The sequence below is a fragment of the Rhipicephalus sanguineus genome, chromosome 1, assembly GCF_013339695.2.
Source record: "Rhipicephalus sanguineus isolate Rsan-2018 chromosome 1, BIME_Rsan_1.4, whole genome shotgun sequence".
In the NCBI taxonomy this organism is placed as follows: Eukaryota; Metazoa; Arthropoda; class Arachnida; order Ixodida; family Ixodidae; genus Rhipicephalus; species Rhipicephalus sanguineus.
In genome coordinates this window covers 99,783,864-99,928,042 of record NC_051176.1, presented here as the reverse complement: position 1 = coordinate 99,928,042, position 144,179 = coordinate 99,783,864, and the positions used below count along the sequence as shown (strand labels likewise).

Sequence of the window (144,179 nt, the reverse complement as noted above, 5' to 3'; positions counted from 1 at the left end):
TCAAACTATCCGAGAATGTCTACTGCGAGCACGGTTGTGAAGTTTGCAAATTGGCGAAGTACCCACTACGCGTCTGTAAGGTGCCACGCACACCTGCACACTTTGTAATGCGTGGGGGGCTTTAAACCCTCCACACGTAGCGCAATTCAGATGTTTTGACGCCTGTGCGATTCCACGATTCTGCCACGCAATATGCCATGCGTTATGGAGACCCTTCCCAGTACATGACATTTTTATGGCGTATTTTTTCGAAGCAGTTTCAAGCACTGGCGTCAGTCTATGGTAGCACACTTGCTTGCCACGCAGAAGGCCTGTGTTCGATTCTCAGTCAGACCGAAGGTTTTGTCATTATTTATTTATTTCTATATCTCGAATTTTCGCTCAAAACCAACGACGCCGCCGCCGCTGCCGCCGCCGCCACCGCCACCGATGCTCACGTTGACACCGACACCGGAATTTCTGCAAAACGAGCTGTTTAACACTATCGCGTTAAAACTAGACTGAAATCGTGCTTAAGGCAACATCACTTTTATCTATTGCTAGGCAGTAACATGCCCGTCTCTCAAACATGACAGTGATTTCTTAGTTTCAAATAAATTCTGGGGTTTAAGATCCCGAAACTACACGTTACTAAAGCCGCCGTAGGAGGGAATATTAGGTTGATTCTGACCAATTTAGTTTCTAATCGGCGTGCTTCAAACACGCTACACTCAGAAATGACAGGAAAAGACGCGGGCAGTAAGAAAGATGGATGACAAATCACGCCTACCACTTTCGGCCATGATGTGCCGACATCATGAGGAAGCGTATACGACTATAAGAGTACAGACGTAGGACGCCCACTACCAGTATATCTTAAGTTAAGCCTGTAAGCATCGTAAGTCGTGAATAAGTGTCACTTGGGTGCTTCGTAAGGTCATGTTGAAAGACAGGGCGTGCAAACACGGACACAAGATAGAAGCCAAGACACCACAAACGCCAACTAACAACTAGAAAGGCCCACAGTGGCGGAAAAGCAGGTAGGTACAAAAACTTAAATACTTATCAAACAGAATTATTTCTTTCGTAAAACACACCAACAAATTTACTGATTGCCGTGCAGGTGTGGTGTATAAGGTTCCTTTTAAATGCGGCCGCTTCTACATAGGACAGACGGGCCGCTGAGTTAACCAGATATTAATAGAACATAAGAGATCGCTAGCCGGAGGCTTACAATCTAATCCATCTTTACAGTGTCGAGAGTGTAAATGCACCCCAAAATTCAATTTATCCGCAGTTTTGTACCGGCACAGAAATGAAGAAACACGTCTAATTGTTGAGACTTGGCATATCGTTAATAGTGGTATCGCATGCGTGAGCCAACCGTTGATTAACTTGCATAAAAAAAAGCAATCAAATGCCTGAACAGTTCTCTCTCACATAAACCTCCACGCGTGCCGGATTGTTAGGCATGGCTTCTTGCCTGGGTATACGCAAATAAGTTTTTGCGCCTACCTTCTCTTCCACCACTGTGCGCTTTTCCAGTTGTTAGTCGGCGTTTATAGTGTCTTGACTTCTCATTGTGTCCATGTTTGCACGCCCTGTCTTTTAACATAAGTACCAACTAGCTCAGCTCTCTGTTATTCCTTGTTCGTAAGGTAATATTTATACTCTAGTTCCCAGACATGCACATACTGCGGCTAACGTACTGTACTTCCCTGATGCTGCGTACCAGATACAACCTACTCGATTACTTTTTTGAATGAAAAACAGTACAATTGACAGCCCCTATACCTTCCTTTGCTTCACGATCTGCTGGTTTTCGTCAAGATTACTTTTTTTTGTTAGAAAAGAGGAAAAAAATAACACTTTGAGTTTCTGTAAGTCATTCGCATCGATTTATTCCACTTGAGTGCAACAGGTAACCATGCATGTTCCTCCGTTTTCTAAGAGACAAGCTGAACGGGTGAATTATACACGGCGCGGAATGATCGCCAAAAAAGTTATTTGCTGTCCCTTACAGGGCAGCAGCAATAAAATGATTGCACTTGACCGCCGAAGCACAAGTTGTTAACCCGTTATTTGTAAATAAGCATCACAAACCTATGCAATTTTTTGGCCCTCCAGAGAAAGGAAGGTACGAAAATGGGTGGCGCGCGGTGAACTCTTCTGTCAGGAATCTCTCGGGGATGAACGATTGCGGGTCTTTGAAGTACTTCGGGTTCTGGTGTAGGCTGAACAGGTTGATGTAGACGTTGGCACCTTTTGGAATTCGGTAGCCGTCTGCAAAAGGCAGAAGAAAGCGCGAGCATGTATGGAAGGCGTGTAAATCATGGATGTTATGGAGAGTATCTTCAGAAGCAGCATTGTTTTTTTCTTTGTCTTTTCATCTCGTTGTCGTTGAATAACAGTTCACAGACACGTAAAGCATGCACAATTCTTTCGAGTTCTAGACATGTGAAACGGAGTCATTGCGAAGCAAAATAAGCTATCTCAAGCTAAGCACTCCCCCCCCCCCCCCCCCCCCAAGGTTTTTACAAGATCTTGGGGGGGGGGGTGCCTTACAAGATCTTTCGCCAGAATCGTTCGAAAGGGAAAGTTACAGGCAAGCTTGACACCCAACACATCCTTAGCGCAGGTTACCAACCAATCGCAGTTGTACGTCTACGAACGATGAGCTTTGTGAATTCAGCTTGTGGGCCCGCATTCACAAAAACGTTTCACGCCGGAATCATTCGTTAGAGCAATTTCAGTCAATACCAATGCTAAACACATCATTAGTGAAGCCAGTTAGTCAATGGCAAACAAACACTTACGAACTGAATGCCTCGTGAATTTGGCCCCTGGCCTTTTTTATTGGATCGGCTGTTTCTTCTCTCTTAGCACTGTTTCGTATGTTGAATCATTGTTAAGAATCGCGATAAATACAGAAGCGCACGAGAGACATTCAGCCAGAACATGTGCAGCCTATGATCATTGGTCTGTCGCTCAAGAGCACGCGGACAATTTATCGCGGCAAATCATGAGCACCGGTGAACAGTGCCGACTGCTAATATCAATGCTTTGATGAACACTCTCATATATTCTGTTTATTGCGATCAAAATCTTCATACGGAATGGATAATAGTAGTTAACGTTATGGCGCCATAATAATTACGTGTTGAGTGCATCAGGTATACAGCGGCTCTATGGAGCATTACTACGTATGTGGAGCCGAATTCACACGTCTTCGTTCGCAAGTCAGTCCGATATTCCCGAGCAGCGGGCAGCGTGTTCGTCTTTGATTCACGATTGCTTTGCGTTCCTATAGCATATGGCACTAGGTGTCATCGCATTGCCTAAGCGCTGAGAGTGGGAAAGCGAAGACACCTCGAAAACAAGGCGGCTGGGTAACCCGCATGTACTTTACGAGGCGTCTTTTCTCGTTTTTTCTATGTGTACTCTGTCTAAATTTTTGCGCTGAGCAGTTTAATAATGGAATACCAACTAGCCCAATCCCACACCTTACTTCGTATTAACTCACATAACACGTCCCGGCACACATAAATTTATGTGCACCGGGACGTGTTATGAGATTCCGGCCCCGGCACCCACGGAGTCACGTCATATACACACGTCGAGCAGAGCGCTGCACAACCGTTCGAGTGTCATATGTGGCGCTTGAGTAGACAGACGGTATTCACAACAATCGGCGATGGTTAAGTACGGCACATTTAGGAATAAATCGCAGACTTGACAAAAGGTGAACAAGGGACATGGACAAATAAAGGAGTAAAACAAACAAGTCGTATATAGAATCAAAGACAGCGACACCACACTAACTTGCTGATATTATTGTGGTTTCGGGACGTCCAACCCCAGATATTATGATTCGCTCAAGCGTAGCATCCACCAGTGCTTTTTCTTTTTCTTTTTTTGTTAGTGTAGTGCTTTATTCTTCTCCTCGAATGTCTTTAAGAACGATCGCACGCATCAGCAGTAGCATTCCAATCGTGTATCTCGGCTATATTTTCCCAGTTTTAACTGACCCATTGCTTCTGTTTTATCAGCATGTTAAATTCTCACTTTTCACGGGGCACGGTGTATTGAAGACGTAATGGCGTAGCTTCATCTGCAAGGCACAGTGGTCAACGTTTACCTATAGGCTTAACAAGATAAATCTTTACACGGATGTAGTTTGCCGGACGCAAACTAGACATGCAGTTATAAATTGTACCGGATGTTCTCCTCAATTGCCTGCTCCAGCCATGAATTTATATTATTTTTCTACAAAATCCAATAATTCACGTGCCTGCGTGCGCGACGGCCACACTTTCTGGCCACTTTGTGATGCACACGTGTCTCGAGGTGAAAGGCTGCGTCACTATATTACCATACAATGCCTTCTCGGGACGAAAGCAAACGCACCGCCTGACTCGGCTGGCACTTCAGCGCACAAGGGGAAACACGTGGACGGCGCTTGTCCGGCAAACACCTCTGTGAGGGGGGGGGGGGGCACATACATATATTTTCTTGTCTACTCCACGTTTCCTCGTGATTGTTTTAAGCGCGTAAAGGCTCAGCCTACAACCTCTATTCTGAAGGCGTGACTGTAGGTGCAATGAGCGTGTCAGTCTACGCTGACTAAAAAAGGAAGCAAAACCCTTGTGTTACACGCAACTCCGTAATGACAGTTATGGCTCTCGAGGCATGAGAAAATTTTTTGCGACTTTGCGAACGCGCATTTCTTCGTTTCTCGGGAGGACATCAGCTTCTAGGAAGGACACTGGGACATATATATAAAAAAAAGAGTGTCGTACTTACCAATAACTAAGTCTTCTTCTAAGTGCCGCCCAATCAATGGTATCGAAGGGAAAAGGCGAAGAGTCTCCTGCAAGAAGGCCAAAATACGTTTTAATCACTTAATGCGTTTTTGAGCCACGCGTATGTCTGCGCATTCAACGGCATCGTTTTATTTTGTTTATATATGGATAAAGCAATGCCTTAAATATGCTGTCAAGAGGAACTATAGAGGCAACTGATCGAGAAATGCAATGCAACGTGCTGCTTTCTACGAATGAAACTACACCTAACACCAGTAGTCAGATTAAATGCAAATAAGTATTTCCAGTGAAGCCCAAGTGAGCGCACATGTGAATTCCTTGAGGTTGAATGGACGTAAAACAGGCATATCATTTTATTACGTGGGGCTAAGACTGAATTAAACGAACATACTCGGCGAGTGAAACTTTCTACGCGCGATTATCAACATTTTTTGCATCCTCCGAATAAAATCTTACAGTATCTCAGCACAACTTCCTTTTCGAGCGAAGCTTGTACTGACTGACCTATGAAGCTGGTGATGGCAGGGTTGCAAAAAACCCTCATCACCCACATCTGGCGCGCACCGAGGAAATAATACATAAATAGAATAAATTTTCTTTGCGGGGTTGGAGTTTCAACACGGGTTTCCCCAGTGCGAAAGTGAGTGCCTTAATAGCGCAATGCGAACTGAACTGGAGCACACGAACGCGTTCTACATTCCAGTTGCACATTTGAGGAAAATTATGACTTCTTGAAAACTGAATTCTTAAGCCGTGTTTATGATCGCGTGATGGTCGTTTTGTTGGGCCGTTCAAGAGGCTGAGGAACGCTAGAAAGGACATTAAAGACGCCTTGCTGATTCAGCCCGCAAACGGCGTACCGGGGACGACAGCTACCTATAATAAAGGAGTAGGAGGAGGGGAAGAAAAACGGAAAGACAGGGAGGTTAGCCAGTTCTCAGACCGGCTGGCTACCCTGTGCTGGGGAAAGGGGAAGGGGGAGTGAAAGATGATAGAAAAGAGATGTTACAAAAAGAAGAAAAAAAGAACAATAGCACGATAAACGACACTGCTTAAAGTCTGTCTATGAGATTAGTTTTGCGCAAAAAGCGCAATAACGCTTTTCGAAGCTTTCCGTGCCGAGGATGGTTTCGGCCAGTGTCCTAAGATCTTTTCCTCCGACAGTGGACGATTGTCAAGTCTATTTAACGCTTTGGACAGTTCTTCTCTTTGTGCACTGAAGCGAGGACACTCACAGAGAAGATGGGCGATTGTCTCCTCGCAGCTACAGTTATCACATCTCGGGCTGCTGGCCATTCCAATTCGAAATGAGTAGGCCTTCGTGAAGGCCACCCCGAGCCACAGGCGGCACAGGAGCGTCTCCTCAGCTCTAGTTATTCCCGACGGAAGACGGAGGTGTAGATTCGCGTCCAAGTTGTGAAGACGGGCGTTGGTAAATTCCGTCGAGTTCCACTGTGCCAGTGTCCGTTCACGTGCATGGGAACGAAGCCTTGTTGCGGCGTCCGTTCTTGACAGCGGTATAGCTGCACAATGGAGAGCATCATGGGCAGATCGGGCAGCCTCATCAGCACGGTCATTTCCGTAGATACCGCAATGGCCCGGTATCCAATGATAGATTAGGCTGTGGTGCTTCTCAATGGCGCGGTGATGAAGCAGTCTTATGTCAACGACTAACTGCTCATTTGGTCCATGACGATATGGGGACATAATGCACTGGAGCGCTGCTTTGGAGTCGGAGAAAACTGACCACGCCTGTGGCGTTTCTTCTACTACGAACTCTAGAGCAGCACGGATGGCGGTGAGTTCTGCAGCCGTCGATGATGTCAAATGTGACGTCTTGAACTTTATGGTGACGGATTACTCGGGTATGACCACTGCCCTGCTGAGCTTGTAGAAGAATCTGAACCGTCAGTGTAAATGTGAAGGCGTCCACTGTGTTTTTGATGCAGGAACAATAGAGTGGCTTGCTGTAGGGCCAGATATGACGAGTGTTTTTTCTTTTGTATACCGGGAATGGTTATCAGGGCTTCCAGTGGATGTAGACACCACAACGGCAACGGCGGTCTTGCTGCGTGCGTGAAGTTCGTGAGAATCACTGCGCTATGCGAAGCAATAATTCCGCTGAATGCAGAGTGGCCTAGCAGCTGGAAGTGAGGCGAGGTGGTGTGATGGACTCCGGGCGGCATGTCTTATGTGCATTCTTAAAGCATCGACGCGAATGTATGTTGTGATGGGGTGATCACGAGCGATGACGACAGTCGCTGCTGAGGACGCGCATCTCGGAAGCCCAAGGCATATCCTCAGTGCTTGAGCTTGAATCGACTGGAGTACGCGTAAGTTTGTTCTTCGGGTCCTGCCCAGTACAGGTAAACTGTAGCGCATGAAGCCCAGGAAAAGTGCGGTATACAATTGAAGCATCGCTCGTACAGATGCACTCCACGATTTTCCCGCAAGAAACCTTAGGACGTGTGTGATCATGGCGAGCTTCTTTTTCATGTAGGCGATCTGGGGGCTCCAGGACAAGTCGCGATCTATGATTACTCCCAGGAAACGGTGGGTCTTCACGTAGCTGATCGTGCGCCCATTGATTTTGATGACGTATGGGGTCATTACCTTGCGCGTAAACGCGCAATAATAAAACTGAACGCTTACGCCAGGAGGGAGCACGGCGCAATGAGAAAGAAAGAAAGAAAGAAAGAAAGAAAGAAAGAAAGAAAGAAAGAAAGAAAGAAAGAAAGAAAGAAAGAAAGAAAGAAAGAAAGAAAGAAAGAAAGAAAGAAAGAAAGAAAGAAAGAAAGAAAGAAAGAAAGAAAGACAAGCAATAGGTGAGGCACGCCCACGCCAAGCTTCGCTTGTCTACATTTTCCCGATAGGGGAAGGGCTCGTGATTTTTTTTTATATTCATATATCTGTGAGAGGTTCGATCATCTTTACGCATGCTGCACGTTCAGGAGCTACCTTCGTGCCCTTCTTTGCTTCAAGAGATTGATAGCTTCAGACTCTTCGACAAAGGCGGTACGTTGTCAGGAAGAGCGCGAATACAAGAAGACACACGCGCTTTGTGTCATGTCCATCCTTTGTCTGTGTTTTACAGCCGAAGCTGTTATGAGACGACAACAACAGTCAAGTTTGGTGGCGTAGTTGTCCGCTGCCGCCGCCGCCGGTGTCCGTAACAGCTATCGCGCACAATGAAAAAAAAAAGAAAGACAGGGTTCCAGCGGGATCTGAACCCAAGCACTCTGAGTGGAAGTTAAGTATTCTAACACAGAGCCACGCTTCCTTTATTTCCGGTCTTTGAGATGTTACGTGCACCTACAAACACTTTAGTGTTGGTTTACCACACAGCCACGCAGATGCTTGAAACTCCGTCGCAAAAAGACCCTGTACAGGCGCCCCGTCGGGCAAGGAATCACGCTAACGGATGTGATATGGGAGACCAGCGCTGGATAGGGGGCGCGCCGAAAAAGGGCGCCTGGCGGGGAGTCGCGACATAACTCAGCCGCTCGCATGGCCTCCGCGCCGTCGGCTAATCTCGGAGGCCATGCCGCTCGCGCTCAGACGACCGGCCGCGCTGTACCGCAGTGAGCGCACGCGCGTGCGCCGTTCCCGTGCTTCATTTTGGCGCGAACAGCTCGAGCATCCATTGCGCCAGTAATATTGCTCTATGGTTTAGAAAAAAAAAAAACTTTGTCTGAAGGCTACTTTCTCAGGAAAGCACTGGAAAACGGAGAGAAGCCCTGCAAAGCAGACTACGTCTGTGCATACGGCATCGAAGAGAGAGTGCTGTGCCGCGGTGGCCACTCCGTCGTCATCATTTTCTTGTTGTCTCCTGGGATTTGTGTCAAGCTATTATAGTGCAGGCTCACAAGCCTCCATTGATAAGTACGTGCTGCGTCGATACCAGCCGCCCACCACTGCAGTAAAAAAAAATAAGGGGCAAGGGGTAGCTGCGTCAACGTTTTTCTCCCTGTGGTATGTATGCACGCGGACGTTGATCAAGCAAACCACCGTGCTAGCGCATGTATGGCGTCGCGCTGTTATGCTCCAGGGCGCGGGATATATTCCCGGCCACGGTGGCCGCATTTCGATGGGGTTGAAATACAAATAAGAACACCCGCGTACTGAGATTTATGTTCACATTAAAGAACCCCAAGCGGTCAAAATTAATCCTGGTTCCCACACTATGGCGTGCCTCATAATCATACCTTGTTTGGCACGTAAAACGCCAGCAATTTTCGATGTTGATGAAACACGGTTATTCTAAGCAGACACAGGCAAGCGAAAAAACTAACACAGTACGTTAAGCGAATTAAACGGCGTGTAAAAATCCATGACATTTGACCCTTTTCTAGCGAGGCATAAATTACGATATCACTTCGCCGCGGCAGCCAATGCACAAAGAAGCTTTACCGCATCGGCTGAAAGCAGAAAGCTAAGCTTCGAGTAGTCCGCTGCTTTGTTCCTGACAACTCTGTCGGTAGCACAAGTGAAGTTCAACGGAGGCATCCATCGCGTGCGTATTTCTCATAACAGTTCAGCGGCATCGGCGAACGTGCCCCGTACGCACCTCGTAGACAGACAGCTTTTCTTCTGCGTAACTGTTTGCAAATAATGTAGTCTACCTGCCTATCATATCATATTCACTGCACGCGGTGGCATCAGAAGGAGCTTGGTGGTGGTCAGATGAAAAGATTCTTACATATGCCGCATGCTGCATAATATGTATGTTTTATTTGAGACAAAACACCGATTAAATTCTGCTAGTTGGCCCCGGTTTCCACTGGTGGCCCGCACTATCGAATAAATCTAGCAGACACGCGCAATTCGGTTTAGAAACCAGCCCGACGCCACTAGACAGGAGAGCAATTTGGCAGAACATACTGTGCTCACCTGACTGCCGGGATGCAACGCCGCATCCCTTCCTATTCATATGTTTTATAAGGAAAAGCATAGAAGGATACGTCCTTCCTCGTTTCTACGTATTGTGGCAGTTGAATGCGCAAAAGTACCGCCAGCATCCTTTAGTTTTGTTTCGGCGATACGCGCCCGCATGACCTCAACCAGTCGCCACTCTCGTCCGCGGGAGCGGCTGGAGTATGCGCGCTTTGACCACCAGGGCGGCGTTGCCCACACCGCGGATGGGCAGGTTTTGAGGCGAGGGAGGCTCAGAGCAAAATAAGGTACGAAGAAAGGCTAAGGAATATGAAGGAGAGTAGATGGGCAGAGAAGGTGTTCCGTTACTTGTATAGGAAGAGCGTGGACACACAGTGGAGAAAAAGAACTAGGAGGCTCACTAGTAAATATACGGCTGGTAGTGTAAGCAGTATGTCAACAAAGAGCGTTAAGCGAAAAGTCAGAGAGGCGGAGAGGATTTACTGGATGGCAGCTATGGAGAAAAAACCGGCTTTGAGTAACTACCGAAAGGGCAAAAATGAAATAAGGAGGGAGGCATTTTACGACAATTCAATGGGAAGCGCTTTACTGTTTGAAGCGAGATCGGGTTGCCTTAGAACGGGTAGTTATAAAGCGAGATTCAGTAAAGAAGAAGAACAATGCACGTGCTGTGGGGAAGATCAGGAAACGGCGGAGCATGTTCTGATTGAATGTGGAGATATCCGCCCAGGTGTACGTTTGGGCACGAGCCTACATGACGCCTTGGGTTTTAGAGACAATGGAAAGCTGAACACACCCGCGATTGAAATAAGTAAGAGACGGTTAGAGTATTGGTGGCAGAAAACTAGAGAGAAAGGACAAAAATAAGTAATGGGAAAAAATAAGGACATTCTGCCGTAAAGGGCACAGAACGGAGCTGAAAACTTAACGTTTTTTTTTTCTTCTGGAGTAAAACAGTTTTAATTGAAGTAAAGACACTAGGCCAACGCTAAAAAAAAAAGGAAAAGAGTAAAGGTTTTTTTTTTTTTTTTTCGAGCCTGGTGACACATTTGTCACCGCCCCGTTATAAAGGGGACGCTCATAGCATCCATCCATCCATCCAACTCCAGCGCTGGTTCCCTATAGCGTGGTAGAAGAGTACAATAGCCCCAGGAGTCACACAATGCGAATTCTTAAACGAATTGGTGGTTTAAAACTTCCCGCCCCTTACAAATGGTTCAGCCATAATTCCTTATCGTCATCAGCCACAGCATCAACACAGTGCGCATAATTCCCTACAGACGCGTAGTGGGTACCTCACTTCGCAGAATGATGAACAATGGCATAGCTAGTGGGCACTTCCCCACTTTGCAAAATTATGATGATATTATGGCGTAGTTTGTACCTTGCAACTGTACCTGCAGTAGTGGCCTCACGAGAGTTTCCAGCGGCCTCTAGAAAGGCAGGTCCTCCAGCTTTCGCTGTGACTGTACTGCGTGTTCCGCGAAGCCGGCCGGCTTTTTTTTTTTTTAATTTGCGCTGTTCCTTGCAATATTTCGCATGAAGGCAACGTCTCTGTCATACCAGATCGGTGTCCGAGTCATCATTTTTGCCACCTAATACAATTCGTCCTGGTGCATGAGTGCAATCATAACGAGAAGCGCGAAAGTGTTACTTAAGGCTTTCATGGTGCAACAATTCTGTCGTTATCTTCTATATTGAATCTGTATGTACAGTCCCCGGAATAGAGTATCTGTGAAACAATCTATCCCTAGATGTTAAGGTGAATCTGTTGAGGTAAATAGCATAGGCCTAAACAATCAGGGCCGGAATTTACTAAACTGTATCTTTCTCACAACTTTTCCTACAAGCACCATGATGATGATGATGATGATGCAAACTTTATTTGGGTCCATCGCACTTTTTTCGCCAAAATGTTTCTCACTTAAGACCCAGTTATATCGAAAATTGGAAGTGCAGAACTTTAATCTTAAGTAATCTTTCTCATTGTTGCTTCGATATCAGTCAGACTCATAAGTACATATGTCTGACCCAAAAAACGCTAGCAGGCATGTCATTTCTGCGAATATCCGCAATATGCGCAAGTTTCATGAACGGAAGCCACTTCTCACTCGAACCAAGGTAGCAATCAGCTGCAAACAAAACGCAGGCGAATTTCTCACAGAAGAAGCTTTGCAATATAAGAAAAAGGTCTTCATGGCCGTAATGACCAAACCTGCCCACGAGGGCTTTCATTCAATTTGCAGACTTTCTAAAAATACACTTGTTTATTCACTGTTCCAGAATTTCGAGTTAATAATAACTTCACCATCGCGCGGCCATCTGCTACCCTCATAATTACAAAATTGACGGAGCTACCGCCTGCGGAAAATGTTCCCCTGATTGAAACGAGATTTTCATCAACAGCGAAGCTATTACTGTATTCGAAAAACCCGTGCGGGGTTCCTATGTAGGTTCGTGGTTCCTCTCAGGTAGTTTACTAATATCCTGCCTTCAATCGCGGCGAAGTATATAGGAACAATCGCCAGTTTATTGTACAAAGAACGAAATCACGGGTACACCAAGATGAATGACGAGATAAGAAAACCGATACACCGAACGCCTTTGCAAGCGGCATCCCTTGCTGTTGCCTCTGCTGCTGATCATATATGGACTTTTATGGTACAAGGTCCAGTTATGGCTTAAGAGCACCAAGAAATGGTGTAATATGAAAGAAGTGGGGTTATCAATGACGATGGGCGTGCGCATTCCTTCGGGCTGCATTAATTTCAAGTATCATTTCACTGCATCACATTACAGGTTATTACAAAGAAAAATTCTCGGTGTATTTAATTACACATGTTAAATTCGCAGTGTCTGTAATCATACAATGTTAAATGTAGTGCAGAATGAAGTCGTACACCACAGCCAGTCCGTACGAAGTTCAAGAATTTTGTGGACAACAGGATAAGCCTCACTAAACACACAGTCTCGTCATAATTTTGGAACTGCGCGCGCACCTTGATGCAGCACTCGAGATATTTCAGCTGGTTGACGTCAGCCTTGGTGACGTCCCGGTCACGATCGGTTCCGAACACTTCGTCCAGCTCTGCGTGCACCTTGGCCTGTTTGTCCGGGTGAAGTCCCAGGAGGTAAAAAGCCCAGCTCATTGCAGACGTGGTCGTGTCATTTCCCTGCGTTAAAAAGAAAAAAGAAGCTAAGGTCATCTTCCTGGAAGTAATGAACGTCATAGTGTACATGCGTGACGCGCGAAAGTGAGTTGAAATAGTCACAATAGCACGCTAAAATAAGGGATGCTTCTCGCTATAAACTTGTATGCTTTGACTGTTTGTAGGAGCGATTTACAGCCAATCTTGGTTCAATTAGCATAATGTTTGTGGCGGAAGCCGGTAAAATGGACAAGAACAATTACGAAGAAAAAGCTTTGTGAAATCGGCCCACGGTTCACATCGGTAGCGACTATTTTGAAGTAATGCTTCCTAATGAATCTTTTCGATTGAACAGGCATATTTCGATGGAGGCGAAATGCTAGACGCCTGTGTATACTGTGTGATATCAGTGCACATTAAAGAACACCTGATCGTCTAAATTTCCGCAGCCTTCTACTACGGCGCCCCATAATCAAATCGTGGTTTTGGCATGTGAAACCACAGGTGTATATATATAGGCTTGTTGCTTAAGAGACGGTAAAAGGTATCTCAGTTGTTAGACTATCTATTACGCTATTATACTATGTGAGGTGTAACGAAAACACTTTCTCGAAGAGAACTGCAAGCCAGAATCTCTAGAAAATTTCATTCGTGTGGGCAGAATGAAGGCAGAGCTCAGAGGTACAAGAAATTCGTAAAATGGCGTAGAGTGTGCAAAGATAATAAACTTCGAGGGACATTTGCACGAACCGCGGTCCCGAATTCAGGTGCCTTATTATGAAAGGAAAAATTTGGGGAGGGGAGAAGCATGTAGGGAAGGGTGTTTCAGCTCCACTAACGGTGTGTACAGATGAAAAAATATATATATATATATATATATATATATATATATATATATATATATATATATATATATAGATATATATATATATATATATATATATATATATATATATATATATATATATATATATATATATACACGGGGTGTCCTTTAGCCAAGGGTTAATAAATATAATATTAGAGGCAGGCGAGTGAAATTAGTTGCAAATTGCTGACAGCCACGTTTCATACTACAGACAATTGTTTTGTTTGTAATTAATTTGGTTTGGTTTGGTTTGGTTTGCTTTATTCAATTCAAAATTGAACAAGATTGCCTTGGGGTACACGACTAAAGGCTAAGTAAATGCCTGACTTGGTCGTGCCACCCTGGCACGACCAAGTCAATTTGTTAATTAGCATTATGTAACTAAATTGCTAAATATTGACTTCAGACAAGAAATGCGACTTGTAAAGTTCGAGAGCGTCTTCAGAAACCTCATTGCATTATTTGCGATAAAGAAGGTCTCACGTATACCATTTTTTCCAAGCTGCAAAGACAACCCGCGAAATACAAAAAGAACCACGTGACTAGCGCATTCGCGCGCAGCGAACATGCTGCTCTCAGCCGTGGTTTGAGCGAACGAAATCAGCTGCGGCCGCAACTCGCCAGCTCCGGGGCAAAGGTAGGCCGGTAAGTTAACGGTGATTTCTTGGCCCGCACTCGCTACAACTTGCAACGTCACGCGCGCCTACTGACTGACGCGGGCCAAGAAACCACCCCCAGCTTATCGGCGTACCACTGCAACGGAGCCAGCGAGTCGCGGCCGCCGCTGATTTCGTTCGCTCAAACCACAGCTGAAAGCAGCATGTTCGCTGCGCCGCGAATGCTCTATTGAGGTGGTTCTTTTTGCCTTTCGCGGGCTTTCTTTGCAGCTTGGAAAAAAAGGTATACGTGTTTCTGAAGACGCTCTCGAGCTTTGCAAGTCGCATTTCTTGCCTGAAATCAATATTTAGCAATTTAGTTATATATATCCAATTAAAAATTAACCAATTAAAAACAAAAAAATGTCTGTAGTGTGCAAGGCGGCTGTCAGCAATTTGCAACTGATACTGATTTCACTCGCCAGCCTCTAATATTGTATTTTTTGACCGTTGACTAAAGATAGCCGGGACAACCGGTGTGTGTGTGTGTGTGTGTATATATATATATATATATATATATATATATATATATATATATATATATATATATATATATATATGTGTGTGCGTGTGTGTGTGTGTGTGTGTGTGTGTGTGTGTGTGTGTGTGTGCGCGTAAGAACGTCGAGCATGTGTCGCGACTGAAAAGCCTTTCAACGTACTCCGAATATAATGGTGTCTATATCCTTCTTGACCTCGTCGATGGTGTAACTGCTCTCCTCGAGATGCTTTTTGAGCAGATAGTCGAGTACAATGGACTCCTTCCCAATGGGTTTGCTGTTTCCATCATCATCGTCATCATTTTCATCATCAGCGCCATCACCATCGCCTTCGTTGTTGAGCTCCATCTCCTGAAGTTTTTCCTTTCGTTGTTGCATCACCTGTTCGACAACAAAGCAAGACGGCACATTAGGTGAGACCAGCTACAGCAGACGATCGAATGCTGCGATGTTATAAGGGAAGCACACATGGTAAATACGCCCCCGTTGAGGAAATTTTTAATTCTGACTTACCGCTGTATTTCTACTCCATTTTACTTCTAGATCTACTTAGACGCCATGAGAAACGAATTTGAACTACAGTGAATATATAGACGGACGTAAAGCTACCAAGGAGAAAACCTGTAAAATAAATTCTGGAGTTTTTAGTGCCGATATACCTTTTCATTATACGGACCATATGCGCGGCAATAAGCAATATACGTTGCAATATACGGACACTGAAGCTACGTTTCAGTCTCCGTATATTGCTATGCCAATAACAATACCACAGGAGGTCCTTACACTTGCCAATCGATCCCCCACCCCTCGTCCGCTACCTGCCAAGCATGTACGAGTACGCAGGGCACTCGATCTATCAATTGATATATGGTTGTGCCGACAGCAGGTTGAGTTAGTAGGGATTCATAAAGGTAAGGCGTGTAATGGCGGGCAGAAAAGAAGAGAAGCTGCGTTTGTGATGTCTGGCTCTCTTCTCTTGCCTCCTTCTTTGCACGCATTACCCTTGTTCATGATGATTCGGCTGTAAAATGTCACCTGGTATCGGTCTTGAGAAAATGAGTGTCTTGGCATGATCAAGATGGCATTTGGCGCCCTTTTAAAACTAGCATGCTTGGTAGCGCTATCTATATTTTTAGAGATGTTGAGCTGTCTTTTTATCGGGCAAGGACACCGGAGAAGAGAAAGCACTTACGTTCCGTAATAAGAGAAGGGATGTGAAATTTCGAATGCCCAAGCAATCAAAGGTCTGACTTTGGTGCGCTGCTTATGAATCAGTGATCTCTCCCGTTCTTAATTCACAAATGCTTTGCCTCTTACTAGATCATGATAAGAACGGAACAGAACAACGCTTAACACGGAACGAAGGGAAGACGACAGGTACGTCATCTTCACTTCATCCCGTCTTAAGCTTTGCTCAATACCGTTCTAAGGATGTACCAGCCGGTTCCGGCCAGCACATTCCTACATAATCATAATAAGTGTGAACTAATCTGTCCATCACCAAGAAGCGATACGTCTCGTCCTTTACACATCCTTCCCATGCTAGTTCAGTTGTCATGCTAGTGGCGTCAGCGGCCATGCGCCAATGGCAGGTTTTGCGTCTAGTGTGAATAGCATAAAGATACTTAGTAGCAAGACCTGTGAACTATGGTAGATCTACGGATAAGGCCACGTTGAGAACTACGGATAAGGCCACGTTGAGTGGGCCACGTGCATGTTTTCACTAATGGCTGCAACAGCTCCAACGTGCGCTTCACTCTAACATTAACTTTGCATATATCGCATCTGCCAGTTGCACATACTTGTTGTTTTGAAAGCGATAAAAAAACTGGCCGTAGAAAAAAGCTGTTCCGCATTTTCAAATATATATTTGGAAAACGCCAGAAACTGCCTGTATGGGAAATTGTAATGCGTAGGTCAAAGATAATAAATGCGAAGCATTTCTTAGCGAACCCTAGGCACTTTTAGCGTTTCTATCTACGCTTCTATCTACCTAGCCGCCTACGTCTGGGTGCTCTCGTGACCGCCTCCTTAACATGGTGTAGACCAAGATTGGCATGGGAGGGTAAGAGGATTTGATGAATATGACCGTCTGGTTATGACATGAATAACATGAAAATCCTGCCGCGTACGTTGTCAAACCCTTTCCTCCAGGCACTTGTGGCACATATCCGTTTACCACGGGCCGCGGTGTACGGGCATGCGCCGCAGATGACTGACAGTTTATATCTACCCAGGAACGACGAAAACTTTAAATTCGAGAGCATTAAGAAAAAATCGACATTAACAGCGTTGACCCGACGAATAAAGAAGAATAAAAATTAGGATCCCAGCAGGAATCGAGCCTGAGCATCCTGCATGGCAGTCGGGTATTCTACCACATAGCCACGCCAGGTCTAGAAGCTGCTTTGGACAAACACCCTATGCAGGCGTAATGTCGGTGCAACGTGAATTGTGGTTGCGGTGCTGGCTATCTAATTTTAAAACAAAGCAATAAACACTACATATATGCTCCTACGATACAGGCGCCATGTCAGATTAACGTCTGTTGTTCCTGTGTTGGCTCCGCTTTTATAGCAGTATTTTAAACGTTACATTTGTATGCACATGATTCAGCAAGCTATATTCAAGCGTTGCTCGACCCCGGAGGAATACTCTAACGAAAGTTGCGCATGATATTTACGTCATCGCACCGTAAAATGTACTTCGTTTCGATAATACTGATGTATGTGCTCTAACGTGAGTGCTGAAGTTACGTCAGACCTTAAGTTACCCTTTAAACGCCAGTGTTGTCTCACTTACAAAAACACGTCTACTACTCTACACTTACAAAAACACGTCGATACAACTCGTAACGTTTGGCACAAGTGATGCCATGTGTGCTGAGCTGAACTCTTAACACCAGCGCATCTTTCCATATGTCTGTGCACCGAACTTCATAAAACGTGCATTGACGACGCTCCAATTTCGTTTCTCACGAAATCCTGCTTAAAGGTTTCCACGAAACTGGTAAGTGGAACATCAACGTATTTCATAGTGCACGCGTAACAAACTGATCTTGACAGCGGCCTTCGTTAGGCGAGGCATGGCTTCATTGTTTCTCTGTTTTATTTTGCAATTTCCTAAGTTCATTGCAAAATGAATAATTAAAATGGGATTAGGTGAAATTAGCTCCGTGGATTTGTCATGGAAGTAACATCACACTCTTAAATTATCAATTTTAAAAGATTGAGTGAGGTTATATGTTTCATGAAATATTGAAAATAAATAATACAAAATCACACATATCGTCAGTGAACTTACCGACATGCTAAACTTCTCCATGTCAAGAAGGGTCTCTCTAAAGACTTTTCCTTCGTACGTAAGGTCGTACATTTGCTGTATCCACATCCATGGCCTGAAGCCACGCAAGACTATCATAAAAGATAATCTGGAAGTAATGCAAAATGATTCCCACAAGTAAGTCTCTATTGTTGTGTTGCTGTTATTTGCGTGAGCACAATAATGCATAGGCTATTGCAATTTTACTAAAACGGTACGAGATTTCATACGACCACATACCAGGCTATGTTCTACATAATATTAGTGAATGTGATTGGCAAAGGGCAACGGCCAGTTTTGAACGAAATTAATTTTTAATAAGGTGCCATAAAAAAATAGTACAAGCCTTATTCCTGACAAAAACTTCGAGGCTTGGTTGTGTATGCCCATAGTAACTGGTTATTTCTATGTAGAAAAGTGTGTTCGGCGTTTAAGAATTTTTCTCATTAAGCTTTTTTTTTTTCATTAGTGGGATGCCTTTATAACATCGTTTCAAGTGCTTCCTTAGCCGCTTGGGCTTCGGAACTTTGCCACAGGTCTGCAACGAGAAAGGAAGTTACCTGTTAAGGTTTTTCCCGAAGGGGTTGCCCGAGTCCGTCTGCATGCCAAGTACAGTTCCCATGGACACTCCTGCGAAACGAACAGTATTTGAAGTGTTCACGTAGATAAGAAGCTACCCTACAAAGCAAAGCTTGGAGATTTCAAAGAAACAAGTCAAGTGTACGAACATATTAAGTAATATACATAATATATATGAAGTAAACTGTGAGCGACTATACTTAAATAATCGATCACAGTTTGCACAAGTATGCGATGCTGCCTCTAGAACATCGGTCACATCAGGCGTATTACAGGTTAGAGTTGTAGCACGAGTTTGAGTCACAATATTTATAAATGACTTGCCCCTCTCCGGGCTTTTCGTCGACGACTGCGTTATTTACCAAGAAATTAATTTCCCTGCAGATCGCCTAATCCTTAATAGTGCGCCAGTAGATGTAAAAAAGTGGCGTAAGAACTGGCTAATATCTTAAACGCTGGCAAACGCGTTGCAAAAATTACAGGTCTATCTTTTCTTACACTGTTGACAACTGTCCCTTAACCAGAATATATAACCACAAGTATTTCGAAATAACTATTACAAACGATCTGAGATGGGAGGCACACATTGATAACATCACTAGCACAGTCCTGAAATGGCTGTATGTACTGAAAGGACGTCTTAAACCATCATCATCATCATCATCATCATCATCAGCCTGTCTACGCCCACTGCAGGGCAAAGGCCTCTCCCATGTTCCGCCAATCAACCCGGTCCTGCGCTTTCTGCTGCCACGTTATACCTACAAACTTCTTAATCTCATCTACCCACCTAATTTTCTGTCTCCCCCTCACGCGTTTGCCACCTCTTGGAATCCAGTCAGTTACCCTTAATGACCACCGGTTATCCTGCCGACGTGCTACATGCCCGGCCCATATCCATTTCCTCTTCTTAATTTCAACTATGATATCCTTAACCCCCGTTTGTTCCCTGACCTACTCTGCTCTCTTCCTGTCTCTTAAGGTTACACCTATCATTTTCCTTTCCATCGCTCGCTGCGTCGTCCTCAATTTAAGTTGAACCCTCTTTGTAAGTCTCCAGGTTTCTTCTCCGTAGGTAAGTACCGGTAAGATGCAGCTGTTATATACCTTCCTCTTGAGGGATAGCGGTAGACTACCATTCATGATTTGATAATGCTTGCCGAATGAGCCCCATCCCATCCTTATTCTTCTAGTTATTTCACTCTCATGATTTGGCTCCGCGGTTACTACCTGTCCTAAGTTGACGTACTCCTTTACAACTTCCAGTGTCTCGCCACCTATAGCAAAGCGCTGTTCTCTGCCAAGATTGTTCCACATTACTTTAGTTTTATGCATATTAATTTTCAGACCTACTCTTCTACTTTCCGTATCCAGTTCAGTAATCATGAGCTGTAATTCGTCTCCCGCGTTACTCATCAATGCAATGTCATCAGCGAATCGCAGGTTACTGAGATACTCTACATTAACTCTTATCCCTAATTCTTCCCAATCTAGAGCCCTGAAAACCTCCTGTAAACACGCTGTGAATAGCATTGGAGAGATCGTGTCGCCCTGCCGTACGCCCTTCTCTATTGGGATTCGGTCGCTTTCTTTATGGAGGACTATAGTGGCTGTGGATCCGCTGTATATTTCTTCTATTATGTTTATATAGGCTTCGTCGATGCGCTGATTCCGCAGTGCCTGCATGAGTGCTGACGTCTCCACCGAATCAAATGCCTTCTCGTAATCTATGAAGGCTATGTATAGGGGTTGGTTGTATTCCGCGCATTTCTCTATCACCTGATCGATAGTATGAATATGGTCTATTGTTGTCAAGCCTGTACGAAATGCTGCCAGGTCCTTTGCTTGATTGAACTCTAATGTCGTATTAATTCTGTTAGCAATTACTTTTGTAAATAGCTTGTAGACAACGGACAGTAAGCTGATTTGCCTGTAATTTTTCAGGTCCTTGACGTCCCCTTTCTTATGGATGAATATGATGTTGGTATTCTTCCAAGGTTCTGGTATTCAGACGACTTAAATATTGGCAACCAAAGACCAAGCCAACAGCTTATCCAGCCCTCGTCCGATCTGTACTAAAATATGCTAGCCCTGTCTGGTTCCCTTTTAACCAGCAATTAGTGACCAAAATGAGCACTCTACAAAGAAAAGCAGTAAGGTTTATTTTCAATAAGTATAGGCTGACAAACTCACCAACATTCTGACTTAATACCGCTGGCATCCCAAGATTACAAAGCCAAACCAAACTAATACGGCTAAAACTGACCTTCCAGCTACTACACGATATAATAAAAATTGATGCCTCAATAAAAATTGATGCCTCAAGAATTATACCTTACGCACATGGAAGACGAACGCATGATAGGCACTCCCATACACTAATTTAGAGAGAGAGAGAGAAATAGATGAAAAGGAAAAGGCAGGGAGGTTGACCTGGTACTGGTAACCGGTTTTGCTACTCTTAAAGGGGTGGGAAAATAGGGGTCGGAAAGAGGGCAGAGAGAGAGAGAGAGATAAAATAAAACTTTTGGGTGCATACACTAAGCGAATACTCTTTTAACACTAATGGCCTCAAATATTAATTTTTTTCTCTAGTAATTAAAGGCTGAAACTCATTAAAAGCCACGGTGACTAACGAATTATCATTAAGGAAAGGTTAATATTGTGGTTTTCGTGTGCACAGTTCGAAAGAGAGAGATAAGCACCAAATACTGCGCGCAAAAGTAAGGCGATGTGCGGGCACAAGTGAGATGACTTGCAGCTTTTCACGTAAGCAAACGGCCGGGGCCCGCCGTCATTCAAGTTTCGTCACTCCTACGTGACGGGCATTTCCGGTCTGACGTAGCAGAACGTTCGCGCTTCGTGCGCGCCGGGCGCGATGAGCTACGATTTCGCCCATGAAATTCGATGGCGAATATCTCGAACTAGGTGAAACTTTTGTGATTTCTAAAAAATAGCTATGCCATAAATTGGCGCGCACTACAACTTTGGAATATAAAAACTTGCCCTGAAGTCAATAAATAAAAAGTGAATTAACGACTTTTTGTTAATTAGTTGCAACATTCTCATTATAACTGCGACAAAGTATTTCCCCCTCGACGTGGAGTTCGTGTGCGAAAACGACAGGAGCCTTACTGCCCTATGATTTTTATTAAAAAAATCCGTATTGTCTAAAAAAAACGCCCTTTATATTGAACCAATGTGTATAAACTACGAAAAAGAAAAGAAAAACATTTTTAAGTTCTTGACATCACACAACCCTGACGAGGTGCCGGGGTATCCGCGCGAAATGCAAAAAAAAAAGTAAATAAACGTTGACCACAATTATCTACTCTGATAATACACCTAAGACCTCGCGCGACGCTAGAGTTGTCAAAGAATAGTTCGTAAGTGTAAACTGAAGTATTGTTTTGCTTTGGTGATATGCTGTCATAGCGACACTAAAGTGAATACATTTAGCGTCGCTATGACAGTTGATGAAAATCGATATATCTATTTATGAAATATCTTAGAGAAAAGTAAATGTCTATAATGTCACTGTGACAGGTGTTGCTGAACACTTTCCTTTAATATCTTATTTTTCTTCCGCTGGAACAATCTTCACTGAAACGAACTGGGCAAGCGCCGCCACTATTTCTACAATTAAAAAAAAACATGGTTGATCCCTCCGTCATAGGAATCGGAATAACACGAAAGTAAAGCGTGCCCTTACAGAAGTAACTGAATGCTTACTGTACAGAGTTTGCACAATGTATATTGATGTCTGGCAGCTAATGGCACCGTTTAACGTGTATGCACCCACTTTGATGATTGGTGGTACATCTCCATCCCGACGACTAACGTCCATGTTAAATGATTAAACAAACCCTTGTGGTAGCTGTAGTAGTTAACGGTGAAACTGTAATCAGAGAACGAGGTGGGATAGCCCGAAGAGCGTCGCATATTGGACGCAGAACTTCGTCGCCATCCCGCGGCATGTTAAAATGTGATTTAATACCACGGCCGGACTAGAGGGAAACGCAAAGCGCGTCGTGCTGCCTCGGTAGCCCGGCCGCGATTTTTTTCGGGGCGAGCGCGTGAGCGTGGAACGCAGTGTTACAGCCAGGTGAGCCTCCCTACTACGCTTGGGCAAAAGTCGCCACCTCGCGGTGTGTTAAGACATTGACAAAAATAAACTTCTATTGAAAACGCGCCGAACGGACGGACGCGTAACGCGTTGCAGGTGCTAGTCGCGGAGGCCGCAGCAATGACGAATTACTTTACCTTTCCACTCCCAGAGGTCAACACCACCCAGCCGACCGGGAGAGTGGGAGATATAAAAGGCGCGTTTGAAAAGCCTCCAGAGTCTGTGACCGTGGATAGCGTGCCCGGCATCTGTTGTTGCGGACCGAGCGGTCGTGGGTTCGATGCCCGTTGACGGTACCTTTTTTTCTTTGCCATCTGATTATTTATATTTTTTGACGTCATTTCCGTGACGGAAATACGTCACTGAAGTCTTGGTGGACCCCGGCATAAAACACTTTCGTGTTAAAAAACAGAAAATGACAACGGCGTATGCTTACGGCCGATGATGTCCAGTGTGAGGTGCTGCATGAGCGGGAAGGTTGCCAGAGCTTCGTTCGGCTTCTCGTCGATGTGCTTTTCGAGTTTCTTGATGAGCACGTTGCCGTTCTCGTTGAAGTGGCACATGTAGTTCTCCAGCACTCGAAAGTGGAACGCCGGTGTGAACAAGCGCCGCTTGAATCGCCATATGTCGCCAGTACTGGTAAAGAATAGGAAGAAGAAACAACTCGTTAACACTGTTAAGTTCGCACTCATATACCGCTAGCAGCTCTTCCCACGCCCATACTCTTTGGATATTTATGTGAGCGTACAATATCTACTATGGGGGCGCTAGACAGTGCCACTCAAGGCCATGGCGGCAGATGTGATGATGATGTTTTTTTTTCTTGTTTAGTTAATGGTACCAGTACCACTTATGACCGCATCCTTTTGACCTATGGTATCCGGTAGAACACGAAGATTAAGAATAGCCGGGTGACTAATAAACGATCGGATGCTATATATGCACTGAGCCCGCACCAGGCCTCCATTCTTACAGTAACTGCATGTGGTCGAAAATAGGACTATTAACTTCTGAAACTAACACGTTTTCAGCGATTACCGAGCAATTAAGGATGCTACAAAGCATTACTTGTGCGCTGCCGACGTAAAGCAGCTTTTTCTATATGTGTTGCGGTACTCAAAAATTTTCACAATTTCTTTATGTCTCAGGTGAAAGATCCCAGCACGCGTATACTCAGGAGGCTTGTCAGTGGCTGCAAGAAAGCGTTATTCCCGCTTCACGCTACTCAGCACGTATCACTTTAATCTGAAACAACAACGTTCTCCTCCTCGTTATCCCTTGTACAGTTTATCCGTTCACGTAGCCAAAGGAGCCTTCACACCATCCTCTGAAGATTGAGAGCGTTTATAGAACGACGACCCGAACGAGTATTTTACTATGTTCACTTTTAAATAATTCGATTATAAACCATCAATGACAAAACGTGGGAAGGAATCGACTTGGTGTCACTACGTCACTCCTGCCGCACTCTTCGTGGAAGCGGGTCAGCAAACGCACGAACGCCGTAACGGAAGGAGGGGGGGAATCAAGTTTTTTTTTCTCTTTTTCTTTTGTTTATCATTGACAGCCTGCAGGCTTCGCGTAATAACGTAATCGCAGCCCCGTTTTCTGGCACATGTTGTAAGAAGCGCATTTGCGCAGTTACTTCTTCGCGAATGTGGGTCGCGGTGCGTAACGGAAAGTAACGAGACGTATTGGCCGCGAGATCGACCTATAGGTGGCAGCACCGTCGCCGCGTTAGTGTGGACACTGTGGAGAGGCGGTCGGAGGCGCGTATACAAATGCACACAGCGACGCTTCGTTGTGAATGATTTGAGCCGATTGTCGGCAAATAAAATGCGTTGATTGCAGCTTACTGGTAATATATACGCTCTTCATTGTTGAATCGATGCACGAAGATAATCTAACGTTACTATTACTAGTGCGAGAAGCGCAATCTACCGATGAAAGGGTTGCTCGCCCTGGATGACAGTCTGCGCTTACGCACTATATGACGTTTTTGTTGTTTTATCTGTACGTGTTTAGCTTGTGTTTTGTGTACTACACACTGCAGTTGCATGATTGAACTACTTAAGTGTTTACTTCTGGCTCATTTGTATACCAGCCCATATTCATGTGCAGTGAGTTCAATAGCACTGTTCATCCGAATACGCATATATACGCAGGTAAGAGTTAGCACAGAGCTTTCATAGATTGATTACGTGCACGACAATGATGAAACAAACGTCAGATTATTTTATGGAACTAGTGTCTTTTTTTTTTAAACTAATAATGTCCGCTGCCTTTCATCAATTTATAACAACTCCACACAAACGCTCAACATAATGTAAAAAGAAAGGATGAGGTTTTGCGTGAGATTATACGACATAAATGTAAGGCACGCCGTCGGGATTGATATTGAACATCTGGGTACTTCGAAACGTACCTAAATTTAAGCACACGGGTCGTTCTGCATAAATTTCGCCCCAAGTTAAAATTACGCGCGGCAACTCCGTTTTAACACTGCCGTATGTGTCATTCCATTGTCTGTGTATTCTTTTCTTTTTTTAGGGACAGTTTGAGTACCGAAGTCTCAGACTTCACTTGATAGAAATATTTCGCTGTAGCGGGACCACGACCGTAGAATAAAAGGACATCTTAAGCACAACTACAGCTCATCATGAACTACAGTGCCGCAGTTATACACCTAACAACAACGCGAAAGCGCATGAGCCTCGTTTTTGTTTACCACCGAGTCGATGAAACGCTGCATTCACATACTATTTAATGTTCCTCATGTTTGGGACTATGCCAAGCGCACTTTAGGGTGTGCTTGAACCAGAAAGCGGCGCCAACACTGAACTGATTCGGGCGAACGAAGGCTACGACACCAATACACAGCCCTCTCGAAAGTCGCACTCACTGATCTTATTACAATGCGCATGCAGCCGAGCAAGCCCATTTGCTTCTGTACACCATGTTAGGTATACGTACGAGCAGTTAAGCTCGCGCTAACATAACAGAACAAACCGCCCTTTGAGAACGTTCAGGACATACGCGCACATGTAAACACGACGTGGCTAGCAGACGACGCAGGGAGCAATCCACACTAGGCGCGCTTCAGCCAGTAGCCGCCAGGCGGCGACTGCGTTCGATCTCGCGGCCAATAGTCACGTAAAGTAAAATACGACGCCGCTCACGGCCATTCGCCAGCTCTCTTTCCTATTACAGCAAGACCTGCAGGCCCTGTATGTAACCTTTGTTCTTTTCTTTCTTTTTCCTCACGCGAGACTGGTCTCTGCAGAAGGCCCGCGCGAAAGAGAGGAAGCTGCGGCCGCACGCTCTCTGACGAAAGTGACTGCGACAAAAAAAAAAAAAAAAAACAAATTGAAGCGTTTGTATATATCTTTTTAAACTAGGGAAGCCGTGGCGGCGGCCCTGGCTGGCTTGGCCTCTTTCCACCGTAAATGTCCCTGCCCGTCGCTCAGGCCGTGTTCGCAAGCAGTTGCGCGGCCTTGGCTGAGTTTTCATTCGTCTGCAAGTTCACGAAGTTTCTCCCCCACCATTAAAGGCATGCGTGTGGAGGTGAGCTGCTCGGCAGCGCGAATTGTCATGCCACGTGGAGCAGTATTTTTTTATGACACTCAGCCGCGAGCTCAAGGTCGCCAAACGCGTTGTCTTATGGCACGCCTAGCATGTTTGCGTGGTGTCGCAAAAGTGAAGTTTCCTCTTGAGTTGTTGAAATTGTGCTTTGTCTCGTCGTTCTGTATAGCACAGCTATAGACTTAGTTATGACCGCGCGTCAGCAGTTGAAGTGTAAGCAGAATTACGGACGCCCACGACTTTGCCTTGTTTTTACATTAAAACAACCCGCGACAGACAGTGTATTTTTCCACTTGTGCGAGTTTTCTAAATCGCAGGGTTTTGTTTGCTTGTTTGTGTGCATGCGAGCGCGCGCGCGTTTTTGTTTTTTGTTTGTTTCTTTGTGTGTGTGTGTGTGTGTGTGTGTGTGTGTGTGTGTGTGTGTGTGTGTGTGTGTGTGTGTGTGTGTGTGTGTGTGTGTGTGTGTGTGTGTGTGTGTGTGTGTGTGTGTGTGTGTGTGTGTGTGTGTGTGTGTGTGTGTGTGTGTGTGTGTGTGTGTGTGTGTGTGTGTGTGTGTGTGTGTGTGTGTGTGTGTGTGTGTGTGTGTGTGTGTGTGTGTGTGTGTGTGTGTGTGTGTGTGTGTGTTTTCGTTTATCGTATATTTAGGAAAACAGAGCTTCGCGTTTAGTTGATGCGAGAAACAATAATGTAGACGAATACTTGTACTGTGTAACACGTCTTGTGAAGTCGAGAGTATGACGGCAGCCTGTCTGGTCGAATCTTTAACAAGTCGCTGGCAACCGCATGAATGTCGTTGCCAGCCATTTTTTAAAGATTCGATTTTCCTGTCAAAGTACCATGATGAACGAGCGCGTGTCATTTTTGAAGCGTATCATATCTATAACGGCGGAGAGGCATGTGTCAGCCTCCCCTCGATCTCCCTTCTTCCGAAGGAGTTAAGTTTTCTATCCGATTGAGCATTTTTTGTGGCCTCCGCGCAGGCTAATCATCATTTCTTTTTGCTTTTCTGCTTCCTATAGATTGTGGCGGAGTATATACATGCGTACTGCAAGAAGAAAACACATTTGATTGTTAGTCAGCGCCATGGTTTGTGTCCTTTCCTCGTCCCATCTTTTAGCGCTGTTTCTACTGTTAAATGCATTAACGTTTCGTCGCCTGTAGGGTAGCTGTAACGTCAATAATTTTGTTTTTAAAATAATTTTTCTCGCGGCCTGGATCCATTCTTTTAATATACATCTTGTCTAACATTGAGAACCATTTTGTTTTTTTTTCAATTTTTCTTTTTCTTCGTTTTGTATCCGGGCCGACAAGAAATGGTCAGCACTGCCGAGAGGCACCAACTTCTCCGCGTTCATCACGCCAAGAAACAAAAACACAAAAAAGAACGTTTTCTTTTTTCAAGTAATCGATAGTTATCGAACCAAATACAAAGCTAATTCTGAAGTAGAAACTAATTCACAGTATACAGAGTAGGTGTCCGCGTTTTTGTGTTTACGCCCTCCCAACAGCGTCACATTCTGTGCATATTGGGTAAAAAACAAGAAAGTGAGCAATATTCGGGAAGGAGTCAAAAACACTACGTCACTATGTCTCTTCGCAATTTACGCGGATCCGAGCTTATTTCGGAGGGAAGGACAAACACGGCACCTTTGTTCGTTCCTTCTTAATAGCTGTGCTATTTCACGGTCAAAATTATGTTTAGGAGGTTAGCTCCAAAGCGGATGAAAACTATGGAAGGCAGTAGTAGAGCAATAAGGCGCCAAACTAATGATAAACAAAAAGACGACCGAAAGCATACAAACTCAAAGGGGTGGTCACTGAGAAACACTTGAGTATAGTTCACAATAGCACTGAAGCCACATCTCGCACATTGGAGCTGACACTCAACAAGACTATGGGAGTCCCGCGCACTGAGGTTACCGTTGAACGCGAAGCTTCTTTTGTGAAGAAGCTTCTGTAACTGATCATTGCATTCGTATTATGTGATATTTCATTACAGTATACATAGTACCCACATGATTTTGAAGATGTCATATTGGCGTAATTTTGATGTTATGTCGACGTCATTCGGACTATATGACATTTCTGGTGTTGAATTAGTACGCTTGTACGGACGACTCTTTTTCATTGCTTCAATGAAGTCTATAATCGTTACTGCTTTGCATTCGAGCATATGCAAGCCTGTGACGGCTTTCATCACACCTTCAATAGCGAGACGCTGATGATCTCGCGGTGCAAATAAAATTGCATGCAGGGGTTATTCTGCTGGAAAATACGAAAACTAACTGAAAGACGTCCTTGACGTCAACTCCCAATGAAGACGTTGAGCTATGGAGTGGTAATGAAACTACACTAACATTTATTACGTGTAAAAGTTCGCGACTTTACGAAAGCATTTCCTTTCGAAACTCCGCCATGTAAATGTATAAAGCAATTACGCTCAGTCAGGATTGGCCCACCTACAGCTCTGATTCCGCTGGCTGCAAAATCGACTTGCGCTACAATTGCTGTTGCTAAGTGTCGTCGAGTCACTGGCGACTCTTGGTGACAACTTCAGTATATGACTGTCAGTCAGACCCATTTTATATATTTTTAACAGTCAAAATGTTTAAGGCGGCCGTTAGTCTGAGAGCTGCGAACAGAAATGATGGGTGGGAGGGGGGGGGGGGGTGGCGCAATGTCTGCCCCTTACATTTACTTTGTAAGGAGTGGGGGCGCTGCGATGAACCTTCGCCCCCACTGATGAAGAACCCTGTGCGCGCCTATTCTCATCATCCCACTTCCAGCCCCCCTCCCCTTTTTCTTTATTTCTTGCGCCAGGATGCAGCAGCGAGCGCCGGCGTGACCTTCTGTGAGCGCGAAAGTCTCTAGACGTTGCATGTAAAAAGCATCAAGATAGCCCTACGGACCTGTAAACAGTTAAATGTCAGCTTAAACGGTCTACAGTTGGTTAATCCCCAAAATAGCAATAAATCCTGTCATAAAACGACCCTAAATGGCGATAGTATATGTGAGGAACATTATCAAATAATGGTCCGTGAGAAACATTAGCCATTTAATCGCTATATTTCGTAATTACAGCGAAGCCGCATATGGCTGGGGCAGTCCGTTTGTAAGCGAGCAGAACTTCAGTGCCACAGAATAGGGGAAACCTATCTACTCGTCACGGGTGCACTAAAAATGAACAAGAAAACACAGGGGCGGCACACACAAATTAGGATCCTGCACGATACGCCATGCGCATGCGGCAAACCAGACAAAACGACGCATGTCGGGGGCAAAAAGACGGATGCTGCCTAAATAGAAAACTGTAAAGGAGCATACGCTAAAATCATAATGCACTTTCTTCGACGGACATCTCGGATGTGGATGGAGGGTGTGTGATCGGCTATGGTTCGAAATTCTGTGTCTCCTCTGAGTCTTGTGTCAAGCAGCTTGGATGGTCATCCACATTCACAGTGCGGAATGGCTCCGCAATTTTTATATGAGAATGATCAGCCTTAGCGATCCCATTTAGCAAACGTTTGATGATGCAGGGGAAAGGAATGCGCCTGAAGAAAGTCTCTCTAGCTGCTGGAAATGACAGGACAGGCCGAGTATTGATACGTCTCATTATATATATATATATATATATATATATATATATATATATATATATATATATATATATATATATATATATATGTATATATATATATATATATTGTTTTGGTATGAAGATCGATGGGTCCGGTACGATAGATGAGTGAGAAGAAGGCCTCACGTACGAAATGTAGTTTTATTAACGTTAACGTTTATTAACGTTTTATTAACGCCCACCAGCCGAAACGTTAATAAAACTACATTTCGTTCGTGAGCCCTTCTTCTCACTCATATATATATATATATATATATATATATATATATATATATATATATATATATATATATATATATATATATATATATATATATATATTTGTGTGTGTGTGCGTGTGTGTGTGTGTGTGTGTGTGTGTGTGTGTGTGTGTGTGTGTGTGTGTGTGTGTGTGTGTGTGTGTGTGTGTGTGTGTGTGTGTGTGTGTGTGTTACGGTTTTCACAGCATCACAGCAACAAGGAAAAAGTCAGGCTTTGTATTAGCCAATATGTTTTTAAGCAGCTGTCACATGATTCTTGGAACCGGATTTAAAGTGCGTTTAAGGCATAGGCTGGTACAATGTAAGTATTGTTTTTGCCAGACTCTGTTCCATTCTTATTATTTATCCCTCGCCAAATGGCAATAGTACTTGTCAGACACAACCTAAAGAAACCAGCAGACAGTGAAGCTAAGGAACGTTGAGGGCACATTGCTTTCATGTTTTAACGATAGCATGGTAAGTATGACATAAATGGGGAAGGAATTAAATTGGATGAAAAATCAACTTGCCGAAGGTAGGGACCGAATCTAGAACCTTCGGATAACGCATCTGATGTTCTAGCAATTGAGCTACAGCGGCGGTCGCTTTCCCAACCCCGTTATTGGGTATTCGTGTTGTTTCTGTAATACTGGGAGCGTTAGCCAGAGCCGCTCGCTGCCATGACGGCGATTGTGCAATACTATTTTTGTTGCCAGTTGGCGTCACGTAGCACGCGATCTTATTACGAGCTCGGAGCTGACCAACAAACCCTCGTATACTACCTAAGGCGTCAAGTCTGCCGTAACACAACCGTCGCTGTGAATGAACGAAAGAGGCAGGAATGATCGAGGGCTCGTTTCTTTTGTTAGGGGTTTATGATAGAGTTTATTGGTCAGCTCGCGGCTCTAAGTAAGATCACGTGCTACGTGACGCCAACTGGCAACAAAAAGAGGGTTCCACACTAGCCTTCATGGCTGCGAGTGGCGCTGGCTGACACTCCCAGGATTACAGAAACATAAGTACGCAATAAAGTGGATGGGAAAGCGCCCGCCGCTGTAGCTCATTTCGTAGAGCGTCAGACGCGTTATTCGAAGATCCTAGGTTGGGTTCGTACTTGCGGAAAGTTGACTTTTTATACACTTTAATTCATTTCCTCTTATAACATATAATTACTATGCTAGAGTCAAAATATGCAAATAATGTCCTCTATACGTTCCTTAGCTTCATTATTTGTTGGTTTAATTACGTTTTGTCGAACAAAAGAAACGAGCCCTTGATCAATCCCCTCTTTGTCCTTCAATAGTGCTTGTGGTATAGCACAGTGTGTGAGCGACTCTGTCCTCTCGCGGAGTAAAACAATAAGGTTTGTAGTAGAGCTCATCTTTATCCAGGGGCTGGGCTACGAATACGGTTACGATTTTATTGCAGCGCTATTCCTTTTCGCTATTTGTAAGTGATCCTAGCACTGTTCCCCCTATATATGTTATCGCCGAGAATCGGCCGACCATGAACGTCAGATGAGACAGAACAGCGAAAGATATTGCATTAAACCAGCTGATTCTCCTCTCGTGGTATATATGGCGTTTAGGGGTGTGCGAATATCAAATTTTTCGAATACGAATCGAATACGAATATCCGCCTTCGAATATCGAATCGAATATCGAATATCAAAGGAATAATGCCTTCACAATAACGATATTTTATTTAACATATAGCTATTTGAAAAAAAAAAAAAACATTAACAGCCTGACTGGCAGCACAACATACACTGCTATATGCAGAACACAATGGCCAGGCTACCACAATGCACATCACAACACGCACAATGAAAGTAATGACTAGATGTTATCATGAAGAAATATGAGTTGCTCCACATGATCAGGTAGCAGACGCTCCCTTGTAACAGAGACAACCCCCCCCCCCTGCCACTGAAAAGGCACGCTCTCTTGGAACAGAAGTGGCTGGTATAGGGAGTTACATGGGGCAACGCTTTGCCAGACTGGGATATCTGAAGGTGCCTACAGTCCGCCACCAGTCACGTGGGTCACTGTCTTCCTTCAGAAGTGGTCCCGCATAGTGAGCGGGGGGTAGTGCGGCACGTTATGGCCGCACAATATTGAAAATGTACGGTTACATGATCGCCAACAGCGCTGCACGTCGGAGATGCACCAGCAATAAATCATACGTATTGGGGCGCTCGTCGCAGGCAGATATCGTGCCTCCGTGTACTTACGATGTTTATCGCTCCTATCGGCAACGTTTTTAGCGATACGAACGCAGCAGAAATGTGGAAGACGAGTTATTTTATGCATGATAATCGAATCGCATATTCGAATTTTTCGAGTTTTCGAAGTTATCGAATATTCGAAACTTTTCGAATACACGATTTTCGAATCGAATACGAATATTTCGAATGTAATATTCGACGAATATTCGAAACTTTCGAATATTCGCACACCCCTAATGGCGTTCTTAAGGACAGCTTTTTACAGAAGGCGTTTTTCGTATATTCATATTTTTTGTTGGCTTTTTTCTCGACTATGCTACAGCGTAGCAATCGACGGTTTTTGCAAACAAGTGACAGATAAACTCTCGTTTGCGACTTGATAACCTTGACAACAATAATGGAGTTTTTCTAAAACTGGAACAGCGTTTTGGTATTCCCTTCATGGAGCTAAGGTTTCGGAGTAGCGTGCAGGCCTGTTGACGCAATCCCTAGAAAGGACATTTAACCACAGTCTCTTTCTCCTTGAGTTGTGTGTTAAAGGGGACCTGCAGCACCTTTCCAAGTAATCACCCAATGGCCTCACTATCGCAGTTTATTGCCTCACGAATCGACTGCCGCTAAATATTTTGAGAATCCTTCAAGTACGAGTGGAGTTACAGAGATTTGTCGCACGCTTCAAGTGCTTTCTCTCTTCTTTCGTCCCAGCGAGCGCGCTGAAAGCTACACAGGCTGGATGGAGCGGGCGGGGGAGGTGGGGATTACAAGATGGCAAGAAGCAACTTTCGTACGGCGGCGAAAGTCATGACCTCGAGCACTTTCCTTTCTTTTTTTCTTTGAGCGCGCAGCTCACTTTTAGTGTGTTCACGAGCCCGCTGGTTTAATTCTACATAGTGTGATTCTAGCATTACAGAGCGCAGCGTGGCCACTTCGCGGCCCCCCACGGCGGCCGCGATTAGTACGCTGCTCACGATGCTCAAATCAGCCAATGGCTCTAAGCCAAATTGCGCTTATGGCATCATTTGTCGGGCAAAGAGCGATCGATTACTCGATGACTTTGAAATTTAATTGCAAATTTCATACCGTGTGCCGCGCTATAACGTTCGGCTCACATGTTCGCAGAAACTTCGACTACCGATCGGCAGCAATTTCTGACCATGTTCGAAAAGTGCTGCAGGGCCCGTTCAAATTTCACTTCGCAAGATTTGCCATTGATATGCTGCGCAAGCAGAAGGAAAGAAAAAGCAGGCAAGACAAAGCGCAGCTTTCCACTTCGTGGGTAGTGGCATTTCGCTATTCTGGTATTTCGCAATGACCTCAACATCCCCTCCCCTCCTTCCCTTCGGCATTGTCTTGAGGAGGGCGAGTGGATTCTTTCTGAGAAAGAGCACTGACGGAGTAGAGAGGGCATTGAAATGGCGCTGGTTGGAGAAGGAGGAGGAAGATTGAGGATGTTGTACACGTCATTGAATCTACGCTGACTGGTTCAAACGTCACGCCTACGGTGCGTGGAGCAATAAGGTGGCGCTGCCTTCGAAAGATTGCGTCCCACCTCAAGAATCTTCGGATCCTAGCACACGTCGGGAAAGCGTTGGAAGCGACCTGACGTTCTAGAGTGCTAAGAGGATTATGACCGATGCTGATGTCACCGACAAATGCTACCGTGCGTCTTATGTGGCGAGACCTCGTCCTGTGACGGAGATTTGCGACAAACGGGGCGTGTATCTGTAGTATAATTAAATATGCGCATCCAAGTACTGCTCGGTAATAATCGTGTTCGCGTCTGAAAATTCTCATATGGGGAAAACGCGTCTTGCACGTAGTCATAAAATTGTTCCCGGATGTAGCTCACTAAATTTAATGGGAAGAGTCTCATAGTTTTTTAGACTCTTAAACTACAAAACCTTTTTATGCCTACGTACGTTACTGCCGTCTATGACTCCCATAGTGCGTAGGATCAGCCGGAATTTTTTTCCGCTATAGATTTCGTTCGTTAGTATTGTTTGCTATAGGACGGCTACAATAGCTAATGATATCTCGATTCGCAAGCATCTAAGACTGTAAGGTTGCAATACTGTAACACAACCCTTGTACCAATAGCCAGCTTCAGTGCTTCAATTCAAACACCTGCGCTAAGATTATAACTAAAGCTTCGATTGGTGAAAACTTATGCAATAAATGCATTATGCGTGGTCATTGCATAATTTGTCCTGCCTGGCATAGCTGTGAATCTCGGAAAAGAAAAGGCATCATACTCTCATATATTCGCTAAACTGCATCAAGGAGATAAACGCTGCTGAAAGCACTACATAGTATCCTTGCTTTGGACGTCTACATAATACATTAGAAGTAACTGTGAAAGCAAAATGTCAGCGCTTCCCAACTTACGCAGTCACCAGGTTGTGCGGACCAAGCCAACTTGACAGGAACCTGTACACGAAAGGTTTCCGGAAGTTCTCTTTGCTCGTCAGTAGGGTCTGTAATGCGTGACACCGTTGAGAATATGAGCCAGTTGCAGCCGAATGTACGAGAGGGAATACCATAGCAGTATACTCTATATCTTGCAATATCGTAAAAGCAACGATTCGGAAACACGTTTTCTACCCCTCGATAGCTTGAGCATTACTCTGGAATGATGATTTAATTGCTTGCGTAGTCAAAAACCAACTTCATTTACGTGTAAAAAAAAGGTGGAGGCGAAAGAAGGAAATATCGAATTACATTATATCCGTATTCATTCATGCTTATTATATTTACATCTGTAGAAAGCATATAAAAATGCCCCGCCTTTTACACAGAAGGCCATTACGGATGCGTTGTTTTCCTAGAGCTTATGTTAAAGGGGCCCTACAACGCTTTTCCAAGTAACCATCGAATGGCTCCATTAAAAGAGTTTATCGTCTCACGAATCGACAGCCGCAAAACTTTTTAGAATCCGTCATGTACGAGCGGAGTTACAGAGATTTGTCGCACGCTGTAATTGTTTTCTCTCTTCTCTCGTCCTGACGAGCGCTCTGGAAGCTAAGCAGGGAGGGATGGCGCGGGGGAAAGAAGTTATGTCAAGCGCGCGTCATGACCTTGAGCACTTTTTCTTTTTTTTTTTCTTCGTACGCGCGGCTTACTTTCAGTGGGATCGCGAGCGAGCGTGTGGGCACGTGGCGACCTCCCGAGGCGGCCCCAGTAACTTATGTAGCTCTTGATGCTCAAATCAGCCAATGGCGTCAAATTTGGTTATATGGCGCGGTCATTTGGGTATATGGGCCTCATTCATAGAAAGAAGAGGGAACGATTTCTAGCTGACTTTGACAATTAATTGTAAATTCTGGGCCGCGTGCTTCGCTATGACGTTTATCTCGCGTGTTATCAGGAGCCGCGACTACCGACTAGTTGCCTTCTCTGACCATGCTGAAAAAGTGTCGCAGGGCCCCTTCAAGGCGAAAGCCTTAGATGCCTGATCAAACGCGATAGTTGACGTTTGCTGCCAACACGAGTGACGCAAAAGACAATCACAACGGGATGGCGCACCATGTGACGTCATCGTGGAGTCCCATAACATGACATCACATGATGACATTATCACAATACATCGTCGCTTTGTCAAAGGTGGGCCGATCACGGAGGCAGTGCAAAACCAGGTGAGGTGCACAAAGCTTGCAGTGCCTCCGATCCTGGAGGCAGTGCAAAACCACGTTAGCCGGTGAAAGCTTTCGGAGGGGAGCCAGGTTGACTGAGAAAAAAAAAAGCCGATGGCTTTCACCTTTGAGTTGTTTAGGTGAATGCATAAGGGACCCTGTGAGTTTTTGTGTAATACTTACCTCAGCCGCATCTGGAGTATGCACGAACACCACGGGCATAGGGCCGAGATACACCTTGAACGTTTTCCACTGGTACTGTCGAGTCAGCTCATTCACAATAGTCAGGAAGCCTGCGTAAATAGTAGGGGCAGCAAGTCGACCAGTAAATTCGTGCCTCTTGAGTGGCATACGTTTAACCACGAGGTCTCGATACATTTTTCTCACGGATTTGTTTTAAAATGGTCATTCTTTTCATCAACCTTAAGAGAATGAAATAACCTTCTACACGTCGTGGAAACTACAGTGCTGACCCAGTTATTATCGTCCATTCAAAGCGGAACACTAATCCTGTGAGATAGTTTTGTTTTAGATAAACGAGAATCGCGTACAGCAATACGCTTGTTTGTTTTTCTGGTAATAAGTGATTTTTGTTGTCTTGTTCTATTTTTTTCATGCGTACTTCAAGTGACATAGTACGAGTCTCTTCGCGCTATAGCAGCACTATGTAAACATGCTTGCACCTTCTTGAGGTGATGTTTTTTTTTTCCTCCTGAATTCTTCTGCTCTGTGTGGATTCTCTCTCTCCCTCTCTGTGCGAGCCTGCTTTTCTTTGCACTACCCATGGTCAAAATTGTTCTCGCTTTGTACTTCTATTGCAACTATTTGTACTGCAATTTGTACTATTCGTAAGTATCTTGGGATTGGCAGCATTGTCCTGTTTACAATGGTTTCTTCCCGCACTGTTATTTCGCTCAACGGCTTCTAAAAGATGCTAACTAACTAACTAACTAACTAACTAACTAACTAACTAACTAACTAACTAACTAACTAACTAACTAACTAACTAACTAACTAACTAACTAACTAACTAACTAACTAACTAACTGACCAACTAACTAACTAACTGACCAACTAACTAACTAACTACAGAAATGAATGGTCACCAACTGTCCCGTTTGTGAGCGGAACGTTCGTTCTACTACCTCTGTCGGGTAGTCTACCATTAAAGCATCAACACTGACAATGAATTACTCACACTGGCGGAAATCCCCCCTTTCACCTTCCGTAATTGTGCGGGGTAATTTTAGTCACCGTCGCTTAATTCCTCTACGTATGTGGGTCACTTCTCGCATAATATGGCCTACCGCTCTGTTTCGAAATTGCTGGGTAATTCACGTGATGTCATCGTCGTTAATTGGGTAGGTTGCTTAGGGCGACAGCAAAATGGAGTTTTGCAACAGCTTAGAAATTTCTCCTTTGCGTCCGCACGATCTCGAATGTGCTCTCGTCGATCTGGATGCCTCGGTTAACCTCTTTGCCTTTACTCGCTTTCGTCTTTTTCGAAATATTTGGATGTGCTTAATGCGCTGTTCAGACCCAAAATATGTGAGCTATAAACCACATTGCCGCATGCCACCGTGTACTAAAATATGTGATGACAGACGGACGAAAAAAAAAAATATGAATGCACGCTCTCCGTCACCAAAAGGTAAAGTGTCGGAGGAAAATAAGTGTACTTTCTAAGTGAAGTATCTACGTGAGAGTGTGACAAGTCAATACACGCAAACTGTTTGATAAGTATTCTATGGCAAGAATTTTCACGGTTTTCGAAAGAATTACGCAAATAAGACGTAAATAAACGTATCAATAATTGAGTTTAGCACAATTCTTATCACCGAAAGTGCCCCATTATAGCGTCACCCAAGCTTAGACGATGGGCAACGTTACCATGCCAGCCGAATACAGGACTGAAAGCAGGTTCATTTGCAAGCGTTTCCACTTTTATACGCTGATTACGCTGGACGATGCCCTGTGCGACACCAGCACAATCTCCGCGGTGTTGCTATTCTTTTGTAGGCGTTACTGTCGTTCTTCTTCTCCTCGGTCAGAATAACTACATTTTGCAACCCTATACTGTGATTCGCATGATTCTCCTTACTTAGGTGCGCTTTTATTGCCGCCTTTCTCTGCCCACCTATCTAATCGTTTCCTTCTGGGCGGGAGTCAACGTCAGGAAACTATCGCGGGATGGTGCACACGTGCTGCGGTCAGCATACGCAGAAACGGGGCGCATGCATCCAACTGCAGACGTGAGCTATACTATACAGAGACGAGAAGCGTGGCTTCTATGGATGAACCGCCGTCTTCTATGAAAAGTGAATGGGGGAACGGGCAGCGAAATGGAAATTATTCGAATGAATCGAAGGAGAAAGGGGGATTTACTTACTGCTTGGCAAAAGCTCAGAGTAGGAATATTATTTGACTTAGAAGCTAGTATGAGCTAAGGTTGCGTAGAAATTATCGTAAAATCGTTGTAGTCAAAGGACACCCACAAAATCCGCAACTGAAGCCCCCGTAGCACTGAGCTGTCAACGCCGAGAGCCCTCTGCGTAACGAACAGCGAAGTGGTTTTGACTAGTAGTATAGCGGTTGCTTAGGAAGGACATTTTATTGTTCCCGTTTTTCATTAGTATTCCTCTATGTTCCCACATTAAACAGCTCAGTAGTATTATAATGAGGTACTACCTTATTAAAGTGCCCCCAAGGAATTCCTAATAATGCGGGCAAAGATTCGAGCCTAGGTACTTTTCTAAACAGGCTCCTGATTTAAGATGTGTTTTCGCTACGGCCACATTCTCGCTTCGGTCACCGAAACACTGTCTAACGCTTTTAGTAAAGCTCCTCTCAAGCTGCAACGAAGAAGAAAAAGATAGATAGATAGAGCGAATTTATTAGAAGGCAGAGAGGTCGGCCTGAGCTTGAGCGCAAGCTCCAACGAATTTCGCGAACTGAAGATGGCCTGAAACTTGAAGGATCGACTCGCACCCAAATCGCATCTCGGGAAGGAAAGGCCAAAAAAAATATACCAGCTACAGTTACGGTGGATATGGCAATATTGCGATTAAGCGGATTTTCAAAAAAGCCAGCTGTTTTAGTACGACAGAACGAATAAGCTCGGTTATAGGTTTAGACTCGAGAATTTCTGTGAGTGCACAGTAATTCGCGGAGCCACAGGCGCCCCACAAATTTCTATATACACTCCCATGCAAAGTTTTATAAACCATGGCACCAGAAAAGTTTATAAGGTTCTATCATGGCCCCAATACGCACTACTGCTGCACCACACTTTATTGGTAGAAGGCGTGCACTTAAGCGATGTCATTTCAATTAAGCCGGCGTAGCCGAGCAGCAAAAAATAAAAAATAAAAGAAAATAAAAGAAGATTCTTGAACCAATGATATTTAGACTTCTTCTTGCAAGAATAACATCATCTGCGATATTAATTTTTGTCGCATGCTGTAGTTATTATTTTCTTCGTATTCTTACTTGCTTGTTATTTGGCTATACGAGTAAATATCATGATAATGGGATAACTGGCTCTACTGCTGCGTACCTTTCCTCGTTTTCCCACTCAAATAAAAAAAACAGAAACTAGACGAGCTGTTTTTGAATAATCTACACAATGACCTTTATTTATCTCAGCACTTGAAGAAGAGCGTAACATTGAGTCTTATGGGTGCATCAGAAGCTGATTTTATAGCAAGGAAATAGTGATCCCATAGCCCTTAAAAAGACGGACGTTGATATTTTTATTTTACCGCTTGCTCCGTTGATTCGGCACCGCAGAATGTAAATAAATTGAAATGTTCATAATACCAATTCATAATTCAAACATATCACAGAGACAATATGTTAGGCTTGTCACTACTAGTGTCATGATTTCGCAACGATTTCTTACAAATGCAGTATTTAGGGTCGCGACCCGGCAATATTGCACAACAATTGGATGCCAAGAGGGCCTTGAACTAAGCTTTTGCATGGCGTGTATTGTCATCGCTTGACGATTATAAAATCATCATATCAGCAAGGTGACATGTCGTGCGTCCTGGTTGATACGACGTGAAAACGGGAATAAATCGTCGAAAGTGACAGGGATGAAAAAGAAAGAGACAAAACGAGATTTGGGATATCCGATTTGCTGAAAAAAAAAGACAGCGCTAGACAATTTTTGAAGGTACGCCACAAAGAAAGACTACAGTCAACCATAAAAAAGGGGGGGGGGGGGGTGCCTGGTTGTGATTGCAGTCCTTCAGGCACTTACGATCCGTTATTTTACTTGCGAGGTTAATCTGACAGTGCGAGAAGAAGAAAGCATTGAACGTTAGCACTGGGTGCGGAAATGCGCAGCGTACAAGTGTGGACATGTTTCGTATATTGAGAAATGTTGGAAATTGTGGAAAATTCTCTATTGCCCGACTTTTATGTGGTCGCTGCGTAATCTATAATGCTGACGTAGAAAATACCCAGAGGGCAATAAAGAATGCACAGAATAAGCAGTAATAATAATTGCTGGGGCACGCCGCAGTGCGGGACCACGGATTAATTTCGTCGACCTGGGGTTCTTGTATTATGCACCTAAATTAAAGCTCTCGGTGTTCTTTGCCTTTCTCGCCCATCGAAATGCGGCCACCGTGGCCCGAAATCGAAGCCGCACCCTCGTGCTTAGCAGCGCCACCAACATAAACTATAGATATGCGTAGCTAAAAGCCCCTAACTACATCCAATGTGGCCAAGTGCTGTGCGGTGTGGTAACGGTATTTCTATCTCTGTCAGCAATTGATGTAGAGGTTTAGATGAGCTCGGCGCCTAATTTTCAACTGTTCACGTATTCTATTTTTCGCAATACACAAACAAGGGCACGCCGCAGGATGATAATTAAACACCACATTAAACATAAAACACTCATTACCTATAGGTATTGGTCTACCTCCTGTCGATAAATAATAAAAAAAACTTGTACGAAAACACACATTCCAATATTCTAGAAAATAATCTACTTTTACAGCATTAGCTTTCACAGTGTCACAGTAAAGCGCTTACACATTAAGCACGTCCGTGTCGTGGAGTTTTCTTGTGCAGCCTGTTGCGTTGCACAACGCTTTTGACGACGTGCGCCAACATTTATTTCCATAAAGCGAGATTGAAGCAGCTTGAGTAAACCTCAATTTTGCTTTTTAACTTGAGGTGCGTCCTAGGTTATACCACCTTCGAAGGATGATTTTAGGAATGTACAGGGTCATGTCGCTTTCCAACCATTGTTGTTATCATTGTTCTACGTATCAGCAAACAGAGAGAGAGACAGAGGGATGAGAGAGACAGAGAAGAATTTTATTTATTGAATAAATACTCGACTCAGCTTGCTCACGCAGGTTGCTGTACTGTGGCCTTCACTGCACAGCACTTGCTGGGAAACCAATGATAGCCAAAATCGACTAAACATTTGAGCTGCTTATTGCTATGAGCCACCAATCACTTACTACTGTGCTCGAAATTGTGCTTCAAGTGTAGTAGCGGGAGTTGCACAATGTAATACAACCCAACCAAATGCTCGGGACCTTTTAAAACTAAATTGTGTCCTATTCTATGTATCGATATACTTATGTCTGGACGCGCTACTTTGCTTCCTGTAGCATGGGCTGAAAGATTACGCTGTATACGATGGAATTCTCATTAATACGATTCCGTAAAATACATTTTTCGGGATAAGCTTTGTTTTTTTGTTTTTTTTTTTTTTGTTCCCAGCCAACGTTCCATAGGAGCAATGTATTTTCATACGGTTTACTTCTTTTTTTCTTGTGCATGCCTGCGCCTTTTTTTTTTCTCTCCGCTCTTCATTCCATCTTTCTTTTCCCTTCCCTTTGCAGCTGCATATATATATATATATATATATATGGTTGCCTTTGGCTGCCGTAGAGGTGAGAAATGGCACTTCAAGACAACTTCATTTAGAAATGAAGTTTTCTTGCCACCTCTCATACTTAAATAGATAGATAGATAGATAGATAGATAGATAGATAGATAGATAGATAGATAGATAGATAGATAGATAGATAGATAGATAGATAGATAGATAGATAGATAGATAGATAGATAGATAGATAGATAGATAGATAGATAGATAGATAGATAGATAGATAGATAGATAGATACCGGTTAATGCGGGTAATGCGATAGAAATACGACTACAGATGTCCTCTTTATTAGCATTTCTGAAACCTGTTGATTTACGCTAGCCTATCAGAGAGTTTCCAGTGAAGGAAAAAATGCCGACGCAGCGGTCGTATCATGCTGGGTATCAGCTTTGCCGGCGCTGATCTCACAGTATTGACCACGGGATGTGTTGGATGCTCACGAAGCGGGCACGTTCATACACCTCCCGCCCCATGGAAGAGTTGGTACCCGCGTCGTCAGTTAACACCGCGAAACAAGAGCACGGAAACGAAAAGCATTCACAGGGGGAGGGCAGCGCGGGTCCCGTGTGCATGCTTTTTGTCCCTTTGTGGTTTTTTGTTTGTTTGTTTGTTTGTTTGTCTGTCCGTCTGTCTGTGTTCGCACGCTTAACTGTTGATATGAATCACAAGCCATCCCAGTCAGCCACCTTACTTGGCACGCAGTTTATGGGTCTTTGAGTGAAGCCGCTCGGCATAGTTTGTTATGTAGAGCAGTTTCACTCGACGCCGTACAAACCTTTGCTATGGTGTTTATCAACCAGTACGCCTACCTTCACACTTTCTGAAGATGCCATTTTCGGGTAATATGCCTTATCTTTTCATTTCCCGTGAATGTCACTATGTTAGGCATTTTAACCCCGGGAAATTTCGACATATGGAAACACACGCTGTCAAGAAGTACACACATAGCAATGTTAGCAAGATGGAAAAAAAAACATCCGTACTTACCGGCGGTCGCATCTTTGAGCCCTATTATCTTCCGGTGGGTCCAGTAGGCCTTTACGGAGAACCAAAAGGGGATGCCGTCCCACGGGCCCGGTATAGGCCTCAGTGCCACCCATATCTTGATCCACTGCACCAGCGGTCTGACCACGAAGACCCACGCGAGGAAGGCGACCAGCCACGGCGATACTCGGGCCAGCAGAGCGTCGAATTTCGACGACAGTGACGTATACTCCGGAGAGAGTTGCACAAACATGCCGTGGGCGATAAAGGCTCCACAGGACCAAAAGCACGAAAGTTCGGTCCGTCGTTTTCCCAGTGGGCACACACGCCGACCACGTGCTACTGAAGGCCACTATACTACGAGTACGTCGTCTAAATCGACTGTCACTTGGCCTTTTCTGTGAGCGCTAAAAATTTTACTCTGCCTTTCGAGCTACAAGTCGCAGGGGCGAAATGTCCTCCGCAGAGCCAGCAAAAGGAAAAGTTCTGGTTTCCGAAAGCAGCTCAATTTAAGACGCCCTGCACGATGGCGAAGGTGTCTCGCTGCTAACTTAAGAAAATGCGGAGCGACGTCAATTTTTGGGTGATGTCCCGAAGCTCGCAATATTTCCAGTAGGCTCGAAGATGGCCAGTTCAGTACTCTGAGTGATTCTCTGCGCGATCAAGTTTAGCACGGCACGGTTTAGAGAACAGTTTCTGTGCAACCGCCACTGGTGCACTTTCGAGCAGTACTTAGCGCAGACGCTTTTGTGGTGCGCGAGAGGAGAACCACGGCGTGTGAACAACGGTCGAGTGAGAGCACCCCTTTTCTGGTGGGGTGCGCACGCCACGGCGTGATGCATATGCACATTCGGTTCACGTGGAAAGGAGACTTGTGTTCATTCTCGAATTACGCCTTTGTTTACGTATGTTGTTCGTTTCTTTTTCGTCTCCCAACTTCTTCGTGCCTCTATCTGAGTGGCCGCGGTCAAACGGGTTACCTGGCCAGGGTCAGCGATAATAAGAATGGCTCCTTTGTTGGTGTTTTTGTGTTTTGCGACGTCACTGCGAGAAGGTTTGGCGCGAGAGAGCGACATAAGGAGACAAAAGAAAGCGCGCGAAAGACGAACAGGCTAGAAAAAAAAAAACAGGGGGGGGGGAGGGTATCTCAGGGTCAAGCTCCGTAAGGGGCAATTAAGAACCCAGTTTAGTCTCCTTTTTAAAGACAAGCCACGAACTTCCGTGAACGGTTATAGCACGTGCATCGTATTGTTAACACCTCTCTCTTTCAGACTTAACGGGCATTGTTTGAACATCTAGCCGTCTTTATATTCCGCTCTCACTAGAACTAATTGCGGCTAATGAAAAAAAAAAAAAAGAAAGTGCCCCGCATGCATGCATGTGCACCCATTTCCCACTTTTTGATAGAGAGGGAGAGAAAAAGAGAGAGAAGACCACTTCATGCAACGAGGGCGTTTCGTAGACTCCGCTAATTGCGACAAGCTTACGACGGTTTCCCGATTCGTAACGCATATGCGTCATACATCTCTTTCGTACGATTAAAGCTGTCGAAAGGAAGGCTTGCAAGAACCAGTTATCCGCTACTCGGCTAATTCAGATGCTGTGGGAATTCAGGCGACAGGGCCTCCCTTGGGTGGTTTCTTAAAACGCTGCGTGGGTTTGCCCTCATTTACATTTCACATTAGCTTCTCATTACACGATGGAAGGCCGCCTTGTTAGTTAAACGAATTATATGGCATGTCATCTGCAGTTGAGCATGGGACACGGCAGAAAAAAAAAAAACCCCAGTGTCTGCTTCTTTCCCTGTTTTTTCACCCGGAAGCCCTGTGCCATGTTGGTGAAGAGTTCAGAGAAAGAGATCGAGAACTTCTGAGCACGTAAGCCCCAGGCGCTGTTTGTTCCAAGGTGCAGGTATATGTGTGTCTTAATCAGCTCGGGTAGCTAGTGTATATGTGATGATGTCACATCCGAGGACCAGCTGATGATGTCACGCAACAGTACCAGCTAGCCCGAGTAGCAGCCATGCGTCACAGTATTTCGCTTTGGTTGCATCCGCATGGATCCCTGTTTTGAGTCCTAGTTGTCATGCTTTGCGGAAGCTTAATAAAGATTGATGGATATATTAAAGAAAAATGAAAAAGACAGCCGGAAGACAGCCGGTCATCGTCTGAATCGTGCAGTGATGTCGATTTCAAATCGAGCGCAATATGCCGGTCACTTTTCTACTAGCATGGTCACCTATTTCGCTCTACATGGCGCTGCCCAAATTAGAACACACGTCGGTATCACTGCAATCCCCACAGTAGCTCAGGATAACAGAGAGCTGAGCTAGTTGGTAAATATTCATTCTAAAAAGACAGGGCGTGCAAATACGGACACAATAAAGAAGTCAGGACACCACAAACGCCGACGTTTGTGGTGTCCTGACCTCTTTCTTGTGCCCGTGTTTGCACGCCCTGTCTTTTTAGAATGAACCCTACAGCAGCCATTCCATATTCTGTGACCGACGACCTATGCAGCAGCCCTATATTGGTTTGCGCACGTACCACAATGTGACAGTTTCACGATATTTGCAGATAATGTTGGAAGCTCAAAACTGCCTTATCTCATATTTGCTCAAACTCAGAAAAAATAACAAAACAATTTTTTTTTCACAAAATCTGTACTTCTACCCTCGAAAGAAAGCACAAGGTCTTTATTTACTGCCAGGTAAACGCAACACTGTTTTTCAAGCCGTCCCATACATATAGGACACTGGGCATTAGGGGTGCTATGTGCGGGTGTGGTAAGCCATGAAACATTTCACGTGCACACCGACATTGCAGTTCTTCCTCTCCATAACGTCTTTCACACAAAGCACGCGTTTGCCCGGAGAAAGCGGTCGGCACGTGGCAGCACAAAAAGCAAGCAATGTCTAGGCTTGCACACGTTGAGATTGAGACCTGCTTGATGTGCTGTAGGTGGCGCTAGTCATCAGCTAAAGAAATAGCGATGTTAGAGTGCATCAAAGAAGCGTCCTATATGTAGGACACTGGGCATATATGGGTAGCCTTCGGTATACTCCGAGAAAGCATGCGCTTTCGTCTCACCACTTTCTGCGCGTTGTCATGTTCAATTAAAAAGAAATGTCCTAACAGGGTAACATCGCTGCTTTACAACTATATTACTACCGGAAATTTGCAGTGAGATATCATGGAGTGAACACCATAGAGAATGTAAGAATATAAAGCGAACACACGTAGAGCGTGTTGCAGAGTATTGAGCTAGGCTCGAGTCGAGAAACATTGACTTTAACCTTGAAGGTATGAGACAACAAGAACAAAGCAAAAAAAAGAAACAATCTGAAGTCGTGCAGTCGATAACTTATGCCACTTATCTCCCTGAAGAACATAAGAGTTAGGTCTATAGAGTTTGTGAGATCAGTGTACTGTACGCGAGGAGAAAAAAAAATTGGCCGCGTATCTGTGTGCGTCGCTGCAAATGTCGTCTAAAGACGATAGAAGAGGCGCTGCGTGAGATATGGACGCCATCTGGCAATACGTCGGGAAACATGAGTGCTGTGTTGCGGGCTGGTAGTCCCGGCGCAGCAGCAGGCGAAGACCGGCGGTGACCAACGCGACCGGCGGGGACGCCAGCCAGCCCGAACACGCGGTTTGGCGGGAAGCGCCGAAGCAGAAGGAACGTCCGCACTCAACGAGTGCTCTCCACACACTCTTTTATTTACACGTCGCCTGAGTAAAACAGGAATGCCAGAGCGGCACCCCATGGCATTCATACAGCGCAATACGGAACTGAAACCGAAGCACAACAATGAGCTTGTGCAGAGGGCACGGACGAAGACAAATTTCAGCGCAGTCGCATTTTCAGCGCAGCTTAAGAAACTAGGGTCTCTAGAATTACGTATCTATGTATTTTCTATTAAAGGAACACAGCACCTAATACTTACCTAGTGATGTTGCGCCTCAGATATGCGTAATGTTTGCTTTTTGATCAACAATGTACACAAGTATGAACCTAGTCATCCGTTCAAGGTGGCTGGCCCTTGGGCAAGTGGTTCAACTTTGGCCGGGTGGCTGAATCGAGGGACGTGCCGACAAACAGAAAGACAGAAAGACAGACCAAAATTTAGGCGTTTAAGTTCCCCAAGAAAGACTATCGTCTTTAAAACAGTGGCACTGCGGAAGGGCATGTACATCTTAACACGAAAGTGTTTTATGCCGGTGTCCACCACGACTTCAGTGACCTATCTCCGTCATGGATATGACGTTGATAAAATGGACGCTAACGAATGAGAAAGAAAAAAACTGTAAGCAAACGTTATATCACTGGGAATCGAACCTACGACATCTCTGTCCGCGACGATAACAGCCGGACGCTCTACCGACTAAAACAGCAAGGCAGATGCGCGACACCCAACAAAGGCGCCTTTTATCTCTCACACATCCTCTCTCGCGTGGTGCTCTCTGGCGGCGGGGCGGGGCGGCGCCGCCGGCTGTGAGCGGTGAAGAGAAGTATTGCGGCATGACACTTAGTAGCGCCGATAGAGAACGATCCGGCGGCGACGCAGTTAAAGTGTGGCCTCTGCTAAACCTGCAGGCGCGCACTCTCAGAGGTCAAGGTTAAAGCGTCTCGATACCAGCGAAAAACACTGGCCGCGCTAGCATCGGGGAGTAGCCCTACACGCAGTTACGTTCTTCGGCTTTCGCTTCGTGCTAGTGTGTGACGGCTAGTTGTCGGAGTAGTGCAGCTTCCACATGCACCAATGGCGTTACTCCGCCACCTACTGCTTCCGGTGCGAAAGTACCGACTGATAAAACTGCTGCAATAAGCGTTGCAGCAGTTTTGTCAGTCGGTGCTGATAGAAGCCAGCGGGACGTGAAATGCCCACGCGCGTCGCGGCTGAAGCTACAAACCTCTGCCTACCGTGTTGCTGAAGCGCAGTGTGATATTATATGCATGAGCACAGGCGTAGGTTACCCTATTACTCAGGAGGGCACACGGTGTCGTTTGTCTCTTTTTTCACGACGCCTTGATGAAGTTCATATCGACTACCAGTGTTTATTATGGGCTTGTTGATCTCATCTTTGCGCGGGATTCACGATACGCTGTGCCCAGGTATATGTTAACAACTTCAGCTACCACAACGGTTAAATCATGATCGTGGGCGTTAGTCGTCGCGATGGAGATATGCCACTAAGCGTCAATGTGGGTTCATTCACGTCAAACGGTGCTATAGTGGCCAAACACCCATATACATTGTACAAGCTCTCATATATCGCTACACAATAAGCACTACTTCTGTGAAGACAGGTTTCACTTTCGTGTTGTACCGATTCCTATGATGGAGGAGTCAGCCATGTTTTTTTGGCATCTTCGTTCATTTTTTGTTGTGTTTTTATTTCGTCTCTCTTTGGTCCTCTTTCCGACCCCTATTTCCCCACCCCTGTGCAGGGTAGCAAACCGATTATTACTACCACATTAACCTCCCTGCCTCTTCGTTTTCATCTATTTCTCTCTCTCTCTCTCTCTCTCTCTCTTGGTGCTCATTTATTATAATTTTTGACATCCTTTCGTACGCAAGGTATTATTCTGTTATTTTTTGTTCTTCATCCTAGCGTATTTCAGCTTGCATTTGTTCTACCCCCCTCTCCCTTTCTTGACGTGGATGTTCTTCTACTTGACTTCGCTACCTTCCATCTATTTGCTAATATCTCAGCAATTTTCTGGATAAATGTTCGCCTCATTGGGAGATAGCTTCCCATCGGATTTATTAGAGTGCATATATCTTGCTTAAAAGTACGAGATGAAGTCCCAAATATGAGCCTTGTCTGGCAATCGCTTCTAAATACATACATTTACCACTACTGTTTCTCTAGAGAAAAAACTCCTAGCGAACGTAAAGAAGTTGTAGGGCATGACAATGTGCCGCGAATTAGAGTAAATTAGCAGCTCGTAGCTACATATTATCTGATGCTTGACTCACTTCCCACGCTTTTAATTGACCCCCCCCCCCCCCACCCTTTTCTTTTAATGCTCACTATTGAAATTTGTCAGTTCACGTGTGTGACCGTAGCAAAATAGCAAGGAAACCATATGGAAGCGCCAAAAACTCGGAAATTTCCTGTGTGCTAGCATCATCAGTATTTTTCTGACTGTCGAGATATCTAGAGAAGCCTACTTTACGGTAACGGTGAACGTTAAACAACCCCAAATGGTTTAAAATACTTTCACGATCCTTGACGGGGGCTTTGATTTCTCTCGAATATGCCTACGTGTGGGAAATAAATACAGGATTAGATACATTACGTGATCAGCGCAGCCACTATGGATCGCGCTTTTACCGCTGTTCCGTGCAGCTAATGGCTTAATGCTCTTTAAAGTAAAGCCGCTTTCAGAATGAAAGAGAAACAATGGAGACGGGAATTATGGTGGCATTGAGAAGTTCTTCAGCCCAAGGATGAAAATTAAAAATGCAGCCACTGATCTCACGCAGCCTCAAAAAGCCCAGAGTGAATGTCTCATTTTTTTAATGTTTCCGGTCTCCTTAGGTCTAACGCGATGAATAACAAGATGGGAAAAATTGTGCCGTATTTCCTGTTTTCCTTCGAGTACAATGCAGCGAACAGCCCGAAGCGGAAAGCAGTATATTGTCCGCACACTAGAGGAAACTTCAAGTGCCACCAGAAAAGAACACAGGCGTGTTACTTTTTTCCTTTTTTGCTCTTTTTTCTTTGAAAATGTTCTCTACTGTTCTTTTCTTGTGGTGATATATATGAATATTGCATACCTAATACACTTTTTTTTTCTCGTTGGATCGTGATTATTTTTTGGCGTATAAAGTGACTTTTCACGCCGTAATGAAGCTCATTGCGGAGTAAATTCTGACACTTTTGTTTTCTGAAAAAAAACGTTTGTCTGAAGAAACAAACTAAAGCGAGGCAGGGGCACATAAAGGGTAAAGCAAAAGTGGGAAGAAAAACACGGGACACAAGTCAAATGGACTGTCATAGCCTACGCCTTGCGTTTTCCTCTCACGTGCAGGCTTCTTTTCCTTATACAGGGTGTGTACTTCCTTCTCCACCGAAGATATGTTTTGTCACTGACTTAACGTAACGTTTACCTTTGATACATGTATGCATAGGCTCAAGTTTCTTTTACAAGGATACTGACTTTGCCGGCTGAATGTAGCCTTTAAGGTTATGTCATACTAAGGAAACGACAGCCCTTGCAACGACGCACGGGAGAGCATTAATGCCAAGTGCACTAGCATGTGTTGTCGTTTGTTGGCATGACAAGCCGTAATATCGTGTCAATGTGACCGGCGACATCAACGTTACTGTTGCATAAAACAAAACTCAGAATCACTGCTCTCTCGACCAGCAGAGCCAATATGGATAGGCAATGCTTATTGATGAGGGGAAATTTACAACGGCTTCTCAGTGAACAATGACGTATACGCCAAGAAGTCATTCCGGCGTACCTCGCTCATGGCCACAGTCTCACCGAGACCTTCGAATGCATAAAAAATGCACATTTTTACATGTCCTGAAACACAATGCATTAGGCCATGCACCCGAGACATTTTGTAGCCCCTTGTGCGATCCCCGAAACTCGAAGGAGAGAGTAGCTGGCGTCACGTATATGCTACGAGTCGTACGTATGCGGCGCCGATCATACAGACGTTGCATATACAGGGACCTTAGAAAAAAATGAACACCTCTGTGTATTCACATGCCATTCTCATATCAACGTACTTGCCCAAAACCTATGCTACAGCGCTCCTGTAAAGAAGGAAGGAAGAAAACAAAAGAGAGAAGGCAGGGAGGTTAACCAGACACATGTCCGGTTGACTACCCTACGCTGAGGGAAAGGGAAAGGGGAGTGGAAAGGTGAAAAAGAGAGGAGGGAAAGGAAAGAAGGAAATGATGGATAAATGTGCTGACGCGTATATGGCGGTGGCACTATACAATAGTCAAAGGCGTTCACATGTAGGCCCGTAGTCCTTAAAAAGCACAAAAGTGATTTAACTGCCTTGTGAACGACGACTGATGGGGACGGTGCTCCAGCAACATCTGCACGGAGAGCGGCCGATCGTGTAATCATCGCAAGGCATCAGAAAGTGTTCGTCTTTCAGAGGCAAATCGAGTGCAGCGGCATAGTAAATGATCGATGCCTTTTTCGGTGCCGCTAACCTCGCTTACCGCACTGTTGGTGACTACAATTAATAATGTGTATGCCTTCGTGAAGGCAACTCCCATCCATAGCCGACAAAGAAGCGAAGCTTCACGTCGACGAAGTCTGGATGGAGGTCGGAGTTCCAGCGTAGGGTTTATTTGGTGGAGTCTCGCATGTCTCATGCTTGACATGTTCCACTCCGCCAGACAGAGTCTACGTGCCAGGTGACGAAGCCGCCTTGCAACCTCTGTCTTTGAAAGAGGAATCGGAACGGTGGTCTCTTCTTGATGGGATGTGCGAGCCGCGTTGTCTGCGGAATCATTGCCACTGATCCCGCAATGACCAGGTTGCCACGGAAAATCAACCTCGCGGCCTCTTCCATTGACACGGTGATGAAGCTTGACAATTTCGTACGTATAAGCTGTTTGCGGTAGCCGCGCCGGATAACTGACTGCATACATTGTAACGCCGGTTTAGAGTTGGAAAACCCATCCCACTTGCTCGGTCTCTTACAAATCGATGTATTGTCATGGCCTTGAGCACTTTCTTTACTTTTTTTTCTTCGAACGCAGGGCTTACTTTCAGTGTAACCGCGAGGGTGCGCGCGGGCACGTGGTGGCACCAAGCTGCGGCCACAGTAACTATGCAGCACACGATGCTCAAATGAGCCAATGGCCGTGGACTTTTGGTTTATGGCGCGGTAATTTGGGTTTATGGCATCATTTGTGGAGAGAAGAGCGAACGATTTCTAGCTGATTTTAAGACTTAATTGCAAATTTCAGGAGGCGTGCTGCCCTGTAATGTTTGGCTCACGTGTTCAAAGGAGCCCCGACTATCGATCGGCAGTGTTTTCTGACTATGCCGATTAAGTGTTGCAGGGCCCCTTCAAGCTGTTAAAAAAAAAACTAAATCAACTAAGTTTCTTCTTCCTTGTGAAATAATCGATGGAGTGGAACCATTTTGACATTTCACTCACTCCAACTCTTCGGAGAACGCAGCGCGGCGTTCCCAGTTAACCTTTGGCTGTGATAAAACTAATTATTTTACTTAACGCTAACAGCGCGGAAACGACAAGGACGAAGGCGAGTGACTAACACGACAGACGAAGTGCTAGTTACTCTCCTTCGTCCTTGTCGTTTCCGCGCTGTTAGTCTTAAGCATGTACAACCAACTTGCCCAGAAATTTGCTCTTCATTATTTTATTAGACGCAGTAGTTTAGCGACTGTGGGAAGGACGCACGTATGAGACTATGGAAACAAGCATGCCAGCAAGTCGCGAGCTGCGAAGGTTTTCACGGAGTGGAAGTTCTGGCACGATTTGTCATCGAACCAATGTAGCCTTAATATTGATGCTGCGATCTTTACCTCATAAGGTAAACAAGTAAGGAATGTACATGGCTGTATGTTCCTTCCTCGTTTGCTATCTTATCCCACTCGTCGCGCTATGATCTTGCGATGCCGAGATTGAGAGTTCGACTCCCAGCCGCTGTGGGCAATAAAAAAATAAATGACTGATGTGTTTATTGAGATATGCGTTCGACCTAAAAAAATCACCGGCAGTCCCCTTTATACCACAGGTCTCATAGGTATGTGCGCTCGTTTCTTTCACAAATTATGAGAGTCATATATGAGTAACACTGAAAGCTCTATATCCTGTCACTGGCAACGCAGCAGTTGTGTTATAAAACGAATTTCGCTGCAGGCTTCCGCTGGGCGCGAGTAAAAATGGGGTTACAGTGCATTATATAAAAGAATCAAACAAGAGAGGGAATAAAAGTTATACGTATAAACTTTAGCCACTTCTGGATACACTGTCACAAACATCAAGACTTTTCGTGCTGGGAGCTGCTCCGCTTGTTACTATTGAAAGGCGTCTTTGTAGTACGTGGAGTATAAGATATTCTTGCTGCGTTTACGAAGTCATGGACCGGTGCCATGCTTTAAGAGTGTTTTTCGGTGGATTTCCCTAAATGTGGCCTAAAAGCCACTGTTGGCCTAATCGTGCGTTGTGCGCCAAAGCACACCACCAACGTGTTTCTTAGTACTTAACAAAGAAAAGCAAAGCGCTCCACGAATAGCAGAGACTTGCGTCACGCGTTATCGTGAGTGCTTTGAGCACCCCTGCATATCGTTGGTTGCATTGCGCATTAGAAAGAAGTTGGAGTGGCACGACCCACACGCATTTGCTTCCCGTTATCTGTCAACTTCCTTCGCTTTGTTCATGGTCTCGGGTGCACAAGTGCAGCTCGCTCGCTTAACACAATGGAACGACTCAGAAAAAATCCTCGTTGCCTTACAACGCTGCGGTGACTACGGCACGCGGCAGGAGGCATAATTGCCTTCGCACAGCGTGACGTCATTACTTTAAACGTGCACGCAGGAGTTGATATTGTCTCTCGAGCAAACTTCTTCTACTTCTTTTTTTTTTCTTTTGAATAAGCCCTTCACGAACCAAGGTCAAACAAGAACTCGGGACTGGTTGTGTTATGCGACTGCGATTATTCATGCTTATGGTGAACGCTTGCCCTTTGAGAAAATTTATTCTTTCTAATGACGTCTTGACTTGACTCAGTGTAGTTACCTTCTTGTGGCACAAGTAGTCCCCCAGTGCGGATCACAAGAACTCTCTCCACGAAAACTTTTCCTTCCTTTAGCAATGTTTTTTTTTCTTTTGTGTCTGTATATTTTTCAGCGATGTACGCTTTGCATCAGTGATCGTACAAGCGAGGGGATGGCCGCAAAGGCAGCGTTAGGTTGATGCCGACGACAGATGAGACATCGTTATTTAAAGAAAAATGCAAAGCGGTATACCCACACCAAGAAGCAGCAACAACAAAAGCAATAACAGGGAAAGACTCTAATAATGAAGAACGCGCACGGCATAGCCGTTGAATAATAAATTTAGGCGATTAAGACAAACCTTGCTTTCCTCATCTGATTGCTTTTAATATCCAGTTATGCGTTTCCAGCTTTCAGAACGACTCCCCCGACACCCCCCCCCCCCGCAAAAAAAAAACAGGAAAAAAATATGTTGACGCTGTATATTATTTTGTCTTACAGTACAATCTACACTAGCCGGGAAAAAATCCGCCAATAAAAATAAGTATTTGCAATAATTTAATATTTCATAGTTTTTACGAGTCATTATTGTAAAAGTATGACAATAAAATGACAATAAACAGAACGTTAACAGTGTAACCATGAGTGTCTCATAACCTCGCTGAATTGTGGTTCCACGGCATGTATCGGCATGACATAAAGTAATAGGAAAACTAACAATTCTGTGAGAACATGTCTTGTTTGTTTCCCAAGTTGGCCTTGACATTTTGTCATAGAGTTCTGCTGACGCTACACTGAACAAGGCTCAAGTATAGTAACTATCAGTCGGTGACGCCGATGAACGTTGCACGTCTGGTAGTCGTAATGGCGTCGCTTATTGCACTAACATACAGCGTGCACACTCTATTCAGTGAAACTATCTTTTTTTTTCATATCTGAAAGATACACGCTTATAGTTCCTCGGTCATCGTTTCGCACCACTGCTTCTTCGTTCGAAAGCAGTCGGCTCTGTCTCCGTCCAAGACTTCGCGTCTCGGCAAAGCACCGTAGAAGCGCGTTCTCTCGCCATGGTTCACGTGTTCGCACACTAATAGCCGCCGACACAGTAGCGCCAAATTGATCACACATATCAGTAAATTGCTGGTCGCTTCATGCGTACTGGCCGGCCTTCCTGCGACGCACCCAGACGCGGAGTCCTCCCTTGACTTTGGTTACCATCTCGGTACTCAGTTTGAGCCGGTCCAGGGGCCAGCTGGCCTTGAACGTGTACCGCCGCAGCACCTTGGCCAAGACGACTTTGGCCTGGCGATACGCGAAGCGCTGACCTGCAGGTGGAGGCAAGAGGATGTTACTCGTCATGCGTGGCGTAAACAGCATAATTAAGGGTGCGCATATTTAATTTATATTTTATTTTTATTATTTTTGGTGTTGTATATTTCGTTTGCTAAGCGAGCAGGAGTAGCCAGTGCCGCCACGGTGGCACCAACCTGTCCTGCACATCAATTGAATAAAAAAAAAAGAAAATGTCAGTAGACAAGCAACTAGATATGGCGGTACGATAATATATTATCGTGCCGCCATGAATACATTCATTTATGCAGTGGCATAATATCTGAGTGAGCAGCAATCATTATACTCGTTTTTCTTTATTTCAAATAAGATAAGGACATACAGGCTTCACCAGTAAGCTGCTATTTACAAAGCGTGTATTCTTTGAATAAGAAAGTGCAAAGTGGTTGTATTAGTTTTAATAATAGACAGGCGTGAAGAGCTGGCGCCTCTTCTGAGTGTAACTATCTATCGAGAGCGCTTTTATAGAACAAAATATTTGTATCAGTTTTCCAGTATTCGGTTTTAAGACATTATTGAAGTTTTTCATTGATACAACCTTCGTCCGCAAAGTTCCGAGACTGAGTCCATTATTAAAATACGTTTACCGTTGGAATCATTTGGGCAGCACCCCTTCGAAATATTCTCCCTTGCAGTCTCTACACAGCTTCCAACGCTTCTTGAGATCTTGAAAACAGTTAAAAAACGCTTCTTTTGGCAGGGCTGTCAGCTCATTTGTCGTGGCGTCTTGAATGGCCTCCACGCTCCCCATCCAGCGACCTTTTAGGGCTCTCTTCACAAGAGGAAAAAGGAAAAAAAATCGCATGGGGAGAGGTCACGGGAGTATGGTGGATGAGGAAGTACGGTAATGCTGTGCTTGGCGAGAAATTTTGTCACGCTTAGAGCAGTGTACGGCCTTGCGTTATCGTGGAGAAGGCCCCATTCTCCAGACGCCCATTCGGCGCTCTAGCTGCCTCCTTGTTTGAGGATCGTATTGAAAACACAATGTTTTGTCTTGACCAATAATGCTGTCGACGAATGCAGCATCCTTCTATGCCTCGAAGAGCAAATCAGCGCTCACTGATGCGCGCGTGTCCTTCCGGTCCTGAATGAGGGAGTGCGGTACAAGTCTGGCATTCCGCTTTCGTTTCCCAAAGTTCTCACGCAAAACATGGTGGCATGTTGTCGTACTAATGTCGAGAGCATCCGATAGCATGCGGACTGTAGTAGTGCAGTCTTGCTGTACGATATCCGTGATCCGAGCTACGTTGTTTTCATTCCGTGAGGTTGCAGGGCCCCCTGCCTTGTGTCGTCTTCCACCGACGTTCTCCCCGAAACGAACCTCTTGTGCCACTCGAAAACTCGCGCCCGCGATAATGTCTCGTTGCCCTAACGTCACATAGGAGCTCGTACGTCTGTGTGGCTGTCTTCACACAGAAGTTTATATTTGCACGCTGTTCGAGGTGGACGTACATCTGTCCACATTCACTCACAGTAGAATGCGGAGAGGACTAATGGAGGAGGAGGAGGAGGAGGAATAAACTTTATTGACAATAAATGGGAGTGCGAATGGGGGTGTGACAACGTATTTCTCTACATGTTGTGCTTCTTGCGGCTGGCACAGGAATTACCATAAATAGCTCAGGTTAGCCCTAAAAGACGGCGCTACACATACGCACCAAGATTTGTTTCGGGGCATCATTTCTTGAGAAGAAAATAAATCAGTCTCGAAAGTTTACGGACAAAGGTTGTATATTACCACTGTGACCCAGAATGTGAGCGCAGATTGAGCAGATTGTTTTCTAATGGTGTAGCAACGACCAATGCATATCGTGTAGCAGCATTACCTCGGTTCCGAATCGCCACTCCAGAGGCCCGATTGCGGTGGGTACAAGGCAATAGAACCGAAGCAACTACTCATCCGAAATGGAGTTGCCACAGACGGAACTGACAGTGCGCGCTATAGGTTTGTACCATATAGCACTAATTTACTAGAACTAAAATTTACGTAGCTAAATATGGCCTATTTCTGACGCACTTATGCCGTGGCGTCAGTGATTTCGAATGACGAATGTGAACAAAGACATCGAGTTCACGCTGTAAACGTGACAGGTCACCGTGAAGAGTTACCGCCGGGCACCCAAGAAACGCATGCACGTGCAATACCGCTATCGTTAACCGGAGACGTGGAGCAGAAACCAGCCGAAGCTATAGCAGTCCTGCGGCAAATGACGGCGCTATGTGAAGGCGGCGGAGATAGCGGCTGGGACCTTAGCAAAGCAGCATTTAAATGTCAGACATGCAATTAATTAGGTGCACGCTATGAAGGAGTAATGATAAAAATATGAACAGGGCTTGACACACAGGATGGAAGAAAGAAGTGACACACACTAAAGGAGCGAAAGCCATTTGAAGGCAGGTGATCAGGCGCCGCCACGGTCGTGGCGACATCGGACAACTTGCCTCCAAATCAACGTCCGACAGCTTACACTTCACGAAGCGTCCAAGAGCGCTTGGACATGGTACTTAGATCGAAGTAGCGTAGGCAATGCATGAATAGAGTCCTTGAAAAGCGCTGTTTGACACCGTGAGAAGTTATCACCGCAATCACCGCTTTTAATTACTACAACACGCAACTACGTGATATAAAGCTATTGATTAAACTATTGAACCCAAACGATATAAACTATAGAACCCAATTTTGACCTGCATCAAGATTTACTATATTGCGTGCAAGCTCCGAATTATGTGTTCACACGTTGATCACGCGTCATTTCAATCGCTTTACTTATTTTATCTATTTACTTCATTAACATTGTTAACCCTCACAGAGGGTCATGACTGAGCGAACAATACAATTACATACATCGGAATATGTACAATGCCCGTAAAGTTTCTTAACGCTCGGACACTTCACAACGACATAAGATATTGACTTAAATGCTTCTCAGCACACTTTGAAATGCAATGGCATTTTTCAAAATACGTACTTTAAACATGAAGTAGCACATATCACTTCGCACTTCAAATTTACGTGAAAACTCCCGTAAATACGCCTCAACATCGTTTTCAAAGTCGATGACATCTTTTGAAACAGCAACAGCGTTTGGCAGTTTCTTTTACATTTCCACCACAGCCGGGAAGAATGAATATCTAAATGTATCACTGTTAGTTTGGCGGGGTTTTATGGCGTAGTCATGGTTAGTTCACGGATTTCTTTGGTGTGGGGTGTGTATATATTTCAGCTTGCCAATCTTAAGTTCAGTCTGTATTTCTGTCTAGGTACAGTCGCAAGCCAAATTCTAGGGCCCCGGGAGCGCGTGCCAAACTACATCGCTGAGCCTTCTAACGGCTGCAAGGATACGTTTGAGAGTGTGTACTACGCACGCGCGTCCTTTTCTGCCTTCTAGCTGGCTCGTTCGCTCGCTTCAAACGCGCGCGTAACGGAACGCAGGACAGAGCGCAAGGTGCCACTTCTGCAGTCGATGTGGAAGCGCCGAGCGATGGTATCGATGATATCGTGACGAAGACACTTCAAATGTACTTACTATAGTTAGACGTAACTTTAGAAGTTCGAAAAGACCCCGCCCAGACTACTAAAGCGCGGCCGCCGATCGCCTCCGCGGCTAAAGAAATAGTCCCGCTCATGCACTCAGGCAACGTTCTCTGAATGCGGGGTCACCGGCCGTCCGGATCATGACGCCACTCGGGGTGTTCGCCCATTGGTGGAGGCTTGTGTGCATCCGCCTTTCAGGAACAAATGGCGAGGGCTCCTATCCGGCTATAAGTATTTTCGTCACGATATCATAGTTCCGGCCCTTCCATGCCACCGCGGAAGTGACACCTCGCGCTTCGTCCCACGTTCCGGTGTTTACGCGATTGAAGCGAGCGAAAGAGCAGGCTAGAAGGTAGAAAAGGACGTACGCGCTTTCGCAGTACGCACTTTCGAAGTTAGCCTTGAAGTCGCCAGAAGGCGCAGCGATGCAGTTTGGCACGCGCTCCCGCGGTCTCTATATTTTGCTCGCGACTGTACCTCGAGAAAAATCCAAGCTTCAACGTTGTAACATCAGCGTGACCGATTCCTTCCACCGGTACGCCGAACAAAAAACTCACATGCCCCTTACGCAATCGCCTTAGGCGACTCGAAGGTGAAAGCCATCTGCTGCTTCTTTTTCTTCTAAGTCGATGTATTGGTATTCCCCCGCCCCCCTTCCGAAATCTTTCTGCATGTGACGTTGTTATGCACAGCGACCAGGATCGGAGGCATTGCAAGCTTTCTGCACCTCGCCTCCGTGACCGGCCCACATTTCAACAAGCGAAATGTCATGTAATGACGTCACGTTATGTGACGTCATATATTGACTTTGCATGGGCCTAGGTTATGTGATCATGGACTATATTGGTGAACTTAGTTTTGTTCTGCAGCGCTTAAAGAAGTTTGGTAGAAAACGCACTTGTATACTCTGGTATCCGTCCTGCCGGAAACATGGAGCATGCTTATATCAAGCACGGTAACTGCCCCGAGATACCCGCTCAGTGAATATAGTTTGAGGGCTGACCGACTTTATTCTCGCAATACTAATAGGCTTAAAGGGGTCATGAAGCACCCCTTGGGCTGATTGAAAAAACACATCCTGCGGAAAGCTGACACGGCTATGAACTGCTCTGCCAAATATTACAGTCGTGCGCGCCGCGTAATGGCCACAAGCGGAGCGCGAAGTTGCCGTTTCCCCAGGCACCCTCTTTTCAAACAGAGGCCGGTTCTCACTCTCGTCGGTGGGCGGGGCGTCTGTCCGCTGTACGTCGCAAGAGACATAGCATGCTTATTGGCCGATAGCCGACGTAAATCGAGAGCGGCGTTCGGATCAGATGCGCTTCTTGCCGCGGGGTGCCGCCACTTGCCGGCGCCGCACTCCTCAGTACACGGTAGCCGCACTCGCGCAAGCGAATCACAGCGGGAGAGCGATCGCGTTTCATGACGCGCGCTGGCGTAACTTCTTTCCCCCATGCCATCCCTCCCTGTCTAGCTTTCAGTGCGCTCGCCGGCACGAGAAAAGAGAGAAAGCGCTGGAGGCGTGCGCCAAACCCCCGTAACTCCGCTGATTCTTGACGGATTCGAGAAATTTTTGCGGCAATCGATTCGGGAGGCAGTACACTCCGATACTGAGGCCATTAGATCATTACTTGGAAAAGTGGTTCATGACCCCTTTAAAAAGAAAACGAAATGTTAATGAAAGAGATCACCACTCCAATTATCTTCTTGATGGTCATAGTGGAGATGCCTATGTTCTTGCACCACTGCTGTTAATCTTGCCAAACAGAACTGACACTTCATTCCAAAACTTTTCACCCGTGTAGTCGTAATGTAACCTCATTGTTCACTGCAGATAGGCTGTAATCTTACCTATGCAATTCTTCGCACCAGCTGAAAACGGTATGTATGCGAAAGGGTGCCGCTTCTTGTCAGCTCCATCTAAAAATCTGGAAGGCATGAATTCTTCCGGCTTTTCGAAGTGGTTGCTGTTTCTGTGTAGGGTGTATATGTTGATAAACACAGTAGTACCTTTAGGAATTGTCACACCATCTGAAAAAAAAAGAAAAAAAAGATAATAATATATTGTCGCGGGGTCGTGACGTCGACGAAGGTAGCAGTCGGCTTGTCCAAGATTAAACTTTTTTGTTTGGCCGAACTTGTGGCCGGGAAACGAAAAGTCAAACTACAGAAATACACGCTGTATTCTGATAGCGGCGAACAGGGCGTCGGCCGTCGACAAAACTGCTCATGGCTGGGACGCGCCGTCTTTTATGCATCACGCATCGAACTTTCCAGTCTTATCACTGGTGGTCGTGCAAGCTCTGGAATAATCTAGACTATCGGCCTCCTGCGCGCAATCTTAACAAAGTGATATACTACAATCGCGAAGCTTGTCGAACAGCGTCGAGCGTTGCTAACCGTCCTTGCTTGTCAAACCCGAATACATCAAAATAAAATAAAACAAGAAGCGGGCGTGGCAATATGCTCAGTGTAATGAGGGACGAATACCTGCGCATGAAATTGTCGCGTACATTTAAGTTTTTGGCCTTTTAGATTAACACTTTTCGAATATTCTAGAGCAAACTACTGTTTTGAAAGACAGTACGACGTGTTTTAGAAACTGAAGTTTCCTTGAGCTTGCTATGTCAGTAACAGAGTGATATTGTCTGCATTAATCTGGAAGTATCATTTCCGCGCCCTTCAAGGACGTTTCGCTCGAGGTATTCTAAAGATAAAGCCCAAATGTATAAATATATTGTAAACAAGACGAAAGTCAGGGGTAAGAATGTAGGCTTGAAATGATGAGAAATTATCGGACAGCTGCAATGCCGATGGAGCCAGCGTATCGACAGGTGGGCTTGTCTCTGTTGCTGCCATCACAAAGACTGCCTTGTCGAAACGTTGGCTGCCGTCCGCGTCATTTCTCATTCTTAATTTGAGGTCAGCGGTCTTGTTCATGTAGTAGATGAGAACGTTTCAACACGTGCAGTGAGAAAAAGTGCTTCTTTTATGACATCTGGGAGGAGGGGTCAGCTTTGCCGTGCACTCGGCATACTTCAAACGTGTGATGAACAAGCACGTACGCGCCCGCTCACGCAGAGACAGAATGGTAGCACAATAATTTGAGCAAATTACATGGCTCTGTCAATGTTTACACAAAATTAAAAGAAAAATGTAGCATGCGAGAATGAATGCAGCACCACTTCATGGTCGTAGAAGTGCCAGCAGGTCAAAATATGCCCGTAGACAAATGGAAGGTGGTTTTATGATTAAACCTTGCGGTTGCGGACTGACCCTTACGTACGCAGTGTAAATTACTTAGTGCGAGCCCCCGTTAAGAGTTCACGAGTGGCAAAGTGGCGCGCTGGTCTGTTGCAACAGAAAGCGGCTTGTGTAGTCGACATTTATAAAACTGGTGATGAAGACGTCTAGATGACCGTGACTGTTCAGGACACGAGCGGAAGTTATGCCATAAAGAAAACAAAACGTAATGGAAGGGTGAAAAATACGTTCCGGCGCCGGAATGCACGCATGCCACGAAGCTGCCGGTTTGAACTCCGAGGTCGGGAACCAAACCCGCGACTTCTGGCTGAGCAACAGAATGTTACAATCACTCAATTACTAAGCAGGGTCAGCATTGCAAGTTCTCCCGTTACCGACTCCGCAGCGAGTGAAACTTTGGATTTCATATTCATCAACGTGATCTTCAGTTAAAATAGTTGAGGTGTCACTGTGAAATTTTTTAATACTCTGAATAAAATCAGTAGTACGCGCAGAAACAAGAATATGATTAGAAGGCACATCTTAATGGAAACTATGAAATCAGTTTGAATTGGATTGCTTGCATGCCGAAGTTTCACGTGGCGCAGCGCTGCTCTGAATAGGTAGAGTACCCGCAGCATATATCACTGTAGGGTTGAGGGCTCTACCAGCGCAATGATAATCGGCAGCACTGAACTGACCAGACAAGTGATCCGGGTTGATGTCATTTCATACTGGAAACTTGAATTGCACTAAAAACATAGGACAACACACTGTACTAGTCCTGTGTTACAGCTCTATGATGAACGAAAAGACATCTTAAGAACACGTAAAAATAAGACATTGAAAACTCACCTATCTTAATGCTTTCGTCGAGGACCCTTCCAATTAATGGTATTGGAGGGAAAAGGCGCATGGCTTCCTAAAAAATAACAAATGTAATAGAAGCATTCTTTACGTGGAACACATTGCGTATAGCCCCATTTATTAGCTCGAATTGCTTAAATCTTGCTACCGTGAACAAGAAGGTAAAGTTAGCTATAAATAACTACTGGTAACCCACAGCAAGTAACCGAGAGAAACATGCTTCGCGCAGGGCCCGATACCCTCAAGTTGCAGATGCTTTTAAACTGTGAGTTTAGCGTTTGTTAAAATGCCTCCTGCAAGCTCCCTTTTAGTGAATCTCCTGTAGAATAACAAGAAAGAATGTCATGAATACGGGGGTTGAATTCACGTGTTAAATCACCCCACGATGCAACAAGATACGCGCCGCTCCCTCTGATATGCACTTCGCTTGAGATGCGTCGGCCCCTGCCACATCCAATCACCTCGGATGGTCTCAGCAGACGATACCATCCGTTCGTCAACGCAGAACACAAATGAAAGCCCGCTGAATGGTGACCTTCTCATATAAACTTTTCCCCCGTTACGCACGGGACCTTGATACCCTGAAGCTCCCAATTTTAGATCAGATTCTTTGGCGACACCAACAGTGATACACCCTGTAATTAATTGTGTAAATATTTTCACAATTTGTTTGAACCATATTTTTCGTCGTCATAAATATATTCTACTTCGTTTTTTTGTCTTAATATGTTACCCATCTTCGTTGTCGTCCCCTGTTCCAAAGAGGCATGCGAGGTCGTCACCCGTGATATAATCACCAATGTGGTCATTGGATGCCTATGTTTTGCTTTATGATTAGCTACGTGTACACTCATCCTGTGTGGGCTTCGAAGACAGCCGATAGCCTGACAGAGTTAACGCAGCGCTAAAGTGTACGCATCGAATTAAGCCATCTTGTTCTCCGAAGCAGCCAGGAATTCTTATGCAGTTGAGTCACAGGTTCACTAATTTCGCGATCAACAACGAAAATCAGCACCATTGTGAGTGAATCTACCTCAGGATATCTACATCTTGATTTCTGCGCACAATAACATCGCCTTGAACAGAAGTTCTCAAAATCAGATGGTTTCTCTATGTCCCTTTTAAACGTGAGCTGAAAAAGTAAGCTTTATTTTGGCTACATTGGTTTTAAGTGAATAGCCATTGGTTATAAGCATCAGTCATAGTAGCAAGCTTAATAAAAATGCTCGGCAATTGTTTATTTTTTTAGAAACGTTAAGTGACATCTAAGCAGATGGAACGTGCGCACTTTAGTTAAAAAATTCAACGCAAATGCGGAACCGTTGCCTCAAATACTTCTAGGCGTCCAGCATGGCGCTTAAGCTTTCATGTAATGTAAAGGCACCGAGCTGATTTTCGAAGTTCTGGGTTCAGCTTCGCTGAACCCAGAATGGCGGTATTTTGGTTCGCTTCGGTGTTGAAGACGCCTATTTTTTCGCTTATCATAACGCATCCGCTTGTGTTTCAAAAGCATATCTTACACAGAGGGTATTTTATCTAGAATGTTTTATTCTAGGCGCATTACGCTACCCGACATTGGTCTTAAAGTCGAAGGGCAAATATTTAACTTCGTTTGTCTAAGAGGCAGACGAAGTCTAATTGTACCTCTTAAAACCCCGCCGGCTACAGAAGAGTAAAAAATATTACTTGCATAAAATTTGGCGCCACTTCATGCTGCCTGTATTTAACCCATTAGCCCCTATTCTACCCCCAACCCCTCCCGGAAAAAAGTAAGAAAAAGCAGCCTTGGCGGGCACATCACCCCTTGGACACAAGTAGCAGAACTTAACATTCCTACGTGTTGTCAGCCCCGTTGTAACTAGACGTAAATGGTTTCTTGTATTACCTTAAAACATGCTTCGATGAACACCATGCGGTCTATGTCGTCTCTCATGACGTCTCGGTTAATGTCGTCCATAAAGATGGCGTCCACTTCTTCCTGGGCTTTTTTCTGGAGTTCTGGATGAAGTCCCAAGAGGTAGAATGTCCATCCCAAAGCAATAGAGGTAGTGTCATGACCCTGCGTGTAGACACGAACGCTGACAGTCAACCTCACATTCAGACGGTAAGATTCGCCGCACTTCTTCTAGGGGCAGCTGTATGCCGTAAAACCACACATTAAAGGAATCATTTCTCGCGCAACGTGAAGCAACATTATTGTGTCGCCTGCAAGTAGGCGTTCGTTTCAGCGACACTGTCACTTGCCAACTGGTACAGTGTATCACACTCAGACTGAAGCTTTTTTGGTTTCGAAAAATGATTGGAGCACCTGTTACGCTGACAGCGTTTCTGCTCGTGGACATGGTCAGAGAACAAATGGTTCTGTTTCTTTAGCGTCTACAATGCCCTGATAGAAAAAATCATAACGAACCTTCATAAAAAATTCAGGGTGTGCGCACGCAGAATTTATAAATCGAATCATTTTTATTGCAACACTATACCTCCATTACAGAAAGGAGTCATAGATTGCTATTTTACCAGTAAACTCACTGCTTTAGGAGCGAAAATGACGCAGTGGTGATCCCATTATGAACAAGTTCAGAACGAGCAGCCTATTAGAGTTTGGTAAGAAAGCATCGACACTAAAACCCACCGCAAACATCAGCAAGTCCATATCCTTGCGTATCTCTTGCATTGTGTAGCTCGGGTCCTTGAAGTGTTTGTCAAGCATGATGTCGATCACTGCCATACGTCTCTCGGGCTGATCCTCTTGCTTGTCCTTGACGCCCTCGTCTTCGCTGCCGCTGATGTCCCCCTGGTTCCTGTACAGATGGAATGTCTTCTTTCGTTCTCCCATGATCTGAAAAAGAAATATCACCTGGAGGGAACGAAGCCACCTTTGTGATGGCGTGTCACACCGCTGAACAAGTTATTCGAAGGGGTGACTCGCCAACGTGATGGTGACTTAATATTGGCGGCAACCGTTCCTGCTGTTGCTATTAATCGTACCTGTAGTTTGTCTTCTGCAGCGGAATTGTCCTTGAGCTAAAGCACCTTTTGGTTAATGACAATAATAATGAAGCCAACTTACAATAGAAACCAATCAAAGTATGGTAAAATAACCTAATATTTACTTCAATAATTTTCCTTGTGCTTTCCTCGGTTCTCATTGTCAGCTGGCTTCATTGCGATCGTGATTAACAGAAATCAAGCCCCTTGATCGATGCTACTTTTTGATGCTCATTATTTCGTGTAGCTCAAGTGGCTGCTGTTGCCCTCGTTCTGGCCTACGTTGGTGCACAGAAGGACGTGAATGCTGCTTCTGTAGTATCAGCAACGTTGACCCTGCTCAGGTATTACTTGGAGAAATCATCTATTACAACATTGTAGCCACATGGAAGTGGTGAGTTGCGGAAACGTGTAACGTCCGCAGTATTCAGACGAGGTGTATAGGAAAGCTAAGAAAGAAAGAGGAAAAAATTTAGCGATATTGACATCAACCTAACAGTGTCAAATAGTACAAATTAGGGGGCTGAAAATGCATCAGCTAAAAATGATTCCACGGAGGACTGTGTGCTGTACCTGGAAAATTTCGTCAACCAAAAATACCCCATGTATTTTCCACTTCTGTCTCACTTGCATGTTTCCAGCGCTTATAAAAACGATACCTTCTTCACCGATGTTTGGCGTTAATCATTATTACTACGCGGAATGTACTTATGAATTTATATGGAAAGCTGTTATGTACTCAAAATGCATGTACCAGTAAATGAGCCCAAATGTGCACTGTATGCTGACCGCCAAACTAGCACCAGCAAGTAGGGGAGTGCGAATAGTGAACTTTAGAGCCGTATCGCATACGACTCGAATAGTGATGACATAATAATAACAATATCTGGGGTTTAACGTCCCAAAACCACGATATGATTATGAGAGACGCCGTAGTGGAGGGCTCCGGAAATTTCGACCACCTGGGGCTCTTTAACGTGCACCTAAATCTAAGTACACGGGCCTCAGACATTTTCGCCTCCATCGAAAATGCAGCCGCCGCGGCCGGGATTCGATCCCGCGACCTTCGGCTCTGCAGTCGAGCGCCATAACCACTAGACCACCGTGGCGGGGCAATAGTGATGACATCACTGAATCGAATAAGAATACGAATCGAATACTGTTCGAATAGTTCTCGAATGGTAAGGCAATCATTTCAAAGCAGCCCTCGAATAGCAATGTAACAATTTTCGAAACAGCCCAAGAATTCCAGGACATTTTATAAAATTATTATTCATCAGCCTTAACAAAGGAACATTGCGATTATCTTTAACTGATGCAAAAAACACCAGAATTATGTAAACTGAGGCAAGCTCGTATATTCTTGCAAGTAGAGCCTTAGAATTATTTTTCTAAACTTCAGGCTGAAATACAGCAGCAACTACGGTATATTCAATGTGACACTTTGTGAATAGCTTTAAAAAACTATATATAAATATTAAACAATATTCATGAGTCAACATCGTCATGAATGTAATGATGTAGATAGTGAATTGATGACTCGTAGCTTTGGTGACACTGGAGTATTAAGCAAAAAAAGCCTTCATCCTGCTATCAATATAGCGTCGATAGTCCCGTAAAACCTTGGGCTGCATGCATTTTGATAATTCGATAATTAAATCAACCAACATTACCCTTCTCTCCTAACGTTTCATTCCTTTGTGTTTTTTTTTTAAGCGATGCTTGTCATTCGAAAAACATTCGAAAACTATTCGGTATTTCTAATATACACTATTCGATTCGAGTACCGAATTGACTAGAACGATATTCAAATCTCTATTCGAAATTTTTTAATATTCGCACACACCTACCAGCAAGCCTTCCACGCAAAATGGTAAAGATGCGCAAACATACGACGACAGAGTAACGCAGACAGCCTACCCTAGACTTTATTGTGTCGTCTTTTCGCGCCTCTTTACCATTATGGATTCTTAGACACGCCAAAGCGTCAGTTCTTGCAAGCATACCACTGTTGTGCGAAATAAGAAACAAACAATTCATGTATTGTTTGACACAAATGCTGGCTTATTGATACCTGTAAAAATCACTAACCTCTTAACAGAATCGAACATTATATTCAGCTGTTTTTATGGCGTTTTTCTATAATCTAGCCATTCGCTATAGGCTATTAGGTGTGCGCCAATTTTTGGCTAATCCTCCTGTATGGTCATTTATCACAGTGAAACAAGAGGTTAAAATGAATATCCTACATTTTTACCAATATCTGTCAACGTGGAATAAGAGATACGCAAGTTGTTGCCTTGAAGATGCATAAAAATTACCATTGCCTGAGATTACACGTTTCAGAAGACGTGTGTTTCAGAGCATTGAGAAGCTCCCCTAAAGCTACACTAAACGCACGCTCCAATGTGCGCGTTGAATGTGCTTAGTGTTTTTTTCTCTGTAGTGCACAGCTCTACATAGACATTTTCACACCTCGTTAGGCTCATAGCTTGTCTTCTTGTATCGTTATTTGTGCTGTGCTTTTGTGCAACCTTTCGCACCTGCCAAGCATGCTCTGCCAAATTTACCTTTAGATTGAATTCATTGATGCCGCTGATCATTTTCCGAAACCACATGCCTTCGAAGGACATGTTGTAGATGCTGTTAAACCACATCCATGGTCGGAAGGCTCGCACTGCCATGAGAAATGTCACCCTGCATGAACGAAGATGGATGATAAAGGAAAAACAATGAGAAACAAAATTCTAGTCCACTATTGTAAAGTACAAAGTACTTTAATGATATATTGACAATGGCTGTGATAAGTTCTCATTTTATTATTATATACTGAACAGTTATCGTTCTATATGAAAGCGACATCAACATGTTCACAGCAATGCCAAATACTCTCATCTTTCTTTCCATTTGCTTTATGCTCGCGTTAGCTTTGTTCATCTGTCTCCCTCAAACAACCCCATTGCGTTGTCTTAAATGTGTGCTTTTCTGTTCTCCACGCTCAACGCGGATTCCATAGATAAAAAAAAAACTTTGTTACGCTCTGCAAGCTTTTAAAATGCTAACATGTCAGAAGCACTCGCTTCTGCTCAACTTCAAATAGTGTGTCCAAAACACAAATCTGCATGTCTTACTGTAGCGTAGCCACAATATAATGAGAACTAACAGACAGTAATGCTGTGACGCCAATGTTGTATGTTGGCGTCACAGCACGTGACGCCAACATACGATAGGTACACTGCAACACCTTTTGAAGCATGAAAAAATTTTGCGTTGTTGTAGACTCCTGACTTCATTGTTCAGTAAGCAGTCTTCATGCCTTCAAGAAAACTCGAAGCAAATGATCAAGTAAAATGTTTACCCTGGTGAGTGAGTGCCACGCCCTATACTATACACAATGGCCACAGTTGCACCCGCCCCGCTATATGCGGTGAATGTATATGTTATAATGATCATCCGTTACCAGTAGCAATAACTGATCCATAGAAGGACTACTGACAGGGCACAAAAGTGGGCGGCTGACTTCAGTCTTTCGTTTTGTGTTTGTATACATGCGCAAGTCTGGGCACAACGCCTATACAGTTACCGCTAATACAGTTTGAGGTATTACCATCGTATCAGTGTACTGGTTGCTGAAAATATAATTCCTGGCAAATTAAAAGTTTATTTCATCATCATAATCTCTTGACTGCATAAGGTACCTGCATATTTAACCAAGCTTAGTCTGAAGAAAACAACAGCGCGTACAACACGGACGAAGAGAGAACGACAACACGAGCGCTCACTAACAACGTTTTTTTGTATTGCACCAAGGCAATATATATATGGAAACAAAAACAGCCTGCCCCGTATGCGTGAGACCACACAATCAAATATAAACAAAGATGACGAAAGCATCTTTTTAGTCGTTATTAAAACCTATCTCATCGCAAGCCTAAGAATCGCCTTCTAGGTACGTGATTTTTTCTTTGCTTAGACATATGGAAGAAATGCTGACATATGATGAATCCTTTTTGTGAATAGCGAATGCTTCCTCTATCAACCACACGCATTCTTGACGATGCCTGCGCAAAACCCTACATGCGCGGAAGTCTGGTGAGCACCCGCAGACTGCACAATGAAGAGTCATATTGCTCCCCTGCTTCTGGCGAAGATTGTTCTCGTGTTCTCTGAGACGCTTGTTGAGGCATCGACCGGTCTGGCCGATGTAGGCTTTTCTGCAGAACATCGGAACTTCGTACCCGACACCCACAGTACGCTTCACAAACTGATGCGTATGTTTTGTGCTGCACAGGGCCTTTTTGGGTCCTTCCCTATTCACAAGTCTGCAGACTTATGAATAGCAATTCACAATTCTGTCACAACTGCTGGTCACGCGAGCACCAGAAATTGCTGGTCCTCACGGGAGTTAAATAATGTACACGGGCTTTCACGTTGCGCACCCAATCTTATATAGAAGGGTCGACAACATTTGAGAATATTCAGCTATAATCAGGCGCACCTCGCGCCGAGAGAAAACATGCCTAATAGTTTTAGCCGCCATGCCCAGTCGCCATGTAGATATGTCAGTAGATATGTCAGTATGCTGACCTTTGCAAGTGGCCGGCGCGACAGAACACGAAGGCTCTCGGTATACACACGTTTGCGAATGTCCTTCACACTGTTAGTTAGAATGTTAGTGGCGTGTGTAACAACAAGCCAGTATGCCCACGTTGCGCCGAACCCCACAAAGCAGAGGCCTGCAAAGCAACTCTCCTAAAATGCAGCAACTGCAGCGGAAACCATGACGCCTCATCGAAAGACTGCCCAGTACTCAAGAAGGAGAGGAGCGTTCTGAGGCAAATGGTGAAGGACGAATCCTCACGAAAGGAAGCAGTAACGGTTGTAGAAAGACGGAGTTCCCATCGACGACGGTGCTCGAAGAAAAGAAAAAGCAGTCATCTGCCAAATGTGCCTTCACCTACGCCGCCACCGCCACCACCGCCGCCGCCACGACCACAGCGACCGCCCCCGCCCCCGCCGCCAGGTGTGATTCGTCCAGAGGTGCAGAAAGACACTGATGCGCAAAAGAGAGCATCCGACACTGATTGGCCTGCTTTACCGCGGGCACACGTGCCTACGGAACCAAAGCATCCACAGTCGACAACGGCTACGTCAAGAACATGCAGTCTATCCGCCCAAGAGGTCCAGGTTTTTTCTGTCCTGAGGTCGCTGATGAGTGTTATCCGCACTCTCCTGGCTAGTCTGCAGATACCTGCCGCTAAATGCGCACTGCAAGTCTTGGACACACTCGAACCAGTACTTGCCGGCTTGCAGTAACAAGATGGCACACCATACAACACATCCGCCTTTCCGAGAACAAGTCAAGGGCGCTTCCATAATTCAGTGGAACGCCAGAGGTCTGCAGTCAAGAATGCCTGAATTTAGACAGTTCGTTTTTGAGATCAAGTTCCCCATCATCGTCATTTGTGAACCACATCTTTCAAAAATAGCTCGACTGTCGGGCTATGAATCATTTGTTTCTTCGTCATGCATTGAGCGAAGTCAAGTTGCTGTGTACATCCGTAAAGAGCTCACGTATGTTCGCCAAAGAGTAGAGCCTATCGAAGGCAATAACTACGTGTGTCTACATGTCAAAAAGAAGAAGTTGTCGTTCACACTGATAGGCGCATATATACCTCCGTCGCGTCGCCTTGATCAACAGATCCTAAATGATATATTTGCAACGACTCCAGCACCTTGGATATTGATGGGCGACTTTAACGCCCATCATCCACTGTGGGGAAGCGTCAGGACAAATCGAAGAGGCACGAGCCTTGTTGATCTTGCATCACAGCATGGACTTCAGGTGCTGAACGACGGCAGCCCGACTTATCTTCAAAGAGTAGCTTACAGTAGATGCCTGGACTTGCCATTAGTGTCGCATAGTATTGTCACGAAAGTTCAATGGTTCACAGATATTGAAACTCACGGCAGTGTCCATATTCCCACGTACGTGACAGTAAGAGGCCTGGGCGGTTCTCCTTGTCTTGGACACTCAAGATGTATTGACTGGGAAGCGTATCAGATATCAGTGGAGGACAAGTGCATGCACGAACCGCAGGAATCAATTGAAGAAGTGATTCGTAATGCGATGAAGATTTCCACGAAGATGTGCTTGTGAAACATCGAGACGTACAGCACTCGACCAAGAGTTCGAGCAACTTCGAGCTATCCGCCAGCATGCCGAAAGACGATATAGACGCACGAAATCCATCTATGACCTCAGAGAATCCAGACGCATTCAGAAGAAAATCCAGCGTCGTATGCACAAACTACAGGATCAACGATGGAAGAGCTTCTGTGACTCGCCGGATCCCCGCAAGCCTTTGTCCCCCGTATGGAGGACTCTTCAAGGCATTCACTCACATCCGCAACAGCGTCATCCCTTCGATGCGCTGGCACTACATCAACGCCGCTCACAGCTTGAGGTCTCTGGTGAATTTTGTGCCACGATCGCTGGGGACATCGCTATACCGACCGACCTGTTACCACATGACGTTCCGGTTGCACGAGATCAGCAAACGGAGGTTCCATTCTCTATGGAAGAACTTCATGCAGCACTGAACACGTGCAGGCGCTCGTCGTCCCCAGGTCCAGATGGAGTGACCTATGCTGCCTTACGTCACCTGGGTCCGAAGGCACAACGCTGTCTCCTGGACATATTCAATCAATCTTGGCATGATGGCGAAGTCCCCGACGAGTGGAAGTGCAGCCGCCTAGTGCCTTTGTTGAAGCCCGGAAAGTCTCCGCTGGATTTGGCATCATACCGGCCCATCGCACTAGCAAGCTGCGTCGGCAAGGTCATGGAGAGGATGCTGCTGACACGCATGGAATGGTACCTCGAACATTATAACATCTATCCTGATGCTATGGCTGGCTTTCGACGGGGTCGATCTTCAATCGACAGCGTCATTGACTTGGTGACCTCCGTTCAGCAGCAGAAAGCTAAGAAGCGGCTGTCGGTAGCACTGTTCTTAGACGTGAAAGGTGCCTATGACAACGTGACCCACGAGGCCGTTCTCGAAGCTCTCGAAGCAGCAGAACTTGGAGGTCACGTCTTTCGATGGGTAAGAAGCTACCTCACAAAGAGATCCATGTTCGTCCTAACAGAAGATGGGCCTACGAATAAGCATTTCACAAGTCGTGGGGTGCCACAAGGTGGCGTGCTGAGCCCGACTCTTTTCAACCTAGTTCTGGTGGGGCTCACCGAAACGCTGCCACAGACGGCCAATATATCTCTCTACGCTGACGATATCTGCATCTGGGCGTCCAGCGTGACACGGCCTCAAGTGCGCGCAAGAATACAGAAGGCGGCAACATTGACATCTGCATACCTTCGCCAGCAAGGTTTGGCTATCGCTACAGAAAAATGTGCAGCAGTGGCATTTACACGCAAACCGATGTCTTTCTACCCAGTGTACATCGAAGGCCAATCAATTGCTTATAAGAGCAGCCATAGATTCCTAGGTGTCATTGTGGATCGCGACCTAACCTGGAGTCCCCATGTCGCACATCTGAAGAGAAAACTGATATGCATTGAGAACATATTTAAGTTCGTTGCCGGAAAATCATGGGGACCATCCGTGCATTCAATGCTGCAGCTTTATACAGCCCTCTTTCTCGGATTTCTACGGTACAGCCTTCCTGCGCTGTCCAACACGTGCAAGACTAACATCCGTGCACTACAGAGCGTGCAAGCCCAAGCACTTCGGACATGTCTTGGCCTTCCAAGATGCTCATCGACAGTTGCAACTATCGCTATCGCACAAGAACAGCCGGTCGCAACTCATATCATCGTTGAGACGCTGAGAGCGTACATACGGCATTTGTCACGGCTACCGTCACATCATTTAGCGTGTTTGCCAGCGCGGAGGCCCCATGCTTCATTCTGCGGTATTGTGACAAAAGACTACGACATATTACCACCTGGCTTCAAACCTGCGATGCGCCCGGCATCTGCGTTGTGGACTCTGCATCAACCTGACGTGTGCTTATCGGTTCCTGGAATCGTTAAGAAGGCACGCATGTCACCGCTAGCACTGAAGCAGTTGTCTTTGCGTCTGTTGGAAGAAACCTACATTGATCGTAAGCATGTTTACACCGATGGCTCCACTAATTCCAACAGCTCTACCGGAGCGGTGGCTGTTCCATCTGATGACGTACTGTTACAGTTCAAGTTTTCTCACATCACGACGTCGACAGCCGCAGAGCTCGCAGCGCTTCAAGGTGCGGTCAAGTACATCCTGCAGCAGCCACCTAATTGATGGGCCATCTTTTGCGACTCCAGGTCAGCCTTACAAACACTACGGTTTGCTTTACGGCACGGACTACACGAACAATCCGTGTACGAGATAAGGCACGACTACCACCAAGCACTCGAGGAAGAACATGATATTATATTTCAATGGTTGCCGAGTCATTGCGGAATTGTCGGAAATGATCGCGCGGATGAAGCTGCACGACCGGCTCATGACCAAGATCTGCGCACACCCATACCGCTCTTGAGAACAGACGCCGCGTGGCGACTACAATCACTTGCACGTCGTATCACTCTTCTGCAATGGAATACGCCGGGTTTTTCCAACGCGCGCCTGTATTCGATTGACCCAAATTTGCAACTTCGTTTGCCATCAGGGCTCTCAAGACGCGATGCAACTTTACTGTGCCGCATGTGGTTGGGCGTGGCATTTACGAATGCGTATTCGTGTCTCATTGGAATGGCCAGCAGTGCGGCATGCAACATTTGCGCCTGCGAGGAGACGCTTGAACACATTCTATGCCACTGCCCATCATACCAAGCTCAACGACGTAGTATGGAAGTCAAGCTCTGTCACCTGGACTCAAGACCGCTGACAGAAAAGAAGATCTTGGGACTTTGGCCTACGGTCTCGCATACGCGCAAGGCCACGAAAGCCCTCTTGTGCTTCTTGAGGACCACCGGACTTCACGAGCGCCTGTGAACTAACAGCGCGAGTTCGTGTTGTGTAGTTCATCCATCCCTTTCTTACTCTTCTTCTTTCTTCTTTACCCTTTCTTTTCTATTATTTCCCCTTCCCCCACCCCAAGTGCAGGGTAGCCAACCGAGCCAAACCTTGGTTAACCTCCCTGCCTTTCCTCTTCGTATCTCTCTCTCTCTCTCTCTCCTTCACACTGAAACACATGAAAGCTGCTCCTCTTATTCGAGTACAGTACTCCGAACAGACGTCAAAGAGGAATAATGATTTGAAGTAAATGCCATAGCGCTTCTGAAAGTGTAACTACGTAGACGTAACTTATTACCCAGCAATATATTCGCCGTACTGGCTGTTCTGGTTCTTCTGAGTATTCAAGTTCACGCCCATCAGGACTTCTGAAAAAATAAAAGAAAGAGAATATGTTAGGAAACATTGCAGTATAACGTTAAGGCGCGTGTGTGTAGGCTAAGAGGATAAATCGCAGAAAAATCGCTGGCACTTGAAGCACACTCATAATCTTGTTCCACATAGGTTCCAGATAGAACAGTCATCACGATATGTTAGCCGTAACATGCAGGGTTTTTATATGGATCCGAGTTGATTGACGAGTTTTATCCGGAACGGTAGCTGTCTTTTCTTTTAGTTTTTGCTTAGTTAAATAGGACGAGACATGTGTAACCGAAAAAAGCGATTTGTTCCGGTTACCGAACTGCGTGTTTTGCCAGTTGTTCTACTTACGACTTTACAGCGACGCCGTATCAGGACCTCATGTCCGAGATATACTTATGCGCGTCAGTGTAGCCTTTAATTGACAAGGACCTTCCCACGAATCATTTCTTCGAATACAAAACAACTATGGTGCTGCAACGGAACAAAGCACACCAAACGCGGGACTGGCGCTCGCGAAATAACGACTACGGCGCCGCCGTGTCTCTCTACAGCGGATCTTCTCAAAAAGAAAAGAGCATGCCCGTGTGCTCTTACCGGCATACGTTCACTGACGAAGCGTTTTGTCGGTTACGGAGCTACATTGACGAGGGCTTGACTATAGGTCTGCAGACACTGTGCGCCATTTTCTTCGCCGGTAAATGGGCGTGATTTTCCGAAGCTTTGTTCGTTCGGGAGGCTCTGAGACCATCGTTAACAAGTTTGCCTTCGACGCCTCGGACTTTTGATCCTGCGGTCACTTTACAGAGGTGACAGGCGAGTGTTTATACTGCTTATAAATAAGCGGCAAGGCAGATAACAAATCGCGAACTCTTGCATGCTGTGCGCCATTCTCGTCGCTGGCTTTCAGCTCTGCCTTTGTTGTGTGGCTTGAAATTTTATGCGACCGCAACGAAACGAAGAGTTTAGGAGTGCATTAGCAGGCTGCATGAATACGTGAGCGCCTGTCATAAGCATAATTTGTGTGCCATGCAGAGCTGTTATGTGTCAGATTCCGCTTAGAAATCTCGGACTTGGTAAAACACTGCCTGTGTAAAACACTGCCTTTTACGAGATTTTTAATGAATGGCATGGCACGCTTGCACGGATGGCCCGCGTGAGCGAGTTAGTACAATTCAAGAACAATCTTCCAAATGCATTTCTTGCATCAGTGACTGGCCTCGGCAGTCTTTCCAGTGTATGACGAACTAGCAGGCACCGCGCACAGCCATTTTATGATGCCGCATGCTCACGTCTCTAACAACTAGGTAGTGTTGGGCGTCTTTGTTTGGTACAGTGTCGTGTGGTGTAACTATCGTCTAATTTCTACAGAAGGCGCTCGCACTAATTTCTCTCACAAAAATCACTTCTAGTGCGCAGCTTCCGGCATATCTAGGTTCTACGAAACATATCAATGTTTCTTTTTCTATTTGTCTTCAACACATAGAATGATGTCTTCAATTTCCGGAAGACCTTGATGTCGCCCATGCAAACAAGCCTTCCGGCATCAACACAGTATGGTGAAGGCTCCTCAGGTAGCCAAATGAACCGCATGGCAACGCAGCTCTCGAGCGAAGCTCCGGCACCACAACCAACTGCTACTTCCATGTGCCCCATAGCTCAGGTAGCTGTGAAAATATTTGACTTTTCGTGATATTAGTTCAGTCGTTTTGCTAAGCATGTCAAAGGATACAATCTCGGTTTAAGAAATACAGCTGTGTCATTTAAAAGGCAACTTTTTCTGCACTTAGCCGCTACAAGACGCACTACGAAGAATCCGATTGACCTGCACAACTTCACGAGGAAATTTATGCGTAGACGTAATATAGCGGGTTGTAATTTAAAGAAAGCCATATAAATGGCTTAAATTTCGGCTCTTGATTAGAAGCGAATATTCGTACGCGTAGTCAAGGGGACATGATGTCGAACTTGTGTCGGCTATCTAAGAGCGAGCATCTATGTTCAAAAACAGTCGTGAATGCGACTGTGAAAGGTGTTTCAAATTTGTTTTATCTAAAAGGCCCGAAAAAGGCTCTGATATTTCCTAATTTCAACATTACAAAGCACGAAAATGTTTGTATTAAGAGAACTGAATTTACGTCAAACCCAATAGTTCTCTAAAATTTTTCGGGCATATTATGTACCATTCAAGTACCTCTTGCAAAATTTATTCTAACATCCTGACGAGCGCCTTATGCGCAGCGACAGTTTTCCGTTTCTGAAGATGTTTTTTTCTCTATTGTCAACTGGACAATTTCTCAACTATGGATAACTAATAACTGATGAAACTGAATACTGGATGTCAACAGCTGTTTTTTTATTTATTCTGGCTTTCCAGTTTATTCCTAGTGTATTGATGTTCTTGCCTCACAGATTTCATTCTGTATTGTTGTCTACTAAGGCTTATTCTTTGTGTGTTGGGGCTGGTGTTGTATTATCTATATAAACTGTACTTGTCTACACCTAACCACGCGCCAAAGAGTGTTTCGTGGAATAAAGTGTGCAAAATTATTTTGCATCTTTCTTTTACTGCTAGCCAGAATAGCAGCAGACTTTCTTAGCATTATTGTTGTTCTGTGAGTCGCATTTCATGAAGTTGGGAGCTTCAGAAATAAGCTTCTGCTTTCAGACCACGCCAACATAAAGCAATAGCAGAAGCTATAGCAGTTGTATCCTTACATATGTTGTGCAGAATTGCGATTTGTTTTGGTGTGGTATAATGTAGGCATGCATATAAACCAAATCATACGCATGACAGCGCGATGCTGATGCTGCAGTCTTTACTCCGGTCATTTTCATGACTTGGCAAATGCTTTCATTGGGGCTATTCAGCAGTCTCTGATAGCACGGCCATGAAAATGAAACCTTGCCATTTTTAAGCGCGATGTATGTATGTATGACTTCCTGGTCATCTCGTTGCATCAATTTATTCAGACCATGGCTAGCGTCACCCGTATGTATGGCATAACAAAACCGATACGGCACTTAAATTAGACAAGTCAGCATTAAATTTTCTTATATGTTTGCTGTATAAAACTGACAACGCAGGGATTATTCTTGAATATAATGTGATAGACATGCGCAGGCACGTTTTCATGGATCGCAAGTACATGCGTGTTCCACAAAAACATGCCTGCGCAACACGGCAGCAAAACAACGGTTTTCAATGTCCTTATCATATACTGAAAAGAAAAACCCCTGAGTTGTCAGTTCAGGTATACAGCAAGTTTATAAGAAAATTTAATACTGACTTGTCTGATTTAAGTGTCATATCAGTTTAGTTATGCCAGGCATATGGGTGCCGCTAACCATGGTCTGCATAAATTGATGCCACGTGATGGTCAGAAAGTAAGCCATTCATTGTGCTTTTTTCATTTTCAGGTGAGTCTGGAAAAACCATGCTATCAGAGTGTGGAATATCATCAATGAAAGCGTTTGCATAGTCATGAAAAGGACCGCAGTAAAGACTGTGGCATTTGCATTGCGCTGTCACGCTTCGGATTTGGTTTAAATGCATGCCTGTTTTATTCCGTATAAGGGTAAATCTGCAGTAACTATATGCGAAACATCGTTCCAAATCAGGTAATAAATAAGTGGAACGCTGTCCGCATATCGTCCAATGAGAAAGAACTGAAACGCTGTTCCGCAAATTTTAAGTTTTTTTTTTCTGGGACTCATGTTTAGTAAGGGGAACTTTTTCGCAAAAAATTTCCACTTACTAGCTGGAACTTATGTGGAACCAGATTAAGAGTGTACCTTCCGCCAGAAGATGTTCTTACAAAAGAATTGTTGCATTAGAGCATAACAGTACCTGCATATTTTGTTTAGTAGATCTTGAAAGGTTTTAGCGATATGCTGAGTGATCGATAAAACGAAGGTTTAATAATCTTTGCGTGCGTGTGCTGGGAAGAAGCCACTAAAAAGGGTGCTGTTAACCACACTACAGTCAAGACACGCAGTTCTTGTATTCCGTGTAACATTATATTAAATTAAACGAAACTAAGCTACCTGGTAGATACAAGGTAATGATCCACTATGATGACTCTGTTGCTATTCGGTTGGGCACCAAGTCACTGCTGTGACTGTCGGCCGCAGCGGCCGCAGTTCGATGGGAACGAAGTGCGTGAGCACTGTCCTGCGGGTTGAGGTTACGAAATCTGGCGTGGTCAAAATCAACCCAGAGCTATCCACTTCGGTATACGTATGCCGTAGTGGATAGGTACTACCTCATAACCCACTTGGCTGTTTTGAAATATATATTTGTATATTTATTAAAGATTATTTAAATATAGGAAAAGATTATCAGGAGAAAGTTGTGCGCGTTTACGAAACGTCCTAATTTACAGCCTAGTGTGCAATAATATTTTTCCTGGTCGTAAGGAAAGCCCACGAAATTGTCCCACTTACGCACACTGACTAAACTTCTTAAACGCGCCACGTAGTAACCGCACATTTTACCTACGGAGCTGCCACCGAGGAAATGACAAGGCGTGGCCGATTTCGAATCCCTCAGTATTCTTATGCTTTGTTTATAGGAACTGGCACCTCTCTTCTTCGGCAGCACGGGGTTTTACGCTACGTGTACAGGGTGTCGTTCTTTCTTTTGAATATACAGATTTAGATTAAAAATTATCAATCACGCTCCTGTGGTTTTCACACATAAACTCTATGCCGTGGCGGAAAGACTTAGGTGCTGCTAATGTTAAGTTGGTGTGACTAAAATCTGGTAATGTAGTCCCTCAGCAAACGTGAGAGTGGTGGGCAGCGGCATGGTTGTTTTGTTTTATTTTTTACAATTTAGCATGCATTCATTCATATATCTCACAACCACCTATTTTATTCTTGATTGTTCAGCTGCGCTGTGCACTAGTTGCACGATAACTTCACAGCAGTGAAGTGTCATATTATCTTGTCGTTTTCACACACTGCGTGCAGCTAATAGGAGGACTATATACAGGGTGTCGTTTTTTTCTTTTGAATATACAGATTTAGATTAAAAATTATCAATCACGCTCCTGTGGTTTTCACACATAAACTCTATGCCGTGGCGGAAAGACTTAGGTGCTGCTAATGTTAAGTTGGTGTGACTAATAACAAAAACTCCTTTAATACATTTTAATTGTTGTGTTGAAGGCAGTTCTTTATATGGGGAAGTTGTAGGTCGCCACAATTTATGGCATAACCATTTTTTTAGGAAACGCAAAAGTTGCACGTAATTGAGATATTCATAATCAAATTTTAATAGCGATATTGAAAATGGCCATGTCCGGAGCGCAGAAAATGCACCCACTCTGTTACGTCAGACAGGAACTACCCTTCAGGAGGAAGTGACGAAATTGGAATGAAGATGGTCAGAAAAAACGGCAAGCCATCTCACTTGCACCAATGGACCAGACCGCCTTGCCTTTGCGTGTGACATTTGGTGCTTATCTGTTTCTTTCGAGCTGTGCGAAAGAAAAACGCAACATCCACTTTTTCTTCCTCTGCACAGCATAAACCTGGGGGCAGCCACTGCGGCGTTTCTTGTTGCAAACAGGCGAAAGAGTTTTTCGAACTTTTTTTACAGCCTAAGAAACAGATAAGCACCATGCACCACACGCAAAGAATAAGCGGTCTAGTTGTGTTTTTCAGACGGCTTGCCGCTTTTCCTGAATAAATTCTGCGTCGACGCCTTTGGATTCATATTTCGTCGCTTTCTCGTCCCGAGTAGTTCCCGTCTGGCAATATAGAGCAGGCGCGTGTCCTGCGCGCCGGGTGTGGTCAGTTTCGATATCACCATTAAAATTCGATTATGAGGATCTTAAATTTCGTGTAACTTTTGTATTCTCTGCAAAATGCGTATTGCATAAATGGTGACTGCGTGGAACTTTCCAATATAAACAACTTCCCTGAAGTCTTTAATTAAAAAAGTTAATGAAAGATTTCTTGTTTTAGTCACTTTAATGCTACTTTAGCTGCGGTGAAGTATTACACTTCTACATAGAGTTTGTGTGCGACAACAGGATCCTGGCTGTCGTGGAATTTTGATTTAGAATGTGCATCCTAAAACAAAGCAAATAAATAAAAGAAAAAAAAACATCCTGTATAAACTGCCACGCACTACCATATACAACTAAATATTTCTTTTTACTGGTGTGCCGCTGTGGGGCCATACCTCCGATGAGATCCAGACTGCACCGCTTGACAATTTCTTGTATGGGAGCCAGCTCTTTCTTGGCGCACGCTTCTTCCAGGCGCTCAACCATGCTGTCTGCGTGCTCGTTTATCACTCCCGTGAACTTCTCCAGAGTCTTTGAGTGAAAGGCGGGCATCTGGAACTTCCTTTTGTAACGCCACACGCTCCCTGCGCTGTGTAAGAAAGTCCGAGAGACAGATCACGGTTACTCGAAAAGAGCGTGATAAGGAAAGCCCATTTTCAAAATAGCCGAGATGGACTGCAACATAATGCTTCATTTTGTAAAATATAGCAGTCTGAAATCGTGTACTACGTATACGACCAATAAAAAAATTAAAAACAAAAGAAAGAAGTGGGATAGTGACTTGATTGCCGTTTACATTTATTATCAGAATATTATCAATGACTGTAGCTCTCGACTTGCCCACAAGCCTTATTATGTGTGTTAGACCAGTCACTGTGGCAGTCGAAATCAGCGTATGGCGAACTTCAATTAAGTGGGCATGTATTACGAAGAAGAACCTACGTCGGCACAGTAAGCAGTGTTAACGTTCTATACGCCCGTCATATGGTATCTTAGTTTACGAGAAATCCTGTTTAACATAGAAGCTTGTTGATGATGAAGCCTTGGTGAAAAAAAAAAAACATGGTTGATCCCTCTGTCATAGGAATCGTTTAACACGAAAGTAAAACGTGTCTTCACAGACGTAGTTGAGCGTTTGTTGCGCATTGTTTCGCCCCGACAAGTTGTAATGTCACGCGAAGAACGGCAAGGAGCTCGAAACTTCCGACGCGTTGCTCAAACAGAAAGGACGCACGGAACGAACATACACAGGATGAGCGCGAACAAACAACTGTCACAGCTCGACAGTTAAAGCGCGCTGGTCAAATACAAATGAGGACGCATGAAACGAACGCACAAGTATACACAGGATGAGCGCGAACTGTCACAGTTGTAGCTTATTCGTTTGTGAGCAGCGCGCTCCTTTCGCAAAAGCGGCCGCTGCGGTGAGCGACATGACCTTCGTGCTCTCTGTAACTTGAACGCAAACTTGCGGTGAGAGCGCAAGACGTACAAGATAAGCGCGCGCGCAAGAGCGACCACGCCCTGTACAGACACACGCTCATCTCAACGCGGGGGGGTGACGACAATTAAAGCGCGCTCTTCGAGCCCCTCGCGCCATCTCGCTAGTGATAACAAAAACACGCTGATGTACCCTGATCTCTGAGTACCGCCGCTGGTAAGTGGTGTATATAAATAGCACGCCGTTAGAATGGCGAAGAACGTGCCGTTTGTGGCGCAGTCGTTTCGCGCTGCGTGCTGGGGATCGAGAGGTCGCGAGTTCGATTCCAGGTGACGGAACTTATTCTTCTAGTTTTTTTCTTTGCCATATGTTAGTCTTTATATTTTATAACGTCATATCCGTGACGGAAATGCGTCAGCAGAGCCGTGGTGGACCCCGGCATAAAACACTTTCGTGTTAAAAAAACATGGCTGATCCCTCCGTCATAGGAATCGGTATAACACAAAAGTGAAACGTGTCTACACAGAACTCGTGCTTATCGTGTAGTGATGTATGAGAGCCTGTACAGTGTCTATTCGTGTTTGGCAGCTATAGCACCGATTGGCGTGTATGCACCCATGCTGACGCCTAGTTCGTAGAGGTTTTTAGCTTGAGCCGCAAAGGCATGCGTCCCGCTGGCCTCTGTCTCGCTCCACGAAGACACGACATTCGCCCGTCGAAATCGTGTCCTTTCTGCAACGCGTATTGCAGCATTTTTGTTAGTCGGTACTCTCGCAATCGAAGTAGTCGGCGGCGGAGAAATCCCGTTGGTGCATGTGGACGCCGCACTACTTCGATGAGCCGGCGCTCGCTGACACGAAGCGAAAGGCAAAGAACGTAACTGCGTCTAGTTTGTCTCGGCGAAGCCAGCGCGGCCAGTGTCCCTGCTGGTGTCGGGACGCTTTAACCATGACCTCTGATATCGCGCGTAGTCTCGTAGTAAGCGCTTGTAAGTGCCGATCGTGACGCATTACTTCTTTTGACCTCTCACAGACGGCGGCACCACCCCGCGCCGCCCGCCTACCTACACCGCCAACAGAGAGCACCGTGAGAGAGAGAATGTGCGAAAGATATAAGGCGCGTTCGTGAGGTGTCCAGCATCTGCCAGGTAGCTCAGTTGGTTTAGCGTAGGGCGCTTACCGTTGCGACCGCAACGTCGTGGGTTCAGTTCCCAGCGGCGGATCTTTTTCTTGGTTTTAAAGGCGATAGTCTTTCTTGGGGAACTTAAACGCAGAAATTTTGGTCTGTCTTTCTGTTTGTCGGCACGTCACTCGATTCAGCCACCCGGCAAAAGTTGAACCACTTGCTTACCGCTCACCCATCTTGAACTGGTACGGCTGTTCCTACTTGTGAACGTTTTCGATCAAAAAGTAAATGTTACGCATATCTGAGGCGCAACATCATTAGGTAAGTATTAGGTGGTGTGTTCCCTTAATAGAAAATATATAGGTACGCAATTTTAAAGACCCTAGTTTCTTAAGCTGCGCTGAAACTTGTCCTCCTCCGTGCCCTCTGCACAAGCTCATGTTGTGTTTCGGTTTCGGTTCAGTATTGCATTGTACGAATGACAGGGGGCGCCGCTCTGGCATTCCTCTTTTACCCAGGCGACGTGTAAATAAGATAGTTTGTGGAGAGCACTCGTTGAGGGCGGACGTTTCTTCTCCTTCAGCGCATCGCGCCGAACCGCGTGTTCGGGCTGGCCGGCGTCCCCGCCGGTCGCGTTGGTCACCGCCGGTTTTCTTTGCAAACTATCATGCTATACAGTACCGCGCGAGACCCAAACATTGCTGACATGTCGTGGAAGTACGAACACATGGCATGCCAGCAGTGATAATGCGGTAAAATTAAATCTGTTCAAACAAACCCCCACTGCATTTATCATGCGAGGACGGAAATGGTTTGACAACAGCATCATGGGTGGCCGCGAATGAGACCAGGACTCGTGTAGTACGGCCGGCCAAACACTGTCGTCTTTCGACGACATTTGCAGCGAAGCACGCAGATACGCGGCTATTTTTTTCTTTCTCACCCGTTGGCGTCCATTTTATGAACGTCATATCCGGTAACGGAAGTACTTGGTGGACCCCGGCATAAAAGACTTTCGTGTTAAAAAATCCCATTGCAAGGACTTCCTACTCATCATTGTGACACAAGAGAAATCACGTTCTTCCAGTCGCGCATTAGGGAGCACAAGCAATCCAAAGTAAATTGGAGCATTTGACTACTGTGTCTCTAATAGCCAATGTGTTGGTCTGGGACGTTTGATCCTATCTGTTATTACGATTCTTCTCGCACTCCGAGACGTCAATGATATTAAATATTGTAGTTGGTAACTATGTGCTTTTGTTATCGCGCGTTGCCTCGAGCTGAGAATTACATTCACCACTCCATAAGTTTAATTCATTTTAGCACGCCCACGGTTGAAGGAATGTTACTGCGATATTGTAAAGAAGATCCATGGCACGAGCTATAACAATTTTTAATTATTTTTGGTGATTGAAGTCCTTGTCAGGCTGTCAATGCACTTTATTCTTCTTATTTTTTTGTTTCATCGTAATGACTTCTTGTCTTTCAATTTTTTATTTCCTCTAATATCTTTCAAAATTCAAAATTACAAACCCTCATGGGAAGCTTTTACATGGGGGAGTGGGGAGAATGAACAATAAAGTAGCTAGTAAATAAAAGAGAAATAATTACCGAATATAAGTGCTACACAAAAAGCAAGAACATACAGGGTAAGATATCAACATATAGTTACACAATAGATCAAATCGGTGACAGCAACATAATACACTAATAAACACACACGCATATATACAACTAATGGACACACTACCAACATTAGCTAGACATTGGTTACAGCATGAGCCATAACATGGACTTTCTTGTTGCAACATAACAAGATGGACACACTCGTTGCCATATAACAAATGCTACTTTACAACAACTGGGAATAGTTGCTCATACTTCGTAAAGTCAGGTTCAATCGCAATGGGCGTTCTTTTTTTTTTTTTTTGCTGCCATTACTAAGCGTTCGAGTGAAGCTAAATGATCAAGGTTTCTCAATTTATCGCGTCAGGGAGAAACGCTTCAGGTCACTTATTTCCTTGCTATTTGTAATCTGGAAATCATTCGACTCCACATTAATGATTGAACGTTCGGGCACGCGTCTGAAGCTGTAACTTACGCACTCGGGCGTTCTTTCTACCGTTAAATCATTAATTGAGTATGCTCCAAAATTCGCAAGCCATTTTTGGGAACAGCCCCATGGAATAATCGATTCTAGTACACATTCCTCATAATCTCGTATCTGAGAAACAAGGTGACCGAGTTGACTAAGCTGCGTAATGGAAAACATTTGAAACATTGTCACTGTATGCATGCGCCCAGCATCCCAGAGGGCTTGGCAACATAGAGCACAGACAGCGTCGTTCTTGGCATTGACTCACATATAAAGCATATTTCTTGGTCCCAACCATGGTATGGTGAAAGTGTAGAACAAGGGCTTCCTCAGGTTCTCCGTGTTCGAAAGAAGGACCTGCGTCAAGCGCGGACAAGCGAGAAGTTTTGTGTGGACTTAAAAGACGGAAGCATTAGCATAGCGACGCTGTTCTGGTATGACTGCAACGAGCTAAGTTACAACAGTTCTACTCAATCCCCTCGCCCCTTCCGTTCACACAACTTCCTATTAGAAGCACCTTCAAATATTGCAAAACTTAGGAATACTTGCGCGTGGAACTCAGCGCAGTATCTATTACGTTAACAAAATTGATTTGGAATGTACACAGCGGAAAATAAAGAAAATAATGACAACCTTATCATTATACGCATTAGTGGAGCCACCGGAAAGTCTCAGTGGGAGACTGTGACAGCGTCTCTCCGCCACATAACCGTTATGCTTACTGGTATACCTTCAAGCACATAAAAGGTTGAATCAAATCTCATGATGCTGAAAAGGGGAGCTAGCATGAAAAGACCATTGTGCTCGAGGCGATGGCAAGGCTTCAAATCGGACTGATCTGACGTACAACTATTGATGATAAGAGGGCGATGAGTGACAAGCGTCATATATTACCGAAAACTAGGGAGGTGTTCCGTACCATGAGTGTGCATCAGGAAGGGCACATAATCACATACTGTGCAATTTTAAAAGCTAAGGCTACAACGGGAACATAGGCGTGCGCACGGGGGGCGGCCACCCCCCTTAGTCACTTAAGAGAGGGGTGGGCGCAAAATCTGCGCCATAGATTGACTTAATAGGGGGGGGGGGCGCTGCTGTGAACCTTCACCCCACCCCCCCCACCCCCCCCTATGTGGAACCGTGCGCAGGCCTATGCATAGGAATTTTAGGATGACAGAAAGCTGAGCTAGTCGGTAGGCATTCGTGATGAAAGGCGGTAGCCTCGCAAACGCGGACACAAGATCCCAACGCCGGACGCCAGGATCCCATACTTGGCGCGGAATCCCGGAGTTGGTGTTGTCTTGTGTTGTGTTGCTCTTGTGACCGTGTTTGCGTGTCTGCCGTCTTTTATCATAGGAATGTTTGCATCTCATTGAATGAACATATCTTTTTTGCAAAACGCCCTTTCAAGCAGCGAAATACAGTTTATAATTGTCACAGCAAGGAAACACTCTCGGTTTGTTTTTAACTACAGAAAAATAACGGCGACCCGACAGGCTTGTTCTCGTTTTTTTTCTTTAATTATCTTTGTTTATTCAGATGCAATAACTTGAGTCCGCTAAATTTGTCTCCACGTTCGAGGTCGCTGGCGCAAGCGCAACGACTTACGCGGCGAGGAGGAAGTACAAAGCCTGCGCAATACTTTCACAGAAACCGGAAAGCGTGTTTTTCTGGAAAGCGGTTTTAGCCTAAACAGAGAAGTGCGTCGGCTGCCGCTGAAACTTCAGTCGCAATTTTCCATGGTCATACAAACCTGATCTCCGGGCCCGCCCCTCTTTCTTATTATCTTATTTTATTTAGTTTTTCATTTGCATTTAGCGGTCGCTCAGCTTCACAAGTGTGCTAAGATCTAGCTCGTGAGATAATACTGGCAGGCCGCAATCATTCGTGTACAGCCAAATAGCCGCCGTATTATCGTACTAAACTGGTCTACCATCTGACCTTAGGCACGACGTCAGAAAATTGCAAGACGCCTCCAAGAAGTTCATCTAAAAAGACTATGACTACAAAATTGCAGACTTTCCATCAGACTGCCTATAACATTCGAATGCAGATTAACGTCGCTATGCGTAGCGAAAGACCTCAGAAAACAACCATGGGAATAAAGTTGTTTGGGCAGGCAGATAATGACAGTTTTATGCACACCTATAAGATAACGCATTAAAAGGCCATGCCATTACTTCGCGTTTCAATGAGGGCGAATCAGCGCCGTCGAATAAAAATTGAAGGTGACCCTAACCCCTGACATAGGTGTCTCGTAAAGGCACTTCATGCAACTTCATGCATAAAGGCAACTTCGTGTTTCGTCGCACTGCTGACGCGGATCTCAGAGGCCATGTAGAAAGAAGCGCGTGGTTGAGATCTGCTCCGTCAGCTGCCGCAACGATCCCAGCTGCTCACAAGAAAACTGTCTGCTCTTTCAAAGGAATCATTCTATTAATTTTCATTAATTTTCCTGACAGTTGACTGACCCTTCTCTTAAATAAGCTTAGGCTCCGATATCACATGTATCCAATATAACTCTTAACTTGAACCAGAAACATCTATTTGGCACCAGTTTTATTTTTTGCAAGACTTTTTTGCGAATATTCGTAAAACCGAAAGTAAGTGCTCGACCGGCAGCGCTTGGAACAGAAACAAAAGCGTCACTTGTTGCTCGCGCCGTTAAAAAGATCAGCAGGTCATGTGATGTGCATAGTTGCTTGACGGTAAACTCACCTCGGCGTTTTCGGGGTTTTGTATAATCACGAACGGCGAAAAGCCAAGGTATGCCTTGAATGTCCGGTCCTTGTACATCTCGCATAAAGCCCGCAGCAGGTGCGAGAACTCTGCGTCGGAAAAAAAAAAAAACAAGATTGCATAAAAAGGACGACGTGCAGTCAATTCCCTACAGGGGTGCCGATGTGCGTAATTGATTCAACAATTTTTTTATTTATTAATACAATTAGCTTTGCTGTTGTACAACAGACAAATGCAGGAACCAAGGATGGTCATCTTATGCTTCAATCTCTCCACAGCCCCCAATGTGTAACATAACATAACAGGAGAAAAAAAAACATCCATGTTTCTCGACACATGGAGCATTATTTCTTGCGAAGAGAGTTTTGTACGGATCAGTTAAAATAAAATCCAAGAGTCATTTTAAAATAGACCAGCTCACACGGAATATGCAAGGAATTAGTACGTAGGATTGTAGTATAACACTTGCTGATGTCGTCACCTTCTGTCTTTCTCTCACACTCGCCTAGTACCTATGAAATATCAAGGGATTGCAGCATCTATAACAACCAACATGCCAAACTGACGTCCAATGGCCGGGGTGAATTAATAATTCCGTCGCTGTAATTCGAGCGTCGTGATCGTCGTATTGGTGCTGTCATTACAAACACACACGCACGTTTTGCACACACACAACTGCCAGTTTCACGTGGAGGTTTCACTGGCAAATGTATTGCGGAACCTCAAATCAAACTGGATAGAGAGTTACCGGCAAAATTTTTCCTGCAGTCTCGACTCCCGCGGTTCGTAGGACCTACATAAATTATTGATTTTTCACGTCCTCTGATGAGTGCTCGACGGTGGTTTAAATACTTATCCTACTAAAAGTGTTATCTTGGGGTCTCCAGGTTATTTGCTTTACAGGTGTCGCTGCATGCGAAGTGTTAATGGCGTGTTTCTGCCTCGAAAGTGCTTACCAGTAGTCCGACGTAAAAAAAATAATATGTCAGAATTCTCTCGACAAAATCGTTTCTGCTTCAACGTAAAATGGGCGGTATATTTTGTATTTAAATTCACCATGGTTCAAAAACAGTTAAATATCGACGGGTAACACCTTGTGTCTATTGTTACTTTTCATCTTACTCGACAAAAGTTTGCTGAGTGATTCTGACCCAGTGACAGCAGCGTCGCTTACGGTTGGCACACGAGGCATGTGCAACTCCCAGTATTTCATTCTACAACAGTTTACCAAGCATGGAAGCGACACTCGACAACACTATATACGCCCAACCCCCAGCTCGGGTCAAGGAAGTTGCTCCTCGAAAAAATATTTCTGCAACAAGGTAGAAATCTGGCCAAGTTGATACATGATTAAACGTGAAAATAACACGAGCTCTGTAGCAGTCATGCTTGTCGATGTGACGTATTTACTGGACTCATGTGAAGAAAGTTTACAGAAACAATAAAAAAAAATAGGTTCAATCGTACACTACAGGCATTACAGCAAGGCATGACTGGCAGCCTACCACTATCTTTGTAAAGTCCATGATTATTATATTCTATTGGTACTGACATATGGGGCACGAACTTGGACGTAACAAAGAGTAATAAAAGAGGCTACGACGGCGCAACGAACAATGATACGAAAAATGATAGGTGTTCCATAACGACACCGGAATACAGTAACTTTAGTTGTATATAGTTAGCGTGGGTGGCCTATACTCTAGTTTGCGTTAAACACTACGCCATTGTGGTCTAGTGGTTATGGTGCTTGACTGCTGAACCGAAGGCCGTGAGGTGGAATCCCGGCCGCCGTGGCCGCATTTCGATGGAGGGAAAAAGTGCTAGAGGCCCGTGTGATAAGGTCGAGGTGCATTATAAATAACCCAGGTGCTCGAAATTGCCACAGCCTTCTACAATTTAAGCAAAAACAACAACAAAAAGTAAGTGTTGCTCTTTTAGGTGGGTTCTGACTAGCCACGCAAATGACTCTCTTTAAGGAATCGCGTTAACTAACTTTTGGGCCCCACGACTCCTCTACGAGAGTGTAATGATCCCGAAAGAATGCTCACGTGTCTCTTTAAAGAGAGTCGTATACGTGGCAAGTCAGGACTGACAGAAAAGAGTCAAATATATTTTGCTTTTTTTTTTCTTAGAGGGCACAATAGCGTCTCTCATAAACCCGTCGCGGTTTTGTGACGCAAAACCGCTATAATTTTTATAGTAGTTTACGTTAAACGGAATAAATGGACTGGGCAGGCGATGGAAGGTGGCAGGCGTATAATAAAAAATGTGGGGTGTTAAGCGCCAAGGCACGACGGTGTGGGAGACTATGTATTGATCCTGCGCAGCTTTGGTTCCCTAACGTGCACCTAAATTTAAGTACACTGGCGCTTTTGCATTTCTCCACCATCGAAGTGCCGTCGCCGTGGCCTCAATTCGAGCCCCTGCTCTTGTGCTAATCAGATCAACGCCGTCGCCGCATAACTCCGTACAACGCCACAGCTCGCCCAGCGTCTGAACGCGGTTAGTTGCACGCGCGACATTCCTAAAGGCGTTTTATTTTCGCCTGATGGGCGTAGTGGTTATAGCATGCAGCTTCGGTTCTAGAGTCTCCGAGTTCAAATCCGGCCGTCGGAACGCTGTTAACATCTTTATTTATGTTTATATGTGTTAGTCCGCTGTACCGATGTGCGCTGTCATGACGTCATTCGCTTCTGTATGCGTTTGTGTGTGTGTGTGAGCGCGCGCGCGCGCGCGCGCGCGCGTGTGTGTGTGTGTGTGTGTGTGTGTGTGTGTGTGTGTGTGTGTGTGTGTGTGTGTGTGTGTGTGTGTGTGTGTGTGTGTGTGTGTGTGTGTGTGTGTGTGTGTGTGTGTGTGCGTGTGTGTGTGTGTGTGGGTGGGTTGGTGAATGGGTGGGTGGGTGACGTCACATTGGAAGCTGGATCGTTCATCTATCTGGAATTTGGCATGATAATCGGAGAAATCCTATTTGCATTTCAGAATACTAACTCAGCAAGCATAGGATAGGATGAGCGGACAGAAGACATGCGTAATTAGAGATCGCTGGCGTATGCTCCTTCATCTTGTAGTATACATACAATCAGGCTGATGATGTTAAAACTGCATAAATACTGGGAGGGAACAAGAGACCACTTCCCTGAGCTGATGAAGTGAGACAATGTTTATTTTTGTTTTTGTTTTTTTCTAATAACGATGCCAGTGAGCATAGCAGGTTTCAAAAGTACTGGCTCGAAGAGTACTTATAAGTATATGCGTTCTCTGTAAGCATCGCTTGTATACAGGTAAAATTGCACGTGTCACTGAAGAGGAAATCTGAACATCTGCGAAAATGAGGCCACTTAGTCACCTCCACCGCGCCCCTCAAATTCCTTCTTGGCTCAGTTCTCTTCGTCGAACAATGCCGAGGAGAGATTCCCGTGCCCGACTATTATACGGAAAAAATGTCATCAAGTTTAAGAAGGGCTCTCTTTCGCTTGCCAGCAGCTTTCGCAGAAACACGCGTAGGTTGGGCACGATACAATCACAGAGGCAGGGGTCGTCTTGCGCTTCTTTCTTCTTAGACGGTGATTAGAGACCGCAGACAATGCATCCTTTTCACAGAGCGGCAGGCGCAACCTCTTAGCAAGGTGTAGCGGAGCAAGCCTGTTTCAACCGCCATGTGTTGCCCCTCTGTGTGTCGTGATCCGCTGAGAAAGAAAAACGAAGAAAAACGTCCCGCCAAACAATGGGGCAGTGCGAGGCTCCAACTAACAGTGACGAACGCTTGCCAGTTGTTGCTGATCTGCGCGGGCTTGTAAACGCGGATGTGAATACTGCATATGCACATGTATTGGTGCCAATGCGCTCGCGAATCGGAATCCTGATTCGCGAGCGCATTCCCTTATGCTGTGAGCGCGTCCTAGAGGAGTCGTGTCTCAGGTGTCCCTAGGCTATGTTTCGCTATCACTTCACCCTACTGCTTCCCTTTTCCACGCATGGCAAGCATACAGTCCACGATAAGAAAGCAAGAGCTTCATGAGATTGTGCTTGGATGTGTTTATATTGCATCTATAAATACTATAAAAGCGCGTAACCCACAGAAATAGCGGAACGCTGCAGCATGTCCTGCTCCGACCAAAGCCTCTCAACTCATTAGTGCGAGAACGCGCAATCTTACGCGTACCATTTCTTCATCACTTCCTTTTCACCTAGAAAAGCTAATCGTTTTCGCGTTTTGATTGCTTGCGAAATACCTTGTAAAAAGTGCGTGCGCGCGTTTGTGTGTGTGTGTGTGTGTGTGTGTGTGTGTGTGTGTGTGTGTGTGTGTGTGTGTGTGTGTGTGTGTGTGTGTGTGTGTGTGTGTGTGTGTGTGTGTGTGTGTGTGTGTGTGTGTGTGTGTGTGTGTGTGTGTGTGTGTGTGTGTGTGTGTGTGTGTGTGTGTGTGTGTGTGTGTGTGTGTGTGTGTGTGTGTGTGTGTGTGTGTGTGTGTGTGTGTGTGTGTGTGATCTTCTTTCCTCTTTTTTTCTATTTTAGTTTCCATTCTGCCTTTATTCATAGCAGGATTACGGCCTGTTTATTCTCCCTGTATTTCTCTGCAACACATAGTATCAAGGACTTGCGTTCGTTGCGAATGCAATCAAATAATTATACATCGTTCGGCAAAGACGTAACGTAGCCACACTTGAGAATTGTTCCGCTAGTTTCCCAAGTACTTGAACAGGGAAGACCTGAGCCTGGAACAGATTTGGATCTCAAGTAACCCTCGTATTGCGTCTGCTGAAGTATGCCAGCTTTCAACGAGCAAATGTCTCTTAGTAAGAGCGACTTGCTTGGTTGACACACGGGGCTGTTAAAGAATTGTATTGTGTGATTATTTTAAACAAGTTGTGTCGCTGTTCACTGGAATCATTTGCCAAATTGCCAGAATGTGATTTGTATAACAATCGAAGTGATACCTTCGCATGTTGGTGTCACCGCCAACAAAATACCTTAGCCAAAGAACAGCTTTCAGGGCAGGCGACAGCGACCGCTCAGGTAAATCATCGTCATCATCATCATCAGCCTGTCTACGCCCACTGCAGGGCAAAGGCCTCTCCCATGTTCCGCCAATCAACCCGGTCCTGTGCTTTCTGCTGCCACGTTATACCTGCAAACTTCTTAATCTCATCTACCCACCTAATTTTCTGTCTCCCCCTCACGCGTTTGCCATCCCTTGGAATCCAGTCAGTTACCCTTAATGACCACCGGTTATCCTGCCGACGTGCTACGTGGCCGGCCCATATCCATTTCTTCTTCTTAATTTCAACTATGATATCCTTAACCCCCGTTTGTTCCCTGACCCACTCTGCTCTCTTCCTGTCTCTTAAGGTTACACCTATCATTTTCCTTTCCATCGCTCGCTGCGTCGTCCTCAATTTAAGTTGAACCCTCTTTGTAAGTCTCCAGGTTTCTGCTCCGTAAGTAAGTACCGGTAAGATGCAGCTGTTATATACCTTCCTCTTGAGGGATAGTGGTAGATTACTATTCATGATTTGATAATGCTTGCCGAATGAGCCCCATCCCATCCTAATTCTTCTAGTTATTTCACTCTCATGGTTCGGCTCCGCGGTTACTACCTGTCCTAAGTAGACGTACTCCTTTACAACTTTACAAGGTAAATCAACAACTCCCTTAAGATATAATTCGTTGTGACAATCGTTCGCTTCGGAAGTCACCGCGCGAGCCCTGGGTTGTAAAGGGAATTAGCCACAGGAAAGGCACCGTATACAGAGTAAGAACGGCATCGGTCTGCAGTCTTGCAAGGATTATCAAAGTTAATGGCGTTGCTTCTCCTTGGAGCGCTGAGTGCAATGAAGCACGCGATACAGAGCACTTCATCGGGATCCTTAAGCGCTTCCACTTTTAAAGGGATGGATTACAGGCAGCACGAGAATATGAAAGTTTCTTCACAAGTGTGTGTTGAATAGATATCCCTCCGAGAAGGACCGCGGATAGCGCGCAAGAAAGTGTCTCGCATTCTTTTAAAATTTCTGCGGGACAGACTGTACTATGTCATTCATGGTGACGTGGAACGAAACGTTCAAGAGGAGCGATTGCTAGCCAGGTCTGAGAGGTTAACCTTATGCACGGAAACATGATCACCACCACCACGCAACAAAAGCTTGATTATTCATTCACCGAATACTTGTTATACCCGGATATGTATGGCTCCCGGCGCATATATATGTACAACAAGAAAAACGGGTAGGCTTTTTTTTAATGATGTGCATGTTTGCAGCATTAAGAGTAGCGGCGGAAACAAAAGCAAAAATAATTTTCTTACAGACAAAGAGTACATCCTTGTTAGCATCCACCCAAGGTCAGCGCGGCCTATTCCACGTAGGCTTATGTAGGCAAACGTTGCCAGAAAAGCGTATACGAGGAAAGCTCCTTTCACGTATACAGTAGGTGAACGTGATGCTAAAAGACATCAGCCTAGAAGCGTTAAGTGTATGTTAACCTTGCATTTGCTCCTTGTTTTGATAAAGCCACATTTGAAACATATTAACGCATAAAACATTATGTCGTTCCTGCAATGATTTACAAAATAATTCGTTTTCACTTGAGCTTTGAAAAAGTTGTGACTTATGGGGTAGGAAAAAAAGGACCTTTACGCTTACTCTCACAGCCGTCACACATTTTCATGGACAGGTTTGTCTGATTTTGCGAGGTTTCTGTTATTACGATACGTTAAGTTTCGTAACGTGGCGCGTGACGCAATGGGCGAAAACAAATAAATGGCACTTTAAAACGCAAGAAATAAACGAAAGTCAGAAAGGCCTGTGGTTCTGGACGCTTCCACCATGACACGGATATCGGCGATACTCGAGTGCAAATACCGCGTCTCTGTGTGGCATATTTCGTCAAAAAAACAGGCCGCAGGGTCACATAGGGGCTCACGGTTGTGAGACACCGTAAAGCGATATCTGTTCGTAAGAAGAGTGCCCTGCATACGTAAGAAAGCCATTCAATGAAAGCCCTAGGTTTCCTCTCAGTGGCAAAAGCGCATCTCTGCAAAATCTCAGGAAACGAAACTTTCCCGGAGCAATTCTCCGAAAACATTCATGCTGTCCTTCTGCCCTGACAGGGTCGCACTTGGAGGAAGATATGTAGTCTGTACACGAGCGTTCTTTGGTTGTCCAGAGCTCTTGAAGGCAGGCATCCTCAATGAGTACTAAAAAGTGGTCAGTTATATTTACGTGGGCGAAGTCTAAATACTATTCCAAATTGCGAAAAATTGCACCTAATAGTCCTGCGAAGAAGCAGGACTAAGTGGTGCATGGAAAACATACAGTTAGATAAGAGCAGTACGTGCTAACGGAGCTCCTCTCGAAGGTTTGACCGAAGGCGAGTTTCAGCTGCCTTGTTCAAGGAACCGTGTATAGCTACGTAAATTCGTGTGGACGCCTCGCGCACTCCGTGTATGCTATTGCTACGCGTTTCCTGGGCCTTCATTACCACGTCACTTGTAGATATATATGGAATGCCGGGTTGGGTGTGGTTCTACCGGCACCTAGTGGTCGGTTATATTATTTCGTAGCCTCGAGAAGATGGCGAGACGAGCTATAGTTGGTCCACTTCATCGCGATTGATTTAAACCTTACCCCTCTTCGTGCGTGTCAGTTGTCGAACCTTCAAAAAGTGTAAATGGCGATGAAATTGGTCTAAGATACATCATAATTCCTTTCTGTCCATTTTATTAGTACCGCTCTTCACAATACCCGGATTGGTAGCTTAGCAGCTAAGGTGTCGGGCTGCTGAGCTCTAGGACCACTGCGGTCGCATTTCGACCGGGGCGAAATGCTAGAACACCCATGTAGTTAAATTTAGGGGCGCGTCAGAGAACCCCAGGCAGCCAGAATTAATCTGGAGTTACCCACTACGGCGCGAATAATAACGTGGTGGTGTTGGAACATATAACCCCAAAAATTATTTAAATAACTTACCACTGCTGTCGACCGTTGAAGACCTATAGATATACTTCAATGAAACTTTAGACCGGCTAAGAAGCCCATGGTTTAACAGTAATTTCCATGGTCTAACAGTAAATCCTCCCCCCCTCCCCCGGGTTCTTTGACGTGCTCTTAAATCTAAGTACTAAGGCTATGGTTTTAGCGAGTGTATCTATGCCCGTGGTGAAAATTGTGACATTTGAAATATAAGTGATGGCGTCACGGAAGCTCGCAAAATGGTCATTTTTGATACTGAAACTGAAAAGAGAAATCGGAACTGACACATGATTAGTACAGGACTTAGAACACTTGGCTCCTCGGCTTGGCCTTCTAAAGACGGGGGCACCGTGACATCTTAGAGGTGGAGTGCCTGGCGATGAACCATAGCGACAACCACCATGCGTACGCACCGCTGGGTTAAGTGCGGTTTAGAGGTGGCTAAAACAATCCATGCAAGCAGCAGCTTTGCAGGTTTTCCAACATTGTTTCAGCTGTTTATACGCACTCATAACATATTTATCCAAAGTGAACTTTCGTTAGAGACGGACTGCAATGTGGCACCGCGCTTTTCACTGAGATCACCAACAACGTCGCCCTCAATAAGCCATAAAAAAACAGAAAATTTGGAACTTTTTAGCTGCTATATTGATATGCAGGTGGCCCCAGCTAACTCCAGTCAGAGTTTCAAAATATGCCGACGCACTTTATGACGACGCGACCAAATGCATGTTGCTGACTATTGCATGGAGTAAGTCGCACTGCTTCTGTGTTCTGTTTAATTGCTTAATTAGGTAACATTAATTACCTAACTTCTAAAGCAACGACGCTGGGCGAAATTTTCCTATTATAGGGAGTTGTAGATCGGTTTAAAACACTCCTGATTAGACGGTTTCTGACTTTCTATTTACTAAGAATTAGTGTTTTTCTGCGTACTGCAGATGCCCGCGAAATACCATAAAATAGCTCGTGACATGCCCGCTTGCGTGCCGTAATTTGAGTGCAATTTACAATTAAATTACAAAGTCAGCGGGAAATCGCTCGCTCTTCTCTCGGCAAATGATACCTTATACCCAAAATCATCTGCGTCATATACCCAAACACACAGGGACACTGTCATTGGCTGATTTGAGCATCGTGAGCTGCATTGCGACCACGGCCGCCACAGCGTGCCGCGACGTGCCCGGGCCAGTGCTTGAATAACACTGCTGAATTACGCCAGTGCGCTCGTGATCGCACTGGAAGTAAGCCGCGCTTTCAACAAAAACAAAACAAGTGTTCCAGGTCATGACGCACGCCGACGTACGGACGTAAGCTCCTACCCCCTTGCCATTCCGTAACTCCGTTCGTACTTGACAGAGCATAATTTTTTTGCGGCCGTCGATTCGTGAAGAAATAGACACGATAGTAAGGTCATTCGATGATTACTTGGAAAAGTGTTGCAGGGCCCCTTTAAGGAAAGGAGGGATGCCCTTCAGCAGTATTCTTTTACATCAAGCTCCTGCATCATTATACAGCTCGAGGTGTCGAAGGTATAGACACTAAAACAAGCCTTTCTAATGTAGTCTCTACACTTTTTTTTCAAGCTTGTTGTCTCGTGCGGTTTGAGAAAAGGCCAGCCGACGTGTTACCCCAGCTACGTCGCATAGCAAACTCGTAGACATCGTCACAGTGGAGTTACCGATGTGAGATTACATGCAAAGGGCTGCTGCACGAACTTTTTATTTCTAACAAATCATAATAATTTGGTTGATTTGCATGTACGTGGCTCAGTTAACTGTGACTGCAGTTAAAGGCTATAAACTACCCTGCGCGCTATTTCCGCTATGCCTTCGAAGTCCGGCAATATTTTGCTCATGCTCAGCTAGGACCTCAACGTATGACGTACATCGAAAAACAGCACTTTGAGCTCCACCGTCACTTGCAATAGACCTCTTTCAAGCAATCCCAGAACACCCCGCGGGTGCGGGGAGCACTATGGGAAAGGTGTGTACGTCGAGCGAGCCGGTTGTTTCGTCGCCCGCTGCTTGCTGGCGCCGTGGGAGCACGGAACGAAAAGAACACGTCCACCGCTTGTTGAGTGTTATTAAATCGCAAATACTACACATGTCTGAACGCACCTGCATGTACGCAGGAAATGCAAAAGGAACAAGGCATTCATTGTAAGTATTACTGAGCGGATGCATATCGGATGTAGCAGTGAAGTGGCATGCGAGTTATCACGTGCGGATGCATGTTGTCGAAATGTACTATCGTGAGCAATGTGCGCTAGAGCACTGAATTTATATTATTCAACGATTCCGTGTTCACAAGCAGCTAAGCCATTTGCGATCGAGCTGTTAACACCGCACTACAGAGTAGTACTACAGTATTCAGCTACGTATACAGATGATTATTGGATTTTAATTGACAAGCCACGCGCTGTACAAAGAAGTGAACACATTATAAACGCGTTTAAAGAATAAGGGATGGGACTAAAATTCACTTGCTCTTATAATTTGCATTTTCTTGGTACATTCTTACCGCGGAGCATGTTTGCTGGCAGTGTATTTACGTAGTCCGCGTTGAGCGAAAACAGTGTTTAATTTCGCGGTCGGCGCATTCGAATATCATTAAACAAGGAATTGTAATGTCACGCTTACGCGCCGCATTGGGAAAAAAGACTTGCGCACATAAGCTGAGAAGTGGTTTCCAGCTGCAAATTGATCGCCCCAAGGAGGCAGGGTATCCTGAGCATCATTGCATCGGTTTCCGAAAAGCTCCTTCGCATTGCCAAGAATGATAAATACAGACGTCCTCCACCCGTGAATAATGAAGAAACTGAGAATATTGTAGTTTTTCTCTATTTGCATAGGAAGTCGCATGGCCTGAAAAATGTATATAGCGAAGCCATTGTGCTGTGTATATAGCGAAATGTATATAAATGTATATAAATGTATATAGCGAAACCGAAGGGCTGTGTTTTCCGGACTAAATAAGCTTAGTCGCATTTGTTCCGCAGTGCACAAGAGGTCGCAGGGCCTGCAGTATAGGCAAAGAAAAATGCGGTCAGAGGCATGCCGATTGTTTTGTGGGTTGTTGTGTAAGAGTTGTTAAGCGAATTCTTCTTTATAGTGTTCACAAGTACATCGGCAAGACTGGTCGATGTATTAATACGCGCCTCAGAGAGCACCGTTACTAATCGAATGGAGCGCCTCATCTCGCCTTGCATTGTCAGTCATGCAAACGTATTCCCATCTTCGAAAGCACAGCAGTTTTGTGCCGTCACCCTAATCACTCCACGCGAAAAATCTCGGGGGCATATTATACCGTAAAGAACGCCGCACTTTGTGTAAGTCTCGTTACAGGACAAGGAATTCAACTTTATAAATTGACTGTAAACGCGTCCCTTGGTTGTTTGCCTTTTTGTGCCTCTTTATGACATGCGCGACGCAGCCACATTTTTGTATGCGTGTTCTTTCACACGTGCGAGAAATTTCCTCTTGTAAGTGAGCTCTTGTGGTGTGTGTATTTCTATTCCAACCTGTAGTTATCTGCCCAATGAAGGTTCGCAGGCGCTTATCGAGCGTTAGCTATAATGAGAGCGACGCGCACGCTGTCTAATGATTGTATCTTATTTTACTAAATGCCGACTATATTTTCTAGCGTATATACTCTTTGAATATCAGGACTTCACATTCTACTCCTCGACAGTGTCGATAGACATTCATTCCAGATGCATCCACGAATTATAGAACGCTCCTGCACTTCATAGCGATCGATTTGTATCCTTATGTCATTTCACCGTAAGGTGTACTGACGCAAATAAAAATAATAATAGAAAGTGAAGCTTCTGGGCCGTTCAGCTGGTTAAACAGTGGGACAGATGGAAATCATACAGAGGGGCCGTCGCAGCTAAGCACTGAAGTTCCCGATTGAATTACGCGGTAATATGTTGCACCTTGCTAAATTAACTTTATCTGAGAAGAGCTGGCCTGGCGCAAGCGGAAAGCTAAAGCGTGAGGCCCGCGCGCTCGTCGCGGCGACTGCTGCGGCGTACACACTCTTCCCATGAGCGCTTGCGCGCCCCGTTGGCGGCGCTCGTGTGCTTGAAAAAGGCCTACTGCGTTGAGCTTCCACTTTTTACGTTTAAGCAGTTAACGTGAACCAGTAACGTGAGAGCCACGAGTGCGTAACGGTAACAGTGTCCAGAAAAAGTTGCTGAAGGAGAATGACCCTAATTTCTACACGATCTGCAAGCGTAAGACATTCCGTCAGCGTGAGAATGACGCACGGTGAAAAGAGATAGACAGCCGTGTGGTTTTTCTCCTTCCTCCATTTATCATTTCATGTTACTTCTATCGTGCAACAATCCGTCCTCAATGCGATGTTCAGCATGCCAGAGTTCCCATAGTGATGTGTGCAGGAGACTCAAGTGCGTTAAACATTGACCAATCGCAAAGTTAGTGCTGAAAATTTGTACGTGATTTTGGATGCCACTCTGAGAATAGTGACGTCCGTCACGGCATATATTTCAGAGGACTGAATAAGCAACAGTGTAGAGGTCGAAGACCACACTGTGGGTGTAGCAAAGAAGAGTAATAAAATATCATCATATTTAACCGATTTTTTCTTTCTTTTCGGAATTTTTAATACTGCTGTTCATAGATTTGATAAGTTATTTTTCCTAATCCGATTCTATACATTCCAATCTCGGTTAATTCTGCTTAGCCGGAGTGAGCGGTACTCAGAAGACGAATGACCAACCACCTATGAAGCATATGTTGAGGAGACTGCGTCATTATCTGAGGAGCAAGTAATGAAACAGGCTCTCAGAACCCCATGCCTCAGGCAGCCATTGCGGTGGCACTAAATGTGATCAGTAGCTCTACAATGTCTTTCGTCGGCACTTCGTCGCGGATCGTACGAACAACTTGTGTGTTAGATGCGAGATATGCTGCACTATGCGACTGAAAGAGGACACAGCGTTGTGTTTCAGTGGATACCAAGTCACTGCGGTAACTCCGGCAACGACCTCGCCGATGAAGCTGCCAGAAAAGCACATGTAGAGACGAACCTTGTTTCTATACCGTTATCTAGGATTGATGCGGCTCGATACCTAAGTAAGCTGGCGCAGAACATGACACTACATAAGTGGCAAACATCACAGTTCACACACCATCGACTGTATTCTCTCGACCCATCTCTACGACTGCGGCTACTACCTGGTCTTTCCCGGGAGGAAGATACAGTGCTGTGCCGTCTGCGTCTGGGTGTAGCATTCACCAACGCCTACTCATTTAAGATAGAGATGGCCGACAACGCCGAGTGCAACGACTGTGCCGTTGAGGAAACTATTGAGCACTTTCTGTGTTACTGCCCGACATACGCAAATGAGAGGCTTCACCTCAGCATTGCACTAAATCAAATGGACGGAAGCGCTTTTACTGTCGCGAAAATATTGGGACCATGGGGCTGCCCATCACAGTACCGAAAGGCAACGAAAGCGCTGTTGCGTTTTCTCAAGGATACCGGACTGATTTGCCGTTTGGAACTGTTACGTCGGCTGAAAGAATGACTTTTCTCTCCTCCTGTCTAACTTTACTTCCCCCTCCCCCCTTCACCAGTGCAGGGTAGCCTACCGGGCTCAGCCCTGGTTAACCTCCTCACCTTTCTTTTATTCTTATTCTCTCTCTCTGACCAGTGCCGGAGGCATCGCAGAAATTTGCATAAAGAACAAGAAAATGTTCTTCATGGAAACTTCAGCGATGAGAAGAAAATATATTTTAGCAGCATTTTTTGTGAAAACATAACTTTTGCAGATAGAGTGCGGCACTAAAGAGGCAATTTGCAAGTGCTTAATCATCGGCTGTGACAACATCTTCGTGAACTTTTATGTTATGTGTGGACATTTCATGTGTGTGAATATTTGTGTTTCGTGAAGTTTTCTGTTGGGTGGACGTCTTTTTATATCGAATAACTGAGACTAAATGAGCGACTGTTCATCCAGATGTCTATCTGTATAGTTTTGTGCTTGTTCAGTACTTTGCGACGGCATCTATTATGCAAGAGGAGTAGGCGGCGTCACGCATTGACATGCACCAACCTCTCCTTATATGCATTTAATAATAATAAAAAAATGTCCCTTCGGCACAATTCCACTCAATAAAGTACACACCGATTAGCCAAGAAACAGTGCTTAATTCACCACTGCTTGTTTCTCGCCCTTAGGGGCGCTATATATACGCGTGTATTTTTCCTTACTCGCACAAGGGCAAGACTCTAATGTCAACTGCAATGAAAGCCACTCAGTGTCGCTAACGCGGGCCGCTGAATTAGGCACAGGTTGGCAAGCGGATTTGTTTTTGCGGCTACAAGTGAACATCCTGCTTTCCGCTCGAAGGTTGTAGCCTTCGCCCACGGGGACTTGTTTTCGCCGCTTATCTCTCTGTCTCGCTCTCTCGAGTCACTGTGCTTTTTATGCTGCTGAAGGGTTTCAAAATAGAAAGTGAAGACATTGTGGAATGAAAAAGTTAAGAACAGCATGACTAATGTGTGCGCTTCGGAGAAGCAGGTGCAGCACAAAGAGAGAACCCAACTGAAAAAAACGACCTCGGCTCTATGCTGGTACAACTTGCATGGCCGACCTTGCCGGCTATGGCCCAAGCTTGGATGACAGAGTTGGGCCGAGGTTGGGATTGGTTAATGGCGTTACATCGGCCGACCTTTGGCTGCTAACATAGGCCCAAGGCCGTAGGCCGACCATGTACACGTTAGGTGGTGCACGATGGATAAAATAATCTTGTGCGAATAACCTAGCGCAATCTATAGTGACAGCCGACGCTGAACGCTCAAACAAAAAATTTTTGCTGACCGAGAAATAATGCGCGCGGTGTAGGAAAAAGAAAATTTGCGCCCACAGATATAATGCAACGTCGGCTTGTCGCTGGCTCATAGTACCTGGCCAACGTGGTCGGCCGTCGGCCAATTTCAGTTGGGAAGGGAACAGCGCATGCTGGGGGAAAGAGCGGGGGATAGACACACTAAGATATTCACATTCTCGCATATCCCAGCGTAGCACAGTACCGTCCATTTGTGCACTTTATGCTTCACAACAGTTCTGCCAACCAAAAGTGCGGATTGCAATAGTGCCTCTTCTTCACAAAAAATGGTTACAAGAACGATTTGTGAATCTAGAGGCATGTATCTGTTACACCATTATTTTCGATACCTTCGAGGAATGCTGCATACATTTTTTGTGTGATAATTGCAATGCCTTAACGCCTTCCAAATTTGGTTTCTGCAGAAATCATCAACTAAACTGGCCTTGCTCGAGCAGAAGGAGTATATTCTTGAACAGTTTGAAAAACGAAATTACCAGTTCCGGTTCTGTTCATTGACATTTCAAAAGTGTTCAATTTAGCGCAAGAAACCCTACCACCATGCTGTTTGCGGGCTCACTTTTTCAACAATCAAATCCTACTTGTCATGTCGACAACACGTAGGGTTCATCAATAACGTCCGCTCTGACTTCAAAACTTTGCTTCGTGTTGTAAAGCAGGGTAGCATAATGGACTCTCTAATATTTAACCTATGTATTAATGACTGGAGAAACATTAATACCACCTCCAAACATATTCTATGGACTGATGACGGCAGTATCTTTTTCAGACAACAATATAAACCAAACCCATTCTTTGTAACAACGCCATGACGAATATAAAATTCTGGCCCGTTTTTAATGGTATTTAAGCGAATTAATGAGAACAAAACAAAATCAGCAACAATTAGATCTAACAGTCAAATAATTGCACCACACGGTAGCATAAAACTGGTAAAAATAATGTCTTGGCATTATTTTCACCTCTAATATATGTCCTGGCAAGTAACTTCAGCTATATATCTATAAAAAATGGCCTAGATAACTGGTATAACAGGTCGCCTGCGACGCGTGACCTGTAAAAAAATAAAATAATAAAAAAGGTCATACAACTTCTATGTAACGCCTTCCTTTATTCATACCTCAAGTATTGCCATTTTGCCATTTTGTATGGGCTTCCGCACCTCACTCAAATCTACAACATATTCACAAACTCCAGAATAAATGTGCTAGCTTTAATTGTTTTTAATTTTCCCTATGCGTCTCCGACAGCGGCATTGCTTCTTAGTGCTGAAGTAATTAACGTATGCAGTAAAAGCTCGTTAATTCAGATTTCACGGGACTGGAAAAGGTATCCGAATAGGCCGAGGGCTAAATTATCGAAAGTATAATATCATACAAATTATCGAAATAAATATAAATTATCGAAAATATAAACAAGTGTCTATTACATCAATGCATTTTTATTTTCAATGAGGAATACGTAAATCGAGTACTTATTTTGCATAAAAGCAATGTCAAAAATCGCAATTTTCGTCATTCGCGACGTCGTTCACAATGTGTCCACGGCTCAATAACCCCGTGTCTTAAGCCGAAACGTGCCCTGAACCTATCCCTCATTGCGTACCGCCATTACCAACACCACCACGCGCACGCGACGATAACTTTTTCGCGGCAAAAATGGGCGTCAACTAGTCGTGCGCCCATCACAATGTAGTAAGGGAGTTTTATGCGAGCATGCGGGCAGCGGTTGAAGCTCTTCATTTTCATTAGCTTCCACCATGTCTGATTTTTGCGACATTGCGCGCGCACTGCCCGAAGTCAACAGGACTTTCTTTCTGAAGGCCAGCGGCCATTTTGGTTGTTCGCGAACGCCATTTTCGCTCCTTTAAGCTGCACGAGCTAGGCGCACTCTAAGGATCGCCCGAATTAACCGGGTTGCGGCCAAAATATGACCGAATTTGCGAGAGTTTGACGCCATTAAACTATACATATGCTTTCCGGGACCAGAGAACATGTCTGAATTATCCGATTTTCCGAATTGACGGGGGTCGAGTTAACGAGCTTTTACTGTATAATCTGAATAACTACATATTACGTATCAAATTCTTAAAATAAGGCTGGACATATCGCAAATAACTTGGGCATCATAGCCCATTTACGAAGCTGAATTCAAAGTTACCGTACAAGATACGAGGAAAGCTGGGTTGCACCTTGTTCGATCAGCTATGAACAAACAGCGACTTCGGTAGTTTCAATGAACTCCACAGTGCATGTGTATAGTTAGTGAAATCAGTGTTCATTTTTGTGTAACTGTAACGGGTTTGTCTATGGCAATAGCGTATTTCTTTTCTTATTTAGCAGGCTACTGTATCGAGAGACTGTTAATAGTTATTATTGTTCTGTAATATCCTTATGATGATCTGCCACGAATGTGTGTTTTGATGGCTACGAAGTAACGCCATGGCGTATAGTGATTTATGTTGCAAACAGTTGTATCCGGCGTCCAAAATTTTGAGAAGGTCTGTGCACATTTCAAGCTGCCTAGGAAGCTTTCTTTTGTAGTTTATTTTTTTCAGAGATCTCTCTCCCTGCATTTGATACAGACAGAACATAAAGGTTTGATTTGATCTGATATGAAATTTCAGAGACGCTGTGAGGACTCGCACAGTAAAGCCATGGTGTTTATGTGCTAACGTGCTTAACGCGTTAGTAAGCTAACGTAAAGTCGGCTTATGGTGTCACTATACTTTAAGGCATCATGCCTGAGATTCGCGCACCAAGTAGGTTTAAAAACAAAAATGCTGGGGTGGAAATTATGCCTCAAGAATGAAGCCGTACCCACCCTAAGATGGCGGCCGCGGCCACCATCTTAATAGGCGCACGATGAAACGTTAGCGCTCAGCGAAGAAAAGGGAGCGTTTTTCTCACGCGCCCAACGAGTTTAATCTGGTAAATTTTCTCCGGACAGATGCCGCTAAACGTGTGCCTTTGTGCTAGTGGGTTCCTTTTAAACAGCCTTTCTTAGGGATAAATTCATCAATTCTCCTCTAGATATGTTGATTTCGCAGGGAACAACGATCTCTTATTTTATAATCAACCTAACGTTTACATTAGCAGGGTCGCATCACTTGATCTCTAAGCGGGCATTACCCAAATAGAGCATGCTTCCGATATAAATTGTGGCCAAGCACTGGCTTCGCTTGTGCTGGTAGGGCGTTGCGAGAGCTTCCACTCCGGAATTTTCGAAAACCTTGTCGCGCACTTGAAAGGCGGTTAGTGCTGGCAGCGTATGCACAGGCCGAAACCAGCGCGAGTTTGCTTAACTTGAGTAGGGTGTGCTCGACAAACATGAAAAAAAAATTGAATAAAACCTGCCGAAAGGCACTGAAGATGGCTACAGCAGAAAGTAATCATCAATAAGGAACAATAAGGCCTTACCAAGACTTTTCAATGCATTCGTTATGTTTTGCAACAAAGCATACGATAAGAAATGATAACGACTGCTTATCGAGCTCGTGAAAACCTGGCGTTATCGATAAAGCACGCAATTCGTTGTGGCTTATATCGAATGGTTCACAGCGAACCATCGCGTTTCCTGTGGATCGTCAGCACACACACTCTAAGACAAAAGAGAGTCAAAAGAGGGTCATGGAACCGTGACTCTCTTCGGGTGTCCACCTGACCCCTTTTGGAAGGTAAAGGCAGAGAAAAAGAGTTCGCATTTGGGAAGGAGTCACTGGACCCTCCTGAAGCGCGTTTCGATTGGATTCCGTCATGAAAGAGCCGCCGTATGCGCCATACATATCGCGCGCTTGCCCTTTGGCGCCGTTGTGGCGCCTTGCTAGGCGACGCAGACGGGGTTGGCGCCGGGGTGGCGCGCCGCTCTCCTCTCTCAGTCGTCTCAGTCTCCTGGTCTATTGGAATGCGCTGCGTTGGTTGCGCGTCTTCGGTGGTGTTAACGCCGGCTCCGTGCACGAAGTGACGCTTGGAGGGCGGAATATTCACGGAGCTGCGGACACCGACAACGGGCGCCAGTTAACGGTGAGTGTACTGCTTTCGTAGGTACTAATTATACAGCTTTAGCTGGGCGTCCGCAGCAGCCTTGCTGAAGTTATCCGCCAGCCATTTCCAACAGCAGCCTGCGTCCGCGGGGCTGTTGCGGATGCCCAACTAAAGCTGTCAGTTAACGAGTTACCACCGTTATGCGCGTTGCTGTACAAGCTCCCATAATGTGAGCGATACAAACAATTATCGAGGGTCATTTCTTGCTGATCGCACGTTGTGTCTGCACTACTGAAGGTCAAGATGTCGTTTTGAGATGCACTTTAGTCTACTTCATAATAACAGTTCCATCTACCTTGAGTGTGCAGCGTGCTTCCGCGCGTGGGAACGTGAAAAAAAAAAAAAAGCCTGTGTACATAACGCTCAGACGCACTATATATTGTCGACGTCTCCTCTACGCTGTCCCCATGGTTTTTGTTGGCTTAAAGACGGTAGTTTGAGGTGCAGATATAGTACGGTGGCTTCCAGAATGTACGCGGTAGTCATTCAAGTTGGACACGCCTCGCCGGTAAAGTGAAAAAGCTCTAGACTTTCGACGGCGCGCGTTGTTGCGGCCGCCGGCGTGCACTCTTTTCCCTCGTTTCTGTTTGCTGTTTTCGTGGTTTGCATACACTCCGATGACGTTGGGCGCTATAACAGAATCAAGTGAGTGTACGTGATTGTGGGAGTTATGTGCGCTAATACTAGCATATGACATGTCTGATCTCGACGTAGACGGCGTACGCACGCGCTGGGTGTCGTTCGGGTCCTAGTACTCGCATCTGTTTATCTGAGTATTTAAGGATGGGTTACGTTTGTAAAACATGCGGTCAATGACCGCTCACGGCATGCCCCTGGCTGCCGGAGGATGTGCTTTGTTGTTTTGTTGTTAGCCTTTACTATGTCTGTGTGAACCACTTATTGTGTAGGTTTTGCAAACATTTACTGCAATTTCATTTTCTCATCATAATATCACGTTCTGCTTTTCAGATACCGTTTTTCATGGTGCCCACGCTGGATAGGAGCGACAACCTAGCAAGCCACAAGTCTGATGCCTCAAGCCGTCACCATTTTTTGATTTATTCTTAATCACAAGGAATAAATATGGAAACATGATGGCGATTTCTGCTGTTCATTTAGCACCATTGACACTGTGCACATCACAGTCACACATTTTAGTTGGCTATACTCATAGAAGCATATAAATGAGGAATACCCAAACTTCTTAATTGGAAATCACAGACCCTCTTTTCGCGCTTTCTATATAACTTTGCTGGAAAATATGTGTTGTTTTGACGAGTTTTATTAAAATAATGCTAAAACTGAACTATTCTTTTTTTACAGTCGCTGGGCAGAACGGCAAGTATTATTGGACTTGCTTAAAATGAATACTCCACTATACGCGCAAAAGTAGAGCAAGGGTCAAATGAGTAGCTTAAAATACTTGTGGAGTCGCTTGACGCTTCGGTGTGTGTCCCTTGACCCCCGTAGGAGCGTTACCGGCAAGAGTCGTCTGACTCCCTATAAGTGGTAACGTGATCCTCCGGATGAGAGTCCTTCCACTCTTCCTAGAGGGTCAGGGGACTCTCCTAGAGCGAGCCGACCCTGACCCACCAAGAGAGTCACCGTGACTATTTAAAGAGAGTCCTATACGTGGCAAGTCAGAACTATCCCAAAAGAGTCACGCATACTCTTTTTTTTTTCTTAGAGTGCACGTTAGAGCACAGACGTCCGTATTAACGAAGGTAAGGGCACTTTACGGTGCGATGATGTGAATATCATACGTAACTTCCGTTAGCGTATTTCTCCAGGGTCTAGCAACACTTGAACATAGCTTGTAGAATCATAGGAATACAAATGTAATGTTTATTAGACTACTATAAAAGCGGAGCCAACACTGGAACCACAACTGACAGTAACCTGACATGACGTCTGTATCATAGGAGTACATATGTGATGTTTATTGCTTTGTTATAAAATTAGATAGTCTGCACGGCAATCGCAATTAACGTTGCACCGACATTACGCCTGCATAGGGCCTTTTTCCAAAGCAGTTGGAAGAAGAGCAGCTATAGGGAGTTGGTTCTACATCTTGGGGGTAATCGCGTTTTTTTTTGTGACGGAAACGTCTGGAAAGTGGAAATAAAAGAGTTGTTAGTCTGCGCTCTGTGTTTGTGGTGTATTCAGTCAGTTCCTCTACGTTAAAAAAGCGCGATTACCCCCAAGACAGTTCCAAGACCTGGCGGGCTCTGTGGCAGAATACCTGACTGCCACGCAGAACGCTTGGGTTCGATTGCTGCTGGGATCCTGATTTTTATTCTTTGCATTCGTCGGGTCAAAACTGCCGATGTCAATTTTTCTTGACGCTCTCGCACTTAAATTACCCATGTCTGTTCTCGCCGTTCCTAGGTAGATAAAAACTCAATAACCCGTGGCGCATACCCGCATGCTACGGCCCGTGGTATTCGGGCATGTCCAACACATGTCTGGAGGGAAGGGTTTGACGACGTACGCAACAGGATTTTCACGTTATTAGATGTGAAGCATCTTATGGCGGAGTTCAATCCGGTGGTGGTGGTGGTGTGCGGCGTGACCACCCTTACTGCGCAAACCTTCTCCACTTCCCCTCTCCACTCCCTCTCTCCCCTTTCCCTCTCCGCATCACCTCTCCCCTCCCCTATCCCCCTCCCTTTCCCCCTCTCATTGCCCTTTCCCCCACCTCTCCACATACCCTCTCCCCTCCTCCTCTCCCCTCCCCTCTCTCCTCCCCTTTCCCCTTCTCCCTTCCCCCTCTCCACATCACCTCTCCCCTTCCCCCTTCCCCTCCCCATCTCCATTCCCCCTCTCCCCTTTCCCCTCACCACTCCACCTCTGAAACGCGGGCTCTACATGCCGAAACACTGCTTCGCATCGCCTCATGGTCCCCTTTAGCGGGAGATGGTGTGATTTTTTTATTTCATGACCTGACAGTCGTATTCGCCAAATCCTCTTACCTTCCCATAGCAATTTTGGTCTACACCAAGTAAAGGAGGCGGTCACGAGGACACCCAGACGTCGGCGGCTAGATAGATAGATAGATAGATAGATAGATAGATAGATAGATAGATAGATAGATAGATAGATAGATAGATAGATAGATAGATAGATAGATAGATAGATAGATAGATAGATAGATAGATAGATAGTTTGGTGGTTTGGCGCGCAAGGGGAGCTCATCCGCAGTCGAAGCGGCACTCATGTAATCTGAGTGCCCGCAGCATCGAGCGGCCGCTGCTGCGGGTTTGTCAAGCGGCTGATCGCAAGACAAAGCTTGCTGAACCATGACACCTGGCTGCGCATTTGTTGGTGTGGAGCTGCTGATTTGTGATTATGTCATGTACAAGTATTTTTAACAACTTATATCCGAGTTTCAGCACATAACGAACGACGCGGCCGCTAGGCTGGCATGGTCACATTTGACGCACTATAACTTGTTAGCAACCAAAATAATGCAACGTTTTTTTCTGCAGAATGGTAGATGACGTCCTTGACTTCAATCGGAGAGATTTTTAAAAAAATTAAAAATGGCCTTTTTGAGAAAATCATTTTCAAAGTTTGTCGTTTTTGGTAAATCACTTACGTTTCAGCCCACTTATCAAGTAAAACGGAGCGCGATAAAACCGCGAAAATTATTTTAAAAGAGAGCGAAAGTATCAAAATTAATATGTACCGATTTTTATTATCCTCACTATAACTTGCTTGTAGCAATAAATTCCTGAAATAAAGGTATTTTGTGCAATTTGCCAAGTTTGTGATTTTTTTCTTCAAAAGTGCTTGGGCAAGCAAGGAAAATAATAGACTCATAAGATTGTATTTCACTTGTTCTTTAAGGGGAATAAATATTGTGACCAAGAAGTGCACCGTTTTTTCCCTAGGTGCGCTCAAACTTCAGAAACCGCGAAATTGGCGAAAAAGCGTTTTTTGCGGCCAAAATTTGTATATTTTTTTTTCAGGCGAACAAAATTTTTTTTCGCGAAACTAACTGCGAAACCATTGTTCTGGGTGTAATGCCTAGACCTACAGTAAATTTCATCAAAATCGGGAATGGTGACCAGGACCTCGTGTTCGATCTTATCTGGACACACCCACGTGCAAGTGAGTGCGCGTCAAATTGTGCATATTGTGCAGTGAGCATGCCTTTCTTATAACTTCTCGTGGAATATGGTATGCAAATCCTCAAGCCTTGCTCTGCACAGCGGGCTAACTTCAACTATTCGAAGGTGTGCACGCCAAAAATTCGTTCCGACCTTCATTTGCATATTATTTCACATATTTCGGAGTGTTCGTTACGAAGTTTGCAGATAAGCGATGTGGAATATCTCACAACGTCCATAAGCACAACATTCGTCGCAATTACATCAAATAATAATAATAATAATAATAATAATAATAATAATAATAATAATAATAATAATAATAACCGATATGCCTAATCAGCTCTTTTTTTCTACCTCGTAACGCTGCTTCATAGCAGTCCTTGGGGCGTGCCGCCAAGCAAACCTCACTTGTTTTCATTTAAGAGCTCCTCTCTTTCCCTCTCAGAATGGGGTAATTACTTCTCAAGGAAGAAACGTCCGAGTGAGGCCAGTTTGACCTCCAAACGTTCTGTGGTTTAACTCCTCCTCTTCCTTAATTTTGCTCTAATTGCTTCGTTTGTTTTGCAGAGAAAAGTGTCGCCCTCTGTCGACGGGTAAAGAAAGGGGCCTTACAACGGTTTGGTAAATTGTACGCTAGATGTCGCTGGTAATATTATGCAAAAACTGCGAGTACGCTGTTTCGACGGAGCGGGGGAGAGGAGGACATCGAGGCGCCGCAAATACGAGTAAAGAGAGGCTTTCTTCGGTGGTGCGGTACTTTGTAGTACGTTGCAACGTACATACATACACCTCTGCTGCCATTTGCGCTTCATTCTTGCGGGACGGGGAAGTTATGGCCACTGTTTTATTTGTATCTATGAGATCGTTTAGCCTTGGTGAACAACAATAATACCGACAAGCGCAGGACTTTTGGGATCGCATGCGATCGCAACAAAGTGGCCGGTTCAGGATCTCAGGGGCACTCAAGGGAGAGCGGCGGGATCAAAGTTGCAAGCAGGGTGGTCTGTATTCCGGCTTTGATGTCCCCGTTGCCCAGTTGTTATCTTGTAGGCGGTGTCGCCAAAGAATACTAAATAATGACACAAACAATAAGACTAAACCGCGGTTAGCTTCCTGGTGCTAGCAGAAAGAAGCGCTAAAGACGGGAGCAGTATAAGCCCTTGGGGAACGTACACTGTGGAAAGCTCACGTTGATTTAGGAAGTAGAATTCATCCTCGCGGATATGGGTTCGTTGTCGAGACAACAAGAACGACAATGAAAAGCACCACTCGAGTTTCTTCAAACGGTAGCGTTCCAGCCTTAGCTCTATGCTTAAAGCGCGCCACAAGCACTTGCGTGCGTCATCTACACTTCAGCCGATGCCATCGCGTCTATTGCTCTTCTGAGTGGAGTGGTCCCACGTAAGGTTATTTTCAGGGCTGGACCCGCTGTTACGATGATTAGCATATCGCTGCCAGAGAGGCATTTCTTTGAGCGCATTCCCCATAAGATTTCTCCTCACTTCCATTCCTCCATACAGATATTAGAAATCCAAGCTTCATTATTTTCCACCACAGCTTGGGTCGTGTTGCAGCTCAGATTGCAGTCGAAATTTTATACGTATGCCTTCTTGAGGAAATGAACTAAAGAGCGAGTAAAGGAACGAACGAACGAACGAACGAACGAACGAACGAACGAACGAATGAATGAATGAATGAATGAATGAATGAATGAATGAATGAATGAATGAATGAAATTCTAAATGAATTGCCATGCGCGTTGCCATATATGCTCTATAATAACCATATAACTAGTGTATCGAATATGCTGAATTTTTCAGTATTTAATGTTTCCTTCCTCCATGTAATGATCGCATGAGCATTTATAGCCAGAAAAGGAGGCAATGAGACTGAAAATGATGTGGAGGTTTACAGTGATCCTACGGCCTATATGGAAAGTTGACGTGGAAGAAGCTAAAAGTGATGGAACTATAAGGAATGGCAGGAAACGGTTTCATTCACTGGCGGTGAATACGTCAAGCCACATGACAGGAATATGAAATGCATGGTTACATTAATGGCGCTTTGGTATAGATAATGTCACACTTTCTTTTTCTTTTTTGCAGACTCAGCAGACAATGCATGACGCGAACAAGGGTTATACTTTCCGTCTTAGTGAAAATAGCTATATAGTTATGAATAGCAAAAGTAATACCACACCGCGTTAGGCTCTTCTAATCCCACCTTCAGTGAATAGTCCTAAGTAGGTTAAATTGCTAAAGTTGGTAGGTGCGTGTATTTCGAACCGCTTCTTTACGTTATTTTTGACACTGCAAATGTTTCAATGTAATTAAATGGTGGGTCGATTCCACGAAAGATAACAAAACGTCCTGTATTTGATGTTTCCGACTTTCCTGATAATTTTGTATATTATGCCCATATGACCGAATAGTGCGAAATCACAATTTGTTTTCAAAAAAAAAAATTTCGAACAAAGGAAAAATCGAAAAGCGTCGCCGGATGACGACAGCCATTTTACGAAAAGTGCGTTTTTGTATATTTGCGATCATGCTAACAGCGACGCAAGCTAAATATTACAAATATCTTTCATTGTAGCACAAATATAAGTACAGGAGAAATCGCTCATGTGATATTATCAAATTCCTAAGCAACTGGGGTTCTTTAACGAGACCTGACGTCGCAAGGTACACGGGTCTCTAGCATTTCGCCTCTATCTACATGCGACTGCCGCAGCCGAGATCGAACCCGCGTCTTTCGGGTCAGTAGCCGAGCACCGTAACCAATGAGCCACCGCGGCGGATCTGTCCATGGTGAATAGCTGTGGACAACGCAGAGCAGTTCGGCCATGCATGTGCCGCCAGTTGTAACGAAATACGTTTTTTTTTTGCAACTTTCAAGCTTGGTACTGCCGTACTATAGTGCCCAACGTGGTCAAAAGAGTTGCCTTGAAGCTTTTTTACTGTTGTACGCTTAGTGAAAACTGCCGAGCTAGCCTGCCATTCAATATTCGCAAGAAAAAATAAATAAATAAAATGTTCAAAAAGAGAGCAGAAAAGTGATTTTAAGGTGTTTCTTTAACGGTAATCCATTCGCCCTCGATGTGCGAATGTTGTTTGTCCAACTGTTGGAGTCTGCGCGTTAAGAGGAGCGGACACACAGCTGCATATATACATCGTAATATTCATAGGCGAGCGCACGCATGGACGAAATTTCGATCGAATATCTGTCAGTTTCGGCTATCAACTTCTGGCGGTTCTCGCTAACTTGCGGCACGCGAGTTTCGAGCTTCGAGAAATGGTGCGGCTGTCGCGATCCTGGCGCCACGCAGCGCACGACGGCTAGTATAGTATCAAATTCCTAAGCAAGTATGTATTGTTAAAAATTCTCTAAAAACGCTGCGCTTTTTGAAACTCGGTTCATTTCGGGACGCCAATGCTGCTTCTGTGAACGTCTTATCTCGTTCATATCTAGAGCACGGATAGGCCTTTATGTGAATAATAAGCACGTGCAGTTGTATTCGTCTAGTAATTTTTAAACCAATGAATTTTGTTTCTCACATATCAAGAAAACAAAAACTGTTGCTCAATTCAAAAAATTATCATAAAATACTCTCAATCTCTGTCACAATTATTTGGATTGATCTCAGAGGACTGCAGAATGATATTCTCGAAAAACATGTTGCATCATTTTTATCAGAACAAAATTACAAATTTTCAAACATTGGGTTTTCAGAGCGTTGTCGCTACTGCGTAAAGGACATCTCTTCTTACAAGAAAATACAAGATAAAAATAATGCAACATGTTTTCCAGAATATCATTCTCCAGTCGTCTGCGATCAATCCGAATAATTTTGATCAAGATTGAGAGGGTTTTTTATTATAGGGTTTTTTATTACAGATTTTTTAATTGAGCAACAGTTTTGTTTTCTCGATGCTTTGAGCAACAAAATTGGTTGCTTTAAAAATTACTAAACGAATACGAATGCACGTGCTTATTATTCACATAAAGGCCTATACAAGCGCAAATACAAATGAACCCAAGCGCCAATGTAAAGGCCGTGCGTAATTGCGGCGCCTTTAAGAAAGCACTTGTCGAGGACCTGAGCGGTATATCTGCAGCTCGAATTCTTACAAACAACGTAAGGGCAGGCGCAACACATCGAAGTGACCTTGCCTTTGCAGACTCTTCTTAACTCGCCTCGAATTAGTCCATCGCGCCTTTCTTACACATTTAAGGCGGACAACCGTTATTTCATAGCCGCACCGAGAAGCTTCGTCGACGAGGTCGTATACCGACGATGCCGCAAAGGTGCAACACTCGCTCAATTATGAGAGAGCCTTGATAAAGAGCACGTCGAGGAGTCTCCAAACGTAGTGCCATGCTGCAAACCAATGCCTTTGGAAGCGTAACCATATATAATGTACTATAGTAAGGCCGTCCAAGCTTTCGAGAAAGGCTTTGAAAGATGTCCCCAGGGTCACAAAGCACGTGACATATGCAGGGCAGCTCTTGAGAGAAGTGATTGATGGTGAAATTTCGGTGGCAATCCGGCTTGGCTCACATCTGCATTATAGTCGTTGGAATGCACTCGTTAGAGTGATAGATGACTCTTTTTGGCATCACAGACGGGGCAGTGATTCAACGGAAACTTTGGCGGAGGTCCGCGACACTCTCGCGCGGTCAAAAGAACGTTGAAACATATATAGTACTACATATAGAGACGAGGCCATAATAATTGCTGGGGTTTTACGTGCAAAACCCACGATGTGATTGTGAGGCACGCCGTAATGGGGTATACTCTGGATTAATTTCGACCCCTTGGAATTATTTGACGTGCGCCCTAAGCACACGGGTGTTCTTACAATATCGCCCCCATCTATAGAGATGAGACAACATTTTACCCTTGTACATACGGGCTTTCTTCAACATTCCTACTCCATTTACTTTACCATCACCGTCCTCCAATGGAGTAGTAAGACATAGCAAACTAGAGCTCATACGTGTACACTTGCTACATTTACGAAGTCGAGGTGTACACCATCTTGTGAACTATAGCTCAGTTCCTCCTCCGTGCTGTGCTTCAAATACATGGCTCTATCGTTCTCTTTCGTTGTTTCTTAGTTAGAACAACACCACTCATCAGTTAGAATATTTGAATTCTTGATGCATTTGCCACCGACGTTGGGCTCAGTTGTATAGAGCTCGACTCGAACGGCGCTATCAAAGTGAAAGTTGAGATGCTCCTCGGCCATTTCTGACACTGAAGCAATGCTACCCTCAAGTCTTCCGTAGCCGCTGAACAATCGCCTTAATTATTCTTCTGCAAAGATTCGGTACATAATAAGACTCGGCGAACGTGACGCGCGATCAACAAACGTTGGCCCCATTCCCTTGCCCTTTCCCATAATAATAGAAAAAAAATGGGAGTGGGGGCAATAACGAGTGCCGGAAGAAAGCTCAACGTGATCCTAGCTACACTCAAGGCGTTCTGAGATTGCCGTTCCACCGCGTCATCAGACGGGAAGCAGCGGAGCGAAGCGACGAGTTCCAGTACACCGCGGGCCACACGTGCGAGCATTGCGTGCACTGAGAGGGCGTGTGGAGAATCCCCATGATCAGCAGACTTCTTGTTGAGCTCCAAGCTGGAATGCGTCGTGACTCTGTGCGCACCTGCAGAGCGAGGCCTCCGTAGATGTTTTTTTCCCCCTTCCGCGGTATTCTGGACTTTGCGAAAGTGATACTCGGAATTATAGTCTGAAATTGCTCTTGTGACGTCTGCCAAAACATAGCGCTTTTGTTTTGCGTGTGTTTCTTTCGTTTCTTTTTCGTTCTCGCTTTTTTTCTTTTATTTTGCAGGTCGCCTCATTACCAAGAATGCTATGCCATGTTGATATATCGCGCGCTCTGTTCATGACCTCCAAATCCCGGGCAAGCGATGATAATGCAAGCAAGAGGCACGTAAGACAGATGACGATTATTGTTGAGGACGAAAAAGACGGCCGAAAAGGGCGCAGTTTTTTTTTTTAATGTGCCCCATTTAAACATTCATTTACAGGGCGAGAATTGCAATATTTACGCTACTGCTGCTCGAAGAGGACACATGCAACGTAGAAACTAAGGCCACATGGCATTACCTGAGATTATAAATATTATAATAATAATATCTGGGGTTTAACGTCCCAAAACCACGATATGACTATGAAAGACGCTGTAGTGGAGTGCTCCGCAAATTTCGCCCACCTCCATGGGGTTGTTTAACGTGCACCTACATCCACGTACACGGGCATGAAACATTTTCACCTCCATCGAAAATGCAGCCGCCGCAGCAGGGATTCGATCCCGCGACCTTCGAGTCGGCAGGCGAGCGCCACAACGACAAGACCACCGTGGCGGGGCGAGATTATAAATATTGTAGCGGGGTTGCAGCTATGACTATGGTGAGGTGTGCGAAGAAGAGGCAGACGACGTGTCGGTGTGCTGGAAGTAACAACCGCCATCTTGACTGCTGGACCATCCTACACTGTAAATAAGTTATAAATATATTCGCAACATTTTGGTGGTGGTGCTGGGTACTACGCAAGACGGAACTCCGCAGCGGACGTATCCTGGACAGCCGCAATATGTCAACAGAAAGCAACTCTGCTGCTGCCGCTTCGACCGCGCATCCGGTACAGCCGGTACAGCCGGTCGTATTGACTCAACCCCGCGATCCCGGTAACTTCTGCGGCACCGACCACGTTGACGTCGATGACTGGATCGCGAAGTATGAGCGGTTTGCAGCGGTCTACCGGTGGGACCCTACAATGATGCTTGCCAACGTTGACTTCTATCTCTGCGGAACAGCAGGTACGTGGTTTCAGGCTCATGAAGCTGACATAACCAGTTGGGATGCCTGTAAACAGAAGCTTCGTGACCTATTTGGTAGAGCCGTCGGACGCCAGCGGGCCGCTTCTAAAGAACTCTCCTGTCGGGCACAATCTTCGACCGAATCGTATGTCTCCTACATCCTTGACGTCCTGGCCCTTTGCCGACGTGTCGACACCAACATGTCAGAGGGTGACAAAGTAAGCCACTTGCTCAAGGGAATTGCGGATGATGCTTTCAATTTACTAGTGTCTAAAGACTGCTCCACCGTGGACGACATCGTCAAAGAGTGCCGCCGGTTCGAAGAACTGAAGAGTCGCCGCATTGCCCAGCATTTTGTGCGACTTCCGAACACGGCCGCTACATCATCTTGCGAGGACCTTCAGCCGCCATGCGGTCAACCGCCTACCAACGAGAGCGTAGTTCGCATCGTGCGCCGAGAAATCGAGGCGGCGTCGCCACCATCTTTCCTGACGCGGCCATCTGATGATCCTCGACCAACGATCTCGTTGATCCAGCAGGTTGTGAGGGAAGAGCTTGCGAGTGTCGGACTGCAGCCGGTGTGTTCGTTGACGGAACCTCGTGTCAGTTCCATAACGCCTCCTCGTGCACCGGAAATGTTTCGCCGCTATCGTGATCCTGCCCAGTGGAGAACGCAGGACGACAAGCCGATCTGCTTTCGTTGCCACGGTGTAGGACATATTTCTCGCTACTGTCGTTCTCGCACCTTTCCATCTCGCTCGTTTTCTGGCTATCGACGTGACGACAACCACCGGCCCCTGCAGTTTCCCGCTCGTGACGGTGGACCATACGCTGAGGCTCCTGCGACATCGGTCCGACGCTCCAGCCGTTCGCCGTCCCCAAGCGATCGTCGCTCCCGGTCACCTCAGCCCCGTCGCCATTCGTCGCCCCGCCCTACCGGACGCCCATACTCGGAAAACTGAGCAATGCAGCTCCCGGAGGTGACGCTGCATTCGACCCCCGACCTGAAAACCCTCTGCTGACCCTCACTACGGACCAGAACCTGCTTGCTGTGGAAGTGGATGGCCTACCTGTTACTGCCCTCATTGATACCGGCGCACATATTTCTATTATGAGCTCTGATCTCCGTGCACGATTAAATAAGGTCCTTACGCCGCCCGAGTCCCTATTTGTACGTGTCGCTAGTGGAGGAACTCCGGCTGTACTCGGAATGTGCACGGCACGTGTGAGGTTCTCCGACCGCCAGACGTCCGTTCTGTTTCATGTTCTCGCTCATTGTCCACATGATGTCATCCTCGGACTCGATTTCTTGTCTGACCACTCTGCTGTCATTGACTGCTCGGCCGGTGTTGTACAACTTGACTTGCCTGCGTCCGCCGACGTGTCGGAGGTGGTTCAGACCAAACTTTCGTGTGCTGAGGCTATTCGTCTGCCACCACAAGTCCTAACTTGCATCGCTGTTGAACCCTATCCCAATGTACCGGATGGTGATTACGTGGTTTCTCCTTCTCCCAGTGTTCTACTGGCCCGCAGCGTCTCCTCTCCGTACACAGTTGTAACCGTTACAGCGAACAAGACGTGCCTTCCTCTTCTGAACTTCGGATTCAGCCCTCAAGTCCTACCACAAGGCATTGCTCTTGCTACTCTGTCACCGTCGCACGAGTGCCAGATCTCATCGGTGTCACCTGAACTGCCCGTTGTCGTCTCTCCGAACCCGCATAGAGTCGACGCGGTCACCTCTTCTACACTGCACAACAACATCACCAAGATGATTGCCTCAGAACTTTTGCCCTCTCAAGTTAAAGACCTCACTGATCTCCTCATGATCTACTCTGACATATTTGACTTCGACGGTAGGCCCTTAGGTCAAACCTCGCAAGTCAAGCACCGCATAGATACCGGTGATGCAGCTCCAATTCACAGGCGTCCTTACCGAGTTTCACCATCAGAGCGCCAAGTTATTCAACAGGAGGTCGACAAGATGCTCACAAAAGGCATTATTGAGCCTTCTTCGAGTCCGTGGGCTTCCCCTGTAGTCTTAGTTAAAAAGAAAGACAACAGCTGGCGTTTCTGCGTGGATTATCGGCATTTAAACAAGATCACCAAAAAGGATGTCTACCCGCTTCCTCGTATCGATGATGCCCTGGACTGCCTTCATGGTGCTACCTATTTTTCTTCGATAGACCTACGCTCTGGTTACTGGCAAATCGCCGTAGACGACCTCGACCGTGAGAAGACTGCCTTTGCAACGCCTGACGGTCTCTACCAATTCAGAGTCATGCCGTTCGGCTTGTGCAATGCGCCGGCCACGTTCGAGCGGATGATGGACACGCTTTTGCACAGCTTTAAATGGTCTATCTGCCTGTGTTACCTGGACGACGTCATTGTATTTGCCCCCACCTTTGAGTCTCACCTCGACCGACTTTCGTCCATTCTTTCAGTGTTTCGTGCGGCTGGGCTACAACTTAATTCATCGAAATGCCACTTTGGCCATCGCCAAGTTGCTATTCTCGGGCATCTCGTTGACTCATCTGGCATCCGACCCGATCCCGACAAAGTTCGCGCTGTCCTCGATTTTCCCGTACCAACTTGTGCCAAAGACGTTCGAAGTTTTGTGGGCCTATGCTCATATTTCCGACGATTCGTCAGAAACTTCGCAGATATTGCCCGCCCCCTCACTGATCTTCTCAAGAAAGATGTGCCATTTTGGTGGGGTCCTGACCAAGCCAGTGCTTTTTCCCGCCTCATTACGCTGCTCACCACACCGCCGATCCTCGCCCACTTCGACCCGTCTGCTCAAACCGAGGTCCGCACAGACGCTAGTGGTTACGGCATTGGCGCTGTGTTGGCCCAGCGTCAATCCGGTCATGATAGAGTTCTTGCGTATGCCAGCCGGCTCCTCTCCCCTGCCGAACGCAATTACTCTATTACTGAGCGCGAGTGCCTGGCGCTTGTATGGGCAGTTGGTAAATTCCGCCCCTATTTATATGGTCGACCTTTCACCGTTACCACAGACCACCACGCTCTATGCTGGCTTTCAGCACTCAAAGATCCAACAGGGCGCCTAGCTCGTTGGGCTCTGCGCCTCCAGGAATTCACGTACACAGTGGTCTACAAGTCCGGCCGTCTACATCAAGACGCCGACTGCCTTTCTCGGTACCCCGTTGACGATCCAGACCACGTAACGGATGACACGTCCATCTGTATCTCCTCGCTCTCTGCTTTCGGCAACATCGGTGACGAGCAACAGCGTGACGCGTCCCTACGAGATCTAATCACCCGCCTGAATACTGACTCGACGGACAGTTCGCTTCGCATGTTCGTCATCATAGACGGTATCTTATACCGCCGGAACATGCGCCCAGTGGGACAGGAACTACTAGTTGTAGTACCCACTCATCTCCGCTCGACCGTACTTCAGCAACTACATGATGTACCAACGGCCGGCCACCTTGGTGTTGCCAGAACGTACGACCGTGTCCGCCGACGCTTTTTCTGGCCCGGCCTCTACCGTTCCGTACATCGTTATGTCGCTTCTTGCGAGTCGTGCCAACGCCGGAAAAGGCCAGCTGTACACCCCGCCGGGCTCCTTCAACCCATAGACATACCTGCTGAGCCTTTTTTTCGTGTCGGCCTCGACCTTCTGGGACCTTTCCCACTTTCTCACAACGGTAACAGATGGGTCGCCGTCGCTACGGATTATTCTACCCGTTTTGCCATTACGAGACCTCTCCCGAGCAGCTGCGCTACAGACGTCGCCGACTTTTTGATACAAGACGTCATCTTACATCACGGCGCTCCTCGTCAACTCATCACGGACCGAGGCCGCTACTTCTTATCCAAGGTAATCGAGGACCTACTTCGCTCTTGTGCAACCAAGCACAAGCTTACAACGGCCTATCATCCCCAAACGAACGGACTCACAGAACGTTTAAATCGCACGATCACTGACATGCTCGCCATGTATGTCTCGACTGATCATCGCGACTGGGACATTGCTCTACCCTTTGTCACTTTCGCTTACAATAGCTCGCGCCACGACACTGCTGGATATTCTCCCTTTTACCTTTTGTATGGAAGAGAACCGACCTTGCCGTTCGACACGCTCGTACCCATCCCTGACCACATCTCCACCGAATATGCTCGCCACGCTATCAGCACAGCCGAAAAGGCCCGTCAGATCGCCCATCGACGCCTTTCGGACTCTCAACTCAGCCAGAAACATAGATACGACAGTTGCCACCGGAACGTTCGCTTCAGTCCGGGTGACCTCGTTCTCCTGTGGTCTCCGTCTCGGCATGTTGGCCTGGCCGAAAAACTTCTGCCCAAATACTCCGGCCCCTACCGTGTGCTACACTCTTAAAAAAAAGTTCGTAAAAAGGTAGTAACTGGAAGGAAAATGTTAGTAACAGCCACTGTTACTAACTCTCTGTGACAGTTACTAACCATTTACAAACTCGAAAGCAACAGGCGTGTTGTTACTACCCAAACAGCCAAGTTACTAACTCGAGTTAGTAACAAAAAGCTACTTTGCTTATAACCCTTTACAGTGCTGCAAAAACATGCATTCACTCACTGAGTGAAAGTTTTTAATATATTTTAATATATTTTCTCAAACCCTTCTCGTATTCACTTTTTTTTATCATGGCTTGAAGACATATAATTTGTACGACCAACATTTTTAGAGGAATTGATATTTGAGTCTGATTGCATGTCGCCCGAAATTTTATGCTGTCGTGTTTATCTTTGTTCCTCTGGATACGACGCTCGCCTTCGGACCATGGGCCCCTGGGTTTGAATTCCCACCATGCCCAGAAATTTGTTTTTTTTTTCTTTTGAGCCAAAATAGCCTTAGATGATTTATCGAGCTGAAAAGTTACCGTCAGCGTCCCGCGGCGTCGGGGAAAGTACGAGTGACGCGAGAAATTATGTCGTGATGACGTCACCATATGATGTTACGTCATAGATCGCCAAAATATGTGACGCCGTTATGCCGTTATCACGACGTCACGTTACAGGATAACGTCATCACACGACATTGTAGCTTGGTCAAAGGTAGATATATCACGGATGATGTGCAAAACCACGTTAGGTGCAGATAGCTTTCGGAGGGATAAATACGACGACGGAGAAGAACAAGATGACGGCTTTCGTCTTCGACTCGTCTTACACTCTTAAAAAAAGTTTGGAAAAAGCTTGTAACCACGAGCAAATAGTTAGTAACAGCCGCTGCAGGGGCGTAGCCAGAAATTTTTTTCGGGGGGGGGGGGGGGGGTTCAACCATACTTTATGTATGTTCGTGCGTGCGTTTGTATGTGTGCGTGCCTATATATGCAAGCAAAACTGAAAAATTTCGGGGGGGGGGGTTTGAACCCCCTCAACCCCCCCCCCCTTGGCTACGCCCCTGAGCCGCTGTTACTAGCTTTCTTGGACCATTACTAACTTTTTGCTACCTTTTTACTACCTACGTTAGCAGACACTTAAAAGTTGCAACGGTTACTACCTCTTGCGTACCGTTACTAACTTTTTGCGATGCACCTGTTAAATGAACTTGCTAAGCGAATCATAGAAGTTATTATTACGAGCTTTTTACAGCCTGTTCACTAGCACGGGGATCCATTCAAGATCATTGAGGCGATATTAGTAAGCTTAATACCCCGTGTTGGGTCTTGTATATTAGGCCATGTTGAGATGATATTACGCAAAATATATATATAACATATTGATTTTTTTAATATGCTTGATTAAAAGTTCTACGCTACGTTACCTCGCGCACCTAATAAAATTGTACGCTATATAAATATAGGCGCATAACTTAACCTACCTATCCTAAAGCCTAGCTGCCCACTGGCACCAGCTGCGTACCCCAGAGGTAGGGCTATATATACTCCTGGAAACACTTTTGAATTATACGTGTCGCGTAGCCTTGTCGTTGTGTATGTGTGCTGTTCTGATTCATGTCATACTGTGCATAATTACCTAATGATATATCGCAATGTTGGTGCTCGCGAATTTGACCGTTATAAAAGCAGGAAGCTCGTGATGCGAAAGCCCAGGCAGCACACAACGTCGGGCCGATATTGGTTTTACGGCGGCTGTGCGCGGCCCCACCTCGGGCCAGCATTGCCCGCCTGGCGCCGATATCGGCGGAGCCGTTGACTTTCGCCGGCAAAATTGGGCCGAGTTTGCCGCCTTTCAGCCGATGTTGGGCTTTCACCGGCAACATGGGGCCGAGTTTTCCGGCGTCCTGCCGCCTTTCTGCCGATATCGGCTTAGCCGATTTCTTTCACCGGCAATACTGGGCCGTGTTTGCCGGCATTTTGCTGTTCCTCCGCCGATATCGGCTTAGCCGATAGCTTTCACCGGCAACGTTGGGCCGAGTTAGCCGCCGTTTTGCCGTACTTTCGCCGACATCGGCCGAGCCGATGGTTTTCACTGGCAACATTGGGCCGAGCATGCCGTCATTCCGCCGTGCTTCAGCTGACATCAGCAGAGCCGATGGCTTATCGACGATGTTGGAACTTTCTTGTCTCCCTTCAGACAGTTTTACATGCCCTGTTGAGAACGTCCTCCTGCGTCGCGGCGCTCCAAAAGTCCTCGTCACCGACAGAGGTACGGCTTTTACGGCAGAGCTAACGCAAACCATCTTGAAATAGAGCCACACAAGTCACCGACGGACATCACCCGCAGGCGAATGGCCTCACCGAGCGGGTAAATGAAGCCCTCGCCGACATGCTGGCAATGTACTGTACGTCGAACACATGACATATGGGACGCCGTAATATCTTCCGCACATAACCTGAAGTTAACACGGCAGTGTAAGAAACGGCGCACATATGACGCCGTTCAAACTAGTTCACGGAAGCCCCTCAACGACGCTGGACGCCGTGTTGCCGGCCGTCAGTGACGAGAATAACCTGGACGTTGCACTCTACCTTTAGCCCGCCGAAGAAGCCCGGCAGCTCGCCCGCCTAGGATACAATCGTAATGCAATAGAGCATTAGGCGCTTGAATATTTGTAGCTTAAGCTGTAGAATACCGCTACATGGATTGCTGTACTAGCACAAATAACAAACTTCAAATATTGTACCGTGCTAATGCCGCACGTACGACTTGGGGCGCGAAGTATCGCCGACTGAATAGCTTGCATTCTCTTATTCGTTTCTGCTATGACAATAACTAACAACTATCACTAGCACAGTCACTTTTCTACCAAAAAATGGTGGTCTTTAGAAGAATAACTGACTGAAATTAGATGGCCACTTCGTTGACCAGTTGTTCAACGCTATCAAAAATCTTGAAACGTTATAACACATACCATTAACTTCATGGGCCAAATTCGAAGTACTTCTGTTTCGTAAATGTTTTCGACTTCGCTAATGTATTCAGCATCAAAATTCACCCAAACATTCCCGCACGAATGCTTTTAGCGGAACAAGTTTTATGTGAATACTAATTCTGTGCATAAATCGAGCCCGTCATCATATTTATAGCGCTATATCATTTCAGCCGCTGAATGTGTGCCGCCAGCGCTCATATACTACACGGACAGTTTCCGATCTCTGTGTTTACACATATTTACTCACGCGCGTGTTTTGGTGAAGCGTAACAAGCGCATTTGCTTCAGTGATGTCACATAATTTTACTTTATGAAAATAGTAAAAGCTCAGCAAGGCGTGTTGCTGAGCTAATTGGTTCATTACTTGAGAAAAATAGCTATGGTGCAAAAAAGAGCGGGCGAAGTGAAGACACGTTTTGTCGTTTGAATGTTTACAAATCAACTAGCCCGCTGACCATCTTTAACGAACTGACAGACACGTGTTTGTCAGTTCGCATTTGCACTTCGTTGCCGTCCATTTTGCGGCATACATATCTTTTTCAAGTAAAAATCCCGCTCAACGATTGCTTCCCACGTGCTTTCAGAAACAGTCGCATAAAATTATTATTATGGCACGTGAAATACGATGAAAAATGCGGCTCCAACGTGGTGTACGCAAAGTTTTCATGCAGCGGCATGTGGCAACAAGTGATGCATTGAAAATTCGACGAACGCCTTTCTCAAACGGCATGCCCATTGACATGCTGGGGGGATCGCACACCATTGTGGTAAGCTCAGCCGTGCTTTCAAGAAGGGAGAATTCGCATTTTTTTTTTCGTCTTCTTCAACCTCTACCCCCCCCCCTCCCTTCCCCTCGTTCAGCGTCATTGTCGCGAAACTCGCTTGACCAGGCAGGGTAGGGTAGCCGTCCACCCAGACGGCGGGACAATCGTAGCTGCGGGAGCAGGTTTTTTTCACTCCGACCAGCAGAATTCTTCAAGAAGTGCGGTGTGTGGACATGTGTGTTGGAAAGTCAAAATCGTGCACGAGACGGATACGCGGCAGGATTCCGGCATTGTTTTCGGCAGAGATCACCGCAGCGAGAAACCAGTGGCCCCCTGCATGTTCACTGCTGTTACGTGTCATCAGATTTTTGTTCTCTTCTTATCGCGTATTCTCTATTGACCATCTTGTTTTGTGTATTCTGATATGGTGCGCTTGCATTTTTTTATTCGCTCGTGTTTTTAGCGATCCAACGGGCACACGTGAGTGGTTTTTATGCACGATTCCTTTCTGTTACAATCTTACCTTTAGATTAGGAATGCGTGCGTGCCTATCTTGTTTAGATGTAGAGTTCATGGGATCTTGTGGTACCGCTCGCAATGTTTCTCGCGTCGCGTGCAGCAGTTTATCAATCTTTTTGGCCCTTAAGATATCACTGAAAAAATTGCAATTCCCGCTTAAAGGATAACGCTAATTTAATTGCCAGTCATGTGTTGCGAATGCCTACCGTTCCTTGGTGAACTTAATAAACGTGAGGGGGGGGGGGGTTCCTCTTCTCGTAATTAGCTCACGCGTATACACAATCTTCTAGTCTAGTTGCCACTCTCAATCTCGCTTTTTCGGCAAGCCGCCTAACATTATCTTTCTTTTCTTCGGGTCCGTCTTTAATCCTACTTTAATGCTGCCTTCGTTTACACCTCCAGAATTTTTTTCGTGATTCGGCACCGTCGTTACTGAAAAGCGCGATATCGTCCGCAAAACGCAAGTAACTAAGATATTCTTCGTTAATCCTTATTCCTATTTTTGCCCGTTCTAGTTCTTTCAATATTTATAGTGAATGTGCCGCGCATAACGTTGAAGAGATTGTAACTCTTCGCATAGGCGTGCGCACAGTGGGGCAGGGGGGCGGCCGGCCCCCGTAGTCACTAAGGAAGAGGTGGGCGCAAAGTCTGCCAAACACATTGACTTAATAGGGAGGGGGGGCGCCGCGATGAACCTTCGCCCCCCCATCCCCTCTGAAGGGGAACCCTGCTCACGCCTATGATTTTGCGCCTGATCCCATTCTCGATTAGGATTGTCCTGCTTTTTTGAGGAATACGGTGGGTGTGGGGTTGTTTTAGATGTTGGCTACGGTATCTATAGATGTTTAGATATTCCTTTATGGCATAATTATTCCGGAACTGCTGGCGTGTGTTCATATCTGTGAATAAATTTGTGTTTATCACCTTGCAAATGTGTTGTTTCTTAATTTCTCAGACGCATGCGTAGTTGGTGCAGCAGGCCTTTCATCAATTTAGTTTTGTTTGAGACAATATTGACTTTCGTTCTCGGCCTTGCACGGTTCGACAGAATTGTGGGTCTTAATCGCACACTAAGACATCAGTGGAGTTCTAATTAGGAAGCATTTTTCGAATATGGCACCAATGGTAGTCGATGAATGTCGTTGGGCCGCTAATAGTCTATTTTAGCGCTGCTGAATTACAGTACAGTAACCACAGTAATACCGAACTGCCGTGGTCGGCACGCAGCCATTTTACTTTATAACACATGTATCAGCCTGCCTGATCAGGTTACTTTACGCATCGAGCAGCTACCGCCGGTGTCTCCATATAAACTAGCTACGTGCCGACCACGACGGTACAGTAGTACCGTACTTAACGCATGGTAAGCCACCACTGCTAAAACATAATAACGGCTGTAAACGGTCACGCCGGCGGCTACCCGACGTCGGCGGGGCCGACACCGCGCCAGCATCGGCTCGCATACATAGGCCCAATGACGGCTTGCCATCATCGGCTGAATAACGTCAGGCCCGTCTCGGACCGACGTTGGCTAGCCCACGTCGGCCCGAAGCCGGCAAGCCCGCATCGGCCCAAAGGCGGCTAGCCGACGTCGGGCCGATGCGGGTAAAAGTAGCGCGAGCGTGATTTGCCGACGTGGGGCCAATATTGCTGCCGTCATTTGCCGACCTTGGGCCGAGATCGGTCCAATGGCGGCGTGCTGCCTGGGAGGATCACGGTTACAAATTTTTTTTGGGTAGTAACCGTTACTACCTATTTTACTAGCTAGCAACGAGAAGGGTAGTAACCGCTACTAAGTGCGTTTGTAACGGCGAGGGTAGTAACGGTTACTAACCTCCCCGTTACTAACCGCACTTACTAACAGGGTAGTAACATATGTGACAAGTAGTTAGTAAACCGAAGTTAGTAAGTACGACAACCTTTTTTTTAAGAGTGTACGCCAGGTGACTGAGGTTACCTATGACATCGCCCCTCTGGACCCTACGGCGCCCTCTACGTCTTCAAACGTCGTCCACGTCGCTCGCCTGAAGCCGTACCTTTCGCCCATCACCTGCTAACAGGCGCCGAGTCGGCGCTTTCGCCGCCGGAGGTCGATGTAGCGGGGTTGCAGCTATGACTATGGTGAGGTGTGCGAAGAAGAGGCAGACGACGTGTCGGTGTGCTGGAAGTAACAACCGCCATCTTGACTGCTGGACCATCCTACACTGTAAATAAGTTATAAATATATTCGCAACAATATTAACATGGGCTAATATTCTAAAGGCACTCAAAGGGCAGTGAAGACATCAACGCCCTAACCAAGGGACCGCCGAGGCCAGTGTGTTACAAGGGTTGTTCCCATAAAAGACTGGCTGTACGCGATTGCGTACAGCCAGTCTTGATCTCCACAGATGCAGTATCGTCCTAGTGGCAGAACACCCCTTAAAGTCGGCGCTCACTTATCAAGTGTTGGTTACCACTAAAAATATATGTATACTGACTTTATCAGGCCACACAGGGGAGTATACTCTCACCGGCACATCTGTATGGGTGAACGCAGATTTCTTCAGTTTGCTCAGATTTGTTTTGCTAAACGCGTGACACAGGTTTACCATCACATGCCGTTTACACACCTCGTATATTCATTCTGGTTCAACTGTCAAATAATTGTATTTGAAATGCGCGAAGCATCCATTTTTTTTTCGTCATCTGTGACGATGCAGTAGAACGTCGCAAACATAGTGTCTATTTACTGATAGATCAGTGTGATCCATGGAGTCGCCAGCCCCTAATTATTTGTTACATCTGAGTATTTCAGCTAGTCATATCCGGTTTCGAATATGATGAACGTTATTGTGCATGGTGGTCGGCACAGAGTCTGAAGAGATCGCCTATACAGCTTCGACGAACACAGACCTCGGCAAGGCCCAACACGTCGAAGAGGTTGGTGAACTGAAGGCACCGCCAAATAATGCCAAATAGTAATGCGCCCTTTTCCACTTAAAGCTTCTGCAAATTGCCGCTTCCATCGTGGTCTGGCAAATGTGACTGTGCAGCTTGCACTGGCAGATAAATTTGCACGCGAACGTATGTTACAAGATTATCAGCATTGGAACCGAAGCCTTACGACAGCCAATTCTTTCGAACAGCGAAGGCATCGTCTTTGTAGCCGGCTATTCCTCTTCCGTGGTCATTCCGTCCCGTTCGACATTTTGTCTTGTTGAATCTGCGGTCTTCGTTGGACAATAAAGCTTTGAATAAACCTCAACGGATTGACATGTCACGGATATATACTTTCTGGTGCCGCGCCTCTCTGAATAATAGCTGTATGCACTTCCGTAGGTTCGATAAAGTGAAGCAGCGCGAACTTTCCTTTCTGCAACGTCGAGCTCGACTCTCAAAGTTGTCTAGACCACTAACGTAATCGCTGCCATGCCACGTTGCGCGGCCACCGGATGAGGTACAGAGCCATTTTAGGACAGTGCCATTGGCGGTTGTCCTAAATATATATATGATGCCGTAGGTATTATCATCTCAGATGGCAGATGGACCGTGTTAATCCTGGTGTTCGGCGGTTACGACGAAGGTCATGAACCATGCCCCGCAATTGGGGCACCTTGGGACAGGGGCATTCGTGACATTCGGGGGATGTTTTCCAGCAACCACGGCAGGGTGCCCTTCTTATTTGACGGGGCCGCGGCGCGAAGTGACCCCCGTACTTGCAACAGTTCTGCTTCCAAGACGTCCGCCTAGTACCAGCGTGACTTGGTGCCACCGCCACTCGGCGGTAGCTTTCTTCCGTAAGGTTTTCCTCAGATTAGCCAAGCCAAGCCATAGGGGTCGAGGGCAGGCCAGCAAAACGGCCTTGGCAGGACCCTGGGGTCCAGGCCCTGTTCCCGTTTGCCGTCAACTAAACAATATATATATAAATATATATATATATATATATATATATATATATATTGCCAGCCAGATACTCACATCCTAGGATTCTCAACTTCGACTGCGAGTCGCCTAGGAAAACTTTTGTTCACCTGGAAATGGGATTCCCCCCCCCCCCCCTAGTTTTGGTTTATGCGCCTTGCTCTACTGAAATCTTTTGGCTGTTGGCCGTCGAAAATTATGTAATCGTTCAACATTTTCACGGCTCCTTTGATACAGTGTGTATCTTTTTTCAGGTAAAACAGCTTTTTTATAAAAATTCCATGACGTCACGCTCCTGTCGTTTTCACACACGAACGATTTCTCGAGGCGGAAATATTTTGCCGCAACAAAAATGACACTGACGCGGCTAATTAACAAAAACTCGTGAATTAACTTTTTAATTCATTCACTTGAGGGCCGTTGTTTGTATTAGAAAATTGTAGTCCGTCCCAATTTATGGTATACCCAGTTTTTAGAAATTAAGAAAGTTGTACGTAATTCGAGATAGTCATAATGAAATTGTAAGGCGATATCGAAAGTGATCACGCCCTGCGCGCAGGAAACGCGACCTCGCTGTTGCGTAAGACCGGAACTACACGTGACAAGGAAGTGGCAAAATTTGAATCAAGGCAGGCGGAAACAGAATATGGTCAGAAAAATCTGCAAGCATTTTGAAATGCACGAGCAGGCAGCTTATTTCTTGGATGCGATGTATGGTGCTTAGCTGTTTTTGTCTTAATCTGTAAAGAGGAGCGAAAAATAATTTCGCCTGTCTGCAAGAAGAAGCGCCGCAGTGGCTACCCGTGAGTTGTATACTTCACAGAAAAGGAAGAGGTTGGTATTGCGGTTTTCTTGCGCACAGCTAATAAAAAAGCAAAATAAAAACTGATAAGCACCAAACACTACATGCAAAGGCAAGGCGACCCGCTAGCGCAAGTGAGATGACTTGCCGCCCCTTCACTGAAATTTTGTCACTCCCTTGTCACAGGTAGGTCCAGTCTGACGTAACAGAGCGGTACCGTTTTGTGTGCACCGGGAGCGACCAGTTTCGATATCACCCTTAAAATTCGATGCTGAATATCTCGATTTACGTGAAAGTTTTGTGATTTCTAAAAAATGAGTATGACATAAATTGTCATACACTACATCTTTGTAATATAAGCAACTGCCCTCACGTCAATAATTAAAAAGTTTATTAGCGAGTTTTACTAATTATTAGCAACAGTGCCATTTCAGATGCGGCAAAGTATTCCCGCCTCGACGTACAGTTTCTGTGACAAAACAACAGGTCATAGGAGTTTATAAAAAATCTGTATTGTCTAAAAAAAACACCGTATATATCTTGCCACCGGTGATTCACCACTGCGAACGTATCAAACCCGTGGCAATTTTAGTGTCACTAAAGTGCCAGTGCAATGGTAAACACGCGCCAAGTACTTCCAATGATGCGAGTACTATTCAAATCCGAAATAGATGGTGAAAAAAAATTTTTATCGAGGAATGTCACGCAATCTGCATATACAGTTTTGACGACTGTGTCACTAGCGTTTTTCCGGGCCACTTCCGTCTTTGAAATTGCAATTACGACGAATGTCGTAGATTCAGTAACCACAACGCAAACAATAACATTCCGGAGAGTACTAGGTGTTCTTTCTCGAAAATTCTGCTCGTAATTAAAAAAAAAGATAAGTAAAAGAATTAATGGTAGCCTGTATACGACGCTTGCATGCGAGCAGTACTCTAGAGGTGTCATTTTTTCATTATTTCATTTTCATTTTTTTTCGTTTTTGTTTTCTTTAGCAAGTGTAACGTACGAATGGAATTGCTGAGGTGGCGATGAAGAGGGGGAGAGGGGAATCAACGTTTAGAAGGTGGGCGTGTTGTTATTTTACGTGCGTGCGCGTGATCGGAGCGTCCGGGCACCACACTACGCATTACACGTCTCGACGTCAAATACAAATTGACGTAAAACGACGGACGTGGCATTAGAACCCTATATCGGTCACGACGGAAGGCAGGGGAGAGAGATAATGAAAACACCACGTTCCAAACGAGCATTAGAATGCATGCAGGATGTAGGCAGGATAAAATTTCTTGCAGCAACCGCGTGAGCCACAAGCGGCAGCCAGTATTGCGAATATGTCCAGCCTCCTTTCTCGGCGGATGTAATACATAGCGGATCCCCGCATTGCTGAAACTAAGAGTCACGCTTTTCCTTATTGTATTATTCATCACCCATTCGGAGGAGCGGCGCTCTTGCTTCCTCACTTGGGCTGTTTACACCTTCATTAAGAATCTGACCCCGTATCTTTGACTCGCAGCCTATGGCGAGTGATTCATTATACAAGAAACTGCTCCTCTATAACCCGTTGCTGTCAAGAGTTCCTCATAGCACCCCCCCCCTCCCCCCGTCACCACTTCCTCCAACACAAGCCATGCACACCAAGGCAGGCTTGAAGATCCGCCGTTTGCTATAAAACGCCCCGGACTAGCAGTTGAAAGTTCTATTCTTTCAAGACAAAGCGTTGGAAGCGTGACTGCAGCTTCGGAGGAATAGGAATTGCGCCCATTTGTCTTTGCTATAGAGAATATTAAAGATGGGTTTCGGTGCCGCCATATTGGGCTGTTAACCTTGCCGTTTCTTATCTTGAACAACTCAGCGAACAGCGCTGCGGTGGGGGTATACACGTCAAAACGGTTGGATTGGTGCGTTCGGCGTTTCCTGACCTTGTCAGTTCCCGTCACGACGTACAAAAATAAGAAAACATTCGTTTAGCAGCCCAAGGTGGCGGCGCCCACATGCTTTACGTAAAGCAGTCTATAGAGCTGTCTTCTTTTCTGGCTGTTATGAACAGCCGAAAACGTACGTTCATAATGCCCACGATCGTCGACTAATCAACGCGTGGCGCACTATCCCAGCGCTCGACACTCTTACGGTGCTGTCAGTATAACGTGCGGGAAGAAGTTGTTTGCTGGCGATTTTTTCTGTTAAGTTGTGAAGCGTGCCACATTCTGGACAGCTCTCACGCACAGTCTGAGCCCGGCAATATTTCACACTGGTGTAACGAACGGGGCAGGTGTACTATATATATATATATATATATAGGCAGGTGTACTATATATATATATATATATATATATATATGATGGAAGTGAGGAGTACGAAGAAGGAATTTGACGCCAGGGATAGCCATACGCACGACCGCCATAATACATTACTCGACAATGACCATGGGCACCATGGGCACTTGCTAAGGCACTTGCTTACACCACAGAGTACGCGACAACATGCGACTATTAAACGACTGTACAGTAAGCTGAGCCCGATACTTTTCATATGTCGTAAAACCTGCTGACGCCTCTCCGTTATCATATGGTCTTTTCAGGGCTTATAGTTAGCGATTGACTTACAAAATTTTACAGTAAGCGCAAGGAAGATAGGGCACATAAGACAAGCACTTGTCCAGTGCGTAAATTTCTTTTGCGCCGTGTCTTCTTGGCGCTCTGAAAAGTCGCAAGTCTTTCCGATACATTTTCCGTATTTCTAAAACATAAAAATTTGTTACTGAATTAAGGGTGCGATAGGAAGCGAGCCGCAAAAAAAAAAAGTTTCCATGCACAGGCGTCAGTCAATAAAGTTGTTACCAACCAACCAACAGGCGTCAGACATCGCTGAACGGACGCGAATAACGTTTATAATTTGCATGAAAATCAACAAAAAGACAGGCAGAGAGACATTACAACAGGTGCTCACACAACAGTTAGTTTGCTGTCCGCTCTATTTCTTCTATGGAACACATGGATCAGGTAACTAAAATAATTTTTCGCCCCCGTCTTTGACTTATTTGGTATATCAGTGGTGTTTAAAGGGAGGTCGGGCATTTTCTTTCTCCTTAAGGTGCGCCATGGTATGTTCTCTGGCTTTGCATTTTGGATCCACGCAAGGGTACTTACATGCGAAGCCGCATAAATTCCGGAAAGGAAAAGGTGGTTTTCAAAAAATAAAAAGGAGTCGACACTTCCCGAAACACACACTCGCTTTCTTCTTAGATAATGACGCTGTGCCACGTGTTGAAGCTAGGCGATGGCAGAGGCATATCTTTTGGAGTAAAAGTCCTAGACGGTCACAGGCTTTCAGAAAATGGTGCTACAAACTGGACACTAAATAAATTGTCGTTACAGCCAGTATCTTCATTATACTCACTGTGGGACAAAGTTAAGCTAATTATGAACAAATACAGCTTAAAGGCACAACACATAAGAAATTGTCGTGCTTGTTCTTTTTGTTATGAGTCTACATGGTCCATTGACGCTGTGTCCCTGTCGCAAAATAAAAAAAGAAGACAGAAAACAAGAAAAGAAGATTACCAGCTTGTTAAACAGTGCTGCTGTGGCATCAAGGAACGACGTATACTACATGAGGTCATACATGGAGTAATAGGTGTGCCTCAACAGCTACCCGTAACGCATGCCCGTAAAGCTGTATTCAGTTTGTTCTTGGATAAGCAACCGGCGGAAACGCAATGGGGACAGGGCCCCATCACTCTCAGCTTTTCTCTGTGCATATTCCAGTTGTTGCATAGTACTAAATAAAAACCAGGTGAAAATGTATTTCTTTATTATCTTATCGTTAGATTTGAATAAAACGACGCATTTGCAGTGTAATCATAAAACATCGTTGGTCAGACTCACTGCGGCAGCGTCAGTGTTCACCCACAGCAACTGCTAAAGTGGGTGTACACCCAATGACTTGCGGGGGCCGTTCCTATACCAAAGACCGACGAAGGCATCAATAATTTGGTGCAAAAGTGTTTTTCTGAGAGCAATGTCTGCAAGACAAGCAAAACGCTACTTTATGATGCATGCAATTTCTCTCTGCACCAGAATGACGCAGACAGATTTGTCACTTAAAATATACAGGAATTGAGCAGCTAATTAAGATGAGCTACTCGAAAAAAAAAATCAGGAGCCCTTCCTCAGTCTGGGAATTGGGGGCGAGCGAAGCTTGGTGTGTACGTGCCCGACCTATTGCTTTTCTTTCTTTCTTTCTTTCTTTCTTTCTTTCTTTCTTTCTTTCTTTCTTTCTTTCTTTCTTTCTTTCTTTCTTTCTTTCTGTCTTTCTTTCTTTCTTTCGTTCTTTCTTTCGTGTTTTCATTCTATGTAGCGGTCGACCCCGGAACACTGTTTTCGGGCGGAATCGGCGTGGCGTCTTTCATGTTTTCAGCGTTTGTAAGCCTGTATAGAACGACCCAACGAAATTACCAACTCGCGATCACGGAAACGCGGTTTAGGAATTCAATTTTATCGAAGTCGGAGTTTTCCCGATTTTTTTTTCATCGTCTATAGAACGCATACATATGCTCCGTTCGGTTCACAGTAAAAAGGCCTAGTGTTGTTCAATGCACTCGCTTTCGGACCACGGGGGCCCACGTTCAAACACCAGCCCCAGAAAGAAATTTATTATCATTGATTTATTATTTCTTTGGTACGTGCGGGTCGGCTGCGGGTGAGGAGGGTTTTTTAGAACACCACCTGCTACACAGGTCAGACAATACAAGCTTCGCTTGAAAGAGAGCTGTCGTCGAACCAACCCTGCGATGATTCTCTAAGGTAATGCGAAAGCATTCACAGACGCCCCCTATTGAACTCGCAACCATATTGTTTTTTACACCTTCCATCAAATCGTTTATCGTATCCATAACAGCAATCAGTGGACGCGTGCCTCAGTAGTGGCGGCACTGTGACGGTGCTCTGCTTCAGCACGTCATAATTTCCAGCCTTGTATCTGTTCAGCTGACACGACTCTCCTCCTAGGACCCATCCTAACCTCCTAACTGCTGCCACAGATGGTGCCATCATTTTATAGCGACGTGTGATTGGCCTAATGTCAACGTGTGTCTGTCGGAGCTTCTGTATGTCGTGCCATGACTGATATCGTGGTCACCAAGAGTACTGAACATTTGTGAGTGAACGCGTCACTCATACGCCATAGACGAATTGACTCAGATCATGCCCTCATTCCTTAGCTGAACGCAGTATGCGCTCCTTCCCTACTGTTGCCGTTTCGGCGAGGAATGATACTCGCCTAAGACGCTGTGTTTCCGGGTTTGGTTCCTCGTGTGGGTTAGATTTACTTACTTTAAGGGGTCATCTTACCCAGGCCAGACAGCCAGCTAGGCCTAAATAGGATAGGGCTAGCCAAAGAAACGATATCGCATTTGAAAATGCGTAGCGGGATAGCTTCTACCATAAAGCCACGCTGCCACGTTAGAACGACGCAAAATTGGTGAATGCAGTTTTTGTGAAATTGCTACAACGTTTGTGAATTTTTTCTTCACTGCTTTCGCAATCTTACTATCTCCTGATAAAAACTGCAGTTTAACCATTGTAACAGATGACGTCGCCGAGACGACATGTCAACCATAAAAATCTCGTATTTTGGAACTTTCACATTCGTCCTTTCGACCTAAAGGCAAGTAACTTCTTTATAATTGCGCTAGAGGAAATTGACCCCAGAGAGCGGAGCACAAGGCATGCAACGATACTGTAACTCATTGGACGGGCGCACCAATGTTTGCCAGTTACCCACATTAGTCGCCTTCGACGTAGTGCTGCTGTTCAGGCATTGTTGGCGCCATTTACTCACCGGTGCCTGCCGTCTTATGGGTGATGACTTCGCGCCTAGACCGATACATTTTGAGCATAGTCCAGAAAGGCACAGCGTCCGGAGGGCCGGGCAGAGGCTTGAGAGCTTGACGCACGCTCCACCACTCGCGCACCACGTTTAACACCCATGTCAGGAGGCAGAGCAGAATACCGTACGCAATCCAAATCCGCGCTTGAAACGCCCAGAAACCGACAGTCTCGGCAGTAGTCGCCATTGATCCCGACTGTGTGCCGCCGCAGATGCCCTCGGAAGGCTCGGTGTGTCACGCGGTGCTCAGCGGGCGACACTTTTTAAGAGTTTCGTGGAACCAGAAATGGTAGCACTTCGTCGCGCTGTGATGTAACCCTTCGCTAACGGGGCATTGAGCACCTTATTACGGGCATTTCACCCTCACCCCCCCCCCCTCGCCCCTCCTCTATTGCTGATCTTTTCGTTGCTCCCCCTCTTGCAGCCTTTGATACGCGCCGCCGCTCTCCCCTACCCCTCCCGCCCTGCCCAACATTTTCCCTCTCATTCATTCGACAAGAGAGCAACCCTTGGAAACAAACCTCACGAAGACGGAAAGCTGGAAGCGTTCGCTGGCGGATGGGAGAGCACACAGCTAACGCCTCCATTGTTTAAGGGGAGGGAGGGGGCGAGTGGCCACTGCCTGCCTAATCATTGAGAGCGTATAGGCCTGGCGGGGGAATTTAGAAGGAAGGCGCATCCGCCCCGAAGAATAGCTTTTGTGCGCAGCATTGAGGGCCACGTGGTCATTTTTTCAAAAGTAAAAATAAAGAGAAGACAGCGAGAGAAAAAAAGCAAACACATAAAAGAAGAACTGGGCCAGAATAACAAATGCGTGTGCAGACAAAAGTTGGGATTTTTGATGGCACGTTTTGTGGATTCTTCATGCAGAAAAGTAAAAACAGAAATGTCGGCCTAAACCTCCCTTTCCATATTATTATACGGAAAAGTAAAGGAGCTTTCGCTTTTCGGTGTGCAAAAACTCACACTCCAAAATTTTGTAAATGAAGACGCGTGTGGCCATTCAACTGTCACGATCAGAATATAAGTGAGTCTGCCATGCTTCGTCGTGTGCTTATTCTACATCGATAACACTAATAGCTTCAATAGTTCGTTCCTGCATAAAAAGCATGTTTCGAGTTGTTTTCAAAGGGGTATATTTTAGAAGAAAATCCGGTTGGATGAAAGAAACGAAAACTCGACCCGAGCGGGCTTCATTTCAAGACTACCAAGCTTGGAAAGGCGTGTTATTTTAGTTATAACACGTTTCGCTTTACGTCTGACTGTACAACCTGGAGAGTCGTCATTTGTTCTCTTAAAGTTACTTTCGCTCTACACGTGAATGAGAGCTCTGAAGATCACTGCGGCAAAGATAAACAGCGGTCTGTATGCATGCAGGCGGTGTACGAGCACGGAAAGTTGCCTGAAGTGTAGTGGCGAGAACGCACGTGGAAAATGAACAGAAAGAACGGTTTCGTACACTGTCTCGTTGGTCTTAGTTAGACAATCTTCTTGAAAATTAGAGTTTGTTGCATGTCCCAGGTATGGACAATCATTAGGTATATTGTTTTTATTTGCTCTTCGCATTCTGTATAGCTGGAAAGTACTTGCCTAATGAGTAAATGAACAAGAAATATATACGAAACATTAGCTGCATTTCCACGATATTGCGGGCTGTGTTTCGGAGCACGCAGTTAGCCTCGGACTCATTGTGTTGTTATCCGGGTACAGGCGCGAATACATTTCTTAGTATTATATTTTTAATGCAAGGCATACTATGACTACTTATGCCCGTTTTCTAATGGTGATTTCATCATTTTTGTTTGAGCTTGAACCACTATATTTCGAGTGAAAAAAGACGAAAAATGCTTTTAGCCTTCAGAGAGTACCATGTGAAATTGTCTTAATGAAACAACAACAAAGTCTTCATCTATATTTTGCCCTTGGAAACTGTGGATCCGTCCGTCTCTCCCTATGTCAATTAAGACGAATGGCTACAAGAAATACATGTATAAAACAAATTAAACTTTTTCGGTTGTGCTGGGTTTCAAACTTAGGGCCCCACGCTTGGAAGCCGAGCGTATTACTCACTGAGGTAAACACGCATGCTTCCAGAATGCAAATAAATCTGATGAATGTGTTGTGCCGGTGATACGAAACAAATATGAAAGGAGAACACTTTCTATAAATGCTTTGTTAAAATATTTCGCGGCGCTCGAACGAAACCCCCCTCTAGGACCATGTAAAGCCAATATGTAGGATTTTACACATCAGGAAAGTTCCGACTTTGCGAAAATTTAACACCAAACATGCGTTTCGGTGGCCGCGAGATGTGCAGTCTGTGGGGCCGTTCTAGACTCAGGCAAACGTTACAAAGAAGATGATAGACGCCGGGCCGATGCTGCCGGCCAAAGGATTCCATTGAAGGCAGCGACCATTAAGTTTTCTACAATAGAACTGTACACTTACGCATCCCTTAGACAACTTCCAAAGGATCGTGTTTGTGCGAGGAGTTTTTTGAGCAGTAATTCATGTTTGCTTGACTTTTAACATGCGTTTTTGAATATAGAATGGCTCGAAGTTTGCAAGATATGTTCTGGAACTAACGCTGTTTAATGACCCTCGAATCCTTTTTGTTAAGTTGCGTGTTTCTCATTACCTTCGTAAGTGTCCTGCAATTTTAAAGTCAAGGACATAGAAATTGTGAAAAGTCCGGAACTACTTTCCTTTTCTTCTAGGCAGGCGACAGAGCACACGTGTTTTCACGTAAGAGACTCGCGAGGCTGTGCTCAACACAAATAGCTATCAAATAGACGCGCTTGGACAGTAGATTCTTGAGATTGCTTGTTGAGATATTCCGTGTTACGGACACTCTGCTGTTTTAATCGGACAGGATTGGCTGCGGGAAGGAAAGTTAGTTTCCCTCAGTCAATTAGTTAGGGAGCAATATGGATTTATAGTGTAAAATGTTTCGGATACGAACGATTCCCGTTGAGGGTGCATCCTTCTGGTTTTCAAAATTTCTTGGAGAGTGTGCAATAGCGGAACTTAACCGAGTGTGGGTTGACTTTGGCCTTGCGAAAATTACCTGTTCTCTGAGGTCAGGGTACACTTAATAGCGAAATAATCATTCAAAAGCGGCTAAGAAGAGGCAAAATTCACAAACCAACCGTATCAGCAAGCCATCAACCTAGGGAGAATGTCTCACGTGCTTTACGGTAATCGGCAGGTCGATTATACTGTTTGTTTTGTTCGTTGGGCAGAAAACTAGGGAGCACTATCAGATCAAGTGGAATGGTGTAAAAGGGCGTCACACACTTCGTACAAACAGTGCTCTGTGCTAAATATATTTATGGTCGGGCAGGCAACGTAACCAACGCATATAGGATGCAAGCTCCTGGTCGTAAGTGCTCCCACAAAGGCTTATCAACTTTCATGAAATGCAAATACTGTAACACATGGATAGCACACGAACAGCGCCGAAAAAATCTGCAAGGACATCGTTTCAAAACTCCGACACTTTGTCAGTTTCAGAAACGGGCTGCAATCATAGTACTTGAGCGCGCTCGGCGAACCATGCGAAAATTGCTCGCTTCTCCCTGCAAGTCTGTGTGCCCCGAACTTTCCTGCAATTTCATGACAGGAGACAAATGCGCCCTTGAATCGGTCAAGGTGCCGTTTACTCTTACTTCTATTAAACGGCGGCTGAATAGCGTATCTAGCGTCCTCGACTGAAGCCAACGGAAGTAATTAAGAAGTCTTGTTGCGGAAGTAAACGTTTCGCGACTCTGTAGCAGCGCATCTCTTGCGCAAGCACTCGGCACTGAGCCATCTTTGCAATTAAAACTCATTCGTCTATTTTCCTTTCTAGAATACCTGCCTCTTGGGGCATTAACAGCCGAAGCGGACCGAAGAGCTCTCTGGCGAAGACGTCCAGTGCTGAAGAGTTTCTTTATATAGCGTAGTTTGCAATATTATGCTAAAAGAAAAAGAAAAATATACACCTGGAAATTTAATATATTCGGCGAGATGCCACGGCTGATCCCACAGTTTCTAGGAATTGTCTTCACACACACACATACACACACACGTGTATATATATATATATATATATATATATATATATATATATATATATATATATATATAGAAAGAAAGAATGCTCATCTTGTTACTAGGCCTCTTAAGAAACGTCTTTTAAATGCGCAGCATTTCTTAGCAAACCTTTCGCACTTTGAGCGTTTCTATCTACGTATGTATGTATGTATGTATCTATCTATCTATCTATCCAGCCGCCTACGTCTGGGTGCTCTCATGATCGCCTCCTTACTTTGGGGTAGACCAAAATTGGCATGGGAGGGTAAGAGGATTTGACGAATACGACTGTCAGGTCATGGCAGGAATAACGTGAAAATCATGTCGCGTACATCGTCAAACCCTTTCCTCTATAGACACTTATGGCACATACCCGTTTACCACGGGCCGCGGTGTACGCGTAGGTGCCACAGGTGATTGACAGTTTATATCTACCCAGGAACGGTGAGAACAGATATTGATCATTTAAATGCAACAGCGTTAAGAAAAACCGACATCGGCAGCGTTGAACCGACGAACGGAAAGAATAAAAATTGGGATCCCAGCAGGAATCGAACCCAAGCATTCCGCGTGGCATTCAGGCATTCTGCCACAGAGCCACGCCAGGTCTACAAAGTGCTTTGGAAAAACACCCTATGCAGATCTATTGTCGGTGCAACGTCAATTGTGGTTGTGGTGCTGGCTGTCTAATTTTGCAAGAAACCAATAAACACTACATGATACTCCTACGATACAGGCGTCATATCAGATTAACGTCTGTGGTTCCAGTGTTGGCTCCGCTTTAATAGCACTCTAATAAACATTACATTTGCATTCATATGATTCAGCAAGCTATATTGAAGCATTGCTCGAACCCGGACGAATGCGTTAACGAAAGCTACGTATGATATTCACATGATTGCACCATAAAGTGCACTTAGTTTCGATAATACTGACGTATGTACTCTAACGTAAGGGCTGGCTTTACGTCGCACCATAAATTACCCTCTAAACGCCAGTGTTGTCGACGTGCCTGGTAAGTCCACGATGTGCACACAGCTACTACACTTACAAAAAAACGTCGATCGACCTCGTAAAATACCGCATAGAACTACTCTCTGACTGCTTCGCATGAAACCGATTCCCACAACGCATGGGATCTGCCGAATTTTTTCTTCACATTCTTCTTCCAAAATATTCTTAGACTTTGGTGGCTGAAGCAGTTATATATGGTAAATCACTAGTGACGTTGTCTAATAATGCAGTGATAGAGATGTGTCACTGATGAACTGAACAATGTCCTGCGCTAGCCGCAACTTGTCCCGCTGATTGTTCGGCGTTATCGTTCCGAGCCTAGCAGCCTGAGTGTTTACAAGTTTTCGATGAAAAGCGTTGGGGAGTGAATATTTCTTGTTTTACCTCGTTCTTGCATGACCCCTTGTGTTGGACTGCTAAGCTCGAGTACGCGGGTTCGACTTCGGGCCACGATGGTCGCATTTTGAAGGGGGCGGAATGCTGAGACACGCGTGTAGTTAGATTTAGAAGCACGTTAAAGAACCCCACGTGTCTAAATTAATCTAGAGCACCCCCATGCGGCGTCCCTCATGACCATACCGTAGGTTTGGCACGTGAAACCCCAGCAATTATTATTAAATTACCCCTCAACCACAACCAATAGCTGAACAAACTACGGCGTTCTTCTTTCTCCCGATTTTCCTTTCTTTTGAACGCACATCGTGACGCCAACACGGTGAAGGACGTGACGTCACCAGATTACAAACTATTACTGTATATACGAGTGACGTCAGTTTTGCTTCGCCTGCTAGCGCGCTTTAGCATGCCTTCGCTTGCTTGTTCTTGCCATCCCGCCTGGATGTCGTGCACAGTCAGCTGACTTCACCTCGTGCACTGCGTTTTGCACTGCACGTGCGTTGGCAGTAGCTTCGTGCCGAAAAGCGCGAATAACTTAAAAACGTAAATTGATGGTGGTTTCTTTAAGAAAAACGAGCAGCTGCTCTTTCTGCAAGCGTAGTTTCATCGCTCTGTCTTTTTATTCCACCTTGCTCATGCCGTTCTTGCAGCTGCTGTTCCCCAGATGACGCATAATGGCAAAATATATACAAGGACGCCCTTGCAAATTACGCAGTACACATCTAGCCTGCCGCACCATTATGAAAGGACAGCGGGGCTGCATTCCTTTAGATCGCAAAACCCAAGGTTTACTCACTGCTGTAAACATTTAGCGGGTGCGAACAGAGCATCCAGATTATGTTTTGCTTCCCACATGAGTCTCTTTCGTCGGACGGGCGTAGCGCCAGGACAATGCTAGGGGAAAACAACAGCAAGTGCAGTGAGACTTACGTGTCGACACGTGTGTACAGTGCTCTCAGAATAAAAAGCGTCTATTTAGGGCAAAGTAATGTACTGGTTAAACGCTTCTACGAAGACGTAGAATCAGCAATGAGTAAGGTAAAGACACAGTATACTGTACTGATGGGCGACTTTAATGCAAAAGTAGGCAAGAAGCAGGCTGGAGATCATGCAGTTGGGGAATATGGCATCGGCTCTAGAAATGCCAGAGGGGAGTTACTAGTAGAGTTCGCAGAACGCAATAATTTACGGATCTTGAATACCTTCTACAGAAAACGGACTAC

At 45.3% G+C, this 144,179-nt stretch overlaps 2 protein-coding genes across 2 annotated transcripts in view; both read right to left on the bottom strand.

Annotated features, from left to right (window-relative positions):
* LOC119394445 (cytochrome P450 4V2) overlaps positions 1-43,389 on the bottom strand; it is a 45,880-nt gene extending 2,491 nt beyond the window's left edge. Inside the window, exons 1-10 of the mRNA XM_037661750.2 lie at positions 43,110-43,389; positions 36,391-36,500; positions 34,964-35,052; positions 23,330-23,529; positions 18,749-18,818; positions 18,171-18,297; positions 15,030-15,248; positions 12,695-12,868; positions 4,783-4,849; positions 2,083-2,262 (exon numbers count right to left, since the gene is read on the bottom strand). Of these exons, the coding sequence (XP_037517678.1) occupies positions 2,083-2,262; positions 4,783-4,849; positions 12,695-12,868; positions 15,030-15,248; positions 18,171-18,297; positions 18,749-18,818; positions 23,330-23,529; positions 34,964-35,052; positions 36,391-36,500; positions 43,110-43,359 (1,486 nt within the window). The 5' untranslated portion in view covers positions 43,360-43,389. The remainder of the gene's footprint in view (positions 1-2,082; positions 2,263-4,782; positions 4,850-12,694; positions 12,869-15,029; positions 15,249-18,170; positions 18,298-18,748; positions 18,819-23,329; positions 23,530-34,963; positions 35,053-36,390; positions 36,501-43,109) is intronic.
* Positions 43,390-54,329: 10,940 nt separating this feature from the next.
* LOC119394422 (cytochrome P450 4C1) lies at positions 54,330-137,828 on the bottom strand. The gene is made up of 11 exons (XM_037661726.2): positions 137,425-137,828; positions 88,378-88,487; positions 85,928-86,016; positions 81,394-81,587; positions 75,139-75,208; positions 68,391-68,517; positions 65,465-65,671; positions 64,718-64,891; positions 62,821-62,887; positions 60,574-60,753; positions 54,330-55,165 (listed from the first exon to the last, which is right to left on the bottom strand). The coding sequence occupies exons 1-11, from the start codon at positions 137,657-137,659 to the stop codon at positions 54,990-54,992; spliced, it is 1,629 nt and encodes a 542-aa protein (XP_037517654.1). The 5' UTR covers positions 137,660-137,828; the 3' UTR covers positions 54,330-54,989.
* Between the last annotated feature and the right edge of the window lie 6,351 nt (positions 137,829-144,179).

Excerpts from the sequence above, each read along its gene's own strand:
- LOC119394422 (XM_037661726.2), bottom strand. The coding sequence starts at position 137,659 with ATGGCGACTACTGCCGAGACTGTCGGTTTCTGGGCGTTTCAAGCGCGG. Across the intron at positions 88,488-137,424 it reads CCATAAGACGGCAGGCACCG|AGTTCTCGCACCTGCTGCGG; the intron begins GTGAGTAAATGG and ends TTTCCGACGCAG. Across the intron at positions 68,518-75,138 it reads TACGGCGAATATATTGCTGG|GGTGACATTTCTCATGGCAG; the intron begins GTAATAAGTTAC and ends TCGTTCATGCAG.